At 49.6% G+C, this 112,992-nt stretch overlaps 2 protein-coding genes across 2 annotated transcripts; one reads left to right on the plus strand and one right to left on the minus strand.

Moving 5' to 3' along the window:
* Positions 1–19,188: 19,188 nt before the first annotated feature.
* Positions 19,189–44,535, plus strand: LAMP1 (lysosomal associated membrane protein 1). Its single transcript, XM_030813727.1, has 10 exons — positions 19,189–19,563; positions 28,866–28,987; positions 32,332–32,551; positions 33,391–33,549; positions 40,710–40,897; positions 41,587–41,712; positions 42,640–42,706; positions 42,789–42,959; positions 43,512–43,655; positions 44,024–44,535. Exons 1-9 carry the CDS (start codon positions 19,503–19,505, stop codon positions 43,649–43,651), a joined length of 1,254 nt encoding a protein of 417 aa, XP_030669587.1. The 5' UTR covers positions 19,189–19,502; the 3' UTR covers positions 43,652–43,655; positions 44,024–44,535.
* A 771-nt stretch (positions 44,536–45,306) lies between these two features.
* Positions 45,307–84,134, minus strand: GRTP1 (growth hormone regulated TBC protein 1). The gene is made up of 8 exons (XM_003279767.4): positions 84,014–84,134; positions 83,756–83,904; positions 75,260–75,418; positions 70,545–70,669; positions 66,428–66,524; positions 47,062–47,234; positions 46,804–46,989; positions 45,307–45,700 (listed from the first exon to the last, which is right to left on the minus strand). Exons 1-8 carry the CDS (start codon positions 84,043–84,045, stop codon positions 45,611–45,613), a joined length of 1,011 nt encoding a protein of 336 aa, XP_003279815.1. The 5' UTR covers positions 84,046–84,134; the 3' UTR covers positions 45,307–45,610.
* Positions 84,135–112,992: the final 28,858 nt, after the last annotated feature.

Genomic DNA, 112,992 nt, shown 5'->3' on the forward strand with positions numbered 1-112,992 from the left:
GGGAAAGGGGAGATGGTCTAGTGAGGGTGATGAGCCCAGAGATGCGTGTGTCAGCCCTGGGGGGAAAGGGGAGATGGTCTAGTGAGGGTGATGAGCAAGAGATGCGTGTGGCAGCCCTGGGGGGAAAGGGGAGATGGTCTAGTGAGGGTGATGAGCTAGAGATGCGTGTGGTAACCCTGGGGCAGCCACTAACAATACCAGAGAGACAGGCAAAGAGAGAAAGCACTAGCCAACAGAGGAGACAAAGTATAATTCGAAAGAACACTCAATCCAAAGTGTTGACAAAGAGTCACACTGTGAAATATTTGAAGAGATTTATTCTGAGCCAAGTATGAGTGACCAATGGCTCATGACGCAGCCTCAGGAGGTCCTGAGAACACGTGCCCAGGGTGGTCAGGACACAGACTAATTTATTTTTAAGGAGACATGAGACATCAATCAAATACATGTAAGATGTACATGAGTTTGGTCTGGAAAGGGGGCTGCGGGAGGCTTCCAGGTTATAGGTAGATCTAAAAGTTTCTGATTGGCAATTGGTTGAAAGAGTTATTATCTAAAGACCTGGAATCAACAGAAAGGAATGTCTGGGTTATAATAAGGGGCTGTGGAGCCCAAACTTTCACCATGCAGATGCAGCTTCCAGGTGGCAGGCTTCAGAGGGGACAGATTCTCATGAGGCTTAAAGAGTCTGTCATATCAATAATTCCAAAAGGGAGGGGGTATCATGAGGCATGTCTGACCCCTGCCCCCATCATGGCCGGAGCCAGCCCATCAGGTTAGCCTTGGAAATGCCCTCCCTGATAGAGGGGTCCCTTCAGATGGTCTGAGGGGGCTTTGAATTTTATTTTTGTTTTACAAAAGTCAGACAGGAAATTCTTATTTTTTTTTTCAGATGGAGTCTTGCTCTGCCACCAGGCTGGAGTGTAGTCGCATGAGCTTGGCTCACTGCAGCCTCTGACTCCTGGGTTCAAGTGATTCTCCTGCCTCAGCATCCCGAGTAGCTGGGGCTACAGGTACCCGCCACCACACCCAGCTAATTTTTGTATTTTTAGTAGAGACAGCGTTTCGCCATGTTGGCCAGGCTTGTCTCGAACTCTTGACCTTGTGATCTGCCTGCCTCGGCCTCCCAAAGTGCTGGGATTACAGGCGTGAGCCACCGCACCTGGCCTGGAAATTCACTTTTAAAAAGGAATAAAGAACAGATAAGACAAATGGAAATGGAAAGAGGGTGGACTTGAACCTGACCATCTCATTAATTTATTAGTAACAATGACATAAACAACACTCCAATTAAATGCCAAAGATTTTCAAGCTGTATAGAAAATTAAGACCAAAGTATATGCTGTCTACTAGAAAGGCACTGTTATTTCAAGAGAGAGGATCTAACTGTGTCACCCAGGCTGGAGTACGGTGGCACAATCACAGCTCACTGCAGCTTCAATCTGCTGGGCTGCAGCAATCCTCCCAACTCAGCCTCCTGAGTAGCAAGTGTGTGCCACCACAACTGGCCAATTGTTTATATTTTGTAGAGATGACATCTCACTGTGTTGCCCAGCCTAGTCTCAAATTCCTGGGCTCAAGTGGATCCTCTGCCTCAGCCTCCAGAACTGCTGGGACGACAGGCGTGCGTCACCGTGCCCAGCCCAGAGAGTCATTTTAATAAAGACACAGATGAGTTAAAGGATGAGGAAAGACCACGAGACGCACGCAGCTGGCATTGTCTTCTCTGTACAACTGCTAACAGCAGTTTCCAGAGCCTTCTCTCTCCTGGGCACAAGGGCATTTCTTAAGGAAAGACTCCTTGCACCAGCTGCAGAAGAGGCAACATGTCCCAAACAAGCAGATCACTGTGGGCGTGTTGGACAAGCTGGTGAGGGGCGTGCTGTCTGCCTCTGGGAAGGTCTCTGATGAGCTCGCTCTTGTGCGTGCTACGGAAGATCAGTGTAAAGGTGGCATGGTGGATCTGCAGATGGCAGCTTATTTCTTCAGACACCTAAAACTGTGGCAGATAAAGATGACTCTGTGACCACTGGGCTGATGTTTGTAATCCCAGCACTTTGGGAAGCCGAAGCGGGAGGATCACAAGGTCAGGAGTTCGAGACCAGCCTGGCCAATATGTTGAAACTCATCTCTACTAAAAATACAAAAAAATTAGCCAGGCATGGTGGCGGGTGCCTGTAGTCCCAGCTACTCGGGAGGCTGAGGCAGAAGAATGGCGTGAACCCAGGAGGCGGAGGTTGCAGTGAGCCGAGATCACACCACTGCACTCCAGCCTGGGCAACAGAGCGAGACTCTGTCTAAAAACAAAAGAGTGAGACAGTCGTCTCAACCTGGTGCAGAGAGAGCCTGGTTGCATCATAATTGAGGTTTCCAATGCAGTGAACATTCTTACATATGTTGGATTATCCAGGCACTGTGATTGGAAGTTGGTGTGATCTGGATTCTGCCACAGATGGATTTGGGGAGAACACAGTGACTCAAGTGTGGCTGTGTGGAGTAGTGTGAACATGGCAGGTGTTTCTCTCCAGGAATTGAATCCAGAAATGGGAACTAATGATGATCAGGAAACTTGGAAGGAAGTGTATAAGATAGTGGTTGAAAGTGCCTGTGGTCATCAAGCTAAAAGGATATACCGACTGGGCTCCTGGGTGAAGTGTAGCTGATCTTGTTGAATCCATGTTGAAAAATCTGTCCAGGGCTCACCCAGTATCAACAATGGTGAAGGGGATGCAGGGCACCAAGAATGAAGCCCTCTGGAGCCTCCCATGTACCCTCAGTGCTCGGGGATTAACCAGTGTCATCGACCACAGCTAGGGGATAATGAGGTTGTTCTGCTCAAGAAAAGTGCAGATACCCCATGGGACATCCAGAAGGACCTCAAAGACCTGTGACTCCTAAGCTGTAGAAATTTAAAACCACAGTGAGAGGAACCCTGAGCCTTTAGTGTTCATCGTTATACATGCATCACCGTTGGCTTTTATCTTCTTCAGTATGTGAATTTGGGCTCACAGAATCAAAGCCCATGCTTGATTTCATGCTTGCAATCGAGTCCTTGAACAAATACAATGAACCAAATGAACCATGGTAGCGTGCTTCTTACAAAAAGAAGAGAAGGCTGGGCGCAGTGGCTCACACCTGTAGTCCCAGCACTTTGGGAGGCCGAGGTGGGCAGATTGCTTGAGCTCATGAGTATGAGACCAGCCTGGACAACATGGCAAGACCCCATCTCTACAAAAAAATACAAGAATTAGCTGGGCATGGTGGTGCATGCCTATAGTCCCAGCTACCTGGGAGGCTGAGGTAGGAGGATGGCTTGAGCCTGGAGGCAGAGATTGCTGTGAGCGAAGATCACGCCACTGCACTCCAGCCTGGGTAAGATAGAGCCTTTTTTTTTTTTTGAGATGGAATCTTGCTCTGTTGCCCAGGCTGTAGTGCAGTGGTGCGATCTTGGCTCACTGCAGTCCCCGCCTCCCAGGTTCAAGCAATTCTCCTGCCTCAGCCTCCAAAGTAGCTGGGATTACAAGTGCCCGCCACCCACCACACCTGGCTAATCTTTATATTTTTAGTAGAGATGGGATTTGGGCAGGCTGGTCTCGAACTCCTGACCTGAAGTGATCCACCCGCCTCAGCCTCCCAAAATGCTGGGATTACAGGCGTGAGCCATGACACTCGGCTGAGACCTTGTCTAAAGAAGAAAGAAGATGAAGAAAGACATACAATGAAGACGAATGAGAAAGATAGAGTGGCTACATTAAGATCAAAGTAGACTTCAGGACAAGGAATCTCACCAGAGATAAGAGGTACCTTTCATAACGGTAAAACACAGACGTTCATCCCAAGACTTAACCCTAACTGGGCAGGCCTCTATTCACAGACCTCAAAATATGTAAAGCAAAAGCTGATGGGCAGACAAGAGCAACAGGAAACAGGCCAACCCATGGGTACAGCAGGAGTGCTGACCCTCTTCTTTCAGTAACTGAGAGGAGATAGCAGAAAATCAAGAGGGACAGAAAAGACTTGAAAAACACTATTCGCTAATTGGAGCCAGTTGACAGTCATGTATCATTACACTCAACAATGACAGTCACGTAGAATTACACCCAACGACATTCATGTAGCATTACACCCAACGACAGTCACGTAGCATTACACCCAACGACAGTCACATAGCATTACACCCAAAGACAGTCACGTAGCATTACACCCAACGACAGTCACGTAGCATAACACCCAACAATGACAGTCACGTAGAATCACACCCAACAATGACAGTCACGTAGAATTACACCCAACAATGACAGGTAGCATTATACCCAACGACAGTCACGTAGCATTACACCCAACGACGACAGTCACGTAGCATTACACCCAACGACGACAGTCACGTAGCATAACACCCAACAATGACAGTCACATAGCATTACACCCAACGACAGTCATGTAGCATTACACCCAACAACAGTCATGTAGCATTACACCCAATGACAGTCACATAGCATTACACCCAACAATGACAATCACCTAGCATTACACCCAACATCACATAGCATTACACCCAACAAGTCACGTAGCGTTACCCCAATGACAGTCATGTAGAATTACACCCAACACAGTCACGTAGCATTACACCCAACGACAGTCACGTAGCATTACACCCAACGACAGTCACGTAGCATTACACCCAACGACAGTCACGTAGAATTACACCCAACGACAGTCACGTAGCATTACACCCAACGACAGTCACGTAGAATTACACCCAACGACAGTCACGTAGCATTACACCCAACAACAACAGTCACGTAGCATTACACCCAATGACAGTCATGTAGCATAACACCCAACAACGACAGTCACGTAGCATTACACCCAACACAGTCACATGGCATTACACCCAATGACAGTCATGTAGCTACACCCAACGACAGTCACTTAGCATTACACCCAACGACAGTCAATAGCATACACCCGACAGTCACATAGCATACACCCAACAACGACAGTCACATAGAATTACACCCAATGACAGTCACTTAGCATTACACCCAGCAACGGCAGTCACGTAGCATTACACCCAATGATGACAGTCACATAGCATTACACCCACAACGACAGTCAGTAGCATTACACCAATGATGACAGTCACATAGCATTACACCCAACGACAGTCAGGTAGCATTACAGCCAATGATGACAGTCATACACCCAACAACGACAGTCAGGTAGCATTACAGCCAATGATGACAGTCACATAGCATTACAGCACATAGCATTACACCCAACAACGACAGTCAGGTAGCATTACAGCCAATGATGACAGTCACATAGCATTACACCCAACAACGACAGTCAGGTAGCATTACAACACCCAACGACGACAGTCAGGTAGCATTACACCCAACAATGACAGTCACATAGCATACACCCAACAACAACAGTCACGTAGAATTACACCCTATGACAGTCACTTAGCATTACACCCAACAACAGCAATCACATAGCATTACACCCAACGACGACAGTCATGTAGCATTACACCCAACAATGACAGTCAGGTAGCATTACACCCAACGACGACAGGTAGCATTACACCCAACAATGACAGTCACATAGCATACACCCAACAACAGTCACATAGAATTACACCCAACAACAGTCACTTAGCATTACACCCAACAACAACAGTCACGTAGCATTACACCCAACGACAGTCACGTAGCATTACACCCAACGACAGTCACGTAGCATTACACCCAACAACGACAGTCACGTAGCATTATACTCAACAACGACAGTCACGTAGAATTATACCCAACAACGACAGTCATGTAGCATTATACCCAACAACGGCCGCACACACCAGGACGAGCACGGGTGGCTCATGAAAAAGGGTTAATATATTTAAAGGATTAAAATATACAGAATGCATCCTCTGACCACAATGAGATTAGATATCTAACATAAAGATAACTGTAAATAACTAAATGGTTAGAAATTAAGCATAGGCTGGGCGCAGTGGCTCACGCCTGTAATCCTAGCACTTTGGGAAGCCAAGGCAGGTGGATCACAAAGTCAGGAGTTCAAGACCACCCTAGCCAAGATGGTGAAACCCTATCTCTAATAAAAATACAAAAAATTAGCCAGGCATGGTAATGGGTGCCTGTAATCCCAGCTACTCAGGAGGCTGAGGCAGGAGAATCGCTTGAACCTGGGAGGCGAAGGTTGCAGTGAGCCAAGATTGCGCCACTGCACTGCAGCCTGGGTGACAGAGCGAGACTCCATCTCAAAAAAAAAAAAAAAAAAGAAAGAAATTAAGCAATATATTTTTGAATAAATAATTCTAATATAAAGAGATAATTCTAAATAAATAACACACTTGTAAATCAATAATCCACGAGTCAAAGAAAAATCACAAAGAACATTAGAAAATGTTTTGAATTTGATGAGTATGAAAATAATTGACCAAAAATTTGTCAGACGCACTAGAGCATGTTTAGAGAGACATTTATGGATTCAGATGGTTATATGATGCTGTAGACTAGTGTGTACCCCCAAAACTTGTGTGTTGAAATCCTTACCCCCAAGGTGATGGTATCAGGAGGTAGGGCCTTTGGGACGTGATGAGGTCGTGCAGGTGGAATCTGTGAATGGGACTAGTGCCCTTGTAAGGGCCCAGAGAACTAGCCAGTCCCTTCCACCATGTGAGGACACAGCAAGAAGGCACCATCAAAGATCCAGGAAGCAGCCCTCACCAAACAATGAGTCTGCCAGCGCCCCAGTCTTGGACTTCCCAGCCTCCAAAACTGTAGGAAATAAATTTCCATTGTTTATGAGTCACCCAATTTACAGTATTGTGTTATAGCACCCCAAATGATCTAACACAATTGAAAACTACAAAACATGGTTGAAAAAAACGATGAAGACTAAAATAAATGGAGACATATACCACATTATTGTCAAACCCAATATTAAGATGTCAGTCTTCTCCAAATTGATATATAGATTCAATCCAGAGCCCAGCAAACTTCTGGCTTTCTTTATAGAAAAATGACCAGCTGATTCTAAAATGTATATGGAAGTGCAAATAGTCAAAACAAATTTTAAAAGAACAAAGCTGGAAGACTTACTCTACCTAATACCAAAGACTTACTATAAATCAAGACATTGTGATATTAGCAAAAGGGTAGACACAGAGATCAACTGAGTTACACAGAGAGAATAAAACTTCATCCACTTATATCAGGTCAAGTTATTTTCAACAACGAAGCCAGGCCGGGTACAGCAGCCCACCCCTGTAATATCAGCACTTCGGGAGGCCGAGGCAGGTGGATCACTTGAGCTCAGGAATTCAAGACCAGCCTGGGCAACATGGTGAAACCCCATCTCTACTAAAAATACAAATATTATCTGAGTGTGGTGGCACGCACCCGTAGTCCCAGCTACTCGGGAGGCTGAGGTGGGAGAATCACCCACCCCGGGAAGTCGAGGCTGCAGTGAGTGGTGATGGCACCACTGCACTCCAGCCTGGGTCATGAGAGTGAGATCCTGTCTCAAAAAAGCAAAAACCAAATAAACAAAAAAATAAAGATGCCGAGACAATTTTGATGAAAAAGCCAAACTTGTAAAATATTGAAAGAGGTTTACCCTTGAGCCCAGGAGTTTGAGGCTGCATGAGCCTATGATTGCGCCACTGCACTCCAGCCTGGGGGACACAGCAAGACCAAAAAAAAAAAAAAAAAAAGAGAGAGAAAAGAAAGAAAGAAAGGAGGGAAGGAAGGAAAGAAAAGAAAGAAAGAAAAAGAAAGAAAGAAAGAAAGAAAGAGAAAGAAAGGAAAGAAAGAAAAGAAAAGAAAAGAAAGAAAAGAAAAGAAAAGAAAGAAAAGAAAGAAGAAAGGTTTATTCTGAGCCAATACAAGTGACCATGGCCCAGGGAACAGTTTCAGCAGGTCCTGAGAATGCACGTGAGGTGTCTGGGTTCTAGTTTGGTTTTACACATTTTAGGGAGGCAGAAGTTGCGGGCAAAGGTGTAAACGGATGCAGGTTAGTATACTTTGTTTTGGCCTGGAAAGGAAGAGCATCTTGAAGCAAAGGTTGGAAGGGGCTTACAGGTCATGGATGGAGTCAAAGATTTTCTGATTGGCAACTGGTTGAAAGAATTAAAGATTTGAAGTCAGTAGAAAGAAATGCTTGAGATAGGATAAGGGGGTGTTGGGCTGGATGCGGTGGCTCATGCCTGGAATCCCAACACTTTGGGAGGCCAAGGCGGGTGGATTCATTTGAGCCCAGGAGTTTGAGACCAGCCTGGGCAACACAGTGGATCTTGTCTCTACAAAAAAACTCAGAAACTTTGCTGGGCATGGTGGCACATTCCTGCAGTCCCAGCTACTCAGGAGGCTGAGGGAGGAGGATCACTTGAGCCTGGGAGGTCAAGGCCACAGTGAGCCCTGATTGTGCCACTGCCCTCTGGCCTGGGTGACAGAGCAAGACCCTGTCTCAAAATAAAATAAAATACATTAAAAAAACTGAAAGCTTGCTCTTTGATAGATATCATTAAGAAAACAAAAAGGTGGCCAGGTGCGGTGGCTCACGCCTGTAATTCCAGCACTTTGTGGGGCCGAGACGGGCAGATCACGAGGTCAGGAGATCAAGACCATCCTGGCTAACACGGTGAAACCCTGTCTCCACTAAAAATACAAAAAAAAAATTAGCCAGGCGTGGTGGCAGGCACCTGTGGTACCAGCTACTCGGGAGGCTGAGGCAGGAGAATGGCGTGAGCCCAGGAGGCGGAGCTTGCAGTGAGCTGGGATCGTGCCACTGCATTCCAGCCTGGGTGACAGAGCGAGACTCTGTCTCAAAAAAAAAAAGGGCAAGGCATAGAATGGGAGAAAATATTTACAATACATAGCGCTGACAAAGGATCTGTGTCCAAAATATGTAAAGAACACTCAGAATTCAACAATAAGAAAAGAAGCCATTCTTAAAAATATGCCAAAGTTTAAATAGACACTTCACTGAAAAAGATACAAATGTATATTAGACACATGAAAGGACCCTCCATTCCATTAGTTGTCAGTAAAATGCAAATGACAATCACAGTTAGATACTATTACAAAGCTATTATAATTTTTTTAATTAAAAAGACAAACTGGGAATGGTGGTGCACACCTGTAATCCCAGCTATTTGAGAAGCTGGGGCGGGAGGATCGCTTGAGGCCAGGACTTGAGAGCAACCTGGGCAATACAGCAAGACTCTGTTGCAAAAGACAAAAAAGAAAAAGAAAAAATTAGAAAAGAAAAAGACTGACAATACCAAGTTTTGGCAGAGATGTGGAGACGCTGTTTGGGGGAATGTGCAATGGTGCAGCCACTTTGGAGAAACAGGTAGCAGTTTCTCTGGAAGCTAAACACCCACCTACCACACACCCTAGCCATTCCACTCCCAGGTATTTACTGAAGGGAAAGCACGGGTCCATAAAAGACCTGTACACAAACATTCACAGCAGCTTTATTTGTAACAACCAAAAAAATGGAAACAACCACCCAAATGTCCTTCAACAGGTGAACGAGCAAACGATTATGGTAGGGCCAGACAACGGGATGTGCCTCCAAACAACGGGATGTGCCTTCGCACTAAAAAGGGTGAAGGCGTGCTGTGTACAGCAACATGGGCAAGCCTCAAAAACATCACCCAAAGAGAAAGAACCCAGACACAACGAAGTACACACTCTGTGATTCCAACCAAGTGAAATGCTGTGATACAAAACTCATCTCTCGCGACAAAGCAGACCCATGGCTGTGTGGGTTTAGGGGTCGGGTGAACCACAGAGGGCATGTGGGAGCCTTCTGCATTGAAGAATATGTTTCCTATCTTGATTGGGGTGGTGGTTTCATGGGTATATATACTTGTCAAAATTCTTCAAACTGAGCACCTAAAATGGGTTTCTTTATTTTATGTAAACTAACCTCAATGAAGTTGATTTTAAAAGTTAAAAGAGGCCAGGTGCAGTGGCTCACGCCTGTAATCTCAGCACTTTGGGAGGCAGAGGCGGGCGGACCACTTGAAGCCAGGAGTTCAAGACCAGCCGGGCCAACATGGCGAAACCTCATCTCTACTAAAAATACAAAATTAGCCCAGCATGGTGGCCCATGCCTGTAATCCCAGCTACTTGGGAGGCGGAAGCAGAAGAATCACTTGAACCTGGAAGGCGGAGGTTGCAGTGAGCCAAGATCACGCCACTACACTCTAGCCTGGGCAACAGAGCAAGACTCTCTCAAAATAAAATAAAAATTAAAAGAAAAGATGGAAAATGAACGAGGCATTTTGACCTAGCTCTACCTAGATAAACTAATAGTTCCTCATTGAGGATCTTTTCCAAAGTCAGTGCCATGGTCATCGTGATCTTTCTTAATGCTCTTGTCTGGATCCTAAAGCTTTCTTCTTACGAAACGGAAACAGACAATGGCCAGATTAACTGATGACTGATGCCTCCAGGTAGCCTTCCTAACAGATACCACCTGGAGACCACAGATGGACATGTGTCTGCAGGTCTTTCGTCACACCCTTCCTCTCATCACCATCTCCTCAGGCATGACGTGAACACGGTTCTGACATGTCTGTTCCGTGATGCTCAGTTCTGCTGTATGGCAACAGTAACACAGAGCCTTTTTTTTTTTCTTGAGACAGTCTCGCTCTGTCGCTAGGCTGGAGTGCAGCGGCGCAATCTCAGCTCACTGTAACCTCCACCTCCTGGGTTCAAGTGATTCTCCTGCCTCAGCCTCCCTAGTAGCTGGGATTACAGGTGCCCACCACCACACCCAGCTAATTTTTGCATTTTTAGTAGAGACGGGGTTTCACCATGTTGGCCAGGCTGGTCTCAATCTCCTGACCTCGTGATCCACCTGCCTCAGCCTCCCAAAGTGCTGGGATTACAGGCATGAGAAACCGCGCCCGGCCTCACAGAGCCATTTTTAAATCCCCCTTTGAGGTTAGTCATGAGTTCAGATGGAGGAGTGGCTTCATGTGGATTTCAGTTCCCATTCTGTGTTTTCCATTATTAGGAATAGGCTCTGGTTAGCAGGATTTCACTCTTAAATAAAAACAGGCTCTAATTAAGCACACCTTGGATCCCAGGGCTCTCAGGAGACAGCATTCCAGTGAGTCTGTAATGGGAACATGAGCATTATTGCAGTTACCGAATTTCTCTTGCTGCAAATGACTTTGAACTATTTTTTTTTAAACCCACTTTCGAAGAAGGTAAAAGTTTTGGTTCTTTTTTTGTGAGAGGATTCCTGTTTCATAACCTTCTAAAAACAAGACTACCATGGTTTAAGTACTTCAAGGAAATTGGTAAGCCTTGCCCGTTTTAAGAGGCTTAAGTCACAGCACCTAACACTCAGACAGTATTAAGGCCTTCTCATGAGCAGCTCCTGGAAAGCAACTCAGACACAGAAGCTGAAAGGCTGACACCCTCTGACCCAGCCATTCTCCAAGGAGTCTCTCAAAAGGAAACTATCCAAGATGAGCCAACACATAGGTATAAAAGATGCTCCCAAAGGCATTATTTTTTTTTAATTTCATTATTATTATTATTTTTTTTGAGGTGGAGTCTCACTCTGTTACCCAGACTGGAGTGCAGTGGCACCATCTTGGCTCACTGCAACCTCCGCCTCCCAGATTCAAGCAATTCTCCTGCCTCAGCCTCCCAAGTAGGTGGGACTACAGGTGCCCACCACCACGCCCGGCTAATTTTTGTATTTTTAGTAGAGACAGGATTTCACCATATATTGGCTAGGCTGGTCTCGAACTCCTGACCTTGTAATCTGCCCACCTCGACCTCCCAAAGTGCTGGGATAACAAGTGTGAGCCACGATGCCCAGTCCATTTTATTACTTTTGAGACAAGGTCTTGCTCTGTTGCCCAGGCTGGAGTTCAGTTGTACAATCACAGCTCACTGCAGCCTTGACCTCCCTGGTTCAAGCAATCCTCCCACCTCAATTTCCCAAGTAGCTGAGACCACAGGTGTGCACCATCACACTCAGCTAATTTTTGTATTTTTTGTAGAGATGGGGTCTCCCTATGTTGCCCAGGCTAATCTCAAACTCCTGGAATCGAGCAATCCTCCCACCTTAGCCTCCCAAAGTGCGGGGATTATAGGCATGAGCCACTGTGCCTGGCCACAAAGGCATTATTTTAAACAGAAAAAAAGTAATCTAAATTCCCGTAGAAGAGGCTCATTTAAAAAATTATCACATCATGGGAGTTTTGCTTCTTTTTTCTGCTTATTAGCATATATTTTACTTTAACACTTCCTGTTTTACATTTTTCTGACATGTCATTTGTTAACTCTAATTGTACACTGATCAGCATGATCAGTCGCCCTCTCATTCATTAACCCTAGCCATACACTGACCAGCAAGATCATTGCCTCTCCTTGGTTAACCCTAACCGTACACTCATCAGCACGATCGTTGCCTCTCACTAGTTAACCCTAACCGTACACTCATCAGCACGATCGTTACCTCTCCTTGGTTAACCCTAACCGTACACTCATCAGCACGATCGTTACCTCTCCTTGGTTAACCCTAACCGTACACTCATCAGCACGATCGTTGCCTCTCACTGGTTAACCCTAACCGTACACTCATCAGCACGATCGTTGCCTCTCACTGGTTAACCCTAACCGTACACTCATCAGCACGATCCATTGCCTCTCATTGGTTAACCCTAACCGTACACTCATCAGCATGATCAGTTGCCTCTCATGTCATTAATGGACCAACAGGAAATGCTGCTGAGGTAAGTGTGCACAAGCACGGTAAAGAAGTGAAAATCGCCTGGCGCGGTGGCTCACGCTTGTAATCCCAGCACTTTGGGAGGCTGAGGCGGGCGGATCACGAGGTCAGGAGATCGAGGCCACGGTGAAACCCCGTCTCTACTAAAAAATACGAAAAATTAGCCAGGCGTGGTGGCGGGCACCTGTAGTCCCAGCTACTCGGAGAGGCTGAGGCAGGAGAATGGCGTGAACCCGGGAGGCGGAGCTTGCAGTGAGCCGAGATTGCGCCACTGCACTCCAGCCTGGGCGACAGAGCGAGACTCTGTCTCAAAAAAAAAAAAAAAAAAAGTGAAAATCAAGGACCCCAGTGACAAGTGACAGACAGGAGCTTCAAGCTCAGGTCCGCCTGGTGCCAAAGCCCACATTCTGAGTAGCCTCAACAGAGCTCAGCTCTGATGCAACCCCAGGGAGAATGGAAGGCTTGAGGGAGGAAGACCCCTGGCAACCTGTCCTCCTGCTAGGTCCAATGCTAGAAATTCTGATCACCACAACAGTAGTCTCTTCCGATATGGGACGATTTGCTGATTCTTGGGAAAAGAAAACAATCACAGATAGGGAGAGATTTGCTAAAGGATACAAAATTACAGAAGGAACAAGTTCCAGCGTTCTAGAGCACTGGAGGGGGACTACAGTTTCAAATAGCTAGAGGGAGGATGAGGAATGACCCCAATACCAACAAATGATGTTGGATTTGACAGAAGTGTTAATTACCTCGATCTGATCACTACACATTACATGGATCCAAATATCACTATATACTCCATAAACATGTGCAATTATTATATGTCAATTAAAAAATAAAATAAGGCAGGGCTCACGCCTGTAATCCCAGCACTTTGGGAGGCTGAGGCGGGCAGATAATGAGGTTAGGAGTTCGAGACCAGTCTGGCCAACACAGTGAAACCCTGTCTCTACTAAAAATACAAAAAATTAGCCAGGCGTGGTGGCGGGCGCCTATAATCCCAGCTACTCGGGAGGCTGAGGCAGGAGAATCGCTTGAACCTGGGAGGCGGAGGTTGTGGTCAGCTGAGATCGCGCCATTGCACTCCAGCCTGGGCAACAAGAGTGAAACTCCATCTCAAAAAAAAAAAAAAAGATGTTAAAACTCCGTAATTTTCATTTGAATAGAAAATTCCAGTATAAAGTCCTGATTTTCTCTTAAATGTTCTGTCTTTCTTAGGTCTGTGTCCGGAAAAGACCTAGAAGCTTGACAAACCAGTTGCTAAAACAGATGGTGATCTCAATGAAAGTCGATCAGAGAAATGGGGTCATTCTTGCCACACCCAACTAAAACAGTCAGAGCCCGGGAAGAAAGTACTCAGGACACAAAATGTTGCTCCAAAATGTAATTCTCTTCAAGCCTGGCAGCGAAAACTGCTGCTGTAACCTGAATCCAGTCCCATCCATGGCTGCTGAGAGACACCCGACAGCCCCAGAGGACAAACTTCCCCGCCCCCACTGCCGCCTCCACTGCCGCAAACGCCGCAGACCCTGTCAGCTTCCCAGAGCTTTACCAACAGCAGGGAACTTTCTTCAAGACCTTCCTCCTTCTTATCAAACCCCAAATCTTCTCTTTGTTCAAAGACACGCAGTTTGTGTGTATGCCCCTGTGAAACTGAATGAATCAAACATTAAGCCTTTGAAATTGTGAATTATCCTGAGCCTTGAAGGGAATGTGGCTATGCAGCCTAGGTCATGCCACACGCGGCTGCAACTTCTGCCTTTTTCCCTGTAAACAATAAAGACCAAATGGCACCGGAGATAAGACCCCCTCAGATCACTACCCCTCCTCATGGAGTCATAACGCAATCTTCCTTCAAATACAGAGATCCCTAACCAATGGAACCACTGCGGCGTGTGCCCCTGGTCTCATACGAGAACTGTGGTGATCCTCCTGGAGCTTCTGTCTCTGCCTGGTAAGTGAAACCTGAGCTTCTCCACTTGGAAACGCTGACCCCATTTGTCTGCAGTCAGTGCCTTCCCAGGTGGCCATCCTCAAGTTCTGCACTGAAATACACACTATAGGTAATCAGATTTTCTGAATCTCATTATTTGCGGTTGACACCTGAATTGCAATGCTTTCTTCCCAAATAAAACGTTACATTTGGAGAGTCATCTCTACATTTTTATTTTGACTCTGACATCTCTAAAGACCATTTTTCATCAAAATAAACCAGGGCTTTTTTTTTTTTTTAGACAGAGTCTCACTCTGTTGCCCAGGCTGGCGTGCAATTGCATGATCTCGGCTCACTGCAACCTCTGCCTCCCAGGTTTCAAGTGATTCTCCTGTCTCAGCCTCTGGAGTCGCTGGGATTACAGGCGTAGGCCAACACAGCCCGCTAATTGTTGTATTTTTAGTAGAGACAGGGTTTCATCATGTTGGCCAGACTGGTCTCAAACTCCTGTCTTCACGGGATCCTCCCACCTCAGCCTCCCGAAGTGCTGGGATTACAGGTGTGAGCCCCTGCGCCCGGCCCAAACCAGGGCTTCTTGATGAAATCTTGGATTCCATCTGTGACCTAGAAATGTCCAAGGTGAGTTTAGCCATAATGTTGGTAACTGGGCTGGACACAGTGGCTCCCATCTGTAATCCCAGCATTTTGGGAGGCCGAGGCGGGATGGTCACTTGAGCCCAGGAGTTCACAACCAGCCTGAGCAACATAGCAAACCTGTCTTTTATACAAAAGTAAAAATAAATTAGCCAGGTGTGACAGTGCATGCCCGTAGTCGGAGCTGCTTGGGAGGCTGAGGTGGAAGGGTCCCTTGCACCCAGAAGGATGAGGCTGCAGTGTTGGGCGACCCAGCCTGGGCAACACAGTGAGACCCTACCTCTAAAAAAAGTTTTTTAAGTAGTAACTGAAAGCTGGGTAATAGTGGTAGGCAAGGCGGGGATCATTATATTATTCTACTTTTATTTAAAATATCCTTTAGAATTGTTATAAAAAGACTACTTATCTCAATTTTTACCTATCAACCACTACTTTATTTCAAATACTGAGCCCATGTATCAGCTACCAAACCTCAATTCTTGTGGCAGAAATTGTAGAAGAAAATTTCAGGAGCCTCTGTTTCTTGTGCCAAGGGGGAAGCTAGGCCCTGTGGCCTGAGTCATGAAGCACGTTTGCAACTTCAGCTTCTTGGACTGGTTAGGCTGACAGGTTGACCACACAGCCTCTTGTTCTTGTTTTGTAAATGACTAGGAGAGACCAGAGACCAGACCTCCCTGCTTCCCATTACTGATCTTTGCTGTGGACCAGCCACCTCCTTCATTGTCCTATGCATCTGTCCTAACTCAGACTAGATGGCACGACGACCCCGTGACATACTCCGTGTAGAACGCCAAACATACCTTTACCAATAGGAAAAGACCACCTTGGCTAATCAGAGCACAGTAAGTGTGCATTCACCCTCAGAGAGAAAGATGCTGGAATTGTGTTAAGTTTCCCTAAACTTCACCTATAGAAATGATCCCAAACTGCTACATTTCAGAACACTGACTTCCATTCTTTGGAATCTGTGCTTCCTGGGCGGCCTGTCCTCAAACTCTGCGCTTGAATAATCTCTTTAAAGCAGATTCTGACTCGTGATTATTTTAGGTTGACAATGTCTTCAGGGAAATATATTCCACGCTGAATTCCTAACGTAAAAAACAAAGAAAAGCTATAAAAAAGTTAAAAAAAAAAAAAAGGTCAGGCACAGTGGCTCATGCCTGTATTCCCGGCACTTTAGGAAGCCAAGGAGGGTGGATCACTTGAGGTCAGGAATTCAAGAACAGCCTGGACAACATAGTGAAACCCTGTCTCTACTAAAAACACAAGAATTAGCTGGGCATGGTGGTGCATGCCTGTGATCCCAGCTAATTTTTAAAAAATTGGCCAGGTGTGATGATGTGCACCGGCAGTCCCATCTACTTAGGACGCTGAGGTAGGAAGGCCGCTTGAGGCTGCAGTGAGCCTTGATTCCAACACTGCACTCCAGCCTGGGAGACAGAGAGAAATCCTGTCACAAAACAAAACAAAAAAGAAAGAAAAAGGGGAAGATAAGAAAAAGGAAAGAATGAGAAAAAGAAGAAAAAAAGAAAAAGAAAAGAAGGAAGGGAGGGAGGGAGTAGGGCATCACTTTGTCTAAATAATTGTAACGACAAAAAAGTGGAGGCAGGTAAAGTAAATAGATAAGTATGGCCAGAGCATGGGGCAGCAGCAGGAAAGGAAAGAACAGATACGTATGGTTTGGACTAGATGAGTGTTTCTGAGCCTTTTTTTGATAAATGCCCTCCCTCCGTTCTGATACACACTTTAGGACACAGTGTGGGAATCATGTCATCTCTGAACCTCCTTCAACCAAGATTTTGTCCAGCATTAAATTCTATTTTTGCATTAAGCAGGTTTTTGTTTTGCACCATAAAACTGTAATATTCAGTATGCTTGTTCAAACACCTCTCCTACTTTCTAAACCCTACTTCTAGCCTCCTTAAGAAGCAGTGGATGAGAGGAGTCCCCAAATTTAAACCTCCAGAGTTTCACGTAATTATCTCATTCCACTGCAGGGGAGAAAATATAACTTCTCTTCTTTTATCTATTAATTGAGACATTCTCCTGAAAACAAAATTCAGAGTAACAGGAGAAACAAGCAGAAGTTCATTAGCACTTGCTGTACCCATCGTGTGAGAGGCCTCAGTTCAAAAGTATTTCTCAAGGCATGTTGTGAACAGCACAAGGTCAGACATAACCGGGTCCACACACGTTTGTCTTTCCACAAGGTGGAAATATATTGATGCTATTTCAATTATAAAAGCCATGAGCTACGAGGAGTTGCCTCGAGACAATTCCCTTCAGTACTACTTGTTAACTTGGTAGAGCCATGGGCAGAGGCTCAAGCCATTCCACGATTCAGTCAATACTGCAAACTATACATCAGTGTACTTAAAATACAAACGTTATGGATTAAACATTCCCCATCAAACAAAGTAACATTGGACATCAAGAGAAAGGGGATAGGAAAAGGGGTTAATGGATCAATCCAAGGAAAGCAATAACGGGAGCAAGGAGTGTATTCCGGCCTGATCCAGACAGAAGTCATTGTCTTCCAAGGAAGTCTTTGATGTGAGCAGATCCTTAGGCAGCAGATGCAGGGTGCTAAGCGCAAGTGACAGCAAGGTGGGGTCTATCAAAATGCCGTGTTGAATTGGTCAAATCCCACCCTTTTTAAGGTCACAGTCCTCTGGTGAGGACTTATAGTAAGAGTGTGCCTGGTCATGTCTTTATCTGGCTGAGTGCTGTCTCTATTAACTAGATGGACATCCAGTGTCTGTTGGTATGATGCCTTTTGAAATGTAGGATTAAATCTTTTTCTAAGATGTAGTTACTTATGCGATGGGTGCTTTATACAACGCAGTAGCGTAGGGGCCTTAATTAAATAGTATTTTAACAAAAAGCCATAAATCCTATATGGTGACAAGCCAAAAAAACAGAGCATCTTCAGACTTCTAAAATGCAGGGGCCGGGCGCCGTGGCTCAGGCCTGTAATCTCAGCACTTTGGGTGGCCGAGGCGGGTGGATTGCTTGAGGTCAGGTGTTCGAGACCAGCCTGGCCAACTGGTGAAACCCCATCTCTACTAAATACACAAAATCAGCCTGGCGTGGTGGCGCATGCCTGTAATCCCAGCTACTTGGGAGGCTGAGGCAGGAGAATCGCTTGAACCCGGGAGGCGGAGGTTACAGCGAGCCGAGATCGTGCCACGGCACTCCAGCCTGGGCGACAGAGCGAGACTCCGTCTCAAAAAAAAAAAAAAAGTGCTCGACAGGAACTTTCTGTAAGCCGAAGGGTATCGCCATCGCACCTTCACCTTCACCTTCACCCTGGGCAGCCCGGTGCCGTCTTCCCTCAGCCTGCGATTAACGAGCGGAAGGCTGCACTGACCTATTTCAGATCCCTTATTTCCTTCCTAAAACCACTCAAGAGTTTGGGCACAGTGGCCTCCCTGTGTGAGGAACTTGCTTCCCACTCACCAAAAGACAAACCCTTCGCCCATCCCTGGCCGCGCACCCGGCTGGTCACCCGCGCTGCCACCCCGACCACCCTCCGGTCCATAAAGAGCCCGCGTTTGGGATGCCTCGCAGGCTGACGGGAGGCCTGGGCGTCCGCGCTCCGTCTGCCCTTTCTCCTCTCGCGGGCTTCCTCTTTCCTCACTTTCTCCCGCCAGGACTCTTCCTCTTCCTTTTCCGCGAACCCAGCCCACTTCCCCTTTCAGGACCGTGGCTCGGCCCCAGGCCCCCAGACCAGGCCGGGTCACGTGCGTCCAGGGTCACGTGCCGTTGCGGGTCACGTGCCGGCCTGCATCACGCGTGAGGGGACGCGCGGTGCTGGAAGCTGCCGCACCTGCGGGAAGCCGAGCCGCCGGCGCTCGACGCGCGCGCTCTCGCGAGACCCGCGGGGTCACGTGACGCCCGGGCGCGGCGCAGCTCACGTGACAGGCGCTGCCGGCCGCGGGGTCTTCTTCGTGCCGGCGTCGCAGTGGCCGGGCCTCTTGCGTCTGGTAACGCCGCCGTCTCTCACGCCAGCCCTTGGCGCCCGCTCCCGCGCCCCGCCGCCGCCCCAGCGCCCGGCAGTCCACGGCCCAACCGCCGCCCTCGCCCCCGCTCCCCGCACTGTACCCGGCCGCTTCGCGCCATGGCGGCCCCCGGCAGCGCCCGGCGGCCCCTGCTGCTGCTGCTGCTGTTGCTGCTGCTCGGTGAGGGGGGTCGAGGCGGGGCCTGGGAGCGGCGGGACCGGGCGGAGCCGAGGCCCCTGGGTCTTGAGGGCGGGGGGCTGCCGAGTCCTTGTCCCGCGGGTCGCCCCGCACCCACTGCTCCTAGTCCCGGCCGGCTCTGCCCGCGGGCGGGTGTTTCTCTCGGGGTCGTAGTGTCGGAGCAGAGCTCAATGGCAGGTGCTTGGGGGACCAGGAGGTCTCATCCCAGGACCTGGCTCCTCTAAGGTCTGTCTCACTGAACTCAGTTTTTCTGTGGTGTTGAGTGCGAAAGGGAGCTTCCGATGGCTTGCTCGGCGGTCTGGTGCTTTCAGGTCGTTAAGTTTCCTGGCAAGTTGAGGCGGTGAGATCTAGACGAGGCTGCGCCGCCGAAGGTGCCAGGGACGTCTGTGGTCTCAGCTTCCAGGCGGGTGACCTAGATCAAGCTCTTCCCAACATGGATTTCACCCAGGACAGGGAGAAGCCGGCGCGAACATTCCCCACCTTTGTATTTGAACCTTTCTCCTCTTTCAGCGGTGTGGAGGAGATGCGAGTGTATTTATGTTATTGTGAATTCACATGTATGTTAAAATAATTTTTAAAGTTATCTTTGGGATTTCACAAGATTCCGTAGTAGACAAGATGAGGGAAAGCTGGCGTCAGACTCGCGGTGGCAATGTTCATGTCTAGTAAGCAGTTTAAAGAGCGCCGTTCCTGTAGGCCGAAATGCGGGACCCGGGAACACGTGGGGAAGCACCCTTCTCTTCTGTCAGTTTATAGAGCTCAGATGGGCAGTAGGTGCCCAATATTGTATTGACTGGTGAATTTCGTTCTCATTTATTCTGTTTTAATAAGAGGATGTGTGCTGTCTCTTTAAGACAGTCCGGATTGCCCCCCCCCCCCCAACTATTCTCTCACCTCCTCCCCCGACCCCCATTCTAGTAATATGGGAAGATTATCTTAAGTGCCAGGATCGGAAAGGTGATGTAGAATCAAGCTGGGGGAGTGTGTGTGAGTTAAGTAGATATAGAAATACACTCCTGTACACATCTGCCTTGACTTCTTTAAATCCCTCAGTCCCATCCAGCTGTAAAACTCTTTTACTGTGAGTGAATGGATTTTGGCTTCCCTTTTTTGTTTTGCCTGTTGTGTAAAAGGAATTATTTGAACTGCCTGAATAGCCACAGAGACGAACTTACTCCAATAGTAAGCCTGAAGCCTTGCTCAGCTTCTGCGACAGGGTCAGGTGTAGTTAATGAAAGGAGTTGCTGAAACAAGTTTTGTCATGTCACAGCAACTGCATTGTTCTTTGTTACAGATGCTCACAAGCCTCATGACTTTGATGTTTTGTTTCATGTTTTAAAAACTCACTTTAGGCCGGGCGCAGTGGCTCACGCCTGTAATCCCAACACTTTGGGAGGCCGAGGCGGATGGATCATGAGGTCAGGAGTTCGAGACCAGCCTGGCCAATATGGCAAAACCCGGTCTCTACAAAAATACAAAAATTAGCTGGGCATGGTGGCGCACGCCTGTAATCCCAGCTACTTGGGAGGCTGAGGCAGAAGAATTGCTTGAACCCGGGAAGCAGAGGTTGCAGTGAGCTGAGATCAAGCCACTGCACTCCAGCCTGGGCAACAGAGGGAGACTCCGTCTCAAAAAAAAAAAAAAAAAAATTTCACTTTAAAAATGAAGAGAAAAAATCCATAACTCCCTAATATTGTGATTGGAATATTGCTTGTGTAATCAGCCTTCTAAGATCTGTTCCATTATATCTTTTATGTTTACAATCTTAACTTTTTATTTTTGAGGCGGAGTTGCTCTGTGCCCAGGCTGGAGTGCAGTGGCACAACCTCGGCTCGCTACAACCTCTGCCTCCCGGGTTCGAGCAATTCTTCTGCCTCAGCTTCCTGAGTAGCTGGGACTACAGTCAACTGCCACTATGCTGGGCTAGTTTATGTATTTTTGGTAGAGACAAGGTTTCACTATGTTAGGCTGGTCTCGATCTCCTGACCTCGTGATCCGCCTCCCTCTGCCTCCCAAAGTGCTGGGAGTACAGGTTTGAACCACCGTACCTGGCCCAACTTTTTTTTTTGAGACAGAGTCTTGCTCTGTCACCCAGGCTGGAGTGCAGTGGCGTGATCTCCGTTCACTGCAGCCTCCACCTCTTGTGTTCAAGCAGTTCTCCTGCCTCAGCCTCCCTAGTAGCTGGGACTACAGGTGCGCGCCACCATGCCTGGCTAATTTTTGTAGTTTTAGTAGAGATGGGGTTTCACCATGCTGGCCAGGCTGGTCTCGAACTCCTGACCTCGTGATCCACCTGCCTCAGACTCCCAAAGTGCTGGGATTACAGCCATGAGCCACTGTGCCTGGCCAAAATCCAAATTTTAAAAAAGGCCTTTTAACAACTTGTATTTAAAGATATTTAAAATGTTTATTTTAATGTGCAATTTCACCAAAAACCATTTTTTCTTAAAAAAAAAACTGCTCAATTACTAATTTCCACTATATTAATAATTAGGCGTTGTTTAAAGCTACTGTGTTTGAATACTTAGAAAGCTCAGACAAGCATGAACTGAAACTTGTCTTGAGAGAGAGGATTAGCTGTGATTGCGTAATGTGACCCTTTAAACCACTGATGTCAGCAGGATGACCGCCTTACCCTTTCCACTTGAACGACTATCACTTAGGAGGTTTGAAAAATTTTATACTCGGCTGGGTGCAGTGGTTCACGCCTGTAATCTCAGCACTTCGGGAGGCCCAGGTGAGCGGATCAGCTGAAGTCAGGGGTTTGAGACCAGCCTGGCCAATGTGGTGAAACCCCGTCTCTACTAAAAATAGAAAAATTAGCGAGGCGTGGCGTGGTGGCAGGTGCCTGTAATCCCAGCTACGCGGGAGGCTGAGGCAAGAGAATTGCTTGAACCCAGGAGGCAGGGGTTGCAGAGAGCTGAGATCGTGCCATTGAACTCCAGCCTGGGCAACAAAATCGAAACTCAATGTCAAAAAAAGAAAAAAAAAGGAAGAAGAAAGAAAAGCTGGGTGCGGTGGCTCATGCCTGTAATCCCAGCACTTTGGGAGGCTGAGGCAGGTGGATCACTAGGTCAAGAGATTGAGACCATCCTGACCAACATGGTGAAACGCCGTCTCTACTAAAAATATTTTTAGAAAGTTAGCCAGGCATGGTGGCACAGGCCTGTAGTCCCAGTTACTCAGGAGGCTGAGGCAGGAGAACTGCTTGAACCCAGGAGGTGGAGGTTGCTGTGAGCCGAGATCGTGCCACTGCACTTCAGGGCGACAGAGCGAGACTCCATCTCAAAAAAAGAAAGAAAAAAAATTTTTTTGTAGTAACTGATGTTACCTTTGATTGTGCAGATTGTCAGTTATGTGGTGGAAAGAACGAATTTGTCAGTAGATTTGAGGTCAGAATGTCTTTGTAGCCCTGTAATTTTGAATTTGTATTACATTAGCCCCATCCCAGGCAACGTTACCCTTTCTTCTCTGTACCCAAGACTTTTATTGCATGTACTTCTACATGGTAACATCTGTTCAGCTGCACTGGGATTATTTTTGCCTGTGTATCTGCCTTCCTTAACTGACAGGTAGTAAGTGCTGAGTACATATATGAAGAAAGGATCAATTTTATAGCAGTGGCTCTTAAGCAAACATATGCACAAATCCACAGGATCAGCTTTTTAGAAATATACATACCACAGTGAGGCACAGTGGCTCATGCCTGTCATCTCAGTGCTTTGGGAGGCTAAGGCAGGAGGATTGTTTGAGATCAGCCTGGGCAACATGGCGAGACCAGTGTCTCTACAAAAAAAATTAAAAAGAAATATACGGCCGGGCACGGTGGCTGTCACGTGTAATCCTAGCACTTTGGGAGGCCGAGGTGGGCGGATTGCCTGAGCTCAGGAGTTCGAGACCAGCCTGGGCAACTTGGTGAAATCCTGTCTCTACTAAAATATAAAAAAAATTAGTTGGGCATGGTGGCGTGCCCCTGTAGTCCCAGCTACTTGGGAGGCTGAGGTAGGAGAATTGCTTGAGCCCGGGAGGCGGAGGTTGCAGTGAGCGAAGATCACACTACTGGACTCCAGCCTGGGTGACAGAGCGAGCCTCTGTTTCCATTTAAAAAAAAAAAAATTATATATATATATTTACACACACACACACACAGACACACACACACACACTCTTATACCCTGCCTCTAGAGGTTGTGATTCAGTGCCTGGGATGGTATTTTTTTCCTTTAATTCTTCATAAATGATTGTGCATCATTGGTTAAGTAGAATAAAAATACCATATTTAAAAGAAGCCAAGAAAAACTAAGACATGATTTTTTTTTTTTTTTTTTTTTTTGAGTCGTAGTTTCACTCTTACTGCCCAGGCTGGAGTGCAATGGCGCAATCTTGGGTCACTGCAACTTCCGCCTCCCGGGTTCAAGTGATTCTCCTGCCTCAGCCTCCCGAGTACCAGGGATTACAGGCATGCGCCACCATGCCCAGCTAATTTTGTATTTTTAGTGGCGACAAGGTTTCTCCATGTTTGGTCAGGCTGGTCTCAAAACTCCTAACCTCAGGTGATTTGCCCGCCTTGGCCTCCCAAAGTGCGGGGATTACAGGCGTGAGCCACGTGCCCAGGCTAAGATGTGATTTCTTAATAAATTTTTTTTTCTTGTTTTTTTGAGACAGTCTCTTTATGTCGTCCAGTCTGGAGTGCAGTGGCACGATCTCAGCTCACTGCAACCTCCACCTCCCGGGTTCAAGTGATTCTTCTGCCTCAGCCTCCTGAGTAGCTGAGACTACAGGCACGCGCCACCATGCCCGGCTAATTTTTGTATTTTTTTTTTTAGTAGAGACGGGGTTTCACCATGCTAGCTAGGCTAGTCTCAAACTCCTGACCTCAGGTGATCCACCCACCTCAGCCTCCCAAAGTGCTGGGATTACAGGCATGAGCCGCTGCGCCCGGCCTAATTTTTTAAAATGAAGTTTTTTACTCATTTCTTCAGATGGTAATCTTTAATGTCAAAAGCAAGTATTTCTTAATTTTTATTTTTTAAATTCAAAAAAATTTAAACTTTTTAAAAAAATTTTTATTATTTTTTTATTTTATTTTTTTATTTTTATTTTTTGAGACGGAGTCTTGCTCTGTCGCCCAGGCTGGAGTGCAGTGGCACAGTCTCGGCTCACTGCAAGCTCTGCTTCCCGGGTTCACGCCATTCTCCTGCCTCAGCCTCTCCGAGTAGCTGGGACTACAGGCGCCCGCCACCACGCCCGGCTAATTTTTTGTATTTTTAGTAGAGACGGGGTTTCACCGTGGTCTCGATCTCCTGACCTCATGATCCGCCCGCCTCAGCCTCCCAAAGTGCTGGGATTACAAGCGTGAGCCACCATGCCCGGCCAGAACTTTTTTTTTTAAGAGACAAGGTCTTGTTGTGTTGACCAGCCTGGTCTGGAACTCCTAACCTCAAGCAGTCCTCCGCTTCCTCAGCCTCCCAAAGTGCTGAGATTACAGGCATGAGCCACTGCATCCAGCCAGTGTTTCCTCATTGGAAGCCCGTACCCTCAGTCATCAAGTGCTGGAGAGGCAGCGTGGTTCAGAAGTGGCACATCCTGTGAGTCAGAAGACCCCCTTCTAGATCTAGGTCTGCACCAATCACTAGCTGTTGTGACCTGGGTGGGTTAGTTGACCTCTCTATGCCTTAATCTCCCTATGAAGAGTTGTCATGAAAATTGGGATGTGCTTAGAGCAGCACCTGGCACAAACTAAGTGCATTCCAAGTGCTTGTTAAATGAGATAGTTTGTGATGTTTTGTGTCAGATACTGAGGATTGAATGATGAACTTGATAGGAACCCTCCGTACCTGTGCAGATGTTTAATAACAGCTGACATCAAAGCTGGCATCAGTGCCGGGCACCAAATGCTTAGCTGCTCCGACAGCCCCGAGGCCTTGGCACTCTCTCCTCCTGCTCGTGGGTGCAGAGACTGGGGATTGGGCTCTGCTACTGGCCATGGGTGCACAGCTAGTAAGTGCTGGAAGAACCTGTAAGAACTGAGGGCTGTGACTCAGAAGCACGCATGCTTCCCACAGCAGCACTTGTTTCAGAGAGTAGAATTTCTCCCAAGTGAGAGTATTTTGAAGCCACAGTTACTCCTTTATGTGATCCCTGGAGAAGTGGTCCTGTTCGTGTCTGAGTACAGGACTGCCAGAGATAGCAGTCACCAGTAGGCCAGGGTGCCCACCTTGGAGATGCTGCCAACAGCTGTCCTGTTGGGCTGTGACACCTGTCAGGTTACTGGAAACACTGTAACTTATTTGAGGTTTTTTGTCTTTTTTTTTTTTTTTTTTTTTTTTTTTGCTAACCAGTTGCCACTGTTGTGGAAGTTTTTTTTAAAAACTTCTGACCATTAGTATACATACATTTTCTCTTCAAGCTCTGTGTGCTAATGCTCTTATTTTCCTCTTTACCAAAATTACCTTCTGAGGGTAAGTTTATTTTAATAACTCAAAATTCCTGGGTCTCTCCAGAGTAATACAGGCATCTTGTGCTGCCAAAGCTTACTTTACATTTATTTAAATGATATTTCTTTGTTTTCCTCTGAAAGCTGAGACCTGGCCGGGCATGGTGGCTTACACCCATAATCCTAGCACTTTGTGAGGCCGAGGCAGGTGGATCACTTGAGGCGAAGAGTTGGAGACCAGCCTGGCCAACATGGCAAAACCCTGCCTACCCCGTCTCTACTAAAAATACAAAAAGTAGCCAGACATGGTGGTAAAAACCTATAGTCCCAGCTACTCAGGAGGCTGAGGCACGAGAATCGCTTGAATCTGGGAGGTGGAGGGCTACTGCACTCCAGCCTGGGCAAGAGTGAGACTCAGTCTCTAAAAAATAAAAAAGCTGAAACCCTCAGCATATTTACTAAGTGAAAAAAAAAATTGTATAATTGAAAAGCAACTTAGTTTGAAATATTTCCTAATGAAGTGCTTCGGGTCAGTAAGAAGTGTTTGAGGAAACTTATAAAAGGGCAGCTTAATAAAAGCTGGCCTATGGGTGCTCCCATGCGGGCATCCAGGTTGTCAGTGGTGGCTGTGAGCCCTGTGACTCCTCAGCTGGGGGTGGGGTGGGCAGTGGCCTTGTCCACGCTGAGCTCCAGTCAGTGTTAAGTCTCTGGCGTCTGCTGTGTCTGCCTGTCCGCTGCTTCTGCCTTGCTGGCGTCTGCTGTAGCTTCTGTACACTCATCTGATCTCTCACAAGAGTGAGAATATTTTGTCTGTTTTTAGAAACCTTTACTATGTCAAAAATAAGTGGTAGAATCTTCTCTAGATTCTCTAGATTCATTGGAAATGCTGTTAGTATGATCTTGCCTGAGTGTTGCAGAGTGTGGCTTGAAAAACCAAGCAAAGCAGACAGTAGATTGGAGGTTTCCTTGCACGCCCTACTTCGTTTCATTGTCATGTAGCACCTTTTCTTTTTCTTTTTCTTTTTCTTTTTTGTTTGAGACAGAGTTTTGCTTTTGTCACCCAGGCTGGAGTGCCGTGGCGCAATCTCGACTCACTGCAACCTCGGCCTCCCTGGTTCAAGTGATTCTCCTGCCTCAGCCTCCCAAGTAGCTGGGATTACAGGCGCCTGCCATCACGCCCAGCTAATTTTTGTATTTTTAGTAGAGACGGGGTTTCACCATGTTGGGCAGGCTGGTCTTGAACTCCTGACTTTGTGATCCACCTGCCTCAGCCTCCCACCAAAGTGCTGGGATTACAGGTGTGAGCCACTGTGCCCGGCAGCACCTTTTCTTTATGGACATAGATTTTGGTATTTCCTTTACCAAAGGGAAGATAGGTGGGACTTCTGGTTATATGCTTTGCTTTAGGCTTGAAGAATAGTTGCTCTGAAGATTTCTAGTGAAAGACCCAAGGTTGAAATGAGTTGGATTCATTGGAATCCATTACTTTTCTAGGGAATAGGATTTTAAATGAAAAGCTGAGCATCCTCTCTTTCAATATCTGCCCTCACAGTGTGCCTGAGTTGCATTTACACTTAGAGTGACAAATGAGACCCGGGTGTGTGTGTGGTTGGAAGGCTGTGCTCACGCAGTGCGAGATCAGCCCCCAGGTGGTGAGTGCTCACTGGACTGGCATGCACGAGCTTGTAGCGGCAGAGACAAGTGAAAGCGTGTCATTTCTGCACGGTTCCCAGTGGTGGCAGATAGATGTTTGGCGTTAGAACAGGCAAAAACACCTGTTTTCCAATCTGTAATGAAAGAACTGTGTAATAACGTGCAATTTGTACAATTACCAGGGTCTCTACCATAGTGATCAGATTACATTTGTTGCCAAACATCTTGATCAGGGAAGTAGAGTATGAATAAGTCAGAGAGGAAATATTTAGCAGTGACCACTGTTAAGCTGGAAAGACCTATAGAGCTTCCTTCTGTCCCTTTGCCTCAGGATGGGGAAGGGAAGCCACTCCACCGATGTGTGGTGCTGTGAGGACCTTTCTGAAATTGGGCAAAGAGCTCAGCACTTTGAGTCCATGAGAAATAAAACTGACCAGATGTTAAGTAGCAGGTGAGGACCATGGTGAAAGATCCTGCAGACTCTCCCATGGATTTCTGCAGATGGTTGAGTGGTGCCTTCAAGGCACCACGTCTTACAGGGATCCTCTGAGAAAGGTGGAGCAGCGTATGCCTAGGATGATGCAGAAATTGACATGTGCCTTCCTCATAAGTGTTCTAAATAAAGCACTAAATAGCAGTAGACCAGGTTGGCAAACTCAATCAGATGGGCTTAGAGATAACAATTCCAGAGTAGTATCCGCAAGGGACAGGGCACCAGGTGAACTGGCCGCGTAATCTATGTGCGTGGTTGTTCACTGGATTTAAGAAACACAGTGGAGGCTGAGTGCAGTGGCTCATGCCTATAATCCCAGCACTTTGGGAGGCCAAGGTGGTTGAATCACCTGAGGTGAGGAGTTCAAGACCAGCCTGGCCAACATGGCAAAACCCCGTCGCTACTAAAAACAGAAATTAGCTGGGTTTGGTGGCACGTGCCTGCAGTTCCAGCTACTCGGGAGGCTGAGGCAGGAGAATTGCTTGAACCCGGAAGGTGGAGGTTGCAGTGAGCTGAGATCACGCCACTGCACTCCAGCCTGGCGACAGAGTGAGATTCCTTCTCAAAAAAAAAAAAAAAAAAAAGAGAAACAGTGGAATCTTGTAATAAAACCCATCACTGCTACAGCTGTGGAAAATGGGAGTACTTGGTCGTGCTTTTTGGACAGTTTCTGATGGTCTCCGTCTTCCCTGGAATTGACAGGCCTCGTGCATTGTGCGTCAGCAGCAATGTTTATGGTGAAAAATGGCAACGGGACCGCGTGCATAATGGCCAACTTCTCTGCTGCCTTCTCAGTGAACTACGACACCAAGAGTGGCCCTAAGGTAGGAAACACCAGGGCACTTCATGCTTCCTTTGTGTGTGTGGAAAGATGATTTTTAACATTTCAACCAAGTCTTTGAAAAATGGCCCCATCTGAACATGGTGCTTTTCCTATCTGCGTATCTCCTTCTGGTGTTGTCAGTAACCTGTGCTGTCATGTGCCATAGCCACAGGCACAGTAACAAGCCTCTATATGTGCTGCACCTCACTGTTTATCATGAACATTTTTCTTTCTTTTTTTTTTTTTTTTGAGACTGAGTCTCGCTCTGTCGCCCAGGCTGGAGTGCAGTGGCGCTCTCTGGGCTCACTGCAAGCTCTGCCTCCTGGGTTCATGCCATTCTCCTGCCTCAGCCTCCCCAGTAGCTGGGACCACAGGCGCTCGCCACCACGCCCTGCTAATTTTTTGTATTTTTAGTAAAGACGGGGTTTCACCATGTTAGCCAGGATGGTCTCAGTCTCCTGACCTCGTGATCCACCCACCTCAGCCTCCCAAAGTGCTGGGATTACAGATGTGAGCCACCGCACCCAGCCTATGATGAACATTTTTCTAGTTTTCTTTTTTTTTTTTTTTTTTTTTTTGAGATTGAATCTTGCTTTGTCACCCAAGCTGGAGTGCAGTGGTATGATCTGAGCTCACCACAACCTCTGTCTCCTGGGTTCAAGCAGTTCTCCTGCCTTAGCCTCCTGAGTAGCTGGGACTACAGGTGCCCACCACCACGCCTGGCTGATTTTTGTATTTTTGGTAGAGACGGGGTTTCACCATGTTGGGCAGGCTGGTCTCAAACTGCTGACCTCAAGTGATCTGCCTGCCTCGGCCTCCCAGAGTGTTGGAATTACAGGGGTGAGCCACCGCTCCTGGCTCTAGTTTTCTTCGTGATTGTCTTTTATAATCATAATGTAATACTTTATTATGTTAGTTCACCATAATTTGTTACACATTCCCCTATTAGTAATTGGTAAGTTGTCTTGAATCTTTTTCATGCTTTGTGAATGTGGCTTTTTTGATTTAGAGAAATTATTATACTGCAAGAAATGTATATAAATGGTTGTTTGACATGCAGTGCTACAAACACTGTACTAGTTTGATTAAAATGTTCCTTAGTAGTTTTGTTGAAATGGCTTTGTGTTTCTTTGGGATGACTAAAGCCTTTTGTAATAACAAAATATTTAAAAAATCCAAGACATAGCAAGATCTTATCTCTTTAAAAAAAAAAAAAAAAGCCAGACATGGTGGAGTGTGCCTGTGGTCCCAGCTACTTGGGAGGCTGAGGTGGGAGGATCGCTTGAGCCTGTGAGGTCGAGGCTGCAGTGAGCTATGATCTTGCCACTGCACTGCAGCCTGGGTGACAGAGCAAGACCATCTCCAAAAAAAAAAAAAAAATCCAGTCTCAAATTATAAATACTTGTCAAAGCCTTTTTTCTTTTTTCTGAGATTGGCACTCTGTCCCCCAGGTGGCTGGAGTACAGTGCCAAGATCTCGGCTCCCTGTGTCCTCCACCTCCCAGGTGTGAGTGAGTCTCGTGCCTCAGCCTCCTCAGTAGCTGAGACATGAGGTGGTTGCCACCATGGCCAGCTAATTATTTGTATTTTTAGTAGAGACGGGGTTTTGCTATGTTGGCCAGGCTGGTCTTAAACTACTGGCCTCAAGTGATCTGCCCACCTTGGCCTCCCAAAGTGCTGGGATTACAGGCGTGAGCTACCGTACCTGGCCTCCAAGCACTTTTTTTTTTTTTTTTTTTTTTTGAGACAGAGTTTTGCTCTTGTCACCCAGGCTAGAGTACAATGGCATGATCTTGGCTCACCGCAACCTCTGCCTCCTGGGTCCAAGCAATTCTCCTGCCTCAGCCTCCCGAGTAGCTAGGATTACAGGCATGTGCCCAGCTAATTTTTGTATTTTTAGTAGAGACAGGGATTCTCCACGTTGGTCAGGCTGGTCTCAAACTCCTGGCCTCAGGTGATCTGCCCACCTCGGCCTCCCCAAGTGCTGGGATTACAGGCGTGCCCCAGCGTACCTGGTCTCCAAGCACTTTTTATTTAATTTCTACATCACTTTTTTAATGTTTGGTTTTGGTGGTTGGATTTTTAAAATATTCTGTTATAAATTATGTTTCACAAATGAGGTCACCTATATGCTGTTATGCACTTTGTTATTTCACAAAATATGTCTTTATCACCTTGTGTAGTTTCGTGTTGTTTTTTTTGGCCCACATTAGTATACTGCTTCACTGTAGTTCATTTGACCTATCTAGTTTACTTTGATGAACATTAGGTGGTTTTCCAGTTGCTCATTTTGCTTATAGTAGTAAATTTAAACATTTCTGCTATAAACACCTTCTTTGTTTAAAGAAACATTATTTAAATGAACATTTCTATAGTAAAAAAAAGTAGTGATAGCTTTTCTCAAATATATATCTCACCCTGAAACCGGTATGAATTGTTTCAATTTCAAGACGCTTTAAATTCTATTATAAATTATATTAACAGAAAATGAATTTATGGGGTTGTTTTGTTTTGTTTGGAGACAGAGTCTTGCTCTGTTGCCCAGGCTGGAGTGCAGTGGTGCAATCGTAGTTCACTGCAGCCTCAAACCTAGGATCAAGCAATCCTCCTGCCTCAGCCTCCTGAGTAGCCGGGACTACAGGCGGATGCCACCATGTCTGATTAGTTTATTTTGTTTTTGTAGAGATAGGGTCTTGCTATGTTGCCCGGGCTGGTCTTGAACTCCTGGGCTCAAGCAATCCCCCCACGTCAGCCTCCCAGAGAGTTGGGATTACAGGTGTGAGCCACCATGCCCAGCTGCAAATTTTTGATTATATGAATTATTAAGCCAACTTTTTCTTATACCTGAAATACTTTTCAGTCTGTTACTGACATGTAATACTAACCTTTTTTTGGTTTATATTAAAAATGAGTACCTCAGCCAGGCGTGGTGGCTCACGCCTGTAATCCCAGCACTTTGGGAGGCCGAGGTGGGCGGATCACGAGGTCAGGAGATCGATTCTGTCCTGGCTAACACGGTGAAACCCCGTCTCTACTAAAAATACAAAAAAATTAGCCAGGCGTGGTGGCAGGTGCCTGTGGTCCCAGCTACTCGGGAGGCTGAGGCAGGAGAATTGCGTGAACCCGGGAGGCGGAGCTTGCAGTGAGCCGAGATCGCGCCACTGCACTCCAGCCTGGGCGACAGAGCGAGACTCCATCTCAAAAAAAAAAAAAATGAGTACCTCAGTAGTGATATCTCAGGTGGAAATGGAGTACAAGTTTCTATCAGACTTACAGAAAATCTCTTTCTTTGAACTTTTAATAACCTGCATCCCAATTGGGTTACATTTAATTGTGTTTATTCTAGAACATGACCTTTGACCTGCCATCAGATGCCACAGTAGTGCTCAACAGCAGCTCCTGTGGAAAAGAGAACACTTCCAACCCCAGTCTCGTGATTGCTTTTGGAAGAGGACATACACTCACTCTCAATTTCACAAGAAATGCAACAGGTTACAGCGTCCAGCTCATGAGTTTTGTTTATAACTTGTCAGACACACACCTTTTCCCCAATGCAAGCTCCAAAGGTAAGAACCAAAATGGGCCGATTGTGAAGTGATAGAAAATTGGGTTGGAGGATTGTCTAAAGTTACTCTTACCTAAGAATTGCAGGCTGGGTGTGGTGGCTCACACCTGTAATCCTAGCACTTTGGGAGGCTAAGGCAGACGCATCACTTGAGGTCAGGAGTTTGAGACCAGCCTGGCCAACATTGCGAAACACTGTCTCTACTAAAAATACTAAAATTAGCCAGATGTGGTGGCGGGCACCTGTAATCCCAGCTACTCGAGAGGCTGAGGCATGAGAATCACTTGAACCCAGGAGGCAGAGGTTGCAGTGAGCCGAGATGGTGCCACTGCACTCCAGCCTAGGCAACCGAGTGAGACTGTCTCTAAAAAATAAAAAACACGCAACCAGGCGTGGTGGCTCATGCCTGTAATCCCAGCACTTTGGGAGGCTGAGGCGGGCAGATCATGAGGTCAGGAGTTCGAGACCAGCCTGACCAACATGGTGAAACCCCCTCTCTACTAAAAATACAAAAATTAGCTGGGCGTGGTGGCGTGCGCCTGTAATCCCAGCTACTCAGGAGGCTGAGGCAAGAGAATCGCCTGAACCCAGAAGGCGAAGGTTGCAGTGAGCTGAGATCACGCCACTGTGCTCCAGCCTGGGCGACAGGGCAAGTCTCTGTCTCAAAAAAAAATAACACATAAAATAAACTAAGTACTACAAGTAGTTTGCAGTTGTGATTTTTTTTTTTTAAATCTAGAAATCAAGACTGGAATCTATAACTGATATCAGGGCTGAAATAAAAAACACATTAAGTACTACAGGTAGTTTGCAATTGTGATTTTTTTTTTTTTAATCTAGAAATCAAGACTGTGGAATCTATAACTGACATCAGGGCAGATATAGATAAAAAATACAGATGTGTTAGTGGCACCCAGGTCCACATGAACAACGTGACCGTAACGCTCCACGATGCCACCATCCAGGCGTACCTTTCCAACAGCAGCTTCAGCATGGGAGGTAGGACGCTGACCCTTGGCCCTCTGGTGCTAGTGGTTGGGTAGTTGGGCTGCAGTGGCTGCGGGTGACCTCACTCCTCTGTGTCCTGGCGCTGGGCTGTGCTTGAAAGGCGTGTGCACACAGCCAGCGATGTCTCTGCAGAACGTTCTCATCCTTCTTCCTAGGGCAGGTGACTTGTAGATGAGGGTAGACACATTGATTAAAAAGGGTGGAAGATTGAAGTGAAATATCCCGGGACAGAGACAGATGTTGTGTGGTCTCACTCCCATGGGAGCTAAAGAAGTGGGACTCGGTGGGGTAGAGAGAATGGTGGTCACCAGGGGCTGGGGGTGAGGTTGATCAGAAGATAGAATGTTTCAGGAAGACGGGAAGAATTAGTTGGAGAGATCTCTTGTACAGCATGTGACTACAGTTAATAATGTATTCTGGCTTGAATATTGCTAAGGAGATTTTAACTCTTCTCACCATTAAAAAGTACGTGTTTGATTTTAGCTGTCACACATGTAGATGTATTTCAAAACATCCTGACACACGTGGTAAATATATACAGTTATTACTTGAAAATGTCAGAAGGGCAAAGCAGTTGAAACCTTTGTGCTTCTACTGGGGCAGAGATGATGGGACCAGGGTCACAGATCTCTTGCAGTTTGAGCCAGTTGCCTTCACACAGAGACCTAGTCTTATCTCCATCCAGCTCTGGCCGGCCAGCTTAGGGACAGGTGCAGAAAGACCAACACTGCCTCTCTGAGGAGGTCAGGGCCGCGACGATGCACTGCTAGCCCAGCCATCGGGCTCTGGGGTCAGGCAGGGTCCAGGCCACCTCCTAGCCCTGTGATCTTGATCAGGGTAGTTTACCTCTCATTTTCTTTGCATGTGGCATGAGATTAAAAGCCTGTCTTCAAAGGTTGTTGGAATTAAAAGAGAAATGTATGCAAAATGTGTATCTCAGCATCTGGCACAGAGTTAAGTAGCAAGCACCTGGTAAATCCTGTTACTGTTGAGGAGCTTCCGTCCCCAGCCTCACAGTCCAGGTCATAGGTTGTTGTCATTTTGCTGAAGCATGAGGGCCTGTGATTTGCCTTAGGGTGAGCTTTCCTGGCTGATAGAAGTATGTATGGAGACATCCCTTAGGGTGGGCTTTCCTGGCTGCTAGAAATATATGGAGACATCACAGCCTTCTCTAATCTTGAGAGCTACTGTGGAGACCTTTGGTTTGCAACATTCCTCAGCAGTCTTGCTTAAAGGCTGAGGAGTGACTGCTGGGCTCCACGGGAGGATCGTCCGTCTCGAGGAGCAGGTACTCTTACAGGTCGGCACCCCATGGTGCTGGGCCGCTCTTGACCCCTCCAATTTCCATACAGCCCATGAGCTAAGAATGGCTTTTTGATTTATAAATGTAACATACCGAAAATCAGAAAACGAATATTCCTTGACACATAAAGATTATGTAAAATTCAGTGTCCATAAATTAATTAAATTTTCTTGGAACACAGCCACAGTCATTTATTTACACATTATCTGTGGCTACTTTTGTATTAACAGTGGCAGGGCTGTGTTGTCTTGACAGAGAGCCACAGCCCACAAAGTCTAAAATATTTACTGCCTAGCTTTGCAGCAGACTTTGCCTCCCCTGATGAGTGGGTGAGAAGGAGCCCAACTTGGAAACCCCGGGTGTGACTGGGACTTGATAGGGCCATGTGGGCTCCCATAGGGGAGGCTTGGAAGGAAACACACTCAGGAGCTGGGTCCTCTGTAGGTGCTGCTGCCTTTAATCCTCAACATAAGGCCCCAGGGGCCATGGTGACAGCCCCTTTCCTGGTGCAGCCTCTGTTCACACGGAGCCTGGAGTCGTGTCTGCTTCATCAGAAAGAGCAGGCTAGAGTCCTCTCACATGGGCCACATGTGTCTGAGGACGGCCGTCTGGCAGCCTGTCCAGGTCATGGGCTGTGTGTGTCTGAGGACGGCCACCTGGCAGCCTGTCTAGGTGTGTTCATACTCTCAGACACACCTCAGCCAGAGCTAAAGATGACTTCAGCTAGGGGCAGCACTTCCTACCGAGTGGGAGTTAGAGTAACACATGGGGGTAGTTAGTGTTCACGGTTATCAATTTCCAAATTATCTGGGCTCCACACCTAGCTGGCTACCTCTGGGCTGCATCAGTGTGGCTTGAAGAGGAAAAGGAAAGGCACGCACTGTCTGTCAGAGCTTGGGAAGTGAGAGAGAATTGGATGCTGACCTTGGCCGGGGACTCCCTACTGGCCAGGCCTGGACACGGTTGCAGAACGTGTCTTGTCCCCATGTGGCTCTGTGACCGAGGGGTGCGCGTGGCATGACGGCTCACTCACTTCTGCCTGGAAGTGAGGGGCTGCTAGGTGGAGGTCAGCAAGGATGTTGAGCGCCCTGAGACGGGTGGCAGGATTCTCTAGACGAAAAATAAGTCTTCACAGGTCCGGAGAAGCTTGCTAGGTTCTTTTGAGAAACCTGTTTCTTCAGGGTAATAATTACTTTTAAGATAGACTATTTTTTAGAGCAGTCTTAGGTTTCCGTGTATTCTCTGCCGCTGCGCATGCACAGCCTCCCTCTGTGTCCAGGTCCCGGACACTGGTTCCTTTTTTAATGGAGAACATGCGTGTGATTCCAAGGCCCGACAGCCCAGCCCTGGCCACTTGCCCCTCCTGGAGGGAGCCAGTGTGGAGATGCCGGTGTGCCTGGGGCGGGGCCTCCTGGAGGGAGCCGGTGTGGAGATGCCGGTGTGCCTGGGGCGGGGTCTCCTGGAGGGAGCCGGTGGGGAGATGCCGGTGTGCCTGGGGCGGGGCCTCCTGGAGGGAGCCGGTGTGGAGATGCCGGTGTGCCTGGGGCGGGGTCTCCTGGAGGGAGCCGGTGTGGAGATGCCGGTGTGCCTGGGGCGGGGCCTCCTGGAGGGAGCGGGGGGGGGGGGGGGGGGGGGGGAGCGGTGTGGAGATGCCGGTGTGCCTGGGGCGGGGTCTCCTGGAGGGAGCCGGTGTGGAGATGCCGGTGTGCCTGGGGCGGGGCCTCCTGGAGGCTGGGCTTCCTGCCTGGGTGGTGCTTCACCAGAAAGCCTCATGTATCTTGTCTTTTTTTTTTTTTTTTTTTGAGACAGAGTCTTGCTCCGTTGCCCAGGCTGGAGTGCAGTGGCGCCGTCTCGGCTCACTGCAACCTCTGCCTCCCGGGTTCAAGCGATTCTCCTGCCTCAGCTTCCTGAGTAGCTGGGATTACAAGTGCACATCACCACATCTGGTTAATTTTTGTATTTTTAGTAGGGGAGGGGGTTTCACCATGTTGGCCAGGCTGGTCTTGAGCTCCTGACCTCCCAAAGTGCTGGGATTATAGGTGTGAGCCACCATGCCCAGCCCGTCTTGCCTTTCAATACATCATCTTATCTAAAAAAGCTCGGGGACCTCATAGATTTTATTTTAAAAGGAAATGAAGGACAAGCCAACTTTGAATGGACTTTCCTGTTGGTTTTGTACCTTCCTTCCTGAGCATCTTCAAAGTAGGGCACATGTGGCTGGGTGCAGTGGCTCAGTCCTGTAATCCCAGCACTTTGGGAAGTCGAGGTGGGTGGATCACCTCAGGTCAGGAATTCAAGACCAGCCTGGCCAACATGGCAAAAACCCGTCTCTGCTAAAAATATAAAAATTAGCTGGGCGTGGTGGCAGGTGCCTGTAGTCCCACCTACTCAGGAGGCTGAGGCAGGAGAATCACTTGAACCCGAGAGGTGGAGGTTGCAGTGAGCCGAGATAATGCCACTGCACTCCAGCCTGGGTGACAGAGCGAGACTCCATCTCAAAAAAAAAACGAAAAAAGCAAAGTAGGGCAGATGACTATCACTCCAGAGGGTCTGAGTGCAGCTCTGCCTGAGGCTGGAGTCAGCCAGGTATCCATCCGAACTGGATTTCCAGCCCAGGCCCTCATGGGGTTAGCAGATCTACGGTGAGGCTCAGCCAGGCTTTTGGGTTTATGAGTTCACCTGGAGGAGTGGGGTGTCTTCGCCCTTTATCCTCAGGGTCTGATAGGTGCACGCTTGTTGAATGAATCAGAGGACTGCCTGACTCCTGTTAAGAGTTGGAAATGGAGGTCACCATGTCTCATCTCCCACCCAATTTGGCAGCTTTTTTTTTTTTTTTTTTTTTTTTTGAGACGGAGTCTCACTGTGTCACCCAGGCTGGAGTGCAGTGGCGTGATCTCGGCTCACTGCAAGCTCCGCCTCCCAGGTTCACGCCATTCTCCTGCCTCAGCCTCCCGAGTAGGTGGGACTACAGGCGCCCGCCACCACGCCCGGCTAATTTTTTGTATTTTTAGTAGAGACGGGGTTTCACTGTGTTAGCCAGGATGGTCTTGATCTCCTGACCTTATGATCCACCCGCCTCAGCCTCCCAGAGTGCTGGGATTACAGGCGTGAGCCACCGCGCCCAGCCGCAGCATTTTTTTATTATTCCTAGGAACAGAGTCTGACTCCTAGCTTAAATGGAAGAAATCGATGGTAAAACATTGGATGTGGAGGTTGCAGTGAGCTGAGATGGCACCACTGCCCTCCACCCTGGGTGGCAGAGCAAGTGAGACTCTGTCTCAAAAAAAAAAAAGAAAAAAGAAAAAAAAAGACCTACCATCAGAAAGGCGGAGAGGATGAGAGTCCCTCAGGACAGGTGGAAGGGGCAGGAGGTCAGAGGCCTGACACACCCAACATTGTCACAAAAGACTGTAAGAGAGGCTGTGGGAACTGTGAGCCCGGAACCTGGGTGCAAACCAATCTCATCCTCACAGACACCCTTGAGGGTCTGAATTGCAGCCTACGGGTTGATGTGAGTATCTCTGTTGCTGGGAGAGGAGGAGGGGCCTTCAGAGCACATGAGCTTTGGAAAGGCCCGGCTGTGTGCTGCTCTCCGGAGGGGCTGGAGGTGTGACAGGGGACCCTCAGGTCTCCCCAGAGGCTCCTGTGCCACCATCTCCCCCCAGGCAGCGCAGGGCACTCTCCAGTGCGTTCCGTGATGAGCTCTCCGTCAGTGTCCTCCGCCCTCAGCAGGAAGGACTTTGGTATTTAGTACGCATTCAGGGAAGGAGAGTGTGGGTTTGCATTTGTAATTCAGGTAGAAGGAAGAGGGCATTTTATCCACACTTATTTCTCAAGTTGCAGTTTTTTAAACTGGTGGTTAGACCTAATGATGTTTTATTTGTGTTTCCAACTTCTTGTGACCACTCTACAGAAACAAGGTGGGAAATGAATGTGCCACGTGGATCACAGGTGAAAAATAATTGTCAAAGCAGTGTAGGTTACACTTTTTCTGTGCGTCGTGTGGCTATGTAGACTAGAATTTGGACAAGACTGGCCGGTTTTGATTGGGTTTTGCACATTTAACTTTTTCTGTTTAACCGTGTTCTGTAACATTTTATAAAGGATCCGTGAAGCTGCTTTTTTTTTTTTTTTTTTTTTTTTTTTTGAGACTGCTCACTGCAGCCTCAGCCTCCCAGGCTCCAGTGACCCTCCTGAGTCAGCCTTCTGAGTAGCTAGGACTAAGGCGCATGCCACCATGCCTGGCTTATTTTTTAAAAAAACTTTGTGGAGATAGGGTCTCCCTGTGTTGCCCAGGCTGGCCTTGAACTCCTGGGCTCAAGCAGTCGTCCTTCCTTGGCCTCTCAAAGCCCTGGAATTATAGGCATGAGCCACTGTGCCCAGCAAGTGAAGCTGTTTTGGAAAGGGCTGGTCAACCTGCAGCTTAGCCAAGGGCAGTGAGCGAGGGTCTCTGAGCACGTCCCCGGTTGGGACGGCTCCCAGTGGCCGTCAGTGCCTCTCACTTCAGAGCTTGGTGTGGTTACTGCAGCTCCTCTCTGCCATCTTGTGCTCTGTCCAGAAGGGGCTTTTACACCGGGGTGCGGGGGGACTCCTGTGTGTGTCTCAGAACCTGTTGGGGTGCTGACATAGGCGATGTTTCCTGTCTCTTTCCTCCCCTGAGTAGATGGGATGTGAAGGTGGGAACTGGCCACTGACTGTTGAGATGGAAGCGGAAGCAACAAGTGACTGATGGAGTTACGAGTGGCAGATTCCCTGCAGGGCTGCCCCGCTGGATGTGTGGGGCTCACGTGTGGTGACTCAGCCTAGCAGAGATGTGGAAAGGATCCAGTTGGGTAGAAATTATATCAGTGTTATTCTTGAGCATCCACAGAAACAAGGTAGTAAAAGAAAGAACCTGATTTCGAGGTTGATGGTGTGTTGGTGAGAGTGTTGGCCACACAAGACTCGGTGGAGCTCTAGCCAGGGTTCAGTCTGCCTTGACTTTGAATATAAATTTGTGTTGTGAGCATCTTGGTGGGTGAATTGCTGAGGGACAGAGTCACATTCAGACTGCTGGGAGTTCCCCAGGGGTGCCATGTGCCCCCCGACCCCCACAGATTCCCTGAACTGTGCCCTCTTGTCTGGGGATTTCAGACGCACCCACACTCACTGTCTTCTCCCTCGTGAGGATGCTTGCCCATCCCCCACAGCCCCTCCCCAAATGAAAACCCCACACAGCTGGCTCGCCTGGCCCGCCTTTGAGTCTCTGCTCACACGTGGGGTCCTCACAGAAGCTGCCTGACCCCTGTCCTGCCAGAGGGCCTCCTTAGCTGCTCTGTGTCCCACCTGGCCGGTCTGTGTGTGCTGCAGAACCTCTCTTTTCCTCTGGGTAGTGTTTGCAGCACGATCTTGGCACTCACCCGACAGCTCAGGGAGCAGTTTCTGAGTCGTCACCATTTCCCATGGGGTGAGGTGGCCGGCCACGCAGCACAGCCTCCTGCGTCCACTCCTTCGTGACAGCGTTCAAGGCCTTCTCACCCTCACTTTAGGAAGAGGGTGGCACAGTGGACCCTGTCCAGCCACGGGGCTTGGGGTGTGGTGGGCGGTGCCTGCCGCCCAGGCAGAACCGTTCTGGGTAATGGGAGGTGGGCAGTGCCTATCGCCCTGAGCCGTCTGCCGTCTGCAGGACCCAGCTCTGTCCTGCGCGTCTAGAAAGGCATTAGTGAGAGCCACCTTGGGAGACTGAGAAAATAGTCACCAAGGACGCCAGAGTCCACAGATGTAGCTTTGTTTCTGAGTTTGGATCTTACTGTAACTGCTGATGGTTATGAGAAACCCAGACCTGAATCTCCCTCCACTACACCTGCAGAGACACGCTGTGAACAAGACAGGCCTTCCCCAACCACAGCGCCCCCTGTGCCACCCAGCCCCTCGCCCTCACCCGTGCCCGAGAGCCCCTCTGTGGACAAGTACAATGTGAGCGGCACCAACGGGACCTGCCTGCTGGCCAGCATGGGGTTGCAGCTGAACCTCACCTACGAGAGGAAGGACAACACGGTAGGGCCGGGGCCTCACCTGGCAGAGGGGGACGGCATGGTAGGGCTGGGGCCTCTGCTCCCTGTGCACTGAGAACATGCGTCTCTGCATGTCATGCTGTAAGTTGGGATGGGAGTTCAGCTTGCAGGACGTGCCTCTATAGGACAAGAGCTGGCGTCTGTGTCAGTGAGTCCGTTTTGTAGGATCACAGCTGTCCTGCTGGTTCCATCATCCAAGGCTGGTGTCCCAGCGTGGCCTATTGAGCAGTGTGGCCCACGGAGCCTAAAACTTGGCCCCTGATAGAACCTAAGGTTTCTTTACATATTTATCATGGAAATATTTAAGTGTTACATTTTTATAGTTTTCTTTTGAAATAGTTTTTCTCCCCTAATAGTGACAGGCTGTGGGGTTGTGGGGGTCGACTTGCGTGCCGTGGGGTGAGTTTGCAGGGCTGACTGCTGCAGGGGGAGGTGGTGCCGCTGGGTGCCCTCCACGCGAGGATGCTGCACTCCAAGAGCAGCTGTCACGGGGGCAGGGAGAGTCATCTTGGGATCCTGAAATCTGCACTAGTGTGGTCTTCCAGTGTTTTCCTCCTGGTTTTGGTTAAGACAAATGTGGCCTTGAATTCACGGTTTCAGGACTGTTTTTGTCTTTTCGAGAGTGTGGAGGACCTGAGTTAGGGTGGTGACTTGCTTGCTTGTCTTATGCAGACGGTGACAAGGCTTCTCAACATCAACCCCAACAAGACCTCGGCCAGCGGGAGCTGCGGCGCCCACCTGGTGACTCTGGAGCTGCACAGCGAGGGCACCACCGTCCTGCTCTTCCTGTTCGGGATGGTGAGGCTGGGGTGGCACCTCTCTGGGGGCGCCCACTGTGTCTCCACCACGTCTTTTTGTGCCCTGGGTCTGCTTATGGGAGGCAGCGTTAGGAAGGAGGCGGCCTCACATTTTTCTGCCTTCCCTTTATCCTGGGCTTTTTAGTTCCTTGGTTCCCTCCCCCTTTTCCATTCCATTCATAGATGCAGCAGATGATGTGGGCAGGACTGCTGTGCCCACAGCTGGAGTGGCTGCAGGGGAGGGGATGCAGGTTGAGGGTCTGCTGCTGCCCTGTGGCTCCGTGGTGGCATTTCTGCCTGGGAGGACTCCTGTGCAGTTGGCAACATAAGACTTGAAGCATATAATTGTCACTTGTCAATCTTTTTAAATCGCTGTGCAAATGAATTAACAGTTCCGTTTCTTATAATTTTAGTTTTCCAAATCTTGCTTTCCTGTGCCGTGATAGCTCCCGCAGTCCCTGTTTTCCAGAGACTCTGACTCTCTCAGGAGGTCTGGAAGGACCAGCCTGGGCAGCACAGGGAGGCTCCGTTTCTGCAAATAATAAAACGAGTTAGCTGGGCGCAGTGGCGCACACCTGTGGTCCCAGCTACTTGGGAGGCTGAGGTGGGAAGATGGCTTGAGCCCAGGAGTTCAGGTTGCAATGAGCTGTGATCACTCCACTGCACTCCACTCCAACCTGGGTAACAGAGCAAGACTCTCAGAAAAGGGTCTGGAAGGAACTAACTAAAATTTTCATTCCCCAGAGATACACAACGCCTTTTATAGACAAGATATTTTGCAGTTTGTTCTAATACTAGAAATGTAGGAAGTTAGGTTTATTACCAAATGACCATTCAAGTTTGATGATAAATGTGTGACTCTACTAAGTGGTTAAAGATCATCTTTTATGAATCTGCTCAGTGATTAAAGATCATTTTTCTTTTTAAGAATGCAAGTTCTAGCCGGTTTTTCCTACAAGGAATCCAGTTGAATACAACTCTTCCTGACGCCAGAGGTGAGAACCCACAATCTCTGCGAGCCCCTGCCCCCGCCCCCCAGGGTATTCTGGAGTCATTAGACTTCTCTGTGTGTTGCAGACCCTGCCTTTAAAGCTGCCAACGGCTCCCTGAGAGCGCTGCAGGCCACTGTCGGCAATTCCTACAAGTGCAACGCCGAGGAGCACGTCCGCGTCACGAAGGCGTTTTCAGTCAATATCTTCAAAGTGTGGGTCCAGGCTTTCAAGGTGGAAGGTGGCCAGTTTGGCTCTGGTGAGTGTCACCGAGGGCAGCTGTCGCGGGGTGTGGAGGACGCGGTTCAGACTCCGCCTGTGGACATTTAGTCGCTTCTGTGTGGGCTGGGGTGACGCCCCTGTTCCTCTGCAAGGAGCTGTTTCTTCTTCCCGGTCTGAGATTCTAGAGGAAACTCCCCCTGCTTTAGAGAGGCCCAGCATGTCTCTCAGCTAGGAACCCCTGGTACCATTTGAGAGTAAGGGAATCATTTTAAGAGACCATGGTGGCGCTTCTCCCGTGAAAGTTGAATACAACACTGTCATCTGATGTGCCCAGAGGCCCTGGACGCAGCACAGCTGTCCGGCCACAGCCCCTGATTCCAGATGGGGGAGAAACGTGTGGTTTCCTCGCCGTGCAGAGAGCACCAGTCTCTGCAGCGGCTTCCCCAAGTGACAGTTCCAGCTAGACCTGGAACTTTCCACCAGGGTTCCTCTTTGCCTTTTGGCTGATGTGGGAGAGTGGTGGGAAGAGAGGCCTGTTTGCAGGCCCCTGTGTGAGCGGAGCCCTGATGCCATCTGTCTGTCTTGGCAGTGGAGGAGTGTCTGCTGGACGAGAACAACATGCTGATCCCCATCGCTGTGGGTGGTGCCCTGGCGGGGCTGGTCCTCATCGTCCTCATAGCCTACCTCGTCGGCAGGAAGAGGAGTCACGCCGGCTACCAGACGATCTAGCCTGGTGCGTGCAGGCACAGCAGCTGCAGGGGCCTCTGTTCCTTTCCCTGGGCTTAGGGTCCTGTCGAGGGGGAGGCACACTTTCTGGCAAACGTTTCTCAAATCTTCATCCAATGTGAAGTTCATCTTGCAGCATTTACTATGCACAACAGAGTAACTATTGAAATGACGGTGTTAATTTTGCTAACTGGGTTAAATATTTTGCTAACTGGTTAAACATTAATATTTACCAAAGTAGAATTTTGAGGGTGGGGGTGCCGCTCTCTCTGAGGGGGGTGGGGGTGCTGCTCTCTCTGAGGGGGTGGGGGTGCGCTCTCTCTGAGGGGGGTGGGGGTGCCGCTTTAAATTGGCTCCACTATCATTTGACTTTAGAGTTCTGGTGTTTGGTTTCTTCATTCTTCACTGCACTCAGATTTAAGCCTTACAAAGGGAAAGCCTCCGGCCGTCACACGTAAGACGCATGAAGGTCACTCGTCGTGAGGCTGACGTGCTCACACATTACAACAGTAGAGAGGGAAAATCCTAAGACAGGAACTCCAGAGATGAGTGTCTGGAGTGCTTCAGTTCAGCTTTAAAGGCCAGGACGGGCTTGGCCACTTGCGGCTGGCGGCCTCGTTCCAGCGGCGGCACGTCCTTGGGCGTCTCTAATGCTCTGCAGCTCAAGGGCTGGCACTTTTTTAAATATAAAAATGGGTGTTTTTATTTTTTTTTGTAAAGTGATTTTTGGTCTTCTGTTGACATTCGGGGTGATCCTGTTCTGCGCTGTGTACAATGTGAGATAGGTGCGTTCTCCTGATGTTTCGCCGTGGCGTGGGGATTGTACACAGGACCAGCTCACGTAATGCATTGCCTGTAACGATGTAATAAAAAGCCTCTTTCTTTTTTGTGCGGGCCTTGTCCTTTTGTCAGCTAAAATGGGAGCTCGTGAGAGAAGGACGTCAGGGAAATGGGGTTAAGGGTGGTCTCGGTGCAGAGAGAAGGGTGTCAGGGAAACGGGGGGTGAGGGTGGTCTTGGTGCCAGACGTAGGGAATGGTGTTGGAGTGGCCCGAGTGCCTGGCACGGTTGTCTGGTTCATTCGTGTAACATGATAATTTTTAAATCATTAAAAAAATTACCTTTCATACATAGATACCATGGAATACTATGCAGCCATAAAAAGGTATCAGATCTTGTCCCCTGCAGGGACATGGATAGAGCTGGAAGCCATTATCCTCAGCAAACTAACACAGGAACAGAAAACCAACCATCACTTGTTCTCACTTCTAAGTGGGAGCTTCTGATGAGAACACATGGACACAAGAAGGGGAACACCACACACTGGGGCCCATTGGGTCGGGGGCAGGGAGAGCATCAAGAAGAATAGCTAAGGGACGCTGGCTTCATACCTAGGTGACAGGATGGTCTGTGCAGCAAATCACCATGGCACACATTTACCTGTGCAACAGACCTGCACACCCTCCACCTGTACCCAGAACTTAAAAGTTGAAGGGAAAAAATTACCTTTCTAAAGAGAGACCTTTCTGCACCTACTATGTGCAGAAGCCTCACGTAAACTGCACGCTCTGCCACAGAAAGGAATGGAATATTTACACTGCCGTTGGTAAGACCTCAGTGACCACTCACTATGTTAATTTCCAGTCAACTGAGAAACTGATCACAAACTCACAGGCATTGGCATACTTTATTAGATACAAACCCACACTCATATTTTATATATTATTGCTATCTCGGGTAAAAATAAATTTTCTTTAAAAAGTATGACTTCATAGGTAGTCATCAAAAGCTGGTAGAATGACCTGATTTTAAACTGTTCTTTTAAAAAATTCACAACTAAAGTGTAGTGATGCCAGGTATTTACAACACTAAAAAGGAAAGCAGTGAAAGTTGGTCCAGTGTCAACTCTGGAAAGGGGAATGGTCGTCAGTGCAGAGACGAGCAATGCAGGGGACAGGCAATGCTCACCCCTGTGCCAGCAGCCGGGCCCTGCAGCTCTCGCGGAGCTTGGCGATGGTAGCCATGGATAAGCTTCCAGGTTCTGAAAATATTTTCTGGAAGGCAAACAATTAGTTTAAAAACAAACCCAACAACACATTTCTACCTTAGCTCTCCCAGACTGGCAGACAGACAGACGGGCCTCATGTGAGGTGAGGGAGGAAGAGTCCACATCCAAGGGGTTCTGGGGTGACCCACAGATTGTCACCATCTCACTCCTGCCCTGGGGCCTAGGACTGCAGCTCTGCTGCTCATAAATGTTAGATGAGTCAAACAGTTGAAGGAAAGACCATCTGCTTCCTTTGGACTTTTTTTTTTTTTTTTTTTTTTTTGAGACAGTCTTACTCTGTTGCCCAGGCTGGAGTGCAGTGGTGCAATCTCGGCTCACTGGGCTCACTGCAACCTCCGCCTCCCAGGTTCAAGTGATTCTCGTGCCTCAGCCTCCCGAGCAACTGGGACTACATAAGCGTGAGCCACCACACCTGGCTAATTTTTGTATTTTTTAGTAGAGACGCGGTTTCACTGTGTTGGCCAGGCTGGTCTTGAACTCCTGACCTCAGGTGATCCACATGCCTTGGCCTCCGAAAGTGCTGGGACTGCAGGCGTGAGCTACCGTGCCCAGCCAACATGGTCTTCTCTTTGATGAAGCCCCGGCTGCTGAAATCTCGCCCACGTTTGCCATGCTGCACCTAGAGTGGCCCTGAGCCTCCACTCCCTCTTAGGAAAACACTGACTCCCGGGCCTGAGCCTCTCCTGGCGTCTTGGCTTCCTCAGGCCTGTCGGGTGCAGCTCCCACAATGCCCTCATCAGGGCCTGAGTTTATACACCCTGCGCCAGGCCCAGGACCCAGTGGGGAGACCAGGCCTCGGGAAGCCACACTTCTGGCACCACACACAGCAGGTGAGTACAGCCATTAGGACCAGGAGCAGCATCTGCAGTGCCAGAGCCAAGAAGACAGGGCCGCCATAGACGGGAAAGCCCTCGGAGGCCAGGCACAGGGGGCAGATGCAGGACAGAGCCGGAGGCTCATCCTGTGCCCTGTGCTCACTGGTGCCCGTCCTGTGCACCCTCCGGGTGGTCAGAGCAGCCCCCGGGGCTGCAGGTGAGGTGGGGCCCCGTGGGAGAGGGGACGGAGCCACGTGCAGCCCCACACACTCACCTGCATAAACGTGTGACACTCCATCACGAAACTCCCTTTGGTTATCTGCTTAAACTTATCGCAAATGTCTGGAACGCTGGTGGCTTCCAAAATCAACTCCTGGTGCTGCTTAATTAAGGTCAGGGCCACCCGGAAGATAATCTTCGAGCCTTCGTTAAACAAACAGTCCCAGATCCGAAGCACTGTCTGCAGAGACACGGGAACCCAGCATCACTCCCTGGCGGCCCACCCGCCCCGGGGCCGGAGTGAGGCGCTCACCTCCACGGGCAGGATGTCCACAAACAGGCAGATGAACCAGCGGGACACCAGCAGCGTCCACAGCACACCGAGACGCTCCATCAGGGCCCCCACAGCCGGCAGCTTCGCCCGCACCAGCTCCCCGAGGACCTCCTGGTCGGTCTTCAGGCCCAGCATGGCCGGGCTGTAGTAATCTGCCAGGCAGGGGGGAGAAAAGACCCCAAGACACTCCCGTCACCTCCACAAGCCCCGTTCCCCTTGGAGCCAGACAAAGACAACAGGGCCACCCCAGGAGGACCCCTCCCAAGAGGGAGGGACAAAGTTGGAGAGGAAGAGTCGGGCTGAGGCCTGCAGACATAGGGCTCGTGGGGAGCGGCGCCCACAGCCAGGCCTTTCAGGATGTCCCTGAGGCTGGAGGGATAGGCTGGATGCCGCCTGGCTGGGCATCAGTTAAAATCTGCAGGTGGAGGGCCGGGGGGGTGGCTCATGCCTGTAATCCCAGCACTTTGGAAGGCCGAGGTGGGTGGATCACCTAAAGTCAGGAGTTCAAGACCAGCCTGGCTAACATGGCTGAAACCCCGTCTCTACTAAAAATACAAAAATTAGCCGGGTGTGGTGGTGGCAGGCACCTGTAACCCCAGCTATTCGGGAGGCTGAGGCAGGAGAATCGCTTGAACCCGGGAGGTGGGGGTTGCAGTGGGCCGAGATTGCACCACTGCATTCCAGCCTGGGCCACAGAGCGAGACTCTGTCTCAAAAAAACAAACAAAAATCTGCAGGTGGAAAACAGAGTCCCAAGGAGCTGCAGGCACCCCCGTGTTCCAGCAGAACCATTTACAACAGCCAAGAGACGGAGGCGACCCACGTGTCCGTCGGCAGACAAGTGGATTAGCAATGCGAATGTCCACACGATGGAATATTATTCAGCCTTAGAAAGGGAGGGAGTCAGGCCACAGCAGCGAGAGGGAGGGAGTGACGGGACCGAGATTCCGTCTCGGAAGATGAAACAGCTCTGGAGAGGGCGGCGGCAATGGTTACACAGCCAGGTGAGCGGCCCTCGTGCCACTGAACTGCACAGGGGAAAGACATGGGTAAGATGGTACATTCTATGTTCTGTGTATTTTACCACAATAGAAATAAAACGTACTCAGATAAATACTTCCAACAGCTTGCCCTTCTTTTGAATGGACATTTGTCTTACCAAAGCACTTTTGTGTTTACCTACGTAATTTTTTAACTTGTTCATGTAATGAGTTATAGTAAATTTTATTTATTTATTTTTTGAGACGGAGTCTCGCTCTGTCACCCAGGCTGGAGTGTAGTGGCATAATCTTAGCTCACTGGAACCTCTCTGCTTCCTGGGTTCTCCTGCCTTAGCCTCCTGAGTAGCTGGGACTACAGGTGCTCGCCACCACGCCCAGCTAATTTTTGTATTTTCAGTAGAGACAAAGTTTCACCATATTGGCCAGGCTGGTCTTGAACTCCTGACCTCATGATCTGCCCGCCTCAGCCTCCAAAAGTGCTGGGATTACAGGCGTGAGCCACTGCGCCCAGCCTGTTCTTGTTAATTCAATATCTTGGTTAAAATAGAACCATCACAAACACTGATGCAACATCACAGTCCTGTCACTGCTTTTCAGAGTAAGCACACAGTGAAGTCGGTTTAATAGTAAATACTAATGCCTCTGAAGGTGATTTAGCCAGAGCCAATTCAGTGAGCAAGCGCCAGGGATTAAAAACACCTCCCTTCCATATCCTTGTTCTGCACCTGCCGCTGGGGTTCTGAGCGCTTTGCTCATCTTTCACCTTCTTAGCTGAGCACATACCATTCCAGCTGGGGAGAGAGGGGTGAGGAACCATCAATCAGTGCCCACCCTGGTTCTGCAGGTGGCCCCGATCCCACAGGTGGTGTGGCAGGGGGGCTTGAGTGCTGGGCAGCAGGGGGTCTGCAGAGACGCACAGCCTGACCTTGGCCCCAGACACAGAGAAGCTTACAGCAGCTTCCAAAAATAGAGGCGCTGAACTCATTCCCTAAACTCCACCAGGCTGAGCAGGCCACCAAGGGGAGGATTAAATTAAAGCTGCAGCTTCTTTCCCTTCCTTGAACATCGAGGGCAAGGCGGTTCCTCCCAGGCCCAGCCGGCGCAGCAGCTGCTCCCTGAAGGCTGAGGGGCAGGCACTGATGTTCCCAGGTGACCACCTCATCTGGTCTCATGCCACTATCCCCCAAGGCTCCTTGTCCCTGTCCTTCTGGGGACATCATGCCTCTGCAAACCACCCAACACTGTGCATTCATCACCGAGGCTCCTGGATGGCACCTGCCGGGCCAGGACAGGGGGCACAGCTCTGACACTCCCCTGCACACCCCTCAGGGTCTGCGATCAGACGCGAGCAGGGGCCACACAAAGACGGTGGCCACAGGCGTCTGCACATGGCTGTGGCTTCCTCCTCTCTACTTCATTTCCACTCTGCACGTCTTCCTCCGAGAGCAGGTGTGAGTCCCAAGACCACTCTCTCACACGCACTCATAGGCCAGTTCTCCACCCTGGTGCTTTCAATTTGAAAACAAAAGGTGTGAGTTGAAGACTCAGTTTTTTTTTTGAGACAGGGTCTCAATCTGTCGCCCAAGCTGGAGTGCAGTGGTGCTATCACAGCTCACTGCAGCCTCAACCTCCTGGGTTCAAGTGATCCCCCTGCCTCAGCCTCCTGCGTAGCTGGGACCACAGGTGTGTGCCACCACACCCAGCTAATTTTTAAATATTTTTTTGTAGAGAGAAGATTTCACCATGTTGCCGAGGCTGGTCTGGAATTCCTGAGCGGCCAAAACATTAAATGGTTTGTGCAGCCTTCTGTGAAGGGAGTTTCCATTCCCAGGGGCGTCTCCCTCTCCCTTTCCCTACCAGGAAAGACACCCCTGAAATCTGCATCTGAAACCTTACAAAGCAGCCTTGTGGACTAAATTTTCCTGATTCCCTTCCCCGCCCAGAAGCCTGATGCGTCTTAAACCTTACAAAGCAGCCTGTGGACTAAATTTTCCTGATTCCCTTCCCCGCCCAGAAGCCTGATGCGTCTTAAACCTTACAAAGCAGCCTGTGGACTAAATTTTCCTGGTTCCCTTCCCTGCCCAGAAGCCTGAAGGTGGCAGGCTGCCCAGGACGGTGAAGGCACTCAGGCTCCAGCCACGCTTTGTGTCTCCCGATCTGGGTGCTCTCCAGGGTGTGCGTGACACACGTGTTGATAAGCGTCTTTTTCTCATTCATTATTCAGTCTTCCGCCAGTCCCATGTACAGAGCCCAGCTGGGGGACCTAAGGTGTACAGGGGAAGACCTTTCTTCCTCCCTGACCACCGACAGTTAAGGAAGGTATAATCCACGCATAACACACTCTGCAGTGCCATGGAGACATTGGGAGAGAGCTTAAAAATTACTGCATTGGCCGGGTGCAGTGGCTCACCCCTGTCATCGCAGCACTTTAGGAGGCCGAGACGGGTAGATCACCTGAGGTCAGAAGTTTGAGACTAGCCTGGCCAACATGGTGAAACCCCATCTCTACTAAAAATACAAAAATTAGCTGGGCGTGGTGGCCAGCACCTGTAATCCCAGCTACTCAGCTACTCAGGAGGCTGAGCAGGAGAATTGCTTGACCCAGGAGATGAAGGTTGCAGTGAGCCGAGATCGTGCCACTGCACTCGCACTCCGGCCTGGGCGACAGAGTGAAACTCCATCTCAAAAAAAAATAAAAATAAAAATAAATTATTGCAAGATGTGTGGAAATTCCCACCACGTGATGTCAAATGAAAAAGATGGGATGCCGGACTACGTACAAAGCACTCCAAGTGTTTCTAAAATAGCCGCCCATGTGCACAGAAAGATGACCCAGGCTTGCACTGAAAATACCATCTGTGGGGCTCACCCCCACTGATAGGGGTAGTGGGTGGTTCCGATCTTTATCTAGACTTCTCCCTCTTCTTCAGTATTAACACAATGGGAGTGACTCATAAAAGATAATCAGAAAATGGTTACATGAATGAGATAATGGCGTCAATGCCAAGGAGGGAGCTGGGCGCCCTGGTGGGTGGGGGCTGTAGCTGATGCAAATGTGTGCATGGAAACCTGGGTGTGTGCATGGGAGCCCGGGTGTGTGCATGGAAACCCGGGTGTGTGCATGGGGGGTGCGGGGGTGTGTGCATGGAAACCCGGGTGTGTGCATGGAAACCCGGGTGTGTGCATGGACCCGGGTGTGTGCATGGAAACCCGGGTGTGTGCATGGAACCCGGGTGTGTGCATGGAAACCCGGGTGTGTGCATGGGAGTCCGGGTGTGTGCATGGGAACCCGGGTGTGTGCATGGAACCCGGGTGTGTGCATGGAAACCCGGGTGTGTGCATGGGAGCCGGGTGTGTGCATGGAAACCCGGGTGTGTGCATGGAAACCCGGGTGTGTGCATGGGAGCCCGGGTGTGTGCATGGAAACCCGGGTGTGTGCATGGGAGCCGGGTGTGTGCATGGACCCGGGTGTGTGCATGGAAACCCGGGTGTGTGCATGGAAACCCGGGTGTGTGCATGGAAACCCGGGTGTGTGCATGGGAGTCCGGGTGTGTGCATGGAAACCCGGGTGTGTGCATGGGAGTCCAGGTGTGTGCATGGAAACCCGGGTGTGTGCATGGAAACCCGGATGTGTGCATGGGAGCCCGGGTGTGTGCATGGGAGTCCGGGTGTGTGCATGGGAGCCCGGGTGTGTGCATGGGAGTCCGGGTGTGTGCATGGAAACCCGGGTGTGTGCATGGGAGTCCAGGTGTGTGCATGGAAACCCGGGTGTGTGCATGGGAGCCCAGGTGTGTGTATGGAAACCCAGGTGTGTGCATGGAAACCCGGGTGTGTGCACGGAAACCTGGGTGTGTGCACGGGAGCCCAGGTGTGTGTATGGGAGCCCAGGTGTGTGCATGGGAGCCCGGGTGTGTGCATGGAAACCCAGGTGTGTGTATGGAAACCCAGGTGTGTTCATGGAAACCCGGGTGTGTGCACGGAAACCTGGGTGTGTGCATGGGAGCCCAGGTGTGTGCATGGAAACCCAGGTGTGTGCATGGGAGCCCAGGTGTGTGCATGGAAAACCAGGTGTGTGCATGGGAGCCCAGGTGTGTGCATGGAAAACCAGGTGTGTGCATGGGAGCCCGGGTGTGTGCATGGAAACCCAGGTGTGTGCATGGGAGACCAGGTGTGTGCATGGAAAACCAGGTGTGTGCATGGAAAACCAGGTGTGTGCATGGGAGCCCGGGTGTGTGCATGGAAACCCAGGTGTGTGTATGGAAACCAGTCGCAGCTCTCCTGTGAAGAAGCACCTGCCCAGCCCCGGCTTCCATCCAGATAGGAGGAATCCACCTCTTCCCAACAGACAGGGTCTTTGCTCCTCACCTGAGCCACAGAACTGACCGTGGCAGAGACCAGGTGCATGACCTGGGGGTTGGGGGCACAGGGACGGCTGCTACCAGGATGGCCTTGCCTCTGTGAGTGACCACAGCTGCAGGGCTGGGGTACCAGGAGGCACGGGCTGAAGCATGGGAGGCGGCCCAGGAGGAGATGCCAAGAAGGCACAGCAAGGAGAGCCAGTGCAGGAGCCACCCGGGTGCCCACCCAGCAGCTGCGCACCCCCACCGCCCAAGCCAGCCTCTCTGCATCTCTTTTCCTGAGGAGACTTCAGCATGGCACAGCCCTTACGGGGCATGAGCCTTCTCAGACACAGCTCAGGTCACAGCAAGGAACCTGCAAGGCTGGTTTTGCTGTTTGGTTTACTTTTTTTTTTTTTTTTTTTTTTTTAGACGGAGTCTCACTCTGTCGCCCAGGCTGGAGGGCAGTGGCACAATCTCAGCTCACTGCAACCTCCGCCTCCCAGGTTAAAGCGATTCTCCTGCCTCAGCCTCCTGAATAGCTGGGATCACAGGCATCCGCCACCAGGCCTGGCTAATTTTTTGTATTTTTAGTAGAGATGGGGTTTCATCATGTTGGCCAGGCGGGTCTCAAATTCCTGACCTCAGGCGATCCACCCACCTCAGCCTCCCAAAGTGCTGAGATTACAGGCGTGACCCACCATGCCTAGCCTTTTGTTTACATTTTTAAAAATGTATTTTGGGCCGGGTGCCATGTCTTATGCCTGTAATCCCAGCACTTTGGGAGGCCGAGGTGGGAGGATTGCTTGAGCCCAGGAGTTCCAGACCAGCTTGGACAACAAAATAAAAAATAAATTTTAAAATACCTAGCCATGAAATAGTAACAATAAGAACTGCACAAAGAACCCCCACATCCCCATCAGATTTCCCGACTGTGAACATTTCAGCACATTTGCTCCCCCATCACCTCCCCATCTGCACGTGCACCACACATAGGTACACACATGCACACACCACACGGACACACACGTGCACACACACCACACACAAGTACACACGTGCACACGCACACCACACACACGTGCACACACAGGTACACATGTGCGCATGCACACCAGATGCACACGTGCACACACATACCACACACAGGTACACGCGTGCACACACCGCACGGGCACACACGTGCACACGCACACCTGCCTCCATCCCCTGGACTGTGTGAGGCAGAGCTGCACACCCACTGCCCCATCACACCAAATACTCCAGGGTGTGCTTCCCCAAACAACAGTATGGCCACTTCAAAACGAGTCAACACCGACACCACCTCCCAGTTCCCAGATCCCACCCGAGGTCTTCAAGCACTCCGTGAGTACAGTTCCCACAAACACATCCCGAGGAATCCACCCAAGAACAAGCTTCAGGAGCCACACTGACAAAGGCCCAGGAGCCACACTGACAAAGGCCCAGAGTTTCCTGGAGAAACAGGCGGGTCCAGGTCTGGGGCCCATGGGATGAGCCCAGGGTAGCCCATCCTGCAGACTCGAGGAAGCCGTCGGCACCACAGTCACATCCACGGGACTCAGGGGCCAACCAGAAGAGGCTCCCGCTGGCCACAGATGGGGCAACCTGAGCTTCAAGAAGGATAAAAACCCTCCAGTGTGTGCAGCCCAGGAGTCCACAGTTACACGGACACACAGCACTGACCCACCCCCTTCCAGTGACCAGACGCCAATTTATTATCTTGAGGATGGCGACATAGTCCAGGGATTCAGCATTTATCCCGCCTCTTCTAATGCACTCATGACATCGGGCCTTGATTCAGACACCAGTCTGCAGGAACCTTCGAGAAGGGCCCAGCCGGAGGGCACCGGGGTATCCCCATCAGGAAAGCTTGCGGCGCCGAGCTCGGCGGGTTGGCTTCCTCAAGTGCTTGGACAGGAAGAGAAAGAGGTGCAGATTCCCATGCACAGACTGAAGGGGCCCAAGGGTTCCTCACGTGTAACGCGGGGCAATGCTAAGACACACAGCCCAGGTGCCCATGCGCATGGCGAACTGCAGAGAACAGCACAGAGCAGCGTGGTCATAGGGAGATGGGATCCAGTCACAACCTTTGCCAAACTCACGAATGCACCCGTCACCGCTGCACCGTACGCTTGAAATGGAGGGACTGTGGGATAAGTGGATTTCACCTCAACAAAGATTTCTCTTCAGTGCCTGTGCTTTTATTGTTTTATTTTATTTATTTATTTTTTTGAGATAGGGTCTTGGTCTGTCACCCAGGCAGGAGTGCAGTGGCGTGATCTCGGCTCACTGCAACCTCCACCTCCCAGGCTCAGATAATTCTCCTGCCTCAGCCTTCCAAGCAGCTGGGATTACAGGTGTGCACCACCACGCCCAGCTAATTTTTGTATTTTTAGTAGAGATGGGGTTTTGCCATGTTGGCCAGGCTGGTCTTGAGCAATCCGCCCGCCTAAGACTCCCAAAATGCTGGGACTACCGGCGAGGGCCACCACGCCCACCTCAGTGCCTGCACTTTCATATTTATTTATTTATTTTATGCTAGGATGACAGGTGAGGGCCACCACGCCTGTCTCAGTGCCAAGAACCACCACGCCCGTCTCAGTGCCCGCACTTTTATATTTATTTATTTATGTGTGTGTGTGTGTGTGTGTGTGTGTGTGTGTGTGTGTGTGTCCCAGGCTGGAGTGCAGTGGCGAGATCTTGGTTCACTGCAGCCTCCACCTTCCAGGTTCAAGCGAGTCTCCTGCCTCAGCTTCCTGAGTAGCTGGGATTATAGGTGTGCGCCACCATGCCTGACTAGTTTTTGTAGTTTTAGTAGGGATGAGGTTTCGCCATACTGGCCAAGCTGGTCCCGAACTCCTGACCCCAGGTGATCTGCCCACCTCAGCCTCCCAAAGTGCTGGGATGACAGGGGTGAGCCGCCGCGCCTGGCCCATGCATGCGCTTTTAGAAACATGTAAAGTGTCTCACACACAGGGGACATCTTGGGACAGATAACATGAGAAACTCTCTGTAGGGTCCGGAGGACTGAGAGGGAGGGACCTGCTTCCCCTCCGTCCCCACCCTGCACTGCTACGACCGCCTCCCGCTAGCCTGTGACTTTTGCACCTAGAAGCTGACTAGTTAATAAAATTAAAGTCAGCTGCAAAGATAAAGCAATCGAGAACAACAGAAAATAAGAACAGCAAATGCTTACCTAGGTATTAACTCAGTTCAGAGTGATAAATCAGTCATGCACGGAAACAGTTTCATCCTGAACTGAACCACTCTTGTGGATTCTCAATTTGAGATTATAAATAAGCAATAAAGTTGTCTTAGGGTTAGAATGAGAAACTGGTGGAAATCTTCAATTTGCTAGACAGAACAAATCTTTAAACAGAAAAAAAAAAAAAAAAACCACGTAATCCTTCAGGCAAAGGAAAGACTTTCTAACTGGGGAGGGCAGAGCAGGGAGGGCCCCTCTGGCCTCGGGTTCACCAGGGAGAGCCGTGAGCAGCAACAGTGGGCTCATCAGACAGCTGCAAACATGAGCACCACAGCCCGGCGGTGGAGGACTGATGGCCTTTTCCTCTTTAACTTCTGTAAGTTTGGCTTGGCTAATTCTTTTTTTGTTTTGTTTTGTTTTGAGACGGACTCTCACTCTGTCACCCAGGCTGGAGTGCGGTGGCGCGATCTCGGCTCACTGCAAGCTCCGCCCCCCGGGTTCACGCCATTCTCCTGCCTCAGCCTCCCCAGTAGCTGGGACTACAGGCGCCCGCCACCACGCCCGGCTAATTTTTTGTATTTTTAGTAGACATGGGGTTTCACCGTGTTAGCCAGGATGGTCTTGATCTCCTGACCTCGTGATCCACCTGCCTTGGCCTCCCAAAGTGCTGGGACTACAGGCATGAGCCACCACGCCTGGCCAAATTTGGCTAATTCTTAAACCTATCAGTTTTATAATGCTAAAAAGTTTTTTATTTTTAATATTTATGGATACCTAATAGGTGTACATATTAATGGGGTCCATGTGATATTTTGATACAGGCATTCAATGTGTCATGATCAAACCTGGGTCACTGGAGGCTGGCCGTGGTGGCGCATGCCTGTAATCCCAGCTACTCGGGAGGCTGAGGCAGGAAAATCGCTTGAACCCAGGAGGCGGAGGTTGCAGTGAGCCGAGATCGTGCCATTGTACTCCAGCCTGGGAGACAGAGCGGGACTCAGTCTCACGAAAGACAAAAAACAAAAACCTGAGTAACAGGGATCCACCCACATTTACCATTTCTTTGTGTTGGAACATTCCAAATCTTCTCTTCTAGCTATTTTGAAATATATGTTACTGTTACCTATAGTGGGTCTCACCTAGCAACACTCGGTCTCACTTCTTCTAACTGTAGGTCTGTAACCATTAACGAGCCTCTCTATCCCCCTCCCTTCCCGGCCTCTGGTAACCGCCCTTCTACTCTCTGCCTCCATGAGTTTCATTTTTATTTAGCGCCCACATGTGGGTGGGAACATGTGATATCTATCTCTGCGCCTGACTTATTTCACTTAACACGTTGTCCTCCGGTTCCCTCCATGCTGCTGCAAATGACAGGATTTTTTTTTTTCTTTTTGAGATGGAGTCTTACTGTTGTCGCCCAGGCTGGAGTGTAGTGGTACAAACTCAGCTCACTGCAGCCTCAACCTCCTAGGTTCAAGCGATTCTTCTGCCTCAGCCTCCTGAGTAGCTGGAATTATAGGTGCCCACCACCACGCCTGGCTAATTTTTGTATTTTAGTAGAGAAAGGGTTTCACCATGTTGACTAGGCTGGTCTGAAACTCCTGACCTCGGGTGACCCACCCGCCTCAGCCTCACAAAGTGCTGGGATTACAGGTGAGAGCCACCGCACCTGGCCAGGATCTCATTCTTTCTAAGGCTGAACAGTACTCCATTGAGTGTGTGCACCCCACTTTCCTTATCCATCCATCTGCGGTCAGACACTTCGGTTGATTGCATCCTAGCTGAGGGAGCAGTGCCATGGTGAATGCTGGAGGACAGACGCCCTTCAACAGAGTAACTTCCTTTCTTTTGGAAACACGCCCAGCAGTGGGAATAAGGTAGTTTTTTTTTTTTTTTTAAGGCAAAATAGGTAATTAAAAACAAACAAACATGCAAAGGGTTCCTCAGCCTCTAGGTGTAAGATTCAGTCCCAAGTCCTCCTCTGAAGGGAAAGTGCCCTCCATGTGCTGAGCACTAGGAAGGGCCAACTTGGACCCAGCACCAGGCCAGGATCCTCCACTGCTGCCTGCAAACACCATCGATGGGAGATCAAGAACAGGGGGGCTCTGGCCGTGGTTGGGGGCAAGCTGAGGGGGGCTGGCTTCGGAGCCACCCACTGGGGTGGCCCTGCCTACACCCACACTAGCTGTGCAGGACACCAGCCCCTTGCCCTGGGCCCTACCTCTGCACTGGGAACAAGAGCCCCACCTGATGTCCTGAAGCCCTGAACACAGCGGACACACGAACAGCCCTAGAACTGCACCAACCATCCCTCCAGACAGCAGACACACGAATAGCCCTAGAACTGCACCAACCATCCCTCCAGACAGTGGACGCTTAAACAGCCCTAGAACTGCACCAACCATCCCTCCAGACAGCAGACGCACGAATAGCCCTAGAACTGCACCAACCGTCCCTCCAGACAGTGGACGCTTAAACAGCCCTAGAACTGCACCAACCATCCCTCCAGACAGTGGACGCACGAACAGCCCTAGAACTGCACCAACCGTCCCTCCAGACAGTGGACGCACGAACAGCCCTAGAACTGCACCAACCGTCCCTCCAGACAGCAGACACACGAATAGCCCTAGAACTGCACCAACCATCCCTCCAGACAGTGGACGCTTAAACAGCCCTAGAACTGCACCAACCGTCCCTCCAGACAGCGGACGCACGAACAGCCTTAGAACTGTACCAACCGTTCCTCCAGACAGCGGACGCACGAACAGCCCTAGAACTGTATTAACCAACCCTCCAGACGGTGGACGCGCACAGGCCAAGTGCCCGCCTGGCGCTCAGCCCTAGAACTGTACCAACCATCCCTCCAGACAGCAGATGCGTGAGAGTGAGAGGGCTCTGGGAAAACCCACCACACTTCCCAAGTGCCCTGTACAAATTTCCAGATTCCAGAAAAGGTGCAGAGAAGCTACCAGGAAATAATGTTTCTGATGTGCTTACGCTGTTACATTTCACAGGTAAAAAGCTAACAGACCCGTTACATGTCAACTAAATAAGCTGAGGCCAGGCGTGGTGGCTCAAGCCTGTAATCCCAGCACTTTGGAAGGCTGAGGCGGGAGGATCACTTGAGCCCAACAGTTCGAGACCAGCCTGGGCAATTCAAGAAGACCCTGTCTGTACTCAAAATAAAAAAATTAGCTGGGCGTGGTGGTGCACACCTGTAGTCCCTGCTAGATGGGAGGATCACTTGAACCCAGGTCAAAGGCTGCAGTGAGCTGTGATCGTGCCACTGTACTCCAGCCTGGCAACAGTGACATCCTGTATCCAATAAACAAATAAATAAACTTCAGAAGTAGCTAAGATCTCTGGTTAAATACTTGGTAGAAAACTGAGCAATTACTTAAATTTCAAGATCCCACTAAATTAGATCAACTATCTTGAATTCAGCAATTTGTTAGCATACAACTCAATTAAACTTTATCTGCTATAACTAGGAGACCCTGAATGGAAAAGCAGCAATGACTTTTTTCCCTAATATATAGAGTTCTTTTAAAAAAAAGTAGCTTATGGCGAAAGCTGGTATCAAGAGGCCTCGGATTGTACAACGTGCCTTCTGTGCAACCCTCTCATGGAATAAGCTCACAGTTAAGGTGCAAGGCCCGAGGCCCACAGGTCTGGTGAGCCCGGCCACCTGGTGACTCAGTGCAATCTGATCCCAAAACAGCTGCTCCTGACCCCAGAGACGAGCCTCCTGTGACAAAGCCAGCCCAATGGGGGCGTGGCCCAGGCCACGTGAGCACCACCCTCAGGACGGGTGACCTCAGTGAACCCCACTCGGGAGGACGCAGGAAACGCACCTCCGACGTGGCAAGTGCGGCGCCAAGAGCCTCCCTCCACCCACCTGTGCTCACGGGGCTGAGCCGTGGTCCCCACAGAATGTGCCTTGTTGGTCCACATCTCGGCCAGTCCTTCCAGCCAGAGCTGAGGTATTTCTATGTCGAGTTATTAAAACCTGACCTGTTTCCCTATTTTTGAGAGGAAACCAGGTCAAACCCATCTTTCAGGACGTAGAGTGCTAATTCAGGGCTGCACTGACTCATGACTGACGCAGTCTCCCGAGACGTGGCCCCCTCCACCCTCAGTCACGCGGCAGGGCCCGGTCAACCTCCTTCTTCCTGCGTCCTTTCCATGCCTTGTTGGGATGGTGATTGATGGCCGTCATCTTCATGGGCTCTACAAGAGGCCGCGGTGTGGCAGGTGTTATGGGCTGAGAACTTGGGGTGTGGGGCGTCTGCATGTGGATGGTCACAGGCCACGGGGAGTGTGTCCTCAGGTCACTTCCTAACTGAATTGGGATTAGAGGCATTTGCTGGTAAAAGTAAATCCCTTAACTGGACCCCCTCTAAGTGACTCATGAGCAATGGACCAGTCTCCTGCCTTCCTCAACAAAAGTGGTGAGGGAAACCGGGGAGGCAGATGTGGGGTGCAGGCTTTGGGCAGGGAGGCCTGGGATGGGATCTCAGACTTGCTGGCGGACTGTGTACAAGCTACTTAATCCCCACCAGTCTCGGCCTCCTCCAAGGAAAAAGACGACAATGTGCACGACATTTTCAATGCCCAGACGGACTTGCACCCCGTGGTCACTGCCCCACAGCAGGGAGCTTTCATTTTGTGTCACGGGCCTGGAGGCCTCGGTGGCTGCAGAAGGCTCCAGGCCAACCCCAGTCTTTCCATTTCCACCTTCATGCTCACCAGGGAACTCGGCCATGGGTTCACAGGTCTGCTGGCCATTCCGGGCTCTATTTTGTAAATTGCCTGTTAGGCACATTCTTCACCTGATGTTCTGCTGAGCTGTTTCTTTTTCTGCTTGGATTTTTTTTTTTTTTTTGAGACAGAGCTTCACTCTTGTTGCCCAGGCTGGAGTGCAATGGTGCAGTCTCGGCTCACTGCAACCTCTGCCTCCCAGATTTAAGTGATTCTCCTGCCCCAGACTCCCAAGTAGCTGGGATTACAGGTGCACGGCACCACGCCCAGCTAATTTTTGTATTTTTAGTAGAGACAGGGTTTCACCATGTTGACCAGGCTGGTCTCGAACTCCTGACCTTAGGTGATCCACCCACCTCAGCCTCCCAAAGTGCTGGGACTACAGGCATGAGCCACCATGCCCTGGCTTTCTGCTTAGATTTTTAGAAATTCACACAGTCCAGACGCTAACCCTTTGTTAATTATATGGATCAAAGATACTTTCTCAAACCAGCAGCTTATCTTATTACTTTGCTTATGATGTCTCTTATCAAAATTAGTTTTTAAATTTTCATGTAATTAAAATTATCGATGCCTTTTATGCTTTTTGAATTATGTTCAAGAACTTCTCCCCTACTCCCACATGACACGACTGTTCTGTATTTTTTTCTCTGAGTTTCAAAGTTTTACTTTTTTACATGAGTCTTAAATCCATCTGGAAATGAAATAAGGGTTTAATTTTGTTTTCTTCCATACAGTCAACTGTCACTGAATTATGTTTTAAACAGTCTTTTTCTCATTAATTGATGCATCTCACAAAAGACATCCCCATAAATTAATAGATCCACAGACTGGTTGATTTCTATCTGGCTTCGCAATTCTGTTTCATTGGTCTGTTTATCCATTCATAACCTAATACCACACCATTTTAATTATTAGAGCATTATAATATATCCCCAGTGTTCTTCTTTCAAGCCTTCTTGGCTTGGCTTTGCCCTTGATTATTCCATATGATTAAGCCATCCTTGGATTTCTGGAAAAAACTATCTCCAAACTAAAAAAATACTTCATAATCATCTATAGATTCAAGTTGCTAATATTAATAATTAACAATTACATACTTCTATTCATCAGTGAGATTAGCCTGTATGGTGTGAAGGCTATACTAGCTTCATAACATGAAGTGATGAGCAGTTTCTTTTTTTTATTTTCTGCAAGATTGATTAATTAATCAGTTATTTAGACAGGGTCTTGCTCTGTCACCCAGGCTGGAGTGCAGTGGCACTACCACAGCTCACTGCAGCCTCGACCTCTTTAGCTCAAGTGATTCTCCCACCTCAGCCTCCCGGGTAGCTGGGACCACAGGCATGCACCACCCAACGTGCTAGGATTACAGGTATGAGCCACAAGATTTATTTTTAAAAAACAGGAATTAATCACAGCGCTTTGGGAGGCCAAGTCGGGAGGACTACTTGAGGCCAGGTGTTCAAGGCCAGCCTGGGCAACATAGCAAGACTCTGTCTCTACAAATAAAAAAAAAAAATCAACTAGGCATGGTGGTGCCCACCTGTGGTCCCAGCTAGTCAGAAGACTGAGGTGGAAGGATCACTTGAGCTAACGAGTTTGAGGCTGCAGTGAGCCATGATCACACCACTGCACTCCAGCCTGGGTGACAGACTGAGACCCTGTCTCTAAAAAATACAATAAAATGGCCAGGTGCAGTGGCTCACACCTGTAATCCCAGCACTTTGGGAGGCCAAGGTGGGCGGACCACCTGAGGTCAGGAGTTTGAGACCAGCCTGGCCAACATGGTGAAACCCCGTCTCTTACTACAAATACAAAAATTAGCCAGGCGTGGTGGCAGGCGCCTGTAGTCCCAGCTACTCGGGAGGCTGAGACAGGAGAATGGCATGAACCCGGGAGGCAGAGCTTGCAGTGAGCCGAGATTGTGCCACTGCACTCCAGACCGGGCGACAGAGCGAGACTCCATCTTGAAAAAAATAAATAAATAAAACAATAAAATAAAAACATTAAAAAGCAGGAGTTACCTGTAACCCAGTGTGCCCACGCACACACCCATCAGATGTTCTATTTTCTCTCTCAAGTCAACTTCGTTAGGCTTTTTTTTTCTCAGAATTATCCATTTCTGTCTCTTCATTTTCTTCTTTTGATTCTTAAAAATCTTTACAAATCTTCAAACTACAGCACCTTTTCATTTCCACTATATCTTATCCATTTTTTTTTTTCTGAGATAAGAGTCTCACTCTGTCGCTCAGGCTGGAGTGCAATGGCATGATCTTGGCTCACTACAACCTGCTCTAAACCCATGAACACACCATTCACCACTGCACCATACGTTTGAAATGGGGGAACTGTGGGATATGTGGATTATACCTCAACAAAGATTTCTCTTCAGTGTCTGTGCTTTTATGTGTGTGTGTGTGTATGTACGTTCATATATACTTGAGACAGGGTCTCACTTGTCCTGCTGCCCAGGCCTAAATGCAGTGGTGTGATCTCGGCTTTCTGCAACCTCTGTCTCCCGGGTTCAGGCAATTCTCCTGCTTCAGCCTCCCAAGTAGCTGAGCCTACAGGCACCCGCCACCACGCCAGGCTAATTTTTGTATTTTTAGTAGGGATGGGGTTTCACCATGTTGGTCGGGCTGGTCTCGAACTCCTGACGTCAAGTGATCCTCCTGCCTCAGCCTCCCAAAGTGTTGGGATTACAGGCGGGAGCCACCGCACCTGGCTACATTTTTTTCTTATCAGTCTTGCCAGAGGTTTGTCTATTTATCAGTTTTCCCAAAGAACCAGATTTTTGTCTCAGTTTATCTTTTCTTTTGTTTCTCTGTTTCTGTCACTAATTTACAGTTTTCATGTGTATGTTTATATTGGTCTATAAAAACTCTGGAAATACATACATCAGACTGATGGTAACAGCTACCTCTGAGTAGGAGATAAATGGGAATGTGCCAGTGAAGGCGGGTCGTCACTTTTATTTAAATTTTTATTTTGGCCGGGCGCGGTGGCTCACGCCTGTGATCCCAGCACTTTGAGAGGCCGAGGCGAGCGGATCACGAGGTCAGGAGATCGAGACCATCCTGGCTAACACAGTGAAACCCCATCTCTACTAAAAATACAAAATATTAGCCGGGCGAGGTGGCAGGCGCCTGTACTCCCAGCTACTCGGGAGGCTGAGGCAGGAGAATGGCGTGAACCCCGGGGGGCGGAGCCTGCAGTGAGCTGAGATTGCGCCACTGCACTCCAGCCTGGGCAACAGTGAGACTCTGTCTCAAAAAAAAAAAATAAAAAATAAAAAAAATAAATAAATAAATTTTTATTTTTAGAGATGGGGGGGTCTCACTTTGTTGCCCATGCTGGTCTCAAACTTCTAGGCTCAAGTGATCCTCTCACCTTGTGGCCTCCCAGATGCTGGGATTATATCTACTCTGCCCGGCCCTGTTTTTTTTTTTTTTTTGAGATGGAGTCTCACTCCGTCTCCCACGCTGGAGTGTAGTGGTGTGATCTAGCTCACTGCAACCTCAGCCTCCCGGGTTCAAGCTGATTCTTGTGCCTCAGCCTCCTGAGTAGCTGGGATGACAGGCACCCGCTACCACACCTGGCTAATTTTTGTATTTTTAGTGGAGATGGGGTTTTGCCATGTTGGCCAGGCTGGTCTTGAACTCCTAACTGCCTGCCTTGGTCTCGCAAAGTGCTAGGATTACAGGCGTGAGCCACGGCTCCTGGCTGTCACTTTTTATTCTATAAAAAGTACTGTATTTTTTGAACTTCTGAAATGAGAATATATCTGTGTATTTCTTGTATAACTTAAAAGCAGCAATTAAGAGCAGGATAACGGTGGTACTGAAATGACCTAGTTTGGGTAACTATCACTTAGAGAAAGACATATCTTTGCCCCTTTTCTCTGCCACTGGGAGAGCTCTGCCAGGATCGGAATAACCCCTTTTCCTCCCATGATCCTAAAACTTTAGTTTTTATACTTTCTTTTCTTTTTGAATCCAGACCTATTTGCACTGCAGTTTCTTTCAACTTAATCTCATGATGAATATCGGAAATGACGTCTTAGGGACTGAAAACGCGTCTGTCCATCACGCCAGCACGGCGGGGCCTGCTCCTGCTCTAGGTTGGTGCTGAGCCCTCTGACCTGAGCTCTCACCTGCTGCTGCTTGAGGTCTGCCCTCCGCAAAGACAGGAACTCGTGTGTGCTCACCGATGTTGCCCACACCCCTGAACGGCACCCAGAACATGACAGGTTTTCAACAATGTGGGCTGCAAAGAATTGCATGGCCCACAGCTGTGAAGATTCGCTGTGATTTGCACTCGGACATAACTGAAGCAGGCTGTGAGCCCGTTTCCACGTCCTGCCAATCCCACATTTGGATGTCTCCTAACTCCATCTGCCTCTAATTTCACCATTCCACCTGGTACAGGTGTTCACCGAACTGAGCTGAGACAGCCGGCATCCTTTCCGCCCTGCGAGGCCCTGCCTGCTGCTGCTGCTGCTGCACTGGGTCCCCGGCCTCCAGCCGGGTCAACAGCTCTTCCCACTCCTGGGAGCTCCGCGGGGCTCCCTTCCTCTGGGGCGGCTCCATCAGGCTGCTCTCTGGCATCCCCATTTCTGCGCCCTTGGGTTGAGGTGGCACCGATTCCTACCTGCCCTTAACGATGCACTTGAGCTTTGCCCCGTCCATGAGGACACACACTATGGTCTGTGAGTCACACAGCCAGGATCTGAACCAGGCTCTGCCACGTACAGCGGTGGTCAGGCCAGCACGCAAATTCTCCCAGCCTTCGGTGTGCTCACCCTGGAAATGGGGTGGGTGACTGTGTCCGTGTGGTGTGGCTGTCATGAGGACGAGCGCAGCTCAGCAGGAAACTGGCACATGCCGTGTGCTCACCAGGCAGGAGCTGGAGCCACACACCCCCAGGCTCCAAACACTGAGGGCTGGCCCGGCTGCCCCTCACGTCTCCGCTGCCCTGCAGGATGAGCACGCAGCCCCCTTGACCCAGCACCACAGCCAGGCTGGGGAAGGGCAGAGTGGTCTCAGCCCCAGGCCCTGCCCGCCCGACTGCTCCTCAACTTCTCTTCCCAAGTGACCTGAGCCTGCAGCTCATCGTCTGCACTGGCCTTCACCATAACCCGTGGATAACTTATTTATAATAAATACATTTTAATTATTAAATAATTAAACATTAATACATAGAAAAGTGGAAAGGTTTGAAAAGAATGGGTTTCACCTTAAAAAGTAAGTAATTACTTAAAAAGTAACTATGGATATATATAGCGCAATTATTATGCTCTTACTAGTATTCACAAACTCAGTAACAAATACATGCATAAAACCAAGATAGCCTCTCAGAGATTCTGTGATCAATACAAACTACACCATGGCCCTCAATGGACACAGAAGTTACCAACTGAGGAAGGGGTGAGCCAAACACACAGCCCCAGCTGCCCGCAAGGGCCAAGAGATGGCAAAAGGCCTCTGCCGGCCCAGGAGCAAGCAGCTGCTACAGTGGCTGGAACCTGGCCACTCACACGGGTTTCTCCTTTTCAACTCAATGTCAAAGCAATTTTTTTACTGCAAAAAGATTTTTGGCCAGGCATGGTGGCTCATGCCTGTAATCCCAGCACTTTGGGAGGCTGAGGCGGGTGGATCACCTGAGGTCAGGAGTTTGGGACCAGCCTGACCAACATGGTGAAATTCCATCTCTACTAAAACTACAAAATAAGCCGGGCGTGGTGGCACACACCTGTAATCCCAGCTGCTTGGGAGGCTGAGGCAGGAGATCACTTGAACTCTGGAGGCAGAGGTTCCAGTCAGCCGAGATCACACCACTGCACTCCAGCCTGGGCATCAGAGCGAGACTCCGTCTCAAAAAAAAAGATTTTTAACCTTTTAACCTCATCTCCCAAACAATTCAACCATGTTTTAATTAAATTTTGATTTCTCAGCGGAATCATTCTGGCAGCACCAGAAACAGGACAGTTCAGGCACACCACAGGAATTTTCAACATACCTGGTACTATTCTTCCAACAAGAGCGTCTAACAGCCAAAAAGATTCTTCTTCATTATTTGTTATAAGAATCAGATATCCTGCTATAAAATTCATTCCCTGAAATTAGAAAAATGAGAAACAGAAATTCACATTGAGTTTTAAGCCCCCATTCGATTCTGCAATCATTTGGCTACGAACTACCCAGTTTCCATTTCTCTTGCTTCTCCCTAAAACCTGCATAATTCCAGAATGATCCTTTAGTAGAACTCTAGAGTCACTAAATACCTACCGTCTAGTAACGTGTTTAGTCAAGCTTACGTGAAGAAAAGTAAAAGCAAAAGGAAACAGTTTAAAGAAATCCTGAATACTAAAATCAAAGACTCTTCCACTAATGGTAGCCTTGTGATAACATAACTTACCATTGCTTTCTAAAGAAATTACTATATATCAACAGCATGAAACTCTCTACCAGAGAGAAAACTATACTGATGACCACATTTTATAAAAACCATAAGGAACATGTTCTGACATGCGGGTGTTGGGAGAATTTCGTGGTGGAGGCCCTTTAGGGAAATCCACGTGCACGTCTGCCAAAGGGCGGGTGCTGCCTCAAACATCACGTATGTGACCCTCTCCATCAAGGGCAGCCCCAGACCCTGGGGTCTTTGCAGCCGTGAGTCAGCGCCATTTCCAGGGGACTGCGTTTTACATGACTGAAATTATCTCCTTTGTCACTCATTTGTAATTTCTAAAGTAAGTATTTCTCTAGTAATAAAGGAAAAGAATCCAGCTTCTGCCAACCCACAAGATCAATTCACGTGATCGCAAGTGTGGAGGGGCAGCTGCAGAGAACGATGCTGGCAGCAACACGGCGGCTTCAGTCTCACAGGGATGTGGCACTGTTTACCCGGAGCCAAAGCACTGGCGGACAGGCACGCAGCCCTACACGTCCCTTGACCTGGACCTCCCCTTAAGAACAGACCCGAAGAGTTTGACTCAAAAAGCAAAAGTAACCAGTGCAGAGATCACGTTCCAGAAGATGACGATGGAAGCTCTGGGAAGAACCGACTGCTTTGAGCTGATGACGGAAATGCTGGGAAGACCTCTGCGGCCAAAGGCAGACCCAGGAGGACTTTTGTGGCCGAGAGCAGACCCGGGAGGACCTGTCTGGCCGAGTGGACCCGGGAGGACCTCTGTGGCTGAGAGCAGACCCGGGAGGACCTGTCTGGCCGAGTGGACCCAGGAGGACCTGTCTGGCCGAGTGGACCCGGGAGGACCTGTGTGGCTGAGCGGACCTGGGAGGACCTGTCTGGCCGAGTGGACCTGGGAGGACCTGTGTGGCTGAGAACGGACCCCTTTGAGTGGACGGTGCTACTGGACCTGGGAGAGGGCGACCATGTGGACAGTGTGGACACATGGAAATGCAGGTGGGTGATCATCGCGGAGAAAAAGCAGAACATGGCCAGGCACAGTGGGGGATCCCAGCACTGTGAGAGGTGGAGGCAGGAGGATCGCCTGAGCTCAGGAGTTCGAGACCAGCCTGGGCAATGTGGCAAGACCCCGATCTCTACAAAACATACAAAAATTACTCGAGCGTGGTGGCACACCTGTGGTCCCAGCTACTCAGGAGGCCAAGGTGGAAGAATCGCTTGAGCACAGGAAGTTGAGACTGCAGTGAGCCAAGATCACACCACTGCACTCCAGCCTGGGTGACAGAGCGAGACCGTGTGCGCTGTGTAACTCTACACGTATGCCACGCATTGAACTGTGTCCTCCGCCCCAAAATTCATCTGTTGAAGTCCTAACCCCTAGTACCTCAGGTTGGGACCTTGTTTGGGAAAAAGACTGCTGCAGATGTCATTACGGATGGGGTCATGGAGGAGTTGGTGGGCCCTATCCAAGCCTGGTGTCCTTGTCTCAGGCGGAGCTTTAGAACACAGGCACGCACAGGAGAACGCACGTGGAGATGGAGGCAGAGACTGGAGTAGTATTGCCACCCGCCAAGGGGCACCCAGGTCTGCCAGGAACCAGAAGAGCCACAGCAAGGCCTGGGACAGTCCATCCGTCACAGCCTCAGAAAGAACCCGCCCCGCAGATGCCGCGACCTCTGATACACAGCTTCCAGAGCTGAGAGAGAATTTGTTTCCACTGTTTACCAGGCTGTGGCGTTTCCTTAGGGGCCCACAGCCAGCTAACAGGTGCACATCTCTGCACACACATGTATGTATGTGCCTGTAGGTTCCAAAAGCCAGCTGTGCTCTGGCATTCTGTTAGTATGTAACATTGTGTTTGTGCTTTGTTTTTTAAGAATAGAGATGGGGTCTTGCTGTATTGCCCAGGCTGGTCTTGAACTCTTGGCCTCAAGCAAACAATCCTCCTGCCTTGACCTCCCAAAGTGCATGATTATAGGCAAGGGCCACCCAGGTGGGTGGTATTTTTTTTTGTTTCTCAGTTTTTTTGAGACAGGGTCTTGCTCTGTTGCCCAGGCTGGAGTGTAGTGGTGCCATCATGGCTCACTGCAGGCTTGACCTCCCAGACCCAAACGACCCTCTCACCTCAGCCCCTCGAGCAGCCGGGACCACAGGCGTGTGCCACCACACCCCACTAATTTTTAAAAATATTTTGTAGAGATGGGGTCTTGCCACCTTGCCCAGGCTGGTGTTTGCGTTTTAATAAAGCTGTTTTTAAAACGCGAAGGAGCAGTAAATAAAATGATGTAGAGGGTTTCTTGCCCATTCTACTTCAACTCCAGAAGGCCAAGTTCTTGCTCCTGGATGTCATAAAAGTGAGGAATGGCAGGAATTCTGTCTGCAAAGGAGGGACTCTCCCAGCTTCAGCCGACACGGCACTGCCTGCCGGCTACAGAGCCGCACACGCATGGCACGTGGAACAGCTGGTGAGGACGGCGCGGTCCCATGGCTCTGCTGCTGGCCTTTCACAGGGCGCTGCTCACGCACACACCCGCCCTTTCTCCTCGGGAGCATTCACTCAGCCAGGTGCCAGGCCCAGGGCTGTCCAGGCAGGGCTCCACCCTCCCGCAAACGTTCACTCAAACTGCACTTTCTGGTTGGTGCACGCCTGGCTCCCGGCTCCTATGGGAGGTCTCTGCGGGCATCACTGGGACTGCTAGGTTCAAACCACCCATCGCGACGATGTCCTTCCCCGTCCTCCTAGAAACGTTTAAGCCAGCCACAACCCCTAGGAGCCTATGAAGCACATGGCCTGAAACGCCAGGAAAGCACTCTCCAATCCCGGTGGCAGCCATGGGCTCCAGGCTCCCAGCCACGGGGACTCACAGGCAGTCACAGGCTGTGCGTGCACCTGGAAACCCTCGTGGCAGCCAGCCCTGCCCAGATGCCTGCCCTGCCCTCGGCAAGCTCAGAGACACTGGAACAGCACCACCGGCGAAAGGCCCAGGCAGGACACACACAGGCTGGGAGACTGCACGGCTCCTGGCTGCCCTGCATTCCGGCCTGTTCGCTCCACCAGTTACTAACAGCAATGCCCTTAATATGCGCCCAGCTAGGTGGCCTCCGGGAGGCGCAAAGACTCTCCCAACTGCAGCTGCTGGTTCACACCACGGAGCCAGCCAGGGGATGACAGTGTAGACAGCAGACACTCTGGGAATGGCCTCAGAGGATGACACACACCTCACAGCACATGCACCCCATAGCACACGCACCCCACAGCACACACACCCCACAACACACGTATCCCATACACACACGCCCCATAGTACACACGCCTTCCAGCACACACACCCCACAGCACACAACCCCACAGCACACGCACCCACACACACACCCCACAGCACACACCCCACAACACACACACCCCACAACACACGCACCCCACAACACACGCACCCCACAACACAGCACACATGCGCCCCACGGCACTCGCCCTCGGTGTCCTGTGCTGATTCTCCTCCTGCCACCTGAGGCCGGAACAAGGTCGTCAGCTGCTGTTCCCTGTCCTCCCTGCTGGGAAATGGCGTCCGAGCCTCAGTGGGGCATCAGGACGTGGAATTCATGAACAGGGTTGACAGAGACGTGAGGCCGTCACTGCCAAGCCTGCAGCTGTGGACGGACCTGTCTTCACAGCCACCTCATGGCGTCAAAGGGTCCCGAGGCTCACCTGGCAGTAACCCACTCCCTGGTTATGGTGCCCATATGCCAGCAGCACATTGTACAGCGTCTTCTGTAAGCAGGGGTCCGTGGTCTTCCGGAACTTCACGTTGTCGGGGAAGGTCCGGTTCAGGTCTGCGGGAAATTCAGAAGGAATCACCCACGGGTTTCTGCTCCGCAAGCCTCCCACCCCTCCAGCTGCCCCGAGGGTGGCCACCTGGGTTCCACCTGAGACTTATGGACTGGTTTTCACCCTGGCCGCACAGCAGACTCAACACAGCCAGAGCGACAGGCTCACTGGGCCAGGAAGGAGGGGTGATCCTGAACTCGGGGCGGAGAGGGGCCCTAACCGTCCTTCCCGCAGAGTCAGGGACGGCAGAGCGACCCCAGAGCTGGTGGCCAGGCCACAGCACTCCCTCCTTGATGCCCATCTCCTCCCGGCCCCCAGCACAGGCCTCCTGCACCTCGGACCTCGCGCGTAGCGGAGGCAACTCTGCCTCGAGGACCCAGGGTGACAGGTGGAGAGAAATGCACACAAAACTTTGGGGTGTTTTCCTAATTTCAAAGATCCAAAACAGAAGGAGAGAGAATAAACTGCGACTCCTCAGAGATAAAGGACATGGCTGAGGGCTGAGAGCTGAATAAACCTCGCGTTGTCAGCTTATGTGTGCAGGAGGCATCCCTGCTGGCCTCTTCCTTCCTTGGCACCAACCCCTCCCACTGTCCCACCCAGGCATCTCTTGGCAGGACGTGCTGGGGGACCCGGATGCCACATGGGTCCCTGAGACTAACCAAGCCTCATGCTGACCCAGTGTCAGGCCTCACTGAAGCTGACCTCCACATTAACTCTGGATGCAAGCCGAGCAGGAAGGGTAACGCCGGCTTGACGACTCCACTGGTTTCTGCTCCCACTGGCCCTACCTCCATTAGAGGTGTTCGCCAGGCACCCCATGCGGTCACCAGCAGACAGCTGCTTTCTGCACAGGTTCCAAGATGGACTCACAGCAGTCCCCGCCAGCCGTGATGCTGAGATGGGTGTACACCCAGCTCTGGAGGAAACCAACTGCCTGTGGTCTCTCCATAACGGCTGTAAAATACTGTGAGTCTGTTTCCGACCTCTGGCCCCAGGCCTTATCTTTGCTTACAAAACACTAGATTTGGGCGAACATCAGTTCAATGCCTCAGAGCACATTATTTCTCATTGTGTGTTTTCTTACCAAAGAGCCTTTTTTTTTTTTCTGGAATTCTGAACATTCCAAAAAATGGAATCAGTCAAGGGGAAGTTAGTATTTTTGCTATTTCAGACTAGAGTGAACAGCTGTGTTCATTTCTATGTAATATTTTTATTGAGTTTTTCCATATATATATGGAAATATATATATACATATATTTGACACAGGGTCTCACTCTGTCACCCAGGCTGGAGTGCAGAGGTGCAATCATGGCTCACTGCATCCTCGACCTCCAGGGCTCAAGCAATCCTCCCACCTCAGCTACCTGAGTAGCTGAGACTACAGGCACACACCACCATGCCTGGGCTAATTTACATATTGTTTTGTAAAGACAGAGTTTTGCCATGGTGGCCACGCTGGTCTTGAACTCCTGAGCTCAACTAATCCGCCTGCCTCAGCCTCCCGAAGTGCTGGGATTACAGGCATGAGCCACGACGCTAAGTTTCTTGATATGTTTTGATAACATCCTGTGGGAAAGGAGATGGCCCCATTTCCACTGTGGAGATGGAAAAGCATGGGGGCTTTCTGTCTGCACTGCGTGGCCTGGCATTGGCTCTGTGGGACTGGACCATCCACTGTGTGGCTCCCGAAAGATAACTGACCAGGTGGCTCCAATTACTAAGCACAGAACTGCCATGGATCCAGCAGCCCCACACTCTAGGTAGGAGCCCACAGCTGAAAGCAGGGACCCAGCAGAACCCACAGCTGAAAGCAGGGACCCAGCACCACACTCCGGGTAGGAACCCACAGCTGAAAGCAGGGAACCAGCACCACACTCCGGGTAGGAACCCACAGCTGAAAGCAGGGAACCAGCACCACACTCCGGGTAGGAACCCACAGCTGAAAGCAGGGACCCAGCAGAACCCACACTCCGGGTAGGAACCCACAGCTGAAAGCAGGGAACCAGCACCACACTCCGGGTAGGAACCCACAGCTGAAAGCAGGGACCCAGCAGAACCCACACTCTGGGTAGGAACCCACAGCTGAAAGCAGGGACCCAACACCACACTCCGGGTAGGAACCCACAGCTGAAAGCAGGGACCCAGCAGAACCCACACTCTGGGTAGGAACCCACAGCTGAAAGCAGGGACCCAGCAGAACCCACACTCTGGGTAGGAACCCACAGCTGAAAGCAGGGACCCAGCAGAACCCACACTCTGGGTAGGAACCCACAGCTGAAAGCAGGGACCCAACACCACACTCCGGGTAGGAACCCACAGCTGAAAGCAGGGACCCAGCAGAACCCACACTCTGGGTAGGAACCCACAGCTGAAAGCAGGGACCCAGCAGAACCCACACTCTGGGTAGGAACCCACAGCTGAAAGCAGGGACCCAGCAGAACCCACACTCTGGGTAGGAACCCACAGCTGAAAGCAGGGACCCAACACCACACTCCGGGTAGGAACCCACAGCTGAAAGCAGGGACCCAGCAGAACCCACACTCTGGGTAGGAACCCACAGCTGAAAGCAGGGACCCAACACCACACTCCGGGTAGGAGCCCACAGCTGAAAGCAGGGACCCAGCAGAATCCACATACCCAGGCTCACGGCCGTGCCACCCATAACAGCCGTGCGGCAGGAGAGCCCAGGGGTCCACTGACAGATGGATAAATGAACAAAATGTGGTCTGCCCATGCGTGGAATATTATTCACCCTTAAAGAAGGAGGAAATTGTCACATGAGATGCAGCACAGAGGATCCCTGAGGACTGAGGCGAGAGAAAGGGCCCCAGCTGCTCAGGACGCAGCCCACTGGACTCCTCTTATGTAACCCTGGAGTTGCCAAAGCACGGAGACGAGTGCACAGCGGGACTGCCAGGGGCTGGGCGAGGACACGGGGTTCAGTGCTTAACAATGGGGAAGCTCCCAAGAGCTTCAGCTTGGGAAAATGAAATGGTAAATTTTATATTAGGCATATTTTACCATAATTTTAAAAAAAATTCAGCCAGGTGGGTGGCTCACTCCTGTAACCCCAGCACTTTCGGAGGTGAAGGAGGGAGAATCCTCAGAGCCCAGGAGTTCAAGACCAAAACCCCATCTCTGCAAAAAAAATAAAAATTTAAAAATGAGCCAGGGGTGGTGGCGCACACCTGTGGTTCCGACCACTTCCAGCTACGCAGGAGGCTGAGGCAGGAGGATCGCTTGAGCCTGGTAGGTCATGGCTGCAGTGAGCTGTCACTGTGACTGCACCACTACACTCCAGTCTGGGTAACAGACTGACACCTGTCTCAAAAAAAAAATTCATCCAAAAAAACCACACAACCGAGCCTTTAAATTCATTTTTCAGACAGCAGTGCTCTGTTTTAATATGCACCCCCACCCCCACCCCCACCGCACCTAAGCTCTCCCCTCTTCCCAACCTGAATCAGCGTTTCTGGCCGCCAGGCTGTGTATCTGTTTGGAGACCTTTGGCGGCAATCACTCTGTGGTCAGGATGCAGCCTCTCCCCTGGCAGCCCCAGCCCCCAGCCTGGGGAGCCCCCTCCCCACTGGCTCAGCCCTGTGGCCAGGAGACCCCCAGGAAGGGCAGCAGAATGCACCATGTCCTCCCCGTCCCAAGTCTTTCTAACCTCTCAGCACTTTAAAGCCACTGGGTTTTTTTAAATTAAGTATATTGTGTTTAAATGTGTATTTCTCAAAAACTGTTAAAATCAGAAGGGCAGATGTACTTTCTAAAAATCTCTTCAATTTAGGTTAACCAATTTTTTTTTTTTTTTGAGATGGAGTTTCACTCTTGTTGCCCAGGCTGGAGTGTAATGGTGCAATCCCAACTCACCGCAACCTCCATCTCCCAGGTTCAAGCGATTCTCCTGCCTCAGCCTCCCGAGTAGCTGGGATTACAGGCGTGCGCCACCACGCCCAGCTAATTTTGTATTTTTAGTAGAGGCGGGGTTTCACCACGTTGGGCAGGCTGGTCTCGGACTCCTGACCTCAGGTGGTCCGCCCTCCTCAGCCTCTCAAAGTGCTGGGATTACAGGTGTGAGCCACCGCGCCCGGCCTTAGGTTAATCAATTTTGTTAGCACTCTGAACTTCTGAGAGCCAGGGACCCTATGGCTATGTGATTACTGAGAAAAATCAGAGGAGCAGGGAGTCCAGCAATTATGAGAACTAGACACAAAAAAGGAAGCCCTGGTGTGCGGCCTCATGAGCGCAGCTGCGTCTGAAGGCCACGCCATCAGTGCCCGGTGTGAAGTGCGCCGGCAACAGAGGCTGCCTCTCACTGTCCTGCGAGTCTTCATGGAGCGTATCTGCTCCTTCGTGACCATTTCCTTATTAGCCAGCGAGGCACGTGAATATTTGCTGAGTGAATTATGATCATTGTTCTCCCCTTGCAAAGCCTTCAGTTTTGATTCTTTCATGGAGGAAGACGTAACTTCAAGTTAAAACCAGCAGGTGCACCGCTCACTCCTGGACGCTGAGACTAGACACTGGGTGGAAACCGGTTCCTTCCGGCCCCCGAGCCCTGCACCAGAGCCCGACCCCCACCGCCTCACCTGTCCTGATGGCGTCCTCCAGCCTGGGGTTTCTCTCTCCCTGGAGAAGCCGGTGGTAGTAGCCGGGATTCTGGTCCATCTGAGCCTGGGCCCCACTCAGCGCCATCCAGACGCGGGCACGGTGCTCCAGCGGGACCCCTTTCCGGACATAGCGCTTCACTGAAGGCCGAGAGGACAGCGTGTGAGCTGGACCAGGAGCCTGTGGGGCCCACGCGTTCCTGCCACACTTTCCACTCTCACCAGTTCTCTTCTTAAATCAAATATTAAAGAGACCCAGAACTTCGTCCATCTCCACCAAAACTGGTACATATACGCCTTTAAAAATTCTGCTCTCCTCTCCCTCTCAACAGAGCACAAATCAGACTGGCTACAGAACCACCCCCACGCCCACTTCACCATTCAATGCAGGTGGTCAGCAAACAGAGCCGCGGTCAGATGGCTGCTCTGCAAAGCTTCCTGGGAGCTGTGCAGAGGGGCAGCAAAGGGGCAAAGCAGTGAGAGGCCCAGCTGAGAACAAGGAGGCCGGCTGGGTTCAGCTGTGAGCACCTCAGGTGGGACGCCACAGCTGGGAGAACACAGTTTTAGTGGCAGACGTCACTGTCCAACTTGTGCAGTTAATCTCTATATAGTGAAAGCTACTCCATTTTGTAGGGATATTTTAATTGACAATAAAAATGTGAAAAAGTAATTAGTAATTTTAATGGCCACAGAAACATATAGGGACAGAAGCCAAAAGCCATGAGCTATCTTCATTAGTCAATACTGAGTAATTTCTTAGGTAGATGGAAAAGATACGTATGGCTAATATCTGAAGTAATTATGTTAAGTCAAAAGCTGCGACACTGTGCTCTTAACCTACAAAACAGTTAATTTTCAAAGCAAATATCTAAAGTTTTGCTGTTTTCCTTTGATACTACACTATACATAGTTTATCTTATTTTTTTCGAGATGGAGTCTTGTTCTGTCGCCCAGGCTGGAGGGCAATGGCACAATCTCAGCTCACTGCAACCTCCGCCTCCCAGGTTCAAGCAATTCTCCTGCCTCAGCCTCCTGAGTAGCTGGGATTACAGGCAGCTGCCACCATGCCTGGCTAATTTTTGTATTCTTAGTAGAGACAGGATTTCACCATGTTGGCCAGGATGGTCTTGAACTCTTGACCTCATGATCCGCCCACCTTGGCCTCCCAAAGTGCTGGGATTACAGGCGTGAGGCACCCTGCCTGGCCCTGCACATATTTGAAAAGAAACCAATATTTTAAAAGAAACCATACTTTACAAAAGAAAAGGCATATGCAATTTGTAAAATTCTATAAGCTGCCATAAAAAGAAAAAAAACTGAGGCACCAGCTGTATTTAGCAGATAAAAACTCATAACTCTATAGGCTACAGTCAAGAAAAGCACTATAGGGTAAAACTTTATGAGCTCAAATTCCAAGGTGACCCATAATGTATGAGCATCTGGACACGAGCAGATGATCCTGTGCTGTGTGATTACTGAGAAAACCCAAGGTGATCCACAATGTATGACATCTGGACACGAGCAGATGACCCTGTGCTGTGTGATTACTGAGAAAATCAGGCTGTGGGAGGACAGGCCCTTGTCTGTCCACTGGGCCTCCCACTCCTGGAAGGGAACCTGGGAGGCAGTAATTGCTCACTAAATACGTGACGAATGATACAAGGACAACGAGAGAAGACCCAGAGAAAGAAAACAGACACTAATGTCATCCACTGAAAGCCAAAGAATCCCTCTTAAGGGCCGGGCGCAGTGGCTTACGCCTGGAATCCAGCACTTTGGGAGGCCGAGGTGGGTGGATCACAAGATCAAGAGATCGAGACCATCCTGGTCAACATGGTGAAACCCCGTCTCTACTAAAAATACAAAAATTAGCCAGGCATGGTGGCTCGCATCTGTAGTCCCAGCACTTTGGGAGGCCGAGGCGGGTGGATCACCAGGTCAAGAGATCGAGACCAGCCTGGCCACCATGGTGAAACCCCATCTCTACTCAAAATACAAAAATTAGCTGGGCGTGATGGCTTGTATCTGTAGTCCCAGCTACTCAGGAGGCTGAGGCAGGAGAATAGCCTGAACCTGGCAGGTAGAGGTTGCAGTGAGCCAAGATCACGCCACTGCACTTCAGCCTGGCAACAGAGTGACACTCTGTCTCAAAAAAAAAAAAAAAAAAAAGAATGCCTCTTAAGAAACCCTCTTTGCTGGTGTAGAAACATATTTGAGGATCACATCTCAGGTAACAACATCTCAGCACACTTGGTTTATGGTTTATTCACACTGATTACGGGAACATGAAAAACATGTTTTGCTTTATTTTTAAAATTTTACCAAAGACACCAATAATTCAGCCTGACCTTTCCTCCAAGTTAGTACGATTCATACTGAGGTTTGCTGTAGGTCTCATGACCCTCCGAGGGCAGCTTGACCAGGAATGCTCTGAATGAGTTCTTAGTCATTCTGTGCTAAACAACAGCAGGAGACGGTGAGTCCCAGCACAGGCAGGGACTGTTCTAACTGAGAGGGACAGAAGCAGAAAGGAGAGGCCATGCAAAAACCAGTGGTACTTCTACAAACTCATAATGAATGACTGGAAATCATATATTTAAAACTGGGGCCTGGCGTGGTGGTTCATGCCTGTAATCCCAGCACTTTGGGAGGCTGACGTGGGTGGATCACCTGAGGTCAGGAGTTCAAGATCAGCCTGACCAACATGGCAAAACCCCGTCTCTACTAAAAAAATACAAAAATTAGCCGGGCGTGGTGGCAGGTGCCTGTAATCCCAGCTACTTGGGAGGCTGAGGCAGGAGAATCGCTTGAACCCGGGAGGTGGAGGTTGCAGTGAGCTGAGATTGCACCACTGCACTCCAGCCTGGGAGACACAGAGAGACTCCATCTCAACAAATAAATACATAAAAATAAAAAAATAAAATTGGCATCATTTACAATAGCAACAAGAAATAAAAGGAGAAATACTTAGGTAAAAATCTAATGAAGTATTTGCAGGATCCAAATGCCGAATGCTGCAAAAGAAATCAAATAAGACTGAAATAAACTAATAGATACAGCATGTTTACGGATTGCAAGGCTCACTCTTAAGACGTCAGTTCTTCCAAAGTTGATCTACAGATTCCTATATACACCTCCTGATCACTGTTCCAGGAAAAAATACTTTGTAGACAATGACAAGCTGATTCTAAACTTTATATGCAAAGTGAAAAGAACCAAAACAATTTTGAAAATGAAGTTGGAGGAGACTATTACCTGATTTTATGCTTTACTATAAAACTACAGTAAGACAGACAACGTGGTACTGGAAGAAAGTTAGACAAATGGAATAATGGGATATAATAAGGAATCCAGAAAGAGACCCACACAAACAGAACCAATTGCTTTTTGATAAAGGTGCAAAGGAAATTTAATGCAGACAGAATAGTCCATCTACAAAAGAATGAGTAAAGTAAAAAAACACCAACAATATGAAGTGCTGGCGAGAATGTGGAGCAATGAGAACACTCGTACATTTGTGGTGGGAATGCAAAATTTACAGCCACATTGGAAAGATGGTTTGTAATTTCTTACTAGTTAGTTAAACATGCACTTATCATATGACCCAGCAATCCCATGCAAAGTGTTTAGTCAAGATAAATGAAGACTAAGTTCACACAAAAACCTGTAGGTGAATGTTTATAATGTTGGCTTTACACACTCCAAATGTCTTCTGCTGATGAATGGATTTTAGAAATTGTAATACATCCATAAATGAAGTATCTCAGCAATAAAAAGGAAGGAACTATTGACACATACGAGGTCCTGGATGGATCTCCAACGCATTAGGTGAAAGAAACCAGACTCAAAGGCTACAATCTGTATGATTCCACTAATGACACCACAGAAATGGCTGAACTACAGGAATGGGGAAGAGCTCAGTGATGTGGGCAGTGGGCTGACCTCAAAGGACAGGATTGTTGAAGGCGACAGAATCTTGACTGTGGTGATGATTGCCTAGCCGCGTGTTTGTCCAAATTCACAGAACCATATACTGTTAAGAGTGAATTTTACTGTAAATTGTTAAAATTATTTGACAGGCCAGGTGCAGTGGCTCATGCCTGTAATCCCAGGAGACCCCATCTCTACAAAAAACTCTTAAAAATTGGCTGCGTATGGTGGTGCACACCTGTAGTCCCAGCTACTCTGGAGGCTGAGGTGGGAGGATTGCTCCTCTAGGCTGCAGTGAGCTATGATCGTCCCACTGTCCTCCTGCCTGGGTGACAGAGCAAGACTGTCTCGATAATAACAATAATATCAAGGTTGTATTTAAGGGAAAGGTCAAAATGGCTAAATGCACCAGCTCTGAAGTCAGACACTCTGCTCTGCTATGACTTGCAGGCTCCAGACCCTGAGCGTGCCTCGGTTTCCTCATCGTGAAGTGAACACAAGGCACCGAACCTGCACCCGAGGCCCCCTAGCAGCTCTGGCAGTTGGAGCAACACCCGGAAGCTTCACAGAACAAAGAATTCTGCGACTTTTTGATAAGTTTGTTATCTGGATTTACACTGTTTCTTTCTAGAAGAAAGAAAATGGTTTACTTGTCCTCACAGACTGACATTTTCCCAAGGGCAGGGCTAACCCACAGAGCATCACTAATGTTTGGAGAAGTATAAAATATCGAGTCAAAACAGTTGGGAAATTTTTAAAAAGAAGCTACATCCAGAGAACTGACGTCCATCTGTCTACCCTGACAAAGTTAGGCAAATCCCCAGTTTTTCAGTGTATCTTTGAAAATATGTTTTCTCGATTTAACTTAGGTGGTGTTAATATTCTAAGCCACCAGGAAGGAGGTCTCCAAGACGCCAACGGCCCTGAAGCTGCCTCCCTGCAGACGTCTCTTCTCGAGATGGAGAATGAAATAGGAATTCAACAGGACTAAGTTTGTTGAATTTAGTCTTTCCAGGGAGGAAGAGGAAGCTGTCTTCCTAAGGGCTCCTGGTGGACATTTGCTATGGAAAAAGGAAAATACAATATTTATTGTACCCACCAAGAGTGTGATCAGGCAGAATACGTAATAACTGTCCCTTAAGACATGTGGAATGCTGAGACTGGTAGATGATTGCGTTCCTGGAGACTTTAACGTGGGGAGCGCAGAAGAAAATCCTCCAAAAACAGAAGAAAGAACTCTATCGCTGTCAGCCTAGAATACCTGGCAGGAAGAAGTTGTATTCCCATTTTTGGAATAACTCGTCCACTCCAGTTTTATGCCTGACCCTCCGCTCTTGGGGCTCTGCCAGTGCTCATGGGCACCCTGACGGTCACACTGGGACCCAGGCCCCAGGCCAGTAGAGACATACGCGATCACTGACTCCATGTGCCTCCCACCGGAGTCACCAGCATCCCTACTCCCTGCAGAACAGGCCCACAGCCCTGTGGCTCCCACCCCTTAGGCTGAGGCTCATATGGGATCAAAGAGATATATTTGCTCACAGACCCATTTATGCCAGTGATGCTTGCTACCATAATTACACAGTCCAACTAACATTACATAAATCAGCCCAGTGTGGTGGCTCATGCCTGTCATCCCAGCACTTTGGGAGGCTGAGGTGGGCGGATCACTGGAGCTCAGGAGTTCGAGACCAGCCTGGCCAACAAGGCAAAACCCATCTCTACTAAAAACACAAAAATTAGCCGGGCATGGTGGCGGGTGCCTGTAATCCCAGTTACTCAGGAGGCTGAGGCAGGGGAATTGCTTGAACCTGGGAGGCAGAGGTTGCAGTGAGCCGAGATTGCGCCGCTACCCTCCAGCCAGGCTGACAGAGCTAGACTTTGTCTCAAAAAAAAAAAAGAAAAATTAAAACAAAAAGAAGAAAGTTGCTACTTCAATAAAAACAAAGTGAAATTTTTAGAAAGAGTTGATAGAGACCGGTGCTAAAAAAAAAAAAAAAAAAAAAAGTAAAAACAAAACTGTTGAATTAGGTGTAAAATAATTGCGAAGGATTGGGGAAAAGAATAAAAATCTGGAGGATTTTGCATCTGGATTGTTTTTTTCCTTTTCCCTGCTCTTTCCAGAACCCCCTCCCAAGTCCGTATTGGAAGGTGGGTGCAATGCGCTGAGGGGTTCCCTAAAAAGGAAAATACGGAACCCAAGTTAGCAGCCCCTAGTCAAAGAAAAGGAGAGCGACAGGACAGACCCAAACGACAAAGGCAAAGACAGGAGAATGATTGTGCAGTTGTTTTCTGTAAAAACAAAAAGTTTATGCACAACCATACATCTTTCAGATTCTCTGCTGTAACCAACCTCCAGGTCACACCCACAGGACTTCCCATGGACTTCCCCTGCTCTTAAAGCAAACTGCAGAACCAAGCGTGGACTTCTGCTCCTGGGGGGACGGAAGGACAGTCCCCTGCGGTCATCTCTATAGGAGATGGGGGCCATGGGTGGGAGAGAAACTCCGTGTGGCACTTTGTAGCCCTCAGTATGATTGAAGTGTTTACCATGTACATAAATTATGCTTTTTAAGTTCACATGTCTTATATACTTTTATGTTACTTTTTAAAATTAAAAGAGTTAATTTTTAAGAATAAATCAGGCGCAGTGGCTCATGCCTGTAATCCCAGCATTTTGGGAGGCCGAGGTGGGCAGATCCCTTGAGGTCAGGAGTTTGAGACCAGCCTGGCCAATATGGTGAAATCGGTCTCTACTAAAAATAGAAAAATTAGCCTGGTGTGGTGGTAGGTGCCTGTAATCCCAGCTACTTGGGAGGCTGAAGCAGGAAAATCGCTTGAACCCAGGAGGCAGAGGTTGCAATAAGCTGAAATCATGCCACTGCACTCTAGCCTGGGCGACAGAGTGAGAGACTCTGTCTCAAAATAAAAAAAATAAAAAAATAAAAAATAAATAAAAATAAATTAGCCAGGTGTAGTGGTGCGCACCTGTAATCCCAGCTACTCAGGAGGCTGAGGCAGGAGAATCACTTGAACCCAGGAGGTGCAGGTTGCAGTGAGCCGAGATCGCACCACTGCACTCCAGCCTGGGCGACAGAGTGAGACTCTGTCTTAAAAATAAATAAATCAAAAAGAATAAATCAAAAGGAAAAATAAAGACACACATTCCACTGGAAACATGTGAACATGCAGAGGCCACAGGGATGGGACATGATGCATTCGTGGGAAGCATATAGGATATTAGCTTCCATCTCTATAAAAAATTTAAAAATTAGCCAGGAGTAGTGGCCGCGCCAGTGGTCCCAGCTATGCCGGAGGCTGAGAGGGGAGGATGGCTGGAGCCCAGGAGGTCAAGGCTACAGTGAGTGGTGACTGTGCCACTGCACTCAGAGGGATATCCTGTCTCAAATAAATAAATAAAAGCAAAAGTTGATCTTGTCACCTCCTGCCTGGAAAGCCTTTAACAGTTGCTTCTCTGTGCCTGGCCGTGGTCACTACACACCTCCGACCCTCCGCCCAGGTGCAGGGCCCCTGGCTTCATCTCTGTCCTTCCCCACCAGGTCTCTACTGCTTGGTCCCTTGAAGCTCAGCTGCCATTCACATCCCCCTTCTCAGGAAGCCCCCAAGACTCCCCTTTGACCCCACTTCTCTGAGTTCCTAGCGCCAGGGCACACTTCCACCAAGCCCTCACCCCAGGCAGACACTTCACTCATTCACTGAACACACAGGGAAGTCACCTGGCACTGCCCCAGGTTCTGAGGACTGAGCAGTGAATGAAAAATCCGTTGCAGGGAGGAAGGGTTTTTGACTCCTGCAGGGGCTGTGCTGGGAAAGGCAGAAATGAGGGGGTGCCCTCCACACAGGGAAGCCTGGGGAGCCCCGGAGGAGGGGGCCCTGCAGCCAACCCCGAGGCGGGCGGGCGGCCAGGCCGGTGCTCACCGCAGCAGGAGGAGGCCTGGGGTCGCGGAGGAGCGGCAGGTCGAGCAGGACCCTGTGGGTCCCGTCACAAGGACGGAGTCTCGCTCTGTCGCCCAGGCTGGAGTGCAATGGCGCAATCTCGGCTCACTGCAACCTCCGCCTACCAGGTTCAAGTGATTCTCCTGCCTCAGCCTCCAGAGTAGCTGGGATTACAGGTGCCCGCCACCACGCCCGGCTAATTTTGTATTTTTAGTAGAGACGGGGTTTCACCATGTTGGTCAGGCTGGTCTCAAACTCCTGACCTCAGCTGATCCGCCTACCTCGGCCTCCCAAACTGCTGGGATTACAAGGCGTGAGCTACTGCGCCCGGCATGTATCGAGTTTTGATCCATCCCGATCTGGCTCCCTGCTGGGAGGGACGGGTCTCCTTCGCGTCCGACCAGCCCGCCCATCTCAAAAGCGGGAAAACCGGTCCCTGCGGCTGCCCTAGCTCGGAGCCCGCAGCCTCGTCCCGACCTGCCCGGAAAGGTTCCTCCCCCTCCCTCCGCTCCCGGAGCCCGGACTTTGCCCGGCCCGTCCCAGTCCGACCCACCTGCGCCCTCGGGACCCACCTGCGCCCCCGGGACCCACCTGTCCGGCTCCTGGGGATGCCCCCGCCCTGCAGCAGCCGGGACCACTTGATCGCCCTGCGGGTGAGCGTGACCAGGTAGCTGGAGAAAAACTTCTCGTAGGCGGCGTCGTCGAAGTCCTCAGGCCGCTCGAATCCGTACGGGTCGATCCTGCAACACCGAGAGAAGGAGGCCGGCGTCCCCGAAGTTTCCTCTGGGGGGTCGGGGGCCCGCACGGGGACCGCAGCCGCCGGGGACGCCCGCACCCCGCGCCACCCACCTAGGGACCCGCGAGCCCTCGGCGGGCTCCATGCGGGGAGGGAGGCGCGCACCGAGCGAGGCCAGCGGGTCCCAAGTTCGCCTCCCGGCTCCAGGGCGCTCAAGTCCTTCCGGCGGGACCGCGGGCGTGGGGGGGCGGGGCTGGGGGCGGGGAGGGGCGGGGGCGGGGGAGGGACAGGGAGGGGGGTGGGGAGGACTTGGGGACAGAGGAGGGGCAGGAGCCGGTGAGGGGCAGGGGAGGACCGGGGGAGGGGCGGGGCTGGGGGCGGGGAGGACTCGGGGAGACAGGAGTGGCGGGGGAGGGGGGAGAGCGGAGGGGGGAGAGCGGAGGGGGGAGAGCGGAGGGTGGGGGCGGGGCAGGGCCTGCTCCTGGGGCTTCGGAGGCCGCGGCGTCCCGCGGGCAGAATCGGGGGCGCCTCCCGCAGACCCCCCGCGGCCTGGACCCGGGTGAGAGGAGCTTCTTCTGCGATTCCTTCAAACCTCAGTGCCTGGCCGACCCGACTCTGACACCTGACTCCTATTTGTATTTTATTTTTTATTTTCTCCGCTGCATTTCAAGGCCGAGACCAACACACAAATGAGAAGCCCCCAGGGGCGCCCGCCCGTTCCTGCCCCCCCAAACCAGGGACCGGGGTCCCCCCACCGGCGAGCCAGGCCTGGGAGAATCCAGGGCAGCTCTGGTTCTGAGCGGCTTCTTCTCGGTCCGCATCCCATGACATCGTGCTGAGGTTTCAGCTGCTTTTCGTGTCCGGGAGGCCCCGGAAATTTGCCAGAACTGCGGATTTTGAATTTTGCTCTGGCGACGTGGCAAAGGAGAGACCCCAGACGTGAGGTGCTGGGGCGACCTCGCCCTGGGTCCCCCAGGGGTCTGGAGCGGGGGCTCCTCCGACAGCCCTCTCCCCGCCTGTGATTTAGGCCCAGGGCGTCCTGGACAGGCCCCAGGCGGAGGCCGTTGCCGGACTCCAGACACACTTTCCTGTGAGAAGCAGCCCGGCCTCGTCTGGGTGAGGCGAGGATCACAGGCTCAGCGTCCCCTGCGCGTCCGTCAGGGCCTTTGGGAACCAACTTGGGACCTTCCCATGGGTGTTTCCGGAATGTTCCATGCGAGTGCCACCCAGAAGCCTGGACAGCAGCGTGTGGAACGGACCGGTCCCTAAGTGCGCACTGCCGCCTCCGCCTTTCGCCCTTCTCCAGCCCTTGCAAGACTGGGGGGGTTCAGTGCTCAGCGGACCGGAGCCCCCGACACGGTTCCTCCCGTTCCTAGTCTGCTGGTTCTGGGAACTCCCCAAGCTTTCAGCCCAGCTCCTCAGCACTGGCCTTTGGTAACAGGCGGCGTCCCTCGTTTGAAAGGTCGCACAGCCCCTACTCCACGGTCTGACCTCCTTGGGACGTTTAGACCCAAACAGGAGACAGGGCCATAGCCTCCTGCCCCTCGGCCTACGGGTGCCCCACAATCCAGGACTGACAGGTGGGCGTCCGTCCCCAGGGTCTTCGAACCCCGTCTGGGCTCCTCTCTGCCTAAGTCAGTGACGCCCTGAACCCCTCTCGGGCTCTAACTGATGCCCGAATTTCCTATATCGCCTCTCTCGCGCTTTCTGGAGCAAGAGACACAGTCCTGCGCCCCAATTCCCAGCACCCGGGGTCCTGCGCCCAAATCGCCCCACACCGCCCAGCTTCTGTTCCAACCCCAGGCCTGGAAGACTCACGGCTCCCCTTTTCCCTAATTCCTGCCTTCTGGCCATGGAGATGGGGTTCTAACCTCCCTTCCCCACCACTGCCGTGGAAAGCAGCGTGGCAGGCAGCCCAGACCAGGGGTGCCGGCCCGAGCCTGAGTGTGATGGCAGGACTGCCACCAAGTGTATTTTTGGGCCAGATGTAGGGAGACTGTGGGAGCAGGTCAGATAAGAGCGGTGCCCTCCAGGAAGAGTGGAGAGGAGAGATACAGAGATGCCGGAGCCCCAGGCTCTGTGCAGGGTGGGCAGCCAGACCGAGGCAGCTAGAACGGTCTCCGACTCCAGCCCAGGCCTGGCCAAGCCCCAACCTGGGACCTGACTGGGAGACAGCAGCTCCCACCTGGGACAGCTCCCACCTGGGACCGTGTCCCTCAGGTGCCTCCATTCACCGCCCCCCCACCCCAGTGCCAGGCACCCAACAGGCACCCGAGCATCCTCACACAAACTCCCTTTCTGCGAAGCCACCAGCACGGTCGGCCATGATGCAAAAGCCGGGTGCACACCCACCCCAGGAGTGACTGTGCTGGCCACAGCTGTTCCAGACAACCCTTTCTCGGGAAGGCTTTGCAGTGCTGGAGCTCTGGGTCAGCTCGCCCTGCAGTTCAGGGACTCAGAATTAACCCTCCCCTGGGGGACCCAGCTCCTTTGCAGGAGGCTCGCTTCAGTCTGAGGGGCCTCAGGGGCCATGCCAGGGGGCCTCTGTGGGGTCACCACCCATGATGCCCCTCCTTCCTTCAGGAATTCAGCCGTCTTGTTGCTTTTTTTTTTTTTTTTTTTTTGAGACAGAGTTTCACTCTTGTTGCCCAGGCTGGAGTGCAATGGCTCAATCTCGGCTCACTGCAACCTGCGCAGTGGAGTTCAAGCGATTCTCCTGGGTTCAAGCGATTCTCCTGCCTCAGCCTCCCAAGTAGCTGGGATTACAGGCATGCGCCACTATGCCTGGCTAATTTTGTATTTTTAGTAGAGACGGGGATTTCTCCATGTTGGCCAGGCTGGTCTCGAACTCCCGACCTCAGGTGATCCGCCCACCTTGGCGTCCCAAAGTGCTGGGATTACAGGCGCGAGCCACTGTGCCTGGCCCTTGTTGCTTTTTTGTAGAAGCAGCTGCCCTTTGGAAGTTAGAAGGGCTTCAGGAGTACTTCAGTTCTGGGGTGCCCATCAAGACGGAAGGAAAGTCTAGCATCATCAAGGCTGGGAGGGCCTAAGAAAATGGGATGTTAGTACAGAGGACAAAGATAACAGCAGCCGAACCCACCGAGCAGTGATGAACCACGATGCGGGCATCTTCGTGGAGCCACGGCATGTGCCAAACCCCACGGAGCTCCAGGCTGTCCTGGAGGCTGAAGCCAGTCAATCGACCGCATGCTGCCTGGTTACAAGAGACGGGCAACTGGGAGTGGGGAGGGTCACCCAAATCTCACTGCAGGAAATTCCAGTGCAGTGCGACTCTAGCCCTGAGGGGAGACCTGCGGGTCCTGGTGCTGCAGAGCTGTCTGGGGACTGGGACGCTGCATTTCCAACCTGTTAGCAGGAGGCCCTGCTCTGGCCCATGGACCGCATTGAGCAGCCAGGCTGTGGAACCCGTGGCCTGATTTTCAGCAGAGGGCTGGAGACAGAAATCAGGGGGGCAATGTTATAGGTGGAAACGGTGTGTTAGTATTTCAGGGAGAGTCAAGCCCTAATCTGAGGTGTGTGTGTATATATGCATACATAATAATATATAACAGTAATGATTATTTTTAAGGAAAATTGACAGTGATAAGCTTTACCTGAGCCCTATGACCCTGGGAGGTTTGGAAGTCCCCCCTTTATGTTCTGGAAACAGCTCAGAACCCCGTCCCCAGGTGACAAAGATGAGATTCATGATGACCCTTATTTACCTGTGACAAGGCCGGACACACCCTCCAAAGTCCTGTCTTTTGCCTCATAAATATGTAACTGAACTGTTCTCATTGGAACCAAATGCACTGGTGACCAGTCCTGGTTAAGTCTCTTCCAGGGCCTTGACTGTGTGCCCAGCCTCAACCTGGGCAGGGGTTCAGATGCAGCTTTCTCGCATCGCCCCTCCCCACACCGGGCTGCTCCACCGCACGCGAGAAAACCGCGTTTTGCCCACATCTTGAGACCTCACAGGTCTGACACGCTTGCAATCATCCTTTCAGAAATACAGTTATTTTTTTTTTTTTTTTTTTTTTTTGACATCTCGCTCTGTCCCACGAGTGCAGTGCACGATCCCCCCCCCCCCCCCCCCCCCCCCCCCCCCCACACCCCCCCCCCCCTATTAAGAACATCACCGTTCCTCCCCCCCCCCCCCCCCCACGCTATTACACGACACCGCCCCCCAAGTGTAGATTTTTTAAAATGCTCTCGATTTATTTATTTATTGCTCCCGGCAACCACTCTTCTACTTTCTGCTTCTATGCATTGGAGATTTGCTTTTTTTTTTTTTTTTTTTCTGGTGAGGGGGTTTGCGACAGGGTCTCGTTCTGTCACCCAGGCTGGAGTGCAGTGGTGTGATCTTGGCTCACTGCAGCCTGGAACTTCCGGGCTCAAGTGATCCTTCTACCTCAGCCTCCTGAGTAGCTAGGACCACAGGTATGTGCCACCACACCTGGCTAATTTTTTAGTTTTTGTAGAGATGGGGGTCTTGCTATGTTGCCTAGGTGGTGTCAAATTCCTGGGCTCAAGCAATCCTCCCGCCCCAGCCTCCCGAAGCACTGGGGTTACCACTGTGCCTGGTCCTGATCTGTTTTTTATTTGACAAAAGTGGAGTACTTATGGGTAAAATGATATGAAGTCTGGAGTTGGCTTTAAAAATACTCCAGCACGCCGGGCACAGTGGCTCACGCCTGTAATCCCAGCACTTTGGGAAGCCGAGGTGGATGGATCACTTGAGGTCAGGAGTTTGAGACCAGCCTGGCCAACATGGTGAAACCCCTTCTCTACTGTAAACACAAAAATTAGCCGGGCGTGGTGGTGGGTGCCTGTAATCCCAGCTACTCGAGAGGCTGAGGCAGGAGGATCGTTCGGAGGTGGAGGTTGCAGTGAATCCAGCTCACACCACTGCACTCCAGCCTGAGCAACAGTGAGACTCTGTCTCAAAAAAAAAAAAAAAAAAAAAAACCTCCAGCAAAGAAAAAAAAAAAGGAGAGGGTAGATTAAAAACAAAAAAAGCAACGTGATGAACTCTTTGAAGATGACTGACTGAGGAGATTTTTGTGTCTGTTTGATAATTTGCTTTAAACGGTGAGGAGAGATGCCCCCTTCTTCCGGGGCCTGCCCTGCTGCCTTGATCACGGCAGCGTCAACAAGCCCAGGCCATGGTGAGTCCTAGCTTCTGGGCCAGACGCCGCCACCCTCTGGAGCTGGGGCTGCAGGACTTCGTGTGCATAGCATCACCTGACTCCCCCTTAACCCACAGACCTCCTGCCTGAAAGCAAACAGGGGCGCATGCGGGGAGGGGGAGATGATCGGGTGGGGAGACAAGCGCCCGATCTGCAGATCCAGCGGCGCAGGCAGGGTCTGGGCCGTCCCTTTGCGCCTCCGGCCTTCTCTTTGCCCTGTGCTGGAGGCCTGAGCCAGAGCGTGCGGACCTGATCTTGCTGGGACAAGGGTGATGAGCGGCTGTCCAGGAGAAGCAGGCTGTGGCCACGCCGTGTGGGGAAGGCCCAGACACCGAGTGGGCCCGGGCCGAGTCGGCCCCGAGCTCAGCCGCACGGACTATCTCAGTCGCTAGACGCCCCTCTGTCCGTGGGAGTGACGGAGGACACGTGACTCCTGGCTGTCCCCACTAGCCGTGCTCAGCAATCCTGGTGGTTTTTTATTTTTTTATTTTTTTTGAGACGAAGTCTCACTCTGTCGCCCAGGCTGGAGTGCAGTGGCACAATCTCGGCTCACTGCAAGCTCCGCCTCCCGGGTTCATGCCATTCTCCTGCCTCAGCCTCCCAAGTAGCTGAGACTACAGGCGCCCGCCACCACACCCGGCTAATTTTTTGTATTTTTAGTAGAGATGAGGTTTCACCGTGTTAGCCAGGATGGTCTTGATCTCCTGACCTCATGATCCACCTGCCTCAGCCTCCCAAAGTGCTGGGATTACATGCGTGAGCCACCGCGCCCGGCCTATAACCCTGGTGGTATTATGGCCGTCAAAGGGCAGCAGGCTTGACCCAGCCCCTATTCAGGACCCTCCCAAGCTCAGGGACCACTGCTATCAGCCTCTGGGAGGTTGCCAGTGTAGGAGGCCCACCTTAAGGACGGTCACCTCAGGGCCTCTCTTGTGGGGGTTCTGTCCGAGGAGGCCTCTGAAGAAGGAAAGCAGGTTGAGGGGGATGGGCAGGGGTCTGATGGGGACTCATGGGGTGTGCTGGGGACTGATGGAGTCTGATGGGGACTGACGGGACTAATGGGGTGTGATGGGGTCTGGTGGTGACTGATGGGGACTGATGGGGTCTGATGGGGATGACGGGGTCTGGTCTGATTTCAGCATGGCAATGTAAACTGATTCCTCATCTTTACAGGTGCAGTCACCCATGGCCCATCAGACACAAGTGCATACCCGATTGTTCCCCTGCCCCATTTTGTCTGTGTGATCTTATGTAAAAATACAGATTCCCTGAGCCAGGCAACGGCAGGAATGACTCTTTTTCCCTACCCTTTTCTTTTTTTTTTGAGACGGAGTCTCGCTCTGTCACTAAGGCTGGAGGGCAGTGGCACGAACTCTGCTCACTGCAAGCTCCGCCTCCTGAGTTCACGTCATTCTCCTGCCTCAGCCTCCCGAGTAGCTGGGACTACAGGCGCCCGCCACCACGCTTGGCTAATTTTTTGTATTTTTAGTAGAGACGAGGTTTCGCCATGTTAGCCAGGATGATCTCAATCTCCTGACCTTGTGATCCGCCCACCTCGACCTCCCAAAGTGCTGGGATTACAGGCGTGAGCCACCGTGCCCGGCAAACTTGTGCTATTTCATCAGGGACCACCCCAAACAGAATGATGGCGTTTTGCTCCTACCTGGGCGTGTTTGTGTGTGCCTGTCAGTGTTTGTGTCGGAAAGCTGATGTCAAGGTCAAACGCATGATCAACGTTCCAAGCAGGGCACAGGCAGGGCCTGGCTGGTCAGCTCCATTTCTGTCAATCAATGTTCCAAGCAGGGCACAGGCAGGGCCTGGCTGGTCAGCGCCATTTCTGTCAATCAATGTTCCAAGCAGGGCACAGGCAGGGCCTGGCTGGTCAGCGCCATTTCTGTCAATCAATGTTCCAAGCAGGGCACAGGCAGGGCCTGGCTGGTCAGCGCCATTTCTGTCAATCAATGTTCCAAGCAGGGCACAGGCAGGGCCTGGCTGGTCAGCGCCATTTCTGTCAATCAATGTTCCAAGCAGGGCACAGGCAGGGCCTGGCTGGTCAGCGCCATTTCTGTCAATCAATGTTCCAAGCAGGGCACAGGCAGGGCCTGGCTGGTCAGCGCCATTTCTGTCAATCAATGTTCCAAGCACGGCACAGGCAGGGCCTGGCTGGTCAGCGCCATTTCTGTCATCATACAGTTTCTATCTTCCACTGGAGTTTTTATGTCAAGAGTTCCTCAGCGTTTCTCACTATGAAAATGTCCCAACCCTGCAATTCTGTGGCGACGTGCAGGCCAGTGGACATCTCAGGGGACCCCACGTGTGTTTCCAGGAAGAAGCTGGAGCAGTTTTGGCTCTGGCCTCCAGCAGCCGACTCTGGGCTTCTGAGAATTTCGGCTTCTTTGGCCGTCGGGGGCATTTTCTCTCTTCCATTTGGCTTTTTCAAAACAGTTTTAGGCCAGTCACGGTGGCTCACGCCTGTAATCCCAGCACTTTGGGAGGCCGAGGTGGGCGGATCACCTGAGGTCAGGAGTTCAAGACCAGCCTGGCCAACATGGTGAAACCCTGTCTCTACTAAAAATACAAACATTAGCCAGGCGTGGTGGTGGATGCCTATAATTCCAGCTACTCAGGAGGCTGAGGCCAGAGAATCGCTTGAACCTGGGAGGCAGAGATTTCAGTGAGCCGAGATTGTGCAACTGCACCCCAGCCTGGGTGACAAGAGCAGAACTCCATTTCAAAAAAAAAAAAAAAAAAAAAAAGGAAGCAAAATAGCTTCTTCTGTACAATCTTTGGGACAAATCTGTCATAAAAAGTTCCACCAAACAAGGTGAGAAGCTTGATAGCTTGATGGTTTGTTTTGGAATAATCTACAAGCCTCCTAAGATTTTATCGAATCCCTCGGTGGCAGGGGATCAGCAAAAACTGAAGTTTGTGGTGCAACAGTGTGTAAAGCTAGTGGCACGCACATTCCCAGGTCCTTCACGTAGGGCCAAAGCAAATTGTTCAAAGTGACGCCAAGGAGCCAAATCAATTAAAAATATGCAATTATTATTTGTACATTAAAAATAAAATTTAATAAAATAAGTATGAAAAACTATGCTCATAGCCACAGATTTGTTTGCAGGAGCCACTCAGGAAAGAATAATTAAACAAGCGGCCTGGAGAGGCGGAAGTCCAGGAGTAGGGTGTTTATTTTTAGAGGCCGTTGACATGTATCAACAACCAGCTCCCTGCAGGCAGGAGCCGCCCCTCACTGCCTGGAGCTGTGGCCTTCAGCTGTGGAGGGAGGGGATGCTGGCTGACCCCTCCCTGCCTCCTGCAGGGGTTCCCCTTCACTCAGCACGTGTCTCCTCCCTGTCCATCAGAGGTAGGCCTGCATGCTGTCCCCGTCCCCTTTGAACATTTGGCAATATATATATAACATAAAATTGACCATCTTAACCATTTGAAGCTTGCAGTTCAGCAGCATGAAGTGCAGCCATCACCACCGTCCTCTCCAGAACTTTCCATCCTCCCGAAGTGAACCCTGGACCCACTAATCACACACTCCCCACTCCCTCCCCCAGCACCTGGCACCCACCAGGTGCCACATTATTTTCCTTAATGTCCCAGTGGGTTTCACTCCTCTAAGGACTGTGCTAAGGAAAGAAAAGAACTTTTATCTGAGGAAGGCAAATCCTTTCCAATGATCAGGCCCAGAGAAACATTAAAATGGGACTGGGTTAGAGGCGTTTGAACCAGAGCAACATCATCCTGAATAGCAGCGGGGTAGAAGGCTGAGACCTTCTGGACGGCATTCCCAGGAGGTCAGACATTCTAAGTCACAGGATGAGAGAGCAGGTCAGCACAAGATACAGGTCATAAAGACCTTGCTGATAAAACAGGTTGCAGGAAAGAAGCCGGCTAAACCCTGGCCGGGTGCGGTGGCTCACGCCTGTAATCCCAGCACTTTGGGAGGCTGAGGTGGGCAGATCACGAGGTCAGGAGATCGAGACCAACCTGGCTAACACGGTGAAACCCTGTCTCTACTAAAAATACAAAAAAATTAGCCAGGCGTGGTGGTGGGCGCCTGAATTGCTTGAACCCAGGAGGCGGAGCTTGCAGTGAGCCGAGATCATGCTACTGCACTTCAGCTTGGGCGACAGAGTGAGACTCCGTCTCAAAAAAAAAAAAAAAAAAAGAAGCTGGCCAAACCCACCAAAACCAAACTGGCGACAAGAGTGACCCCTGGTGACCACAAACCTGACCCCTGGTGACCACAAACCTGACCTCTGATGACCACAAACCTGACCTCTGGTGGTCTGCACTGTCACATTCTCACCAGCGCCATGACAGTTTACAGATGCCATGGCAACGTCAGGAAGTTACCCTATATGGTCTAGAAGGGGAGCATGAATAATCCACCCCTTGTTTAGCATATCATCAAGAAATCACCATAAAAATGGTCAACCAGCAGCCCTCAGCTGCTCTGCCTATGGAGTAGCCATTCTTTATTTCTTTACTTTCTTTTCTTTTTTTTGTTTGAGACAGGGTCTTACTCTGTCACCCACACAAGAGTGCAGTGGTGCTATCTCAACTCACTGCAACCTCCGCCTCCCAGGTTGAAGTGGTTCTCCTGCCTCAGCCTCCCAAGTAGCTGGGACTACAGGCACCCCCCACCACGCCCAGCTAATTTTTGTATTTTCAGTACAGATGGGGTTTCACCATATTAGCCAGGCTGGTCTCAAACTCCTGACCTTGTGATCCACCCACTTCAGCCTCCGAAAGTGCTGGGATTACAGGCATGAGCCACCACGCCCGCCCCTTTGTGTCATTCTTATGCCTTTGCATCCTCATAGCTGAGCTCCCACTTATGTGTGAGAACATATCACGTTTGGTTTTCCATTCCTGAGTTACTTCACTTAGAATAATAGTCTCCAATCTCATCCAGGTTGCTGTGAATGCCATTAATTCATTTTTTTTTTTTTTTTTTTTTTTTTTGAGACAGAGTCTCGCTTTGTTGCCAGGCTGGAGTGCAGTGGTGTGATCTCTGCTCACTGCAACCTCCACCTCCCAGGTTCAAGTGATTCTCCTGCCTCAGCCTCCCAAGTAGCTGGGATTACAGGCATGCACCACCATTCCCAGCTAATTTTTGTATGTTTAGTAGTGACGGGGTTTCACCATGTTGGCCAGGATGGTCTGGATCTCCTGACCTCATGATCCGCCTGCCTTGGCCTCCCAAAGTGCTGGGATTACAGGCGTGAGCCACCATGCCCGGCCAATCCACTTCTTTTTATGGCTGAGTAGTATTCCATCATATCACAGTTTCTTTATCCACTCATTGGTTGATGGGCACATTTAGGCTGGTTCCACATTTTTGCAATTGCACATTGTGCTACTCTAAACATGCGCGTACAAATATCTTTTTTGTATAATGACTTCTTTTCCTCTGGGTAAATACCCAGTAGTGGGATTGCTGGACCAAACAGTTTTTCTACTTTTAGTTCTTTAAGGCATCTCCACAGTTTTCCATAGTGGTTGTGCTAGTTTAGATTCCCACCAGCAGTGTAGAAGTGTTCCCTGTTCACCGCATCCATGCCAACTTCTATCACTTTTTGATGTTTTGATTATGGCCATTCTTGCAGGAGTAAGGTGGTATTGCATTGTGGTTTTGATTTGCATTCCCCTGATCATTAGTGATGTTGAGCATTTTTCCATATGTTTGTTGGCCATTTGTATATCTTCTTTTGAGACGTGTCTATTCATGTCCTTAGCCCACTTTTTGATGGAATTGTTTGTTTTTCTTGCTACTTTGTTTGAGTTTGTTGTAGATTCTGGATATTAGTCAGATGTATAGATTGTGAAGATTTTCTCCCACTCTGTCAGTTGTTTGTTTACTCTGCTGACTGTTCCTTTTTTTTTTTTTTTTTTTGAGACGGAGTTTTGTTCTTGTTGCCCAGGCTGTTGTGCAATGGCACAATCTCGGCTCACCGCAACCTCCACCTCCCAGGTTCAAGCAATTCTCCTGCCTCAGCCTTCCAAGTACCTGAGATTACAGGCATGCACCACCACGCCCTGCTAATTTTGTATTTTTTTTTTTAATTAGAGATGGGGTTTCTCCATGTTGGTCAGGCTGGTCTCAAACTCCCGACCTCAGGTGATCTGCCCGCCTCAGGTGATCTGCCCGCCTCAGCCTCCCAAAGTGCTGGGATTACAGGCGTGAGCCACCATGCCTGGCCCTCTGACTGTTCCTTTTGCAGTGCAAAAGCTCTTTAGTTTAATTAACTCCCAGCTATTCATCGTTGCTTTTATTGCATTTGCTTTTAGGTTTTTGGTCATGAAATCCTTGCCTAAGCCAATGTTTAGAAGGGGTTTTCCAATGTTATCTTTCTGACTTTTTACAGTTTCGGGTCTTAGATTTAAGTCCTTGATCCATCTGGAGTTGATTTTTGTATAAAGTGAAAGATGAGGATCCAGTTTCATTCTCCTCCTTGTGGTTTGCCAATTATCCCAGCACCATTTGTTGAATAGGGTGTCCTTTCTTCACTGTATGTTTTTGTTTGCTTTGTTGAAGATCAGTTGGCTGTAAGTATTCGGTTTTATTTCTGGGTTCTCTATTCTGTTCCATTGGTCTATGTGCCTATTTTTATACCAGTGCTGTGCTGTTTTGGTGACTACGGCCTCATAGTATAGTTTGAAATCAGGTAATGTGAAACCTCCAGATTTGTTCTTTTTGCTTAGTCTTGTTTTGGCTATGAGGGCCCTTTTTTGGTTCCACATGAATTTTAGGATTGTTATTCTAATTCTTTGAAGCATGATGGTGCTATTTTGATGGGAATTGCTTTGAATTTGTAGACTGCTTTTGGCATTATAGTCATTTTAACAATATTGATGCTACCCAACAATGAGCATGGGATGTGTTTCCATTTGTTTGTGTTATCTATGATTTCTTTCAGTAGTGTTTTGTAGTTTTCCATGTAGAGGTTTTTCACCTTCTTGGTTAGGTATATTCCTAAGTTTTTTTTTTTTTTTTTTTTTTTTGCAGCTATTGTAAAAGAGGTTGAGTTCTTGATTTGATTCTCTGCTTGGTCACTGTTGGTGTATAGAAGAGCTACTGATTTGTGTACATTAATTTTGTATCTGGAAACTTTGCTGAATTCTTTTATCAGTTCTAGGAGCTCTCTAGAGGAGTCTTCAGGGTTTTCTAGGTAACAATCATATCATCAGCAAACAGTGACAGTTTGACTTCCTCTTTACTGATTTGGATGCCCTTTCTTTCTTTCTCTTATCTGATTGCTCCGGCTAGGACTTCCAGTACTATGTTGAAGAGGAGTGGTGAGAGTGGACATCCTTGTCTTGTCCCAGTTCTCAGAAGGAATGCTTTCAACTTTTCCCCATTCAGTATTATGTTGGCTGTGGGTGTGTCATAGATGGCTTTTATTACATTGAGGTATGTCCCTTGTATGCTGATTTTGCTGAGAGTTTTAATCATAAAGTGATGCTGAATTTTGTTGAATGTTTTTTCTGCATCTATTGAGATGATCATGTGATTTTTGTTTTTAATTCTGTTTAATTCTGATAAAAATTTGTTTTATCACATTTATTGACCTGCGTATGTTTTTTTCTTTGTTTGTTTTAGATGGAGTTTTGCTCTTGTCGCCCTGGCTGGAGTGCAATGGCATGATCTTGGCTCACTACAACCTCCGCCCTCCTGGGTTCAAGTGATTCTCCTGCCTCAGCCTCCCAAGTAGCTGGGACTACAGGCGTGCGCCACCATGCCCAGCTAATTTTTGTATTTTTTTTTTTTTTAGTAGAGACGGGGTTTCACCATCTTGGTCAGGCTGGTTTCGAACTCCTGACCTCATGATCCACCCACCTCGGCCTCCCAAAACGCTGGTATTACAGGCGTGAGCCACCGTGCTCGGCAACCTGCATATGTTAAACCATCCCTGCATCCCTGGTATGAAACCCACTTGATCATGATGGATTAACTTTTCGATATGTTGTTGGATTTGCTTAGCTAGTGTTTTGTTAAGGATTTTAGCATCTATGTTCATCAGGGATATTGGTCTGTAGTTTTCTTTTTTGGTTATGTCCTTTCCTGATTTTGGTATTAGGGTGATACTGGCTTCATAGAATGATTTAGGGAGGGTTCTCTCTTTCTCTATCTTGTGGAATACTGTCGATAGGATTGGTACCAGTTCTTTGAAAGGTAGAATTCTGCTGTGAATCCATCTGGTCCTGGACTTTTTTTTGTTGTTGGTAATTTTTAAATTACCATTTCAATCTCGCTGCTTGTTACTGGTCTGTTCATGGTATCTAGTTCTTCCTGATTTAAGCTAGGAGAGTTGTATTTTTCTGGGAATCTATCCATCTTCTCTAGGTTTTCTAGTTTATGTGCATAAAGGTGTTCATGGTAGCCTTGAATGATCTTTTGTATTTCTGTGGTGTCAGTTGTAATATCTCTCGTTTTCTTTCTAATTGATCTTATTTGGGTTTTCTCTTTTCTTTTCTTGGTTAATCTTGCTAATGGTCTATCAATTCTATCTTTTCAAAGAACCAGCTTTTTTATTTATCTTTTCTTTTTTTTGGTTTCAATTTCATTTAGTTCTGCCATGATCTCAGTTATTTCCTTTCTTCTGCTGGGTTTGGGTTTGGTTTGTTCTTGTTTCTCTAGTTCCTTGAGGTGTGACCTTAGATTGTCTGTTTGTGCTCTTTCATACTTTTTGATGTAGGCGGTTAGGGCTATTAACTTTCCTCTTAGCACCACCTTTGCTGTATCCCAGAGGTTTTGATAGGTTGTGTCACTATTGTCGTTCAGTTCAGAGAATTTTTTTTTTTTTTTCTTGAGACGGGGTCTTGCCTTGTCGCCCAGGCTGGCATGCAATGACGTGATCTCGGCAACCTCCGCCTCCTGGGTTCAAGCGATTCTCCTGCCTCAGCCTCCTGAGTAGCTGGGATTACAGGCACCCACCACCACACTCCGCTAATTTTTTTATTTTTAGTAGAGACAGAGTTTCACCATGTTGGTCGGGCTGGTCTCAAACTCCTGACCTAATGATCCACCCACCTTGGCCTCCTAAAGTGCTGGGATTACAGGCAGGAGCCACCGCGCCTGGCCAGAGAATGTTTTGATTTCCATCTTGATTCCTTTTTTGACTCAGTGATCATTCAGGAGCAGGTTATTTAATTTCCATATATTTGCATGGTTTTGAAGGTTCCTTTTGGAATTGATTTCCAGTTTTATTCCACTGTGGTCTGAGAGAGTGCTTGATATAATTTCAATTTTCTTAAATTTATTGAGGCTCATTTTGTGGTCTATCATGTGGTCTGTCTCAAAGAAAGTTCCATGTGCTGTTGAATAGAATGTATATTCTGTGGTTGGTGGGTAGAATGTGCTGTCAGTGCAGTATTGAGGTCCCCCACTATTATTGTGTTGCTGTGTATCTCATTTCTTTGGTCTATTAGTCATGGTTTTATGAACTTGGGAGCTCCAGTGTTAAGTGCATATATATTTAGGACTGTGATATTTTCCTGTTGGACAAGTTCTTTTATCATTATATAATTTCCCTCTTTCTGTTTTTTAACTGCTGTTGCTTTAAAGTTTGTTTTGTCTCATATAGGAATAGCTACTCCTGCTTGCTATTGGTGTCCATCTACATGGAATGTCTTTTTCCACCTCTTTACCTTAAGTTTATGTGAGTCCTTACATGTTAGGTGAGTCTCTTGAGGCAGCAGATGGTTGGTGAGTTCTTATCCATTCTGCAATTCTGTATCTTTTAAGTGGAGCATTTAGGCCATTTACATTTAATGTTAGTATTGAGATGTGAGTTACCATTCCATTCATCATGCTATTTGTTGCCTGTATACCTTGGGTTTTTTTTTTTTCTGGTATTTATGTTTTATAAGTGCTGTGAGATTTATGCTTTAAAGAGGTTCTGTTTTGATGTGTTTCCAGGATCTGTCTCAAGAGTTAGAGCTCCTTTTTTTCTTCTCTCTCTCTTTTTTTTTAAATTTTATTATTATTATACTTTAAGTTTTAGGGTACATGTGCACAATGTGCAGGTTTGTTACATATGTATACATGTGCCATGTTGGTGTGCTGCACCCATTAACTGGTCATTTAGCATTAGGTATATCTCCTAATGCTATCCCTCCCCCCTCCCCCCACCTTCCCCTCCCCCCACCCCACAACAGTCCCCAGAGTGTGATGTTCCCCTTCCTGTGCCCATGTGTTCTCTTTGTTCAATTCCCACCTATGAGTGAGAACATGCAATGTTTTGTTTTTTGTCTTTGCAATAGTTTGCTGAGAATGATGGTTTCCAGTTTCATCCATGTCCCTACAAAGGACATGAACTCATCATTTTTTATGGCTGCATAGTATTCCATGGTGTATATGTGCCACATTTTCTTAATCCAGTCTATCGTTGTTGGACATTTGGGTTGGTTCCAAGTCTTTGCTATTGTGAATAGTGCCACAATAAACATACGTGTGCATGTGTCTTTATAGCAGCATGATTTATAATCCTTTGGGTACATACCCAGGAATGGGATGGCTGGGTCAAATGGTATTTCTAGTTCTAGATCCCTGAGGAATCGCCACACTGACTTCCACAATGGTTGAACTAGTTTACAGTCCCACCAACAGTGTAAAAGTGCTGGGAAAACTGGCTAGCCATATATACAAAGCTGAAACTGGATCCCTTCCTTACACCTTATACAAAAATTAATTCAAGATGGATTAAAGACTTACATGTTAGACCTAAAACCATAAAAACACTAGAAGAAAACCTAGGCAATACCATTCAGGACATAGGCATGGGCAAGGACTTCATGTCTAAAGCACCAAAAGCAATGGCAACAAAAACCAAAATTGACAAATGGGATCTAATTAAACTAAAGAGCTTCTGCACAACCAAAGAAACTACCATCAGAGTGAACAGGCAACCTACAAATTGGGAGAAAATTTTCGCAACCTACTCATCTGACAAAGGGCTAATATCCAGAATCTACAATGAACTCAAACAAATTTACAAGAAAAAAACAACCCCATCAAAAAGTGGGCAAAGGATATGAACAGACACTTCTCAAAAGAAGACATTTATGCAGCCAAAAAACACATGAAAAAATGCTCATCATCACTGGCCATCAGAGAAATGCAAATCAAAACCACAATGAGATACCATCTCACACCAGTTAGAATGGCGATCATTAAAAAGTCAGGAAACAACAGGTGCTGGAGAGGATGTGGAGAGCTCCTTTTAGTAGTTCTTGTAGTGGTGGTGTGGTAGTGACAAATTCTCTCAGCATTTGTTTGTCTGAAAAAGGCTGTGTCTTTCCTTTATTTAGGAAGCTTAGTTTCACTGAGTATAAAATTCTTTTGCTGATAATTGTTTTGTTTGAGGAAGCTGAAGATGGGCCCCCAATCCCTTCTTGCTTTTAGGGTTTCTGCTGAGAAATCTGCTGTTAATCTGATAGGTTTTCCTTTATAGGTTACCTGGTGCTTTTGTCTCACAGCTCTTAAGATTCTTTTCTTCATCTTAACTTTAGATAACCTGATAATAATGTGCCTAGGCAATGACCTTTTTGCAATGAATTTCTCAGGTGTTCTTTGAGCTTCTTGTGTTTGGATGTCTAGGTCTCTAGCAAGGCTGGGGAGTTTTCCTTGATTATTCCACCAAATATGTTTTCCAAACTTTTAGATTTCTCTTATTCCTCAGGAACACCAATTATTCTTAGGTTTGTTTGAGATGGCCCAGCAAACTGGTCAGTTATAAACTATGCTGTAGGTCCCTGAAAAAAACTGGATGAGATTTCCTTCCTGTCTCGTCTGTCCTTGGGAGCTTGACCTTGTAACCATGTGGTTGTGCCTTCTCTTTTCACAGTGGTGGCCTGGGTTCAGGGTCCAATTCCTGGCTCAGGGAATGAGTCCTTTATCTTCTGTCTGTATTTATATGTGTTATGAGTGTGATGTTCATATATGAAAGAGCTTTAATTGGTTTAATAACAGTAAGAGCTTAAATCAGATATTTTATCAGAAAATTTAAAAATATAATGCCTTTTAGTTCATGTGACTTAAGTAATCTTTGGGAAATAAAGGCAGTTTTAAAGATTATTGGTAAAATAAAAATATCTTCAAAAATGTAAACATTTGGTCTAAATCATGCAGGTCAGATATTAAGCTTGCTAAATGCTTTTAAGGTCATAAACTGCTTCTTTGACTTTTGAAAATTGTTCAATTTACCTACTTTGGAGCATTAGATTCTAGATTAGGCTAGGGGCACTAATGCAACAACAATGACATTTGGCTTATTTGGTACAAGAATCTTTTTTTTTTTTTGAGATGGAGTGTTGCTCTGTCACCCAGGCTGGAGTGCAGTGGCACAATCTTGGCTCACTGCAACCTCCGCCTCCCGGGTTCAAGCAATTCTCCTGCCTCAGTCTCCTGAGTAGCTGGGACTACAGGCTCATGCCACCACGCCTGGCTAATTTTGTATTTTTAGTAGAGACAGGGTTTCACCATGTTGGTCAGGCTGGTCTTGAACTCCTGACCTCAGGCAGCCTCCACCCACCTCAGCCTCCCAAAGTGCTGGGATTACAGGCATGAGCCGCTGCACCTGGCTTGGTACAAGAATCTTACAGGAAGCATTGTCAAATATAAAATGGTGTCTGGTTTTCTTTGGGCTGTATTTGTATATATAAATGTGTTATTGGTATGTGTTCCAAAATTACTTTTAAAACTCCTATAATTCTCACATGACTTAGTGTATGTTATTAATAGATATAATTTTTATGTAAAATTTTGTATGCCACAGAAGTAATCAAATTTCCTTATCAATCGTGGCTTTAATGATGGCTGTCCGAAGATGTTTTGTCATCCACAAACAATGGTTGTCTTGTTTTGGTCCTCTTTAGAAGGTGGTTTATAATCAGCTAAAGGACTTTGACAGATGTTCTTGAGTGCAGGTTTCTGATAACTTTGGTGATGGTGACATCAGAATAGAGGAAAAAACTTTCAGAATTCTTATGGAGAGCTGAAATGTCCATGAATATCAAACAGAAGTTAAGTACATGGACTAAACTAATAGAAACCAGAAGTAATCTTTTTAACTTTTTGCTTAAAATATTGCTGATCCTTTTTTTTTTTTTTCCAGAATCAAGGAAACCTTTGAGCTAGTTACAGCTTTTAACAATTGAGTAAAGTATACTTGCATGAACAAAATTTGGAGCATATTTGTTTCTCTCTACCTAATTTCTCCAAAATTTGGAAACTAGTTGTGAGTATTCTTAATTTATGGCAATATAGCTATTTGCATAAGTGCAATAAGAATCTGTTTTCCTTTTTTTTTTTTTTTGAGACAGAGTCTTGCTCTGTTGCCCAGGCTGGAGTGCAATGGTGTGATCTCGGCTCACTGCAACCTCTGCCTCCCAGGTTCAAGCAATTCTCCTGCCTCTGCCTCCCAAGTAGCTGGGATTACAGGTGTGTGCCACCACACCTGGCTAATTTTTGTATTTGTAGTAGAGATGAGGTTTCACCATGTTGGCCAGGCTGGTCTCGAACTCTTGACCTCAGGTGATCTGCCTGCCTCGGCCTCCCAAAGCGCTGGGATTACAGGCGTGAGCCACTGGGCCTGGCCAAGAATCTGTTTTCTTTTGCAACAGGACACAATTGGAGAAACTGCTTATTTTACCAAGGTTTTGACTGGAATGATGTGTTTTCCTTTAAGAAATTAAACGTGACTTACAGAGCTGATAAAGCCCCTTGGGAAAACTGATCTGATACCTTCTCTCCACAGCCCCTATACAGGGTTCCTGACCTGTGGTAAGTAAGGAATGTCACTTTCCGCCAGGCGCAGTGGCTCACGCGTGTAATCCCAGCACTTTGGGAGCTGAGGCGGGTGGATCATGAGGTCAGGAGATCGAGACCATCCTGGCTAAGATGGTGAAACCCCGTCTCTACTAAAAATACAAAAAACTAGCCAGGCATGGTGTCGGGCACCTGTAGTCCCAGCTACTCAGGAGGCTGAGGCAAGAGAATGGCGTGAACCCGGGAGGCAGAGCTTGCAGTGAGCAGAGATCGCACCACTGCACTCCAGCCTGGGCGACAGAGCTACACTCAGTCTCAAAAAAAAAAAAAAAAAAGAAGGATGTCACTTTCTCACAGGCCCAGGAGCCCCAAGTTATCTTGGAAACTCAAGAGGAGAGAAATTTACTCAACTCATAGGTATTTGAGGGTACAAACCCATGGCAGGGCTCGGTTCTAAGAGTCTTATCTAAGATTCCTTCTATGGAACAGAGTTCCATCAAAGCCAATTGAAAAAGCGCCTATGTGAAAAATATTCTTGCTGCACTTTACACAAATAATCAGGCCAAGTATAATACAGTAAATCAGTCTCACCATGATTTGCCTTTAGTAAAAATGGGAAACTATGTTTCAGGAATTGTGGTACGTTGTTTTTAAATTCTAGTTTCATCCGTTGTTTTTAGATTTGTTTCTGCAATTTAGGCTAACCTTGCTTACTCCTGTGAACCAACCAGTGAACTCTGACTGCTGCTCAGAAGAAATACGAGGGTTGGGTAATGTAACAATCTGAATCAATATTCTAATTCTGGGCACACTGGAATTGGCTAGCAACCTCGTATCATCTTGGTTCCAACTGTTGCCCAGTTCATAGAAAACCTTCTAATTTTGTTAACTTGGAATAATTTTACTTATTTTGCTTTACAGTTGTGGAATATATTGCTGTTGTACTCTGTGTAGGTATGCAAAATAAACTTGCTCAATGTTTTCTTAAACTGAACACTTATTAACTGCCCAGATATCACCTTTTGTTGGAACTCAAGAGTTATGAATAGCCCTCACCACACTGATGCCTTCTGACTGTGCTCCTCTCTACCCTGAACACAAGAGACCCTAATAGTTAGGCAGGAATGTCATTGCCCCTATTCAGCCTGAAGAAGTTACAGAAGATGGATCTTCATCCCTCTGCAACTCTTAGGATTAAGGGTTCTCTTATAAAAGGGAAGGAGGAAATGTCAGGCGTGTTTGAACCACAGCAACTCCATCTTGAGTGGGAGCTGGGTCAAATGAGGCTGAGACCTATTGGACGGCATTCCCAGAAGGTTAGACATTCTAAGTCACAGGACGAGATAGGAGGTTGGCACAAGATATAGATCATAAAGACCTTGCTGATAAGACAGTTTGCAGGAAAGAAGTTGGCCACACCCACCAAAACCAAAATGGCCACAAGAGTGACCTCTGGTCATCCTCACTGCTACACTCCCACTAGCTCCATGACAGTTTACAGATGCCATGGCAACCTCAGGAAGTTACCCTACGCACTGGTACACTCCCACCAGTGCCATGACAGTTTACAGATGCCATGGCAACACCAGGAAGTTACCCTATGTGGTCTAAAAAGGGGAGGCATGAATAATCCACCCCTTGTTTAGCATATCATCAAGAAATCACCATAAAAATGGGCAACCAGCAGCCCTCAGCTGCTCCGCCTATGGAGTAGCCATTCTTTATTTCTTTATTTTCTTAATAAACTTGGTTTCACTTGACTCTATGGACTTGCTCTGAATTCTTTCTTGCGTGAGAAACAAGAATGCCCCTGGGGGTCTGGATCGGGACCCCTGTCTGGTAACAACTGCAGTCATCTCCCTCCAACACATTGAGCTGTGTGTTGATGTCTTGGAACTTGCTAGCTGTGAATTAACCTAACAATGCCATCCCCCACACTGCAACCCACACCCTGCAGCTCAAGGGTGCACAGCCCATCACTAATCAATGTTATTTCTGTAAACCAACAAGAATTCCTGAAAAACGACTTTGTATCAGCCACTCCCTGTTCCCCTTTTTGCCTTTAAAATCCTGATTGTAATAAAGGCCTAATGGGGCTCATATCCAAGGCCACTTGGGTCTGAGTCTTCCAGGCAGCAGTCCTCACCTTGGCTCAAGTCAACTCTTTAAATCATAATTTGCACCTCGGCCTCTTCCTTCTTGTCACCCTTATGTAAGTGGGAATCCTACAGAATTTGTCCTTTTGTGTCTGGCTAATTTCACTCAGCATGGCGTCCTCAAGGTTCACCCAAGTTCCAGGGTAGGGAGGTTTTCATACAATTTTGTAGCCCGCGTAACCTCTCTACTGTGGGAGGTGCTCCAAAAATGAATTTGGTTGACTCTCTTTCCTCTTTGAGCTTTCTTGGACACGTTTCTGGCTTGGTGGGCCAAGGTCTGCTAAGAAGAAACTCATCTCTGCGCATCAAAGGGGGAAATGGTGAGGGCTGTATGCCCCGGGAGCAGCCACCCTCTCAGAGGACACAGAAACAGAGCACTTTAACCTCCTTCCATCAAAGCCCTAGAAGAGGAAGGTGTGCTTTAAAAACAGACTCTTCTCATTAATCCTGTTGAAGTCTCACTCACTCTATTGCCTAGGCTGGTGTGCAGTGGCACGATCTCAGCTCACTGCCAGCTTTGCCTTCTGGGTTCAAGCGATTCTCCTGTCTCAGCCTCCCAAGTAGCTGGGACCACAAGTGCCTGCCACCACGCCCAGCTAATTTTTTGTAGAGATGGGGTTTTGCCATGCTGGCCAGGCTGGTCTTGAACTTTTGAGCTCAAGCAATCCACCCGCCTCAGCCTCCCAAAGTGCTGGGATTACAGGTGTGAGCCACCGCGCCCAGCCTTTTTTTTTTTTCTTTTTTTAAGACAGGGCCTTGCTCTGTTGCCCAGACTGGAGTGCAGTGGTGCAATCTTGGCTCACTGCAGCCCTAACCCCCTGGGAGCAACTCATCCTCCTGCCTTAGCCTCCCAAAGTGCTGGGATTACAGGCATGAGCCTCCGTGCCTGGCAGTGGGATCCTCTTTACCTGAACTGCCCAGGGACCTCCATGAGTATCCCTGGCTGGGGGCCGTGGGTCACGCCTATAATCTCAGCACTTTGGGAGGCTAAGGTAGGATTGCTTGAGCCCAGGAGTTCAAGACCAGCCTGGACAACAAAGCAAGACCCTGTCTCTACAAAAAATACAAAAATTAGTGCATACCTGTGGTCCCAGCTACTCAGGAGGCTGAGGTGGGAGAATTGCTTGAGCCCAGGAGGTTAAGGCTGCAGTGAGCCGTGATTGCACCACTGCACTCCAGTCTGGGCGATAAAGTGAAACCCCGACTCTTAAATGGGCCAGGTGCAGTGGCTCACACCTGCAATCCCAGAACTTTGGGAGGCTGAGGCCGGCGGATCACCTGAGGTCAGGAGTTCGAGACCAGCCTGACCAACATGGAGAAACCCCCGTCTCTACTACAAAAATTAGCCAGGCGTGGTGGCACATGCCTATACCAGCTACTCGGGAGGCTGAGGCAGGAGCATCAGTTGAACCTGGGAGGTGGAGGTTGCGGTGAGCCGAGATCGTGCCATTGCACTCCAGCCTGGGCAATAAGAGTGAAGCTCGGTCTCAAAGAAAAAAAAAGTATCCCTGGGACCATGACCTTCTCACAGACAGAACAGGGAAAAGGGGGGGCAGTTTACATCCCTGTGGAGCAGAGCAAACCCATATGAGCCTTTCAGGTGTCTGGGCAGGAGCAGGGCGGGGGCTGTCTCCCAGGGACCATCAGCCGGTTGGCTCAGGGCCTCAGGAGCCCAGGCCAGATCCCAGGAGGCTTCTCGCCGCTACGGAGAGGACATGCGGTCAGCCCGGCTGGCAAAGTGGCCGGATCAGCGCCTGGCTGGGCCACCCTGTGACAGCGACACAGGCACTGCTGTGCCACCCCACATAGAGTGCCACACGCAGTCACAACAGCCCCACGAGGTAGGTCCCAGTATTACTATTTTACGGAAGACTGTGGTACACGCACCCGCACACACAGGTGCACACATGGCCACACAGGCCTCCACCTCTACTACCCAGACAAGTGCCCCAGTGCACATCACACATGCACATGGGTGTGTACACGGCCTGCCCAGACACAGCCCTCCACAACACAGGGACCCACACATACACACACTCACTCATGCACACACGCACCACCCAGACACAACCCTCCACAACACAGGGACCCACACATGCACACAAACACTCTCATGCATACTCGTGTGCACACAGCCTGCCCAGACACAGCCCTCCACAACACAGGGACCCACGCATACACACACTCACTCATGCACACACGCACCACCCAGACACAGCCCTCCACAACACAGGGACCCACACGTGCACACTCATGCACACACACCAAGCTGACACGGCCCTACACAACACAGGGACCCACACGTGCACACACTAAGGAAATGTGGAAATACCACGTGACCTCCGGTGGCAAGGCCGCAGGGTCTCCGGCTTCCAGGTCCTGATGCCAAGGCTGCCCCTCCCTGAATCCACGAGGAGGTCACGACCCCCGCTCCACACCAGGGAGGGGCTCGAGAAGCCCGGAGGCCAGCGCCGAGGTCCCCGCACGTACGCCTGTGTCCCCGGCTCTGGGGAAGGCAGCCGTCCCTTAGGGGGCCGGGAGCCTGCGCGCCGCCCCGACTCCCGCCCACCCCGGTGGCTCCCGGCGGCGTCCGGATGTGGCAGCAGCTCGCGGGCCGGGGCTTCCTCTCGCAGCAGTCGCCGCCCCGGAGGCCGGCAGCGCCCCCTGGCGGACTCAGGCAGGAGGCGCCCGGCGAGGCGGGCGCCGGGTAGGCAGGCGCGGGACGGTGCAGCTCGAGGCCTGTCCCTGCAGGTGCAGGGGGGACCTGTCGCTCCCTTGCGCACCGAAGGGGTGGCAACCCCTCCCAGAGACCTGCTGCCCGCGGAGCCTCCCCCAATGACTTGTGCGGTCCCCAACGGAGAGGCGGGAAGCCGAGCCCTGGAGAAGCCTGGAGACATGGGCAACAGGGGCACTGGGCCTCCGTCCAGCCCCCGCCAGCGCCCCAGGGTCACACATAGGCCTTTATTTTCTGATCCTGAAAGTGATGCAAATGCATTTAAATTAATGCAGAGAGCAGTGACAGATAACGACGGGAAAACATACCTACACATCGGGTGTGCGTGGATAACCACTGCTCACCTTTTTTCGCGTTTCTCCCCCTTTGCCCCCTTCACACATATTTACATATTTGAACCTACTATTTTATATTGGATTTTTTTTTCTTTTTGAGGTGGAGTTTCACTCTTGTTGCCCAGGCTGGAGTGCAATGGCGCCATCTCGGCTCACTGTAACCTCTGCCTCCTGGGTTCAAGCGATTCTCCTGCCTCAACCTCCTGAGTAGCCGGGATTACAGGCGCCACCGCCACCATGTCCAGCTAATTTCTGTATTTTTAGTAGAGATGGGGTTTCCCTGTGCTGGCCAGGCTGGTCTCGAACTCCTGACCTCAGGTGATCCGCCCTCCTTGGCCTCCCAAAGTGCTGGGATTACAGGCGTGAGCCACTGCGCCCGGCCTCATATTGGATTTTAAACATTAAATGGTACAATATTTTCCATTTCACTAAGTTCTTCCTCAGCTAATTTTAAATGACTGCTTATTTCACTGAATAAGATACCATACTTTACTTAACTAATCCCTTTTTTTTTTTTTCAGATGGAGTCTTGCAGTGTTGCCCCGGCTGGAGTGCAATGGTGTGATCTTGGCTCACTGCAACCTCTGCCTCCCGGGTTCAAGCGATTCTCCTGCCTCAGCCTCCCTAGCAGCTGGGATTACAGGTGCCCGCCACCACGCCTGGCTAATTTTTTGTATTTTTAGTAGAGACGGGGTTTCACTGTGTTGGCCAGGCTGGTCTCGAACTCCTGACTTCGTGATCCGCCCACCTCGGCCTCCCAAAGTGCTGGGATTACAGGTGTGAGCCACCGCGCCTGGACAACTAATCTCTTAATTGGTGGACATTTGTGTCACTTATGGCTGTGTCTTGAGTAGTACCACGCTGAACAGACTGCTTTTGCTAAATACAGTTTCTCAAGGCTGGAATTGCTGGGCTGAGGAGCCACGCCTTCTAAAGGTTCTTGACATTATTGCCAAATTGCTTTATAAAAAGGAAGGTCCAATGTTTGGTCCCATCAGGAATGACTGTTTCGGCACATCCTCAGAGGGAGTGAGTGTTACCAATTCCTTTTAAAAATTGGGGGTTTTGGTTGTCAACTTGATAGACCCATGAGAGTTCAATTTCACGTCTTTGACAACCACGCACGCGGTATGTGGTCTGATATGGCACGTCCACCGTGGATTTTGATGCGGACAGCCCCGTGTGCTCCAGTATGTGGTCCAATACGGCACATCCACAGTGGATTTTGATGGGGACAGCCCGGCGTGCTCTAGTATTTGGTCCAATCCAGCACGTCTGCTGTGGGTTTTGATGGCGGCGCCCCTGTGTGTTCTTGAGTGCAGGAGGCAGAATCCATCCTGGGGAATTTGAGCAGAAAGGGGCATGGTGAGCAGTGTGGACAGCGCCCGGCTTCTTGCAGGACTAGAGGAAAGGCCTCCAAGCCCAGCTCTGCACTGGCTAAATGAGCTTCCTTCTCTCAGCTTCCCTGGAAACATCTTTCTCTGCACACCCAGGAGACCCCATATCACCAGCTCGTCCTCATCGTGGGTCCAGAACCGGCTGTGCCCTGCCGGCCTGGGGAGGTTGCGTCTCCCTGGCAGAGCTGCATGCATCCCAGCAGCAAGGAAGGCTGGGGGTGTGGGTTGTGGGACTTCTGTGCGGAGAGAAGACAGGATTCATATTGTGGGAAGCTGTCAAAACGTAGAAAAACAGTGACACTTTTGGGGCTCCCACGAAAGGCTGGTGTCTTATTAATATATTTGAGCCCATTTGGAATTTGAAATGAAGCTGAGTTCCCTTCCTAACGACACAGAGCTCACAGAAGCCGCCTCTTCTCTTGGGTGTCCACCGTCAGCTCTTTCTGGACTGTTCTTCCAGTATGTGTGTGGCTTCCTGCTGTTATCGAAGTCCAAGAATTTCATAAGTTCGTTATCTTATTTTGTTTTATTTTTTAAAATTTTATTCATTTTTTTTTTAAGATACAAGATCTTACTATGTTTCTAGGCTGGCCTCAAACTCCGGGGCTTACGTGATCCCCCCACCTCAGCCTCCTGAGTAGCTGGGACCACAGGTGCTGCCACTGCACCCGGCATATATATATTATTTTATCATCATCATTATTGATTGAGCAATGGAAATCTGTAACTTATTTGGTTCTTTTTTTGGGTTCTTATTTCTTCAAGATTTGGAAAATTCTTCCCTACGTGCAGATTTGCTGGTGGGTTGACCGCCTTCTTCCAGTTTGGGATTAAGACATGACTTCCAGTGGTACAGGACGCAAGGAAACAGCCATCCAGAGAATTCAACAGCTCTTTCTCCACTCTTCAATACAACATGACCTGTGGTCTTTTGTTCTTTTATTTTTTATTTTATTTTCATTTTTAAATAGAGATGGGGTCTTACTATGTTGCTCAGGCTGGTCTGGAACTCCTGGTCTCAAGTGGTGAGAAACAAACTCATCTGTCCAAACCCAAAGAAAGGACTTGGAGGCCCGGAGGAGAGCGAAAGGGAGACTTTTTTTTTTTTTTTCGAGACAGATTCTCGCTCTGTCACCCAGGCTGGAGTGGAGTGGGGTAATCTCAGCTCACTGCAACCTCCGCCTCCCGGGTTCAAGCAGTTCTCCTGCCTCAGCCTCCTGAGTAGCTGGGATTACAGGCGCGCACCACCACGCTCGGTTAATTTTTGTATTTTTAGTAGAGACGGGGTTTCTCCATGTTGGTCAGGCTGGTCTTGAACTCCTGACCTTGTGATCCACCTGCCTCGGCCTCCCAAAGTGCTGGGATTACAGGCATGAGCCACCATGCCCCGCTGAAAGTGAGACTTTTAACGATGGTCTTGCAAGATCAGGTGTCTGATGGGCAGCCACACCCAGCACAGTTTCAACAAATAATTTATCCCCTAGTGCACAGGTCCCTTCCCCGGTTCCTCACAGGCTGAGTACTCTGGGGTCACTGTCTTCTGGGACATCACCTATTGGTTGTTGGGCAGGGGCTGTAGGTGTTTTTTTTAGGGGTGTCCTGCTGCATTTTGTTGCAGCCCACAATGCATTGCAATCCCAGTCAGCCCAGGGGCTCTTCAAGTATTTGACTTATGACCTAAGTAGCTGGGCAGGCTGATAAGAACAGACAAAGACAGCTATTTTGCGGGCTAGTAAACTTTTATCTTAGACTAAACTTTTTAGTTCGGGTGAGAGCACCTAAGGGCCAGGGGCAAGGGAGGGAGAAGGGGAAGCCGACAAGCAGGCACTGGTGATCCAGGCGGGGGCCTAGGACATCCTGTTTCTTCTGTAGTTTGCTGACCTAAGCCGATTCAAGGCACTTTGTCTTGGAAATGGACCACTGTAGACACTGATTCCTTCACTCCCCACTTGGCCTCCTTTGTTCTTCTAGGAGAAGATGCCTTAGCACTTTCAGGAGTTTGGGGTGTGCACAAATGGGTCTTCTAATAGACTCCTGTGCCTTCCAGTGGCTTCCCAGGCACCACCTGGGGCTGTGGACCTGAGCCAGGCCCGTCCTCTCACTGTCAGAGAAACGGCGTGCACTGCTCAGCTGCTCAGTCCTGGGCTTCCCGGGCTGTGTGACGTCCATTCCTGTCAAAAATCCATGGCGGCCATAAAGATTCAGCAAATGCACCGAAGCTCAAACAGACAAATGTACAGGCACTTTCTTTTGTGGTTGGGGCTTTTTCTCCTGTTTAGGGATACCTTTGTCTATCCCAAGCTTATAACAATATCCCAAGAATAGGGTTTGACCAGACTTCTATGTACACCAGTCTCACAGATGCCCTCAATAAGTGCTTTGAAAATAAAAGTTCTAGCTGGGCGCGGAGGCGCACACCTGTAATCCCAGCACTTTGGGAGGCCGAGGCGGGTGGATCACGAGGTCAGGAGATCGAGACCATCCTGGCTAACACGCTGAAATTCCGTCTCTACTAAAAATACAAAAAATTAGCCAGGCGTGGTGGCGGGCGCCTGTAGTCCCAGCTACTCAGGAGGCTGAGGCAGGAGAGTGGCATGAACCCGGGAGGCAGAGCTTGCAGTGAGCAGAGATTAGGCCACTGCACTCCAGCCTCGGTGACAGAGCGAGACTCCATCGCAAAATAAATAAATAAAATAAAATAAAATAAAATAAAAGTTCTAATGAAAGCCTGCATCATAGCTTAATGGACAGGGGTTTTCTTTCAGGACAAGAGGTGCCTGCACCATCCCAAAGCCTCGGCTGCCGGGCCAGTACACGAGGCATCAGCTTGTTTCAGTGGAACAAGCTTTTCTCCTCACCAGATGCCAAGAACCCACGCCACCCGCGGGCACAGCAGTGGTTCAGAATGCAGGCATTCCCAGCTAGGTCTGGTGTGAGCTTAAACCACTCGCTGTTAAATCCTCATGAAAAGTCACTCACAATGTTCTCCTGCACACAGAGTTGCGGAGCTGCTGGAGGGAAGAGAGTGTCTCACAGGCCTGCTGGGCCTGTTGCACCCATACTCCCTCCCTCCCTTCTGTCCAGTCTCCCTCCGTGGCCCAGAGGACACCCCAGCTCTTTGGCCCCCATGGCCCAGGTGCAGTGGCCGAAGTCCAACTCCCTGGGTCTTGCTCCGAGGCCGGCACAGTCTTGACTGGACCGAGAGAGGGTCTGGGGAGCGCATGGCCTGTTTCTCTAAGCATACCCTAAGGGGTTCTCCTCCCACTTGGGGCCTTGCCCCAGACCCTCCCTCCTGCCCAGGATCACTGCCCCAGGCTGGCCACATTTACCCGATGGGGGGTCTGCCCCTCGCCCCAGGCCTGAGTCCTACCTCATTTATGCAGCTGCTTCAACAATGCAAGGAAGAGATTTGTAATGGGAAAGGTATTTTATTTCTTTTTGAAATTATTTCCAGCTGAATGATGTTAGTAAAAATACAGAGAGAATACAACAAATGAC

The sequence above is a fragment of the Nomascus leucogenys genome, chromosome 5 (assembly GCF_006542625.1).
Source record: "Nomascus leucogenys isolate Asia chromosome 5, Asia_NLE_v1, whole genome shotgun sequence".
Taxonomy (NCBI): Eukaryota; Metazoa; Chordata; class Mammalia; order Primates; family Hylobatidae; genus Nomascus; species Nomascus leucogenys.

Coding starts and splice junctions, on each gene's coding strand:
- GRTP1 (XM_003279767.4), bottom strand. CDS start 84,045: ATGGAGCCCGCCGAGGGCTCGCGGGTCCCTAG. Junction 83,905..84,013: donor GAGGGCTCGCGGGTCCCTAG/GTGGGTGGCGCG, acceptor TCGGTGTTGCAG/GATCGACCCGTACGGATTCG. Junction 47,235..66,427: donor TGTTGGAAGAATAGTACCAG/GTATGTTGAAAA, acceptor CCTGCCTGGCAG/ATTACTACAGCCCGGCCATG.
- LAMP1 (XM_030813727.1), top strand. CDS start 19,503: ATGGCGGCCCCCGGCAGCGCCCGGCGGCCCCTGCTGCTGCTGCTGCTG. Junction 32,552..33,390: donor CCCCAATGCAAGCTCCAAAG/GTAAGAACCAAA, acceptor TTTTTAATCTAG/AAATCAAGACTGTGGAATCT. Junction 41,713..42,639: donor TGCTCTTCCTGTTCGGGATG/GTGAGGCTGGGG, acceptor TTTCTTTTTAAG/AATGCAAGTTCTAGCCGGTT.